The 144,179-nt window shown below is 43.4% G+C and overlaps 1 protein-coding gene across 1 annotated transcript; it reads left to right on the top strand.

The window, feature by feature from the left end:
- Positions 1-25,571: 25,571 nt before the first annotated feature.
- FAM124A (family with sequence similarity 124 member A) lies at positions 25,572-88,602 on the top strand. Its single transcript, XM_056126238.1, has 4 exons — positions 25,572-25,670; positions 37,618-37,649; positions 70,444-71,177; positions 87,808-88,602. The coding sequence occupies exons 1-4, from the start codon at positions 25,606-25,608 to the stop codon at positions 88,600-88,602; spliced, it is 1,626 nt and encodes a 541-aa protein (XP_055982213.1). The 5' UTR covers positions 25,572-25,605.
- Positions 88,603-144,179: the final 55,577 nt, after the last annotated feature.

The raw sequence follows: 144,179 nt of genomic DNA on the forward strand, positions 1-144,179 counted from the left end.
CTTCTATTAGGCTCTTAACTCTTTTCTAACTTGGGAACTTGCCACTTACCATCACCTGCTTCTAAGACATCACCTGCTTCAGCTCCTTGAGTCACTTTTTCTATCCCCTTTGACACCATACTGTCACTTTTTTTAGTAAAGCTATCCCTAATCTCTCTAACATAGCATATTGTTCATCATTCTCCATCACATAGCATATTTATTGTCTTTAAATACTTGTTACAAACTATTAGTATTTATTTTATTTGTTCTTTTGTTAAGCAATCAAATCTCTCCCATTAGACTTAGTCTAGACATGATCCTATGCACCCAGATCACATTTGTGCACTCTCCCAAGTACCCAACACAGTGCCAGGTACATCAAATGTCTGATACATTCTTGTTAGAGAGATAGATATGGTTCTGGATTCTTAAAACAGTGATCCCTCATGCTCCCAGGAGGGGAGATGCAGGTTGAAAGTAGACTGGACTGAACATGTTTGCCACTCAATGCCTCTTTTGCAGACCACAACACCCAAAAGGAGAGAGAGAACAAAAGGGAATGCCCTGCCACAGTGGCAGGGGGGATGGGGGGATGGGGGGGATATTATCCTGGTGGTGGAAAATGGGCACTGGTGGAGGGATGGGTATTTGATCATGGTATGACCGAAATCCAAGCACAAAAATTTGTAAATCTACAACTGTACCCCATGGTGTTTCACTAATAAAAAAAAAAAAACAGTGATCCCTCATGCTGCTTTTAGTGATAGCATCTAGAATAGAGTCTAGAAAACCTAAAAAAATGCTTGGCAGAGGCTTTGAAATTTTTCTGAGAAGGATCAAAAAAGATAGTTTTGGAGAAGAAATAGGTAAAGAGTTCTCAAAATGACATTCACTTAACTTCTTCCAAAATTGGCAAAAATGCTCATCCCATATACTCTCTTAGAATAAGATATAGACTCTCCTGTTGAAAGGAAAGACCTATATTCTCCACATCTGATGAATTTATAACACTAGCAGATGGTGGTATCTTAAGAGCTCCCTTGAAGAAACAAGCAAGAAAGAGGTTGACATCATACAGCAATGAAGATTTTACCTGATTCTTTAGCAGTGTCAATTCTTGGAACTGAGTTACAAGTTCATGAAAAAGTCCAAGCAGCCACGTTGGGAGGTCAAGTGTTGATATGTAGGCTTCCATGACTGTAACAAGTGAAACTGTGAGGAAATCCAGATTATTTCAGTCCTCAAGTTATCAAATATCCTGTCTTTGCATCTTTCTATTGGCAGCTGTAATAGTAATCAGCTGTCCCCAGGACATTCTTATCCAAGTTCCTGACCCGCAAAGTCCATCTGCAAAATAGTTTTAAAAGGACAATATATATTTATGTATTGTAAGCAGAAATAATAACTAGAACACCAATATTTTTGTTAGCTGCAAAGAAGAGTTTTATTTGTTTGTTTCGGCCATACCTGATTTACTCAGAGCTTACTCCGAGTAATCCTAGCCCAAGGATCACTCCTTGTTGGGCTCAGAGAACTAAATGGGGTGCTGGAGATGATCAAACTCAGTCTGGCCACGTGCAAGGCAAGCATCCTACTCATTGTACTATGTCTCCAGCCCAGTATCTATTTTAACCTATCAGTTGGATAGGTGGCAGCACTGACACAGTTGGGAGGATGTTCATGCATGCAGGAATTCTGCTTAGAGAAATGAATAGTCCCTTCATGTCTGTACAAAGGCAATGTGCTGTGATGAGCTGGGGTCCTCACACTAGCTTACATAGCCAACATGTACATTGCCTCCAACTAGCAAATGGTGCAACTATTTACCGTGGCAACTGGTAAACACTACAAATCAGAGCCTGTTATCTCCCTCCAGAGAATTGGCTTACCAGCATACTGCTACAAATGTGTTGCTTCACTTCTTGAAATATAATAGTATTTTTCTCTTATTTGAAGAAAAAGAAAAAGGCTTATTTTTACTGGCAGCTTTTCCTTTAGGGCTGCTTTAAGACCTGATGGTGATGTTCCAAGAGCAATTCTTGCTCCTGTTGATGTAGGACCAATCAGTGCATAATATAATCAAGAAAGCATTTATTCAAGAATAGAGATGTTAATCCAGGTCCACAAGCAAGAGACAGTCCCCAAAGATCTTCCTGTTGGGGCAGCGCATAGAGTGAGTTAAAGGATCAAGCAAGGACACCCATCTAAGAAGCCTGGGTGGTTGTTTTGAAATTAGGGGTTGACTGACAGGAGTCTTAAGACAGAACGCTATAATGTGGGGGTTCATGTACCAATCAGCAGATGGCCTTCCATTTCTCTTCCTAATTGTTGATAGAAAGAGAACTGTTTGTTGATGTCCTTTTGTAGAAGCCAACAGCTCCCAAAAGGCAGTTGAATCCAGATGTTAATTTTCCCCTTACAAAATCTCACCCTGGCAGTCAGAAACAGGATGACTCTGTTTCACTCAGAATAGGTTCCACACATCCCCTGCTCTGATCTACTCTAAAAGGACTTCCACACAGGCTATCCTCTCCCTGTGGAGCAGAGATGGGACAAGCCAGAATATTTGGGCAGGCTCTGAATGCCCCTGTGAATCCCTGGGGTTTTCCTCCCTCTGCTTAAGAGGGGTTTTCCTCTCTCTGCTTAATGTGTGTTCACAGAAAGCCTTCCCGCCAGCTGCAGATGGGCCTCTGACAGCAAGGCTGGCAGGCTCAGCATGGCTGTGATTCAGATGGTAAGGCCCACCAGGCACCCTCCTGATGCCTCTCATGGTGGCTGAGGACCACATATGTGACTGAGACATGCACAAAGGATGAATCAGGCAGAGAGCTGTTAATAAGAGCTTGTGGAATTGTGTTATTAAGTCTATTCTTCCAGTGTGTAAGTGGTACTTTGGAGTGCCACTTTAATAAATTACATCTCTGGTGCATTATTTGCATGGCTTTTAAGTATCTTTGTTATTAAGATAGGAAATTGAATGTCCAGGGTAAAGTGTCAAGCTCCGTGATAGACTAACACAGTGGGAATGCTGAAAGTAAAACTAAGTTTTTAATCAATTTAGGAGATTTTGAGGAAGAAAAAATTTCAATTTGTTTTGTTTTGTTTTAGGGGGTCACTCACAGCTATGCTTAGAACTTATTTCTGGCTGCATACTCAGGGATCACTCCTGGTTGTGCTCAGGAGAGCATATGTGGTTCCAAGGATTGGACCACAGTTAGTCACATGCAACACAAGCACGTTACCCATTGTACTATCTCTCTGGGCCCTCAACTCTTAAGTCAGACACATATCTAAGTCCACTTCCAGCAATTTATCCCACAGATACACTGACACAGACAAATTCACAAAGGGTAACATAAGAATGTTTGTTAAGATGTTGTTTGGATTTATCAGTAGCTTACTATTTTAAAATGGAGCTACTCGCACAATGAAATATTTAAAAGAAAATTATTTACAAATGGAGATGAATCTGCATTGTTCGCTCATAGGAGCTTCTCTAAAATACATGGCAGGGGGCGGGGAAATCAAGCTAATACAAACCGATTATAATATTGTAAGTTGATTTGAAAGAGTATATTTAGATAAGTGAGTCAAATGTCAAAACCAAGGGCATCTGGGATGGTAAGGGCTTAGCCTTGGAAATGTCTGAAAGGAAAAAGAAAAGACTGCATGAGGAAGTTAGTTTAAAAGAACAAAAACCTTGGAGTTTGCAGTTTGGAGTTAGTTTAAAAGAACAAAAACCTTCAGTGGTAAAGAATCTCTCTTTTTATCATACATATTTTTTTCTATGTGAAATTTTTTTTACCGTACGCATACATTTTTAAACTGAAGAAGTCACAATGCTGACTCATAAATAGCCTGATAAAATTTAAAAAATTATTTTGTGCTAAGGTATTTGAAACCCTTTTGGACAATTTTTTCCTCTTGGTTTTTATTGTGCCAGAGATCTATTTTATCATCTATGCTTCTCCTGTAAGGGATCATAAAATGAGGCACCCATAACCATGCCACTAGACTCTGCGCTAGGCTGTTTTCACTTGGGGCACCCCGGAGGGGGTGGGTGAGAGCCCTCCCTGCCCCAAGGGACCCAGCCTCAGCAGCTGACCTCCACTACCCAACCACCGCCATGCTCCAGGCCACTTTCCACATGCTAGGCCAAGCCTCATGCATGAGTGAAGTCCCATGGCACCCGGATAATGCAGAACTTTGTGACCTTGGACTCTGGGCTCAACGGGACCCAGAAGCAGAGATCCTTTGCCTGCTTCCTCCAGTCTCCAGTGACTCAGGAGTCATACCCATAATCCACCTCCTGCCGGTGCCAGATTGCCAGATAATTTCCTCATTGGCCACCCTCAGAACTCACGGCTGCTTCTCTCAGAAGGGAGCATAAAATGAGGCACCCATAACCATGCCACTGGACTCCAGGCCAGGCTGTTTTCACTCGGGGAGCCCCAGAGGGGGGCGGTTGAGAGCCCTCCCTGCCCCAAAGGACCTGGCCCTGTCAGCCAATCTCCACTACCCAACCACCACCATGCTCCAGGCCACTTTCCACATGCTCTAGCTGAGCCTTAGGCATGAGTGAACATATTCCTGGATGCATCATAAGACACTCCCTACCCATTTTCCATAATTACCACACCATATTTGATGGGGTTCAGACAGTAGGCAGCAAATTATAGAGGGATATATATATATATATATATATATATATTTCAGAGAGCCAGCAAGCTACCAAGAGTACCCCGCCCACACAGCAGAGCCTGACAAGCTACCCTTGGCATATTTGATATGCCAAAAACAGAAACAATAATGGGTCTTATTCCCCTGATCCTGAAAGAGCCTCCAATATGGCAGTAAGGAGAGGCTGCTAAAATCTCAGGGCTAGGACAAATGGAGAAATTACTGGCGCCTGCTCTAGCAAATCCATAAACAATGGGATGACAGTGATACAGTGATACATCTATTCTTAACATACTATACCTGTCTAGATTCATGCTTATTGAGCTAGTTTACCAAGCTTGAAGAAAGAAAGAAAGAAAGAAAGAAAGAAAGAAAGAAAGAAAGAAAGAAAGAAAGAAAGAAAGAAAGGGGGAGGAGGGAGGGAGGGAGGGAAGGAAGGAAGGAAGGAAGGAAGGAAGGAAGGAAGGAAGGAAGGAAGGAAGGAAGGGAGGGAGGGAAAAGAAAAAGAGAACTATATTATAGTACCTAGAGCAGTAGCTGACATAATAGGGACATAAATAATTAAAAAGAGTCTTTATCTAGTCAACTAGATTGTTGCTAGTGCTGTGAGGAAACTAAAATTAGAATAGGAGATTGTGGGGATCTGATTTTAAGGTGATTCGTGGATTTTCACTGATATATTGGTATTTGAGTTATCATGCTCCCAGAGTTGGCAGTGGCGTGAGCAGGAATCATGTTCACAGCAGAGGACACAGACAGCAGAGCCGCAGGATCATCTGGTGGGTGCTCGCGCAGGCACCAGGTCTTGAACCGGCCATACCCAGCTTCAGACTTTGGAGGACAGACCTTGAGCCATGGAGCCGCCTCTTAGCCCTGTGGCATGGAAGTTTTCATTAAGAAAGCTGAAGTACCATTATCTACTTTCAGCACACATCTCCCACCCTGACCGATTCCTCCAGCCATCTTTTTCTTAGTGATCCCTTCTCTATTCCAGCTGCCTTCCCCCGTCGGCTCATGTGGCAGGCTTCCAGCTATGGGGAAATCCTCCTGGTCCTTGTATCTACTGTCCTTGGGTGTCAGCCTCATGTTATGTTGTTCTATACTCCACAGATGAGTGCAGTCCTACTATGACTGTCCCTCTCTTTCTGACTCATTTCACTTAGCATGATACTCTCCATGTCTATCCACTTATAAGCAAATTTCATGACTTCATCTCTCCTCACAGCTGCATAGTGACCTCTCAGTGTTTGTATTGCAAACCATGATGCCCAAAAGCAGAGAGAGAGTATGGGGAATATCGTCTGCCATGGAGGCACAGGGAGGGAGGGGAAGGGGAGGGGGTATACTGGGGCGATTGGTGGTGGGGAGTGTGCATTGGTGGAGGGATGGGTGTTTGATCATTGTGTGATTATAACCCAAACATGAAAACATAACTATCTCACAGTGATTCAATAAAATGTTTTAAAAAAAGAAAAAGAAAGCTGAAGTACACTCGTGTTTTGCTTTCCTGAGGAAAGACTCCAATAGCAGAATGTGGCCACCAAGGAGTGTAGGAAAGAGGAAATGGAACCTCTTGCAGCTCAGTCCAGAGGTCTGGACGGCAGTGAGCAAACCTCTGTAGTCTGGCCTCAGCGCTTCTCCGGAGGCACACACTCTTCTCCCCACCCACTCGGTCCTCACTTTGCTTGAGGTGAGCTGTGTGGAGCTGGCATGAATAGGAAAAGATCCCATTTTAAGTCAGTGTGTGTGGGGGCGGGGGGAGACAAAAAAAATAAAAAGAAACATGCCAAGTTCCAAAGCTCTCTCAGCTGCTTCTTCTGCCCTGGTACTCTGATGTTGTTTTAGATTCCTTTTGGAACAGGGAACAGGGATCAGGTCCTGGGATCTCTCTCTCTCTCTCTCTCTCTCTCTCTCTCTCTCTCTCTCTCTCTCTCTCTCTCTCTCCATCCCTCCCCCGCTCTCTCTTTCTCTGAGCAAAAGAAAGAAATGGGGTGCTGAGAATACGAACCCAGGAACCAAATCATTTGAGTTCTAATTCTACTTCGTGTTGACTGTAGCACTGTAGCACTGTCCTCCCATTGCTCATCGATTTGCTCAAGCGGGCCCAGTAACATCTCCATTGTGAGACTTCTTGTTACTGTGTTTGGCATATTGAATACATCACGGGGAGATTGCCAGGCTTTGCCATGCAGGCAAGATACTCTCGGTAGCTTGCATGGCTCTCCAAGAGGGGCAGAGGAATTGAACTCGATCGGCCAGGTCGGCTGTGTGCAAGGCAAACGCCCTACCCACTGTGCTATCGCCTCTTGTTGACAACTGCCTTCAATTCCCTACCTGACCATACTCTCAGTTTTCCTGTTTGCAAAGTTGGGGTAAAGAGTATCTAACCAACTCAAAAGCTTTTAAGTATTCAACGTGTTTGAAGGATGTAGAGTTGTTCCTGACTCAGGGTGAAATCCTCCATATTATCCTACTGAGCAAAGAGAAGCAGGAGAAATACCACCCATTTCAGCAATTCTGAGCTTGGAACATTCATTGTGCTTTTCCCAATATCTGCTTGCTAGAGCAAAACTTGCTTCTCACTAATTCTTTTCCCCCAAGGCATTTATATCAGAAGCATAGTGCTTATCTCTCTCTGCTTCCCCCCCCCCTACCCCCCAAGGCCTAAGCAGAGGAAAGGAATCAAATGACTATTCACTAAATGGCTTTATCTTCCTTAAGGCAAAAACTTTAATAAATTAGAACATTTTTCCAGCTGGTTCCTGAGGAGAGTACAAAGTTACCTTTGAAATGATGATATTGTTTTGAGCTAAATATTTCTATCTAAATGCTGAACATTTTCATTGCCTTTTGTTTTCGTCTGATTATTTGATGTTTTATTTTTATATTGGAGCAAAAAAAATATTTGTAGGGAAAAAATTCTCTATGAATAAAAACTGCCTCATTATTTTTATCCCAATATTAAGATTAGCTAACACAGAACATTAAGACGCAGCCTCAGGCTGAAGAGATAAACAGGGGATAAAGTGATTTTCCTTACATGTGGCTGACCCACATTTGAATATGCTCCCCCACAGCCCTGCTGAGCACAGAGCCAGGAGTAAGTCCTGAGCATCACCAGGTGTGACACAAAAACAAAAACAAGACAAAAATTAAGACAGCTTGGCAGTAATTGGAATCATACAAGAATTTTCTGGACCTTTAATACAGTAGGAATTATTCATCTCCCTTTTAGCTTAAAGTCATTTTCTTTAGAGGGGTGCTACAAGCAGGATGGCATTAAGTTCTGGGGATCAAACATAAGCAAAATACGAATCTACCTCTTGGGGAACACCCCCTTGAGCCCCAGCCCCTAAACCTAAATCTTAAGAAGAATTTAACAGTCCTATTTTTCACTCTTAATGTATAGATTGGTGAATAAATGTATGACAATCTCTTGTGAATTAGGTGTTAATACAAAACAAGATCCTACAATCCTGCTTATTTCTGGGGACCACAGCAAATTAAGAACTTCCATATTGTAAAACTTCTAGAATACTGCATCCATGCTCAGGTATAATTTTTATGGTGTGATCCCTGCCTAGGGACATCCTCCTCACACTGATAACATGTCCAGTGGTTCTTAAATCCAGAGGCCACTATCAGAATCATTGTTCCTACTCTTTCCTCTATCTGCCTCTGCCCACTAGATTCAAAATGGATGGCTTCACAGATATTTCAACTCGGCACTCCGGGAGGGTATTCATACCCTTTCTTCCCATTCCTGCAGGTATGGGAGGCCGTAGGAGGGCTTCAAAGAGAGTGTTAGGACACGGATCATGATCTCCCTTTAATGACAAAGAGACTCCAGAGATTGCAAACAGCAAGCAAGGTTTATTGTAAGACTGGCTAGCCAGGGTCAAGCCACCTACACAGACACGCAGGTCAGATAGGCGAGGCAAGACCCCAAACTTCTTCAAAGGCGATCTTACATAGGCCTTCACTGGCCGTTACAGCAAAGCCCGTGCATTTCATAGCCAATAGATTTGTAACAACATATACTTTCTTAACCAATCCATTTGGAGGTACATCACTCCTTAGCCTATAGATTCAAAGAACAGCATTTACATACATAGGCATTATGGCTAGTGGGCATCTGGTAACTCGGACATTTGGTTATCACCTGGCTCCCTTTGGAAGCGGTAAAGGTAAAGGTAAAGGCCCTCCCATTGATCTTCGATTTGCTCGAGCGGGCCCAGTAACGTCTCCATTGGAGACTTTGTTGTTACTGTGTCTGGCATATCGAATACTCTCGGTAGCTTGCCGGGCTCTCCGAGAGGGGCGGAGGAATCAAACTCGGGTCGGCCATGTTGGCCCCGTGTAAGGCGAACGCCCTACCCGCTGTGCTATCGCTGGTGGAAGCGGATAAGGGGAAAAGTTCCTAACAGAGGTAACAGATCAGGAAGGGCCAACAAATGGTTTCAGAATTTACATCCCAATAAGGATGAGCTTCACAGTTAAGGCTCTACTAGGGAGGGGGCAGGAAAGGGAGAGTTACTAATTAGTAGAGTTTTAACTCTGAAATCTCCCTGGGGTCCCAAGGGACCTTACAAGAGTAGCAGTATGATCTAGTTTGCTATCCCATAAAATTTCTTGTCTTGGTGATGGAGAACGGATAGAGGGTGACAATGTTGTGGACATAAGGGTGCAGTTAGGAGGTTAAACATCATATAGATCCTGGTCTAAGGAACATGTTGAACTTGACCCATCTCTGAGATAGCCAAGTGAAAATGCCATGTCGGAAATTGGATTTAGCAGTGGAGCTCAGCAGGGAAAAATAGGTCAAAGATACAAATTGATAAGTCTTTTGTATATTGAATACGCTTTATCATGAGAAGGTATAACATTTTCAAAGAAAAAAGTAGAGAGTGAGGAGAGGGAAGAGAGAGAGTAGGAGAGGGAAAGGGACAATAAGGGAAGGAGAACTAGAACAGAGAGACTCTGATACAAGAAATCAGGTTGATCTATAGGGTCAGTGTCCAGAGATGCAGGAGGAAATCCAGCAGAGTGCTGTCAAGGGAAGACAGGCTGCAGCCACCTGGGCAGGATGAGAGGTCAAGCTGAAGGTCAAGCTGAGGTTCCTAGAATATTTATTATAGAAGGGGAAAAAATTAGATGACATAATAAAAGATTTTTTTTTTAAAGATGTTTATTTTTTAAACCAACTCTCTGGGTAGCTATAGGTTATGTTTTGAAACACAACGTAAATCACAAATATAACAAAGCCCTAGTTAAATATAATAAAGCAATTTTCCAAAAATGTCCTTTGCAGCACCCAAAAAGGAAGTAAAAAATAAAAACTCACATAACTGTTAATCCAGAAAGTTTGTCATTACAATGCCAGATATTTCAATGTTTTCAAATGTCTCAGCGTTTGACCTCATGTAAACCAAGTGGGTAGATGGTTGATAGTCTTTTATTTCCCCTATGAATCATCCTAATATTTAGTATCATGTGACAACCAAGCTAAAATTTTCCACTATTTATTGACCCAACTTCTCAACTTTTTAATACAATGCCAGTGGTTGCACCTTGATCTATTTGGTTTATGCACAATTGGCTTCTTAAATCACTTAGAATACCATTTGCCCATGTTCCCAGATTCACACATAAAATATCACATGCATTCCCTCCCACCAAGAACCATATCCAGATTAATTGTGAGTCAGTAAACTCTCCAAGATCCCCATATCAGACTTTGCTTGTTTCCTAGGTGACGAAACTGTGCAGCTAGTTACTATTCCGAAGTACACAGCCAGATTCCCATCACTATGATATATTCTATTTTCTATTCAATTTCAGTCTCAAGAGAAAAGTAAGGGTTGTATGTAATTGCACAATTATACTTGCCCTTCTGTCTAACATTAATAGGATCATGGAATCACAATGCAGAGAGACCCGAGGAACTTGTGAAATCAATCCTCTCCCCTTCAGCAGGAGAATGTTTAACCTAACCCCAAGGAGCTGAAGAAAGGAAATCCCTTTTCCTTTCTGAGGTGAGGATTCTACAACCTCCAACAAACAATTCTCAGAGCACAGCAACCTTCCCCCTGTGAGCACTGTGCACTGTGGCGGCACCAGCAGCCATCACAGTAGGAGATTGTTGGTCAAAGGGAGACTGGAAAGAAAATTATTGTATCTTCTTCAGTTTACCTTGAGATGATCTGCGTATAATACTGTGAATTCTGGAAAATATTGTGAAAAATTGAAAGCATCAAAGCACAAGAAGTTCACATCTAATGTTTTCCACATTAGATTACTCACACTTGGAAGAGTCCAGAGGTCATTTGTGTCAATTCTTGAGGGGCTGTGGGAATTAACCACTGTCATTCAGTGTCCCCCTTTTTTCATGTTTCTTCCAGTAAGCAAATCTCCCACTGGGATAAAACTTAATTATTTGAGCTGTGTCTGCTCTGTTACATATTCTGCCTTGCCCATGATGGATGCTTTAATAAAACTGTAAGTCTTCTTTTTAAAAAAAAAATATCTTGAAGAATTTTTCTAGTTTCCTCCAAGGAATAGGGAAAAACAAACACCAGAATGTTCACAAACCATGTGCTCAGACACCCTTTCAGTGATATTTACAGAATGCCTACTGTGTGCTGGGCTTCAGATTAATGAGTTAATTTATGAGTTACTCTGGACATAAATTCATCAGTTATAATGACATTCAAGCACTAAGGTGAGAGTCCTCTAGCAAGGTCGCTCCCCTCCAGGCTGTTAGAGCGTGTGATTCTGCTCATGCTCCCATCTACACCCACTAGCCTCCTCACTCAGGAGCCCACAAGCCTGTAACCCCACCACCCTGAAATGTGAACAAGGAGAATGCACCAATAGGTGTTAGCTATAATGCCAAGAGGGTTATATGGTCAAGGAGGTCCCCTCAGCATGACTCGGGGTTCAAGAAAAGATTGTATCTTCTTCAAACTGTCAAGTTCCTTCTTCATTCACAAATGCAGATGGAAGCACCTTTAAGACAAGATAATAACCTTACAGTGATGTATCCTAAGTGCCCTGATCAGTCACTGATGCAGGGCAATTGGAAAACAGCAGTATCTTTCATAGGAGACGGAAAGATGGTGGAGCAAGAAACACAGCTGGAGAGAGAGCCAGGGTAGAAAGCACACTGAGCCGTGTTGGCCTGAAGTCCTAGGCAGAAGTTTTCAAGAGTACTGAGGGCAACAGCTTTGGAAGCAGAATATCTGTACAGAGATCTTCTGGGGGTTGCTCATGCCTGAGATGCCCTTGTACAAGTTTATAACAACTTCAGGAGCAAGTGTGTAGGCAAGAACCAGAGCAGGAAGGATGGAACGTGGTCATCATGAATTTGGATCTTGGAGTTTATACTTGTTTTTGAAAGGAATGCAACATAAAGACAAGTATTTGGAGTGGAAATAGAATTGTGAGCTTCATGCCCAAGTCCTCAATAGACCATGGACTAGCATCTGGACTGGCTGGGGGTGTGGACATCACTGTAGGGACGTGGCCTCATCAAAGGCATGCGTGGCCTCATCAAAGGTGGCCGTGGCCTCCTTGGAGGTGGGTGTGGCCTTCCCCAGTTCGGTGGCCGCTTATGCAGCCGCAGTTACAGTTCCCACTCCCAGCATGCTGGACTGTCACCCCAGTCTTTATCTAAATCTGTGGAAAAAATTATGGTCACCTACACTACAATACAACAACAATCCACTGGCCTACTCCAATTCTAACAAAAGGCCAGTATGCAATAGAAGCTGTATAAACCCAATACTAAAAGAGCACCTTCTACAAAGCTTCACTAAATGCCCGTCATAAGCCAAAGAAAAATGCTTGAGAGGATGCTCAGACCATCGAGCGGACTTATCCAGAATCCTTTCCCACGATAAGAGAGAACAGTGCTAGTGAATTCCAGGGTTTTACCACTAGACAACCAAAACAACATGAAGAAACAGCACAAATCTCCACTACAAGAAGACGAAGAAAAGATTCCCGAATCCTCAACCACGGTGACCTACAAATATGCTCTCTCTGATAAAGAATTCTGAGACGAAATGCAACGGATGTCCAAGGATCTACTAAAAGAATCAATGGAGGATATATCCAGAACTAAAAGAAGAAATTAAAGAAACAATAGAACGGATAGTCGATAAAATACAGGAAGAAATGAGAGCAGAAACAAAAAAGCTACAAAAAGAAGTGTCACAAATAAAGGATTTAGTAGACGAAATTAAAAACTCAGTAATTGCCCTTAGCAGTAGGATGAGTACAGCTGAAGACAGGATCAGTGAACTTGAAGATGAGCAACAAAAATCCCATAGGGAAAAACAAGCAATGGCAAAAGATCTCAAAATGGCTCTAAGGAAAATCAGAGACCTAGGGGATGACGCCAAGAGGAACAACATTAGAATCATTGGAGTACCAGAAGGGCAGGGAGGCAACCCCAATGAAAAAGAGGCCACAGTCAAAGAAATCGTTGCTGAAAAGTTCCCAGAGTTAAAGAATGCATACATCCAGATCCAAGGAGCCAGAAGGGTGCCAGCAAAAAGAGACCCTAATAAAAACACTCCAAGGCATATCATAGTCAGAACAATGGATGCTGTGGACAGAGACACAATACTACAAGTAGCAAGGTCAAAGAAAGAAATCACATACAAAGGAGCACCCCTTAGATTATTATCAGAGGAAACCCTCCAAGCCCGAAGGCAATGGTGGGATACAGTGAAAAAACTCAAGGAAATGAACGCCTCACCAAGAATACTTTATCCAGCTAAACTCTCACTCAATCTCGATGGAACTATACACCATTTTGTAGATAAACAACAGCTCAGGAACTTCATAGACTCAAAGCCAAATCTAAAAGAAGGGTTAAAGGGGCTCCTATAAGATAAGAAGGAAAACACTTAGAAACACAACCAACCCCTACAGAAAGATGGCACAAAATCCTATGACAATAATCTCTCTTAATGTCAATGGTCTAAATGCACCAATCAAGAGAGACAGAGTGGCAAAATAGATCCAGAAACTGAAACCAACATTCTGCTGTCTACAAGAAACTCATCTGAACAATCAGAGCAAACACAAACTCAAAGTGAAAGGATGGAAAACAATACTGCAAGCAAACAGATTCCTCAAAAAAGCTGGGATGGCCATACTAGTATCCGACAACATAAATTTCAGGTTGAAGAAAATTAGAAAGGACAGCCAAGGCCATTTTCTATTTATCAAGGCATACATACAACAGGAAGAAATCACACTCTTAAACGTATACGCACCTAATGAGGGAACAGCTAAATACTTAAAACAACTGCTAACAGATTTTAAAGAGAACATTGCTAGCAACACAATAGTAGTTGGAGACTTCAACATCACCTTATCATCTCTGGATAGATCAACAAGAACAAAACTCAGCAAGGAAACATTGGCTTTGAAGGAAAAAATAGAAGAGAGAGGGCTAATAGACCTATACAGGTCCATATACCCCAAAAAGAAAGAATACACATTCTTCTTCAGTGCACATGGAACATTCTCCAAAATAGACCACATGTTAGGCCACAAAACATACCTCAATAAAATAAGGAAGATAGAAGTAGTATCAACAATCTTTTCAGATCATGATGTGTTGAAGATTGAAGTGAATCACACAAAGACACCAAGAAACAAATCAAAAACCTGAAAATTAAACAACTCAATGTTGAACAATGAGTGGGTTAGGAAGGAAGTCAAAGATGAAATCAAAAGATACCTGGAAACAAACGAGAATGAAGACACGAGCTACCAGAACCTATGGGACGCAGTTAAAGCCATGCTAAGAGCAAAATTTATAGTGTTGCAAGCATTCCTAAGGGAAGAATAAAGGTCCTACATAGATAACCTAACCACACAGCTCGAGATTTTAGAAAAAGACCAACAAATGTAACCCAAAATTGGCCAAAGGAAATAAATAATAAAACTTAGAGCAGATATTAATGACATAGAAACCAAAAAAACAATTCAAAAGGTCAATGAAACCAAGAGCTGGTTCTTTGAGAAAATAAATAAGATTGATAAACCACTAGCAAGACTCACAAAGAAAGAAAGAGAGAGAACCCTAGTAAACCGAATCAGAAATGAAAAGGGGGACGTTACAACAGAAACCAATGAAATACAAAAGATAATCAGAGACTACTTTGAGAGTCTGTATGCCACGAAACAAGAGAACCGAGAAGAAACAGACACATTCCTGGATTCCTATAATCTCCCAAGATTGAACCAGGAAGACTTGGGATACCTGAATAGACCCATTCATATCAAGGAAATTGAAGCAGTAATCAAAAGTCTTCCCAAAAACAAAAGCCCAGGCCCAGACGGGTTCACTAGTCAATACTTCCAAAAATTCAAAGAAGACTTTTTGCCACTTCTCCTCAAGCTCTTCCAGGAAATTGAAAAAACAGGAACTCTCCCAAACAGCTTCTATGAGGCACATATCTCCGTAATACCTAAAGCAAACAAAGAAAACTATAGGCCAATATCCCTGATGAACACAAATGCGAAGATCCTCACCAAAATATTAGCAAATAGAATCCAACAACTCATCAAAAAGATCATACACTACAATCAAGTGGGTTTCATCCCAGGGATGCAAGGATGGTTTAACATTTGGAAATCAATCAACATAATCCATCATATCAACAAAAGTAAAGATAAGAACCATATGATCATATCAATAGACACAGAGAAAGCTTTGACTCGTTTATGATGAAAACTCTCACCAAAATGGGCTTTGAAGGAACTTTCCTCAAGATAGTCAAAACCATCTACGACAAACCCATGGCAAGCATTATCCTCAATGAGGAAAGACTAAGGTCCTTTCCTCTAAGATCAGGGACAAGAGAAGGATGCCCACTATCACCACTGCTGTTTAACATAGTATTGGAAGTACTTGCAATAGGGATTAGGCAAGAAAAAGACATTAAAGGTATCCAGATAGGAAAGAAAGAAATCAAGCTCTCACTATTCGCAGATGATATGATACTATATCTCGGGAATCCTAAATCCTCTACCAAGAAACTCCTAGAAACAATTGCCTTGTACAGTAAAGTCGCAGACTATAAAATCAATGCCTAAAAATCCATGGCCTTCCTATATGCAAATAATGAGACGGAGGAAAGTGACATAAAAAAAAAAAGATCCCATTCACAATTGTGCCCCAGCAAATCAAATACCTCAGAATCAGCCCAACTAAAGAGGTAAAGAATCTATACAATGAAAACTACAAAATGCTACTCCATGAAATAAAAGAGGACACGAGGAAATGGAAACATATCCCTTGCTCATGGATAGGAAGAATCAACATCGTCAAAATGGCAATACTCTTGAAAGCATTAAGCAGATTCAATGCTATCCCTATAAGGATACCCATGAAATTCTTCAAAGAAATAGATCAAGTACTCCTAAAATTCATATGGAACAACAAACGCCCACGAATAGCCAAAGCAATTCTTGGGATAAAGACATGGGGAGGTATCACCTTCCCCAACCTCAAACTCTACTACAAAGTGGTAATAATTAAAACAGCATGGTACTGGAACAAAGCCAGGGTCTCAGATCAATGGAACACGGTGGAATATCTGTACACACAACCCCAAATGTATGAACATCTAATCTTTGATAAGGGAGCAAGAATTGCGAAGTGGAACAAGGAAAGCCTCTTCAACAAATGGTGCTGGCATAACTGGACAACCACATGCAAAAAAAATGGGCTTAACCTCGACCTAACACCATGCACAAAAGTTAGATCAAAATGGATTAAAGATCTCAACATCAGGCCAAAATCCATAAGATACATTGAAGACAAGGTCGGCAAAACCCTCCAGGATATTGAGACTAATGGTATCTTCAAAGACGACACTCCACTGACCAACTAAGTGGAAACAGAGATTTTAAAAAATGGAATTATCTTAAAAAGCTTCTGCACCTCAAAAGATACAATAACTAGAATACAAAGACAATCGACAGAATGAGAAAGGATATTTACTCAATACCCATCTGACAAAGGGCTGATATCAAGGATATACAAAGCACTGGTTGAACTCTACAAGAAGAAAACATCTAACCCCATCAAAAAACGGGGTGATGAAATGAACAGAAACTTTCCCAAAGAAGAAATCCGAATGGTTAAAAGGCACATGAGAAAATGCTCTACATCACTAATCATCAGGGAGATGCAGATCAAAACAACAATGAGATATCATCTCACACCACAGAGACTGGCCCACATCCAAAAGAACAAAAGCAACTGGTGTTGGCGTGGATGTGATGAAAAAGGAACTCTCCTTACTGATGGTGGGAATGCCGACTGGTTCAGCCCTTTTGGAAAACAGTATGGACGATTCTCAAAAAATTAGAAATTGAGCTCCCATTTGACCCAGCAATACCATTCCTGGGAATATATCCCAGAGAGGCAAAAAAAGTACAGTCAAAATGACATCTGCACTTCTATGTTCATTACTGCACTATTCACAATAGCCAAAATCTGGGAAAAACCCGAGTGCCTGAAAACAGATGACTGGTTAAAAACATTTTGGTTCATCTACACAATGGAGTACTATGCAGCTGTTAGAAAAGATGACGTCATGAATTTTACAAGTGGTGCTACATGGAAAGTATCATGTTAAGTGAAATGAGTCAGAAAGAAGGGGACAGACATAGAAAGATTGCATTCATCTTGGGAATATAAAGTAACAAATTGGGAGACTAACATCCAAGAACAGCCGAGATAAGTACCAGGAGGTTCACTCTATGGCTTGGAGCCCAGTACACATGCTAGGGGAGAAGGCAGCTCAGATATAGAGGGGAGCACCAAGTAAAGAGTATTGGGAGGATCCTCCCAGGATGAGAGATACATGCTGAAAATAGACTATAGACCAAACACGATTGCCACTCAATGCCTCTTTTGCAAACCACAACACCCAAAAGGAGAGAGAGAACAAAAGGGAATGCCCTGCCACAGGGGTGGGGTGGGATGGTGGGGTGGGATGGTGGGATGGATGGTGGGTGGGAGGGATAGTGGGAGCATTGGAGATGGTGAATGGGCACTGGTGGAGGGGTGGGTACTCGATCATTGTATAACTGAAACCCAAGCACAAAATTTGTAAGTCTACAACCATACCTCATGGTGTTTCACTAGTAAAAAAATTTTTTAAAAGTCCTCTATAGACCAATAGGAGAAGCTATTGTAATAGTGACCCCCAGAAGCTGGAAGTGTGTGGAGGGTGGGGGGTAGGACAGTAGGTGGCACTGAAGCTTAAGATCCCAGAAAAGAAAGTTTTCTCCCATAAGTGCCTTTCTGCTTCATCATGTTCCTCCTATCCTGCTCACAGCACAATATTTCTGACCTAAGACTCACAGTAGCATGTAGATGCTTCTTTTCTTATTTAATAAATTAATGTTTGTGGTTTCAGGGATTGAACCAGACTTCAAACATGCAAGCCATTGAACCACATCTTCAGGCCTTTGCCTCTAGACTGAATCTCACACACATCCTTGCAACATAATGACATGGAGGGTTCTGCTGCCCTTCACTGCTTTTATTCTGTTCCTGTGACTTACAGTACTGTTAATGAGAGTTGCATGCAAGTATCATCTCAACACTACACCCACCATCAGTGTGTCTGCTTCCCTCCTCCAGTGTCCCAGGGATGCGTCCCATCCCAACACCTCCCGCCCCCATTCCAGTAAGCGCAGTTCTACAGACCGTCTCTCATCCTGTCACCTTTGGGCATTTGTTACTCCTCATTATATTTCTTTCTATTGATAAGAAATCATTCTGTATCAATTCCTCTCCTGACTGACTTTACTCAGTATACCCTCTAGCTCTATTTACATAACAGCAAATTGCATGATTTCATCTTTTCTTATAACTGCATAGTATTCCACGGTATAGATATGGAACAATTTCTTTATTCAATCATCTAGTCTTGGGCATTCAGGTTGTTTCTGGACCTTAGCTATTATGAAGAATGCTGCAATGAATACAGAGGCATAAAAGTGTTGGTATATTAATATATAAAATACTTGTGTAATTATGCACCCAGATTCCTAGTTTGCCCTTTGTACATCCTATCCAGCCTCATCGGTTTCTATGATGTTAAGCGCTAAATAATGTGCCTTAAATTCCTTTGTTGAAGCACAATATAGTCAACGTGTCTATATTTGGACCTAAGTTCTCTAACTTATCAGGAGGCATCTAAGATGGACCCTCACCCAAACTGTCTGGTATCCTTATAAAAAGAGGAAGTTTGCACATTGAGAGTTTAGGGGTCTACATGAACAAAGGGGAGATTGTGAGAACAGCAAGAATGCGGCTTTCTGCAAGCTCAGAAAAGAGAACTTAGAAGAATCCATACCTGCCAACTTCTGAATTTAGGACTTCCAACTTCTAGAAAACAAACTGGGAGAAAGTGAATTTCTGCTGTACAAGTGATCACATCTGAGAACTTTGTTACAGGAATGCAAGAAACTTAATGGAGACCTTGAAAGCTATGAAGGATTGGTCACTGAAGGAAAATATGATAGTCAGAAGAGGAAGAAGACCAACCTTGCATGTGTCTATGCACGTCTGTGTCATTACTATAATGATGAATAGGAGACCTGGGCATAATTCTGGGGTCAAATTCATCTTCATAGGCACTTGAGTCTACAGAAATACAACATTCTTGAATTTTCATAACACTTTTCCCAATCTTTTTTGTAGTCCTGCTTCATTTTGTGCTTATTCCCTGGCAGTTGGAAAAGTAAACATTTCACATGTGGGGTGACTTATATTGGACCCCAGATTTTATCCCATAAACTGAAGGCTGAGGGTTCTTGTGAAGACACCAAGGTAGGACCCCATCTCTGCTCTTCCTTTTTAGGTGGAGTCATTTATAATTTAATGAGATTTCCAACTCATCCGCTTATCTTTAGTTTCATTTATCTCTTTGCCATCTGGTCCCCTTATGCTTGCATGTAAGGCTAGTGGCTTTCTTTGTCTAAGTAGATTTGTCAATAGTTTATAATTTTTCTTGTCAAGATCATAATATTTATTTTCACATTAGACAAACTCTTCTGGAGACTTGGAAGAAAGTTTTTTCTGTCTCTTTTTAACCTAAAATTTTTGCTTTTGGAAAAAATTTAATAAAGACATAAAAGATAAATAAACAAAACTTTGAAACACTTGCTCCTTCATTGCTCATTTTATTTTCTTATCATCTACTTGCTATCAGATATACTGAAAAAAAAAGTTGTATGTGTGTGTGTGTGTGTGTGTGTGTGTGTGTGTGTACGCATGTGCGCCAGGAAAACAAACCCAGGCCTGTCCATGCAAGACATGTACCTTAACACTGAGTCCCATGCCCAGCCCACTAGTATTTCAATTCAAGAACAATATTAGAACAACTTGGTCTCTGATTTATTTGCCAGTACATCCCTGGAAACCAATCCCTGCCTGGTTCAGCCGATAAATGGATGAATGGCCTGTGGTCTGCTATACCTAAGCAATAGCATAAACAAAACCAGAAGTGAATGATAGAGGTAAAATACAGCAGGACAGAGGAGTGCAGGCCTATCTGAGAAAAAGTGATTGAGAATCAGTGATATCTTACGTACAAATGGTCCATCAGTTTCCCAAGGACTTGACGTTTCTGGTGAGATTGAGAACAGCCCATTATCAACAGCCCCAACTAGGAGGAAGTTGAAGATCCCTAGAGGTTCTGTGAGAATTAACCAGATTATATATGAGATTTTGTATGCTAAGCAGCTACCATAATGCCTGACACCATTTAACTACTTTTGAAACACTTCAGGGTTTTATCTAGAGGGGTGACAGATGCAGGTCTCTAAGTCAGGCGTCCTAGCCAGTTTATTACAGTGTTCTCCCACCAGGCTGTTCTCATAATGTGGTCAGAGAATTTTAGGGTAGCAGGTCCAGCACACTGAGCAATCCAGAGAGGGGTCTCTGCCCCCTCTGGGAACAAGGAAGGAGGGTTCTGCAGGCCATGATAAATGGGCTGGCTGCTAACTAGCAGGAAGTGGCACCTGGGAATCACAAAAGGTCATGTCCAAGGTTCGCTATGGCCACCACTCCATGGTGCTTGTTGTGATCACTAAGCATCCCTGGGTTGCCATCAAACAGCAATATCAATGATAAATGAACATCAATGTCAATAATAAATAATAGCATTTATGTCCCTGTAGTTACAGGGATGTGGAGCAGTGCCTCTTTCTGAGATGCATCCAGATAATTTTTCTGATATGATCTTTCTTGGAAGAACTGAAAAAGATCGGAATCATTGGGGCATCTGTTTCCTCTCTGAAGGAAATTCTGATGTTCTAATTTCTTCCCTGGCCTTTTCCTCTTAGTATGTCCTTCTGAGAGTTTGCCTGACTCACCCCCACTCCATGGATGGATGACTTGAACTCTGTGCGGATGAATGAATGAACTTGGATCTCCACTTGCTCTGGACCACCTGGACATGGCACTGACTGTCCCAACAGTTTCATTTCCTCATCTATGGAAATGAAAAAACAAACTCACTTCATAGACCTTTGCTCTGGATGAAATGAGGGAACACACACAAGTTGTCCCTACACAGAATAGACGAATGAGGACTAGAGTGCACTTAGCCCATGAGTGTCATGATGCCATGACAAGCTGCAGCTGACATTAAGTCTCAGGTAGGCCTCAATTTCTGTTTTCCCAAAGCAAGACTTGCAGTTGCTGGTAAACTCTCAGTTGAGTAATTTGCTGAGATAAAGAATTGGGCAGTTGGATCTGGCCAGTCATGAAGGGTCACTGCACTCTCCTTAGAAACTCTTACTAACCATTGCCTAATTGCTGACTACCATTCTAATAGGGCCAATTCTAAAAATAGACCAGTATATAAATTGCTTCTTAACTCTGAACCCTATATAAACTACTTGTGAAGGATCCTTGTCAAGATTCCACTGTGTTGGATGAGACTTGGGCCCCCCTAGCTCGAGCTAGTGCTGGCTCGGGCTAGTTATAAAGTTCCTTTGCTTTTGCATTATCATGTGTGAAACTGGGTCTCTCTGAGATTGGAAATCTGAAACTGGGGCACAACAAGTGTACTTTATCTGCTTTACATGTGGGAGACCTGGGCATTGCTTAGTACCCTAAGCCCTGCCAAGAGTGACCCCTGAGTACTGCCAGATGTGGCCTCCAAATTAATAAGAAAAATTTTAATAGATGAATGAAAAGAAGAAAAGATGATCAGTTCCCATAGATGTAAGGAGGACAGGATGATAGAATATTCATTATATGAACATTTATGACCATGTGTGGTTAAAGTGACTATATGACCACTTTTGTAGTTTTTAAAACATGTTGATGCCAGTGTGTGCCACTGATGGCTTATACTTGGGTACCATGTGATAGACTGTACCAACAGAAATGGTTATTGTTGCCAAAATTTCATATTACATTTTAGTCCGGCACCATCCATGAAGCAGCAGACTGTTGATGAAGTCACCAGATGGTGAGAAATAAATCACAGCCCCCCCACCCCACCCCGCATCAGTGTGACGATCTAGTTTCATTAACTCTGTACTTGTCCCTCTACTTTCCAAATAGTCGCTAATGTTCTATTGATTTCCTGGTGATGCTGTATTTATGTAGAACTGGCTCCCTGTTGTGCTCACCATCTTGTGTTCTTCTCAGCCCACTTTGCTCAGTCCCCCCTCTAGTTAACTGCTCAGTGTCCTCCTCTGCCTTTCCCCACCAAAACAGTCTCCTCACTCCAGGCTCTACAGGGGACTGCCTCCCTCTCGTTCACTCAACATATTTGTTATTCAGGGACTATTCTTGGTGTTAGAGAGACAGAGCAAACAAACAGAGCAAACAAAAGGAGGACCCCCCTGTCCCCACCCCCTATCTCTAGGAGAGCTGGCATTGCCAGGAAGAGGCTGGAGAAGGCAGAGTAGGTCACCAGGAAATAAACCTGTCCAATACCATTCATTCATTCATTCATCATCCTGTTATTCATCGATTGCCTCGAGCAGGCCCCAGTAACGTCTCTTTCATCCTAGCCCTGAGATTATATTCAAGGCTCTTTAGGAGAATGAGACCCATCATTGTTACTGGTATTTGGCATATTTGGTACGCCACGGGGAGTTTGCCAGACTCTGCCCTGTGGGCAGGCTACATTCGATAGCCTGCAAGTTTGTCCAATACCAGTGCTGTTAAAAAAGTGTAGAGCAGAGGTAGGAGGTACTGTGATTGAGGACTAGTCAGAATGCTGCTCTGTGAAGGACCCTCTGATAGAGTTCTGAAGGAAACATGGCATGCCTCTTGCAAAACATGCCTCTTGTAGAACCTCAAGATTCTCGGAAGAAGTGCAAAGGCTCTGAGGCAGAAAATGACTAAAATATTCCTTCCTCAAAGACCTCTCTCTGACACTCAAATTGAAACTATATTCCCAGGAAACATTACTCTTTTTCTTTATCATAGCATTAATCCCACTAATGTTTTATATATTTACTAATAAATTATTTGTTTAATTATCCACCCCCAGGCGGAGCGATAGCACAGCAGTAGGGCGTTTGCCTTGCACGCAGCCAACATGGCCGACCCGAGTTCGATTCCTCCGCCCCTCTCGGAGAGCCCGGCAAGCTACCGAGAGTATCTCGCCCGCACGGCAGAGACTGGCAAGCTCCCCGTGATGTATTCGATATGCCAAACACAGTAACAACAAAGTCTCCAATGGAGACGTTACTGGGCCTGCTCGAGCAAATCTATGATCAACAGGAGGGCCTTTTATCCACCCCCAGATTAAATTCCAGGAGGGTAGACATAGAAGATGCTGCTTCCCCTTATTTCTATATTCAGAATTCAACTTCCAGTTTGTATAAATAGTTATTGAATGAATCAATAACTTTTAAATGGGAATAAATGGCAGGGGGCCATAAATCATTCCCATTATTCGTTTTGCCTCGTATGTGAACTTTTAGAGTTCAGTACATGGGGAGGAAAGTCCTCCTTGAAGAACCTGCATGCATCTTTCTTTCTATTAACGAGCACATGTTTTATTCACAAGGAAATTTATGCTCATGGAGGCCAGCACAGTTAAGATTTGGGGCTGGCATATTTACTGGTGTTTTTGGTTGGTGAGGAGAGAGCATGTCTATTCTTATTAACTGGATCTATCACTCGTGCCATTAAATTAATCGTCAAAAAAGGAATAAGCATCACTTGTCACCAGGGTGACACCACTCTGCAAACTGAGGTTGAAAAAGTGGCTAGCTCAGCCCTGAAATGCAATGAGAGCTACCTGTGCTGGGACCAACACCAAGTATTTTACAAGTCACCCCAGTTCACAACAGCTTTAAGGCAGTATCAGTCCCATTTTACAAATGAGTAAATTAAGGCTCAAAGAGACAAAAATGATTTGCCTTATGAGAAGAAAGTTGAAGTGCATTCTAACGGTTTAGAAAAGGCTGTTAAAATTAGATCCAAATTGTTCTGATGGTGCCTTGTGTACTAAAAGGCAGGATCAGTACTTCTCACAGTAATTAACCCATTGTAAGGTAATGGAGGATATTTATAAACATTCATCATCCTTTAACTGAACAACCGTGCCTTAATATATATCATAGCTACATTCTTCAGTTCTTTTTTTGTCCCTGTTTGGTTCGGGGCTGGAGCGATAGCAGAGCGGGTAGGGCATTTGCCTTGCACACAGCCAACATGGCCCACCCGAGTTCGATTCCTCCACCCCTCTCGGAGAGCCTGGCAAGCTACAGAGAGTATCTTGCCCACAGGGCAGAACCTGGCAATCTACCCATGACGTATTCAATATGCCAAACACAGTAACAATAAGTCTTCAAAAAATGGAGACGTTACTGGGCCCGCTCAAGCAAATCGATGAACAACGGGAGGACAGTGTTTGTTTTGTTTGTTTGTTGTTTGTTTCGGGGCAACATCCTGAGTAGCTGAGGTACTGAGCACCTTTGCTCTGTTGCTCCCTGAGGTAAGGACCATGATGCCAGAAATAAAACATGCAAAGCATGTGCTCAGCCCTTTGTGCTATCTCCCTGGCTCCTTTAAATTCTTTTTAAAGGTGTTTAAAAAAAAAAAAGCAAAAGAATGTATGACATCCATTGTAAACTGACAAGTTGGGTTCCAAGAAGCCACTCAGACCTGCGCTGAGAAAGCTGATAATAAATTCAGTGTTGGCAATGCTGAGGAAACTACAAGAAAACACCTAAGTGAGCCAGCTGGACCCAGAAGTGGATGTCCCAGTCCTCTGGCTGTTTCTTGATGTTGCCTGCACAGGGAACTTGCCCTGGGACTCCAGAGTCGAGGACAGAGGGCCCAGGAGAGGGGCGGCCTCCGCCCACCCGCATGCACTGACTTCACTCACCACCCCCTGCCGCCACAAAGCACAGAAGGCCAAAGGGGCACCAACACTTGGGCGAGTACCAAGGGGCCACCGACAAAGAAGTAACTCGTCTGGCCACAGCGCGCCCCAGATACAGGCACCCAAACCTCACAACCCTCACCCATTCAAGAACAGGCGAACCACGTGCTCGCTCTCCCCCGCCCGCGCACACGTGCGCGCGCTCACACAGGGTGCACACAAACGCGCGCGCACAGGTCTTGGTGCAGCGGCCCGGGTACGCACGCGCACGCGGACCACCCCTCCACCCCCCGCCCCCGCCCGGCGCGGGCACGTAGGCTCGCGCGGGCCGGGGGGCGGGGCGGGGCGGGTCCGGGTCCGGCCCGGCCCCGGGTGCTGTACCCGGCGCGGCCAGGAGAGGGCGCGGCACCGTCTGCCGCGGGCGCCCGAGCTCTTGGCACGAACCCGGCTCGCGAGACGCTCGGACGGACGGAGCCCAGCCCGAGTTCGGCTGGGCCGGGTTCGGCTGGGCCGGGCGGCCCGGGGCGAGCGCGCCATGGATCCCAAGAGCGGCGGCGGCGAGGACGACGACTGCGTGGACTCGGGCGCCGAGACCGGAGGGTGAGCGGGGTCGTTGGGGGGCGGGGGGGGGGACGCTCGCCGAGTTGCGCGGCCCTTTGCCACCCCCGACGTTCCCGGACCCCCGCGCTCCGCCTGCAAGGACCAGCTCTGTCCAGCGCGGTCAGAGGGCGGGGGAGAGATTCGGAGGGGTCCAGGGTCCCCCCCCCCGCAACACACACCTAGTACCTCGCCCCACCCAGGCCCCCTCGACCCTCAAGATCACAGAGATGATGGGAGGTGAACGCGCGCTTTGGGTCATCATCCAACATCCTTAGGGACAGGAGATGCTTTTGAGCTTGTTTCGACCTTCCCGGGGCGCGTCATTCCGTCTTACAGCTCCGGAGCCCCCTTGGATTCGGGGATAAAGGGTTTGTGGGTGAGAAGAGGAGAAGAGGGTGGGACATCTGTACCTAGAAGCCTTCCAGAAGTTGTCGAAGAGAATCGTATTGCCCCCTTTTTTCATGTTAGGGTTTTACTGTGCTTGCTGACAACCCCCCCCCCACCCCTCCCATCTTCACTCCTGCACCCCCGCCCCAACTTCCTAACCTCACTCAGTGCACCTGTCCCAGCTGCAACCGCTTGCCTTGGGTGCAGGTGGGCTGTAGATGGGGCTGTCTGTGTTCTAGCGCTGCTTTGAGCTAACCTTCAAGTCCGCTTCGCTTCAACGACCCAAACAATTAGTGCAAAGCTTTGGAGACTAATTAGCCCGCTGAACGCTTTCCTGAGTGGGACAAAAGACCCGCTGTCTTTGGGAGATGAATGTAATTGTAAGAGCGTCCAAGCAGCCCCTATCTTGAGAGGATTTCCCTGCGCTGAGTCAGCGCCTCATGCAGGATGCTTACCCACCCAGGAGGAAAGGGTGTCTTTTCCTATTTAAAGTGACCCCCTGGAGGGCTGGAGTTGCCCTGGCTCCAGGAAGCCTCGGTTCTCCAGGTTCGGGAGGTGAAGGCTGATCCCCTGGGTTCCTAACTCTGAGAGGGCAGGAAGAGAATCCAGACACAGACTGGACCCAGCGGTCCAATCTGACCCCTGCAAAAAGGTCCTCCTGCCTGTCTATCCCCCACCCTCCATACCTAGCCCAAATCTGGAACTTGACTCCCATAAAATTACACCTTGCAGTGGGCTTTCCTTGTGTCTCCAAACTTGGGGTCATTTACACTTCACTCTAGAGCCCAATTCCATTCCAGAGCAGTAACCTGATTCCAAGTACTGAACTCCCTTCCTCTTCCCAAACACTTTATATGAGACACTTAACAGCTTTGACTAAGGATCCTTGACTTTTTTTTTTAATCCTGTCTCTCTCTAGTTAGTTGGATCATGAATAGAAGAAACAAAAGCAAAATGAGCCAGCTCATTTTCAGTTGGGTTAAATAAAGCAGCAGCGAGTGCATTTCATTTTCACACTGCGGAGTTTTCCTAAAACACTTTCCCCAAGGCCTCTTGTAGATGCAGGGAGGAAGCCCTTGCCCAGGGAGTGACATCACCCCGAGATCCCGAAGAAAGGCCAGACAGCTGCCAGGAATCCTGGGAAAGGTTACTGGAGCTTCTGTTCTCTGTTTCTGTCACAAAAGTATGTAGCTATTACAGGACAGTGTAAAGAATTCTTATAGCCTCCCCGGGGTTCTTTCAAGCTCAAGATGAAGGTAGAGCCGTGTGCACGGTTGTCAATGTCTGCTTATTAGTCTTGTGTTTGTCATATTTCCACTGAAGTTTAGTTATCAAAAAAGTTGATCATGGCTTTCCTGCTTGTTCGTGGCTCACCCTCTCTTATCCGGCCCAGCATTTGGTTGCCTACCAGTCAAGGCTGGATGCGGAGCACATAAAAGGCTCAGTACACGTTTGCTCTTAATCCTTTACAAATGCAAATCTGATCTTGTGTCTGTTCCTGCAGAACATTTAGCGTTTCTGTAAAGCTTAGCGTGACCAACAAGCCTCAGTGTTCAGAGCTCCCCCTCTCGCCCTCTGTGGCTTGCTTCAAGGCAGGTTTGTTGTCACTCTCTACCCCAAGCCCTGAACAGGGTTTTCCTGACTCCTCTGTCAGACTGCCCTGGTGGCCGGCTAGGCCTTTTTCTGCTGTGTATGGTTGCCCACCAGGTGAAACCCTACTCTCCCCCCAAGACTCAGCTCAAGTGACACATCCGACAAGGCGAGGATCATTAACTTGAATGGCTTCAAGTTATATGCAAAATGATGTGAATTCTCATGGGAAAGAGGCTGACTTTCCATTGGCTTCTGAAAGCAGCATAAGAATCTCTTCAAACCAAGTTGAGCTGAATGAGAAGTGTCAGTTTCAATATGCTAGAGTATTCTGGGGTTACTGGGAGACATCCAAGTAGGAATAATAAGCTGACAATTGACTATCTCTCTGGAGCTCAGAGGGGTCATCTGCTGATGTTATATGTGGGAGCTGTGAGCTAAAAATGGCACTTGCAACCCTGGGAAGAGATTAAACCAACTAAGTAGCAGTCTTTGGTGCGACCACATCCAGCTCAGGGTCAACCCCCAGTTCAGTGCTCAGGGGTCATTCCAGATGGTGCTCCAGACCCATATGGGATGGAAGCCAAGACTCCTATATGCAAAGCCTGTACTCCAACCCTCTGAATTGTCTCTTCAGCACAATATTAAACATTTACTTGGCATTTCCTATATGCCAGGTCCTCTTCTAAGACTTTACCATATTTCATTAACTCATCAAATCCTTCCACAACTCTGTGAAGCAGGTACTATTTAAGAACAGTTCTTGAAAAGTTGAACATTCATTGGCAAGCAAAAGAGGAATGAGGAGTGCTAGAGGGAATGTGGGCATAGAGTTTTCTCTGAAGGAAGAGCTAGGTGGTACTTAGAGGTCAAGGGAAGAAAGGAATGAGATCAGATGGGCAACTTGGAAACATGAGGGTCTTTTGTTTGTTTTGTTTTTAATGGCAATGATGAGGTAGATGATATTTGGCAGTACCCTGGAGGAATGGAAGCCAGATCAGGATGACTTCCAGAGGGAGGGGAAGGTGAGGAAGAGAGCTAGAGCCCTTTGCCTGGAAAAGGGGACACGGAAGAGAGGTGAAGTTGAAGAGGAGGGTGGAGTGAGGGAAGGGTTTCCTAAACAAGGTAAGAATTGTGTTGAGAAAACACTCTCAGAAAAGATTCTGTAAAGACAAAGAGGAAAGGAGAGGATAGGGATACAGGAGCAAAATTATAATGCCAACTGTGAGCTGGAGAGATAAGACAGCAGGCAAGGCTCTTGCCTTGCATGCAGTCAACCCTGATTGAATCCCGGGCATGGCATATGGTCCTCCAAGCTGGCCAGAAGTGTTCCCTAATCACAGACCCAGGAAGCATCAGCTTTCTAGCATGGATGAGCTTTATAAAGACCGAATGTGGCTGGGGTAGCTTTAATAAGAGAATAGCTGGAGGGAGAGGTGGGAAGATGGGGTTCCTTTCCATGCAAATGCAGGCCCCCTCCTCTAGGAGGATAGAGCTCTGAGATGCTGATTTGGCAATGTTGCTAGAGATGCGGGTGAGATTGGCAATGGGTGTTTATGCAGATACCATGCCTCCTTGCCACTTGTTTTCCTGCTATGGTGCTCAGATAACCAGGGGAAGGCAGAGGGTCCCAGACAGAACTGTGGGATTATCCAGGACTGTGGGATTATCCAGTTTGGGGAGAAAGGGAAGGGTTATTGCTAGGTTTTTGGTGGGGGGAACCACCATAGGAACTGAAACTAGAAATGTCTTGCTTCACAGATCACAGATCACAGATCATCCTGTTATTCGTCGATTGCCTCGAGCAGGCCCCAGTAACGTCTCCTTCATCCTAGCCCTGAGATTATATTCAAGGCTCTTTAGGAGAATGAGACCCATCATTGTTACTGGTATTTGGCATATTGGGTACACCACGGGGAGTTTGCCAGACTCTGCCGTATGGGCAGGCTACATTTGGTAGCCTGCCAGTTTGTCAATGTAGGAATGAGATGTCATAATAAGATGTCGGGAGTTGGTTTTTATAGTCTCTGAGTCTTGGCCGCTGATGGGATTACACGGCGCCAGGGGGCCAGTTGGTGGGTGTGACCCCCGCCTACTGGAATTTGGGGGATCTGGGTGGAGGATGCTCGACTCCAATCCGGGTAGGCTTGGAGATCTCGGCCCCGGAACCCACGTGGCTTTGTCCCTCTGCCGGTACCTTCAGGTGTGCGGAGAGTGGTCTCAGCATGGTGGTGGCTGGTCCTGAAGGTCTTCGGCTGCCGGGGCCCTGGCCAGGGCGGGGAGGAAAGCTCAACCCGCTCCCCTCCAAGGGGCCCGGCGAGGAATAGCCAGGCGCGGGGACAGGAGACTGCGCTCTTCTCCTCCGGGAGCTGGTTTTTTTATAGTCTCTGGTTTTTTATAGTCTGCTTTTTTATAGTCTTGCTTAAAGGTAATAATCAATTCTTTTAGCAGCTTGATCAAAGAGACAGTTTTAAGAACTTTTGTGGGTCCCATTGCCAGTGGGCTGTTTATGCTAATCACTTTGAAAGTTGAAAGGGCCACAGAACTCAGGTTCAAATTCTGACTCCTCCACTCAGAAACAGTGGTACCTTGAGCCAGTTATTTACTGTTTTCCCTTTTGTACACAGGAGATGATGATAATAGTGCCCACTTCATGGGCTGTGTGTGCTGTTTAAACAAGGGCCACAGAGATATTTCAAAGGACTGAGTATATGTTTTGCATTTAGGAGGCCTGGGGTTGGTCTCCAGCACCACAGAGTATCTTGAGCTCTGTAAGTAGGAGCCCCTAGTATGGATCCAGAAATGGTACTTAGTACTACCAGGTTTGTTCACCAAACCAAACAGAACTTGGGGGGATGTGACTGAGTGGTTGAGCACTTATCATATGTGTGCAGCTCTGGGCTGGATCTCTGGCATCAAAGGGAAAAAAGAAACAAAAGCTTTTAGTAGAGGACAGCTGGCATTATAAACCCAACTAAAATCTGTAGAATGAAGACTGTGCAAGACGCTTGCCTGGCATATGACTGACCCCGATTTGATCCGGGCACCATAAATAGTTCCTCAAGTGCCACCTGGAATGATCCCTGAACATTGAGTCAAGAAGAGGCCCCTGAGCAAAGTTGACACAAAAACAAAACAAAAATCTATAGAATAAGTAAAGCCAATCTTCGATCTGATGTTTTATAAGTGACGTCTCCAGATTTGACCGCTAAGCCACTCTCTCCAATATAACCACACCTGTTGGTTTGGTTTCCATTGAAACTTCTGCTCTGGCATTAATGGGCCACCATCCATGGATAGCTGATACTGAGCTTCTATACATGAGCTTATGGCATGTCGTTTAACTAGGGGTGGCCACCAACTGCTAATGCATTGTGGTTAAATAAGTATCAGCAAACCTCTGCAGTTTCGAAAGAAGAGGTAAACTTTAAAATGGGACCAGTTTAAAGAACAGCAAAGGGGGAAATCTTGCATAGAAGATAAACTGATCTACTTGGTGTACTGTGACCTAGTGCTTAAGGTGCAGCTACTGTACTGCAAATTACCACAGGCTTAGATTCATTGAAATAAGAGAAATATGAGGCCCATGATTCATCTTGCTCATACTTTACAAGGAGCATCAAGAGAACTTTTCTGAAACGCCACAGTCAATTAAGATGATTAAATCAGAAGATTTTCTTGGAAAATAAAATTTAGTAAGATATTTCTATTGCTAATATGTCTGTGTGTATAAATTGGCAAGGAAGCTGAGATTTGTATGTGTAGCATGGTAGCATGGTCCTCCCGTTGTTCATCGGTTTGCTCGAGCGGGCCCAGTAACGTCTCCATTGTGAGACTTGCTGTTACTGTGTTTGGCATATTGAATATGTCTCTTGCCGGGTGAGATACTCTCGGTAGCTTCCCAGGCTCTCTGAGAGGGGCTGAGGAATCAAACCCAGCTCAGTCAGGCCAGCTGCGCGGAAGGCAAATGCCCTACCGCTGTGCTATTGCTCCAGCCTGTATGTGTAGGTATACAAAAATATATAATCCTTGTATTAGTTTGCTCATAAAGTAAAGTAAAAGTAAAGTAAAGGCCCTCCCATTGATCATCAATTTGCTCGAGCGTGCCCAGTAACGTCTCCATTGGAGACTTTGTTGTTACTGTGTTTGGCATATCGAATACATCACGAGGAACTTGCCAGGCCCTACCGTGTGGGCGAGATACTCTCGGGAGCTTGCTGGGCTCTCCGAGAGGGGCGGAGGAATCGAACTCGGGTCGGCCATGTTGGCTGCGTGCAAGGCAAACACCCTACCGCTGTGCTATCGCTCCAGCCCCTACTGCTGTGCTATCGCTCCAGTCCTACGGCTGTGCTATTGCTCATATGTATTGTATATCCATAAATGTTTTATTTTAAAATTCATAGTGTTCATGCTTTATTCTGGCAAAGCTGAATGTTTTATGCAGAACCTCCTGGGTAAATTATTATTATGTGAGACCAAGAAATAGGATTGTCAAGATATGTACTGATGTTCCCGCCCAACCTTAAAAAAAAAAAACTGGGATTCATACCTTTCAGAAACATCTGTTTTTCTCTGAAATAATTGAAACATATTATGAAAAAAATTGTCTTGAGCTTTATAATTTTTCTTTTACTGGCAGTATTTCCAGCAAATCTTGCGATAGTTATTTGGAAATATGTATTATAAGATCTATAGAAGTGTTCATACCTTGACCCAGTCCCAATTCCCACTCATGATCACATTTTTTAAGGAAAAGAAAGCAAATATAATGCTATACTTATAAATATGCCATGATTGCATGCTTTATAAAGGAATAGTCATATGACAAAGGGAAATGGCTGAATAGATTATAATACATCCCTTTACTTAAAACTACAATCACAGGACTGTGTAATTGTATGCAAGCTATAATGGCATAACACAATTTAAAAAACAGTCTTAAATTACACCTCTGGGAAAAATAAATAAAGTTGTATCTCTGTTAGTCAAAGGCAACTCTACGAATTCAGTAGACAGACTCAGAGACCAGGGAGCAATGTGCAGTGTGAGGAAACTTTCCTGTTTGGTTTCTGCTTTGATGGTGGACAGGGATGCGGGTTGGGGTGATGGATGGACTGAAGAGCTGAGCAGAGGCAAGGGGTGGGGGCTTTATGTTGGTGCTGTTGCCTGAACTTCAGAGCATGGCACGATCAGATTTGTGCTGTAGAGGAAGGAAGTGTGATGAGATGGCTGAGGGCAGACTGGACCCAGCAGTGTTTTTTAGCATAAGAAATACAGAGGAATTCCTGGCAGGGGCATTAACTATGCTAGTACCACGTGTCCTAAGAGACAACCATTGCATTTTAAAATTCTTGAAATAAGCTTCAAATGTAAATTGCAATCTACATACATACCCATCTGTATGTAGTGCTTTCAAATGTATGCATTGTGGATCCCATCTGCCTCAGGAATAGTCAGAAAGTTCTAGCTGAAAACACAAAATTTTATTTTTATCTTATTTTATTTTTGGTTCAGGGGCCACACCCAGCAGAATTCAATGCTTACTCCTGGATCTGCACTCAGGGGGGTCACTCCTGGCAAGACTAAGGGGGCCATTTGGGGTGGTAAGGATCTAAGTTAGGTTGGCTGGGTACAAGACAAGCACTCTACCCATTGTGCTGTGTCTCTAGCCCCTGTGAAAATACAAAATTTTAATAACAGTTCTCGTACACATCTTATGGAATGCTGTATTCCAATGATTTGTCATGGAACTTAAACTCCTGCCATCTTAAGCAGATCATATTTTAATGGAATGGTTTTGAAATTGCATCTACAACCACAGATGATGGTTGTGTTAATACATAGATTTCTCAGTGTTGTCTTATTAATGTTTATGTTTTGCTGGGTTCCAGAAAGAACTTAATGTATAAGTCCTGGGTTACAGACACACAGTTCCTGAATGTTCTTTGCCTTTGTCTCCTCCCTTTGGTTCCCCTTAGTCAGCAGGCCCCAGCAGGTTTTCTCAACCTTTTTCTCACTGTAGTCCCATCCCAACCTTTCTTCCTTCTACTAATGTACCCTTTATCTCATGTCGTGTTCCCCACCTTTGCTCAGTTTTCACCTGCAGTCCCCTTGGACTATCCCGGGGGCCCATGGGGAGTAATGGAACCTTACCAAGCAATGCTGCCCTAGTCAGTCTTTTCCACCTTCTGCTCTTCCCTTACCGCCTCCCTGAACGCCTAGTTCAAACCCTTCTCAGTCCTCAATGGTCTGTCTCCTCACGCATAATAATAGCATTTCCACTTCTTAATAAGTGATATTAAAATGGGTATTTGCACATGATGTTTTAATACATAAAGAGATATGCAAATGTTAACAAGTTATATTTTCTGGTTTTAAAATGTAGTAATACTATGACTACTAAAGTGTTTTATTTGAAAAGAGAAAACCATATGTTGTTTTTCTTCCATTTTGTTCCTCTATCAATAAATGAGTACATTATTTTCTGTAAAGAGTATAGGGTATTTGAACTATTCTAAGCCAGACTTCCAGACCAGGGAGATAGCTCCAAGGGCTGAGGTGGCTGCTTTGCATACAGGGGTACCAAGTTTGGTCCCATATGTGTGACCCAGAGGCAACATGCCACCTATGTCCAAAAGCAACAACCAAAAAAGCATGTTTCTTATGCTTTTTTTGTTTTGCTTTGTTTTGCTCTTTGGGTCACACCCAGCAATGCTCAGGGGTTACTCCTGGCTTTTTCACTCAGGAATTACTCCTGGCAGTGCTTGGGGGACCATATGGGATGTCGGGGATTGAACCCGGATTGGCCAGATGCAAGGCAAATGCCCTACCCGCTGTGCTATTGCTCCGGGACCCTGCTTTTTTTTTTTAACTTTTCTAATACACTTTTTTTTAATGTGGACGACTCAATGGAGTAAAACTTGGACTTTTAAAATAGCAACAAATGACTAAATGAAAGAAATGTACAACTTTAAAATTAATCATAATTAACCATTATTTGCATATTTATAACACCTAAGTACCATCTTGGTAGAACAACCCCTACATGCCTAAGAGATTTTTTATTTTCTGGGCTGGAGCGATAGCACAGCGGGTAGGGCGTTCGCCTTACAAGCGGCCAACATGGCCGACCCGAGTTCGATTCCTCCGCCCCTCTCGGAGAGCCCGGCAAGCTACCGAGAGTATTGGATATGCCAGACACAGTAACAACAAAGTCTCCAATGGAGACGTTACTGGGCCCGCTCGAGCAAATCGACGATCAACGGGAGGGCCTTTACCTTTTACCTTTAAGAATGACATTGAATGACTGGGGAGGAGCAAACCGAGAGCTTCCATACTGGGTACTTTTCCAGAGAGGAGAAGTCTTGGACCCACAATAGGGCAGAGTCTTGGCCCAATGCCCAGCATGGGAGGCAGCAGTGAATTCCTCCCAGAGAAACTGATGGGTGGTTTCACCCCTGCCCTGGCACTGCTTTTTCTCTTTTCCTCAACAGCCCCACATCCTGTTCCTTTAATAGCCACCCAGCTTTCTTTCCTAATTTTACAAGGTCAAATTCAGCATGTCTTTCTGTTTCCTGATGACCAGCTGACTTTGAGGGAAGCAGTGGCAGCAAGGGTCCCTCTCTGGCTCTCCCCCTCCCGGTCCCCCCTCTGCAGCTTAGCCAGCAGTGGAAGATCACTCTGCAATAGGGAGCCAGCATTGGAAGGGAGCTCATCTGCAGTGGTGTGGCTTTTGGCAGGTTCATTAACCCCTTCAAGAACCTATTGATAATTTGGGAACTGGAGAGATAGTACAGCAGGTAAGATGCTTACCTTGTACCTGCCTGACTTGGGTTTCATCCCTGGCACCCTATGTGGTTCCCTGAGCACTGCCAGGAATAATCCCTAAGAGCAGACCCAGGAATAATACCTGAATATTGCTAGGTGTGACCCAAAACCAAAAAAAAAAAAAAGAATTATGATGGAAAATTCTGAGCTTTCTCCCCAGAAAAATTAACTTTCATTCCAAAACTTTGCATGCAAAATGGATGATTCAGGACCCATTTTGCCTCCCATCTAAGAGTCTCACTCCTGGCAGTGCTCAGGTAATCATGTCATGCTGGTGATTGAACCCAGGATCCAGCCTGCAGAACATGTGTTCAGTCCACTAAGCTCTTTGTCCTAACTTATGAAGCTTTTTATAAGGGGGACTAAAAACAACATAAGGACATTGGTGAAGTTTGGGCAGTTTGGTGGTGGTCAGATGCGGTAATTATACAGAAAAACCATAAGCATTAATACTATTGTAATATGTCATTCACGATCACGATCACGACCACCCTGTTGTTCGTCGATTGCCTCGAGCAGGTGCCAGTAACGTCTTCTTCGTCCTAGCCTTGAGATTTTTTTTTTTAAAGTGCCATATTCAAGGCTTTTTCAGGGTTAGGAGAATGAGACCCATCATTGGAATATGTCATTAAACTATAATAATTAAAAATAATTGTGCCAGTATTTAAAATAATGGGGTACAATGATTATGTGGTGAATATAATCTTTATAAAGTGCTTTTAAAGTTTTTCTCTCAAATTCAAATAAAATTATAAAAATAATTTTATTTTTCACTACACAGTCTCCAGGTTTTCACTTGTGCCACTTCTTTCCTTTTTTGGCTTTAGGCCATACCTGGTACTGCTCGTGGGCAGCACTTCCCTGTGTCTGTGCTTAGGAATCATTCACAGGGGTTCTCAGGAGAGCATGCAGTTTTGGAAGTCAAACCCCAGCCTCCTGCGTGTAGGGCATGTGATCCAGCATCTAAACCGTCTCCTTGGCCTCTGTGCCATTTTTTTAATAAGTTAAATATGGCTTAATAGTGGTTATTGAAAATGCTTGCTTGAATAAAACATTGGGATAACTAGAAATTGAGTTTTTATAAGACCCTGCAATACCACTTCTGGGAATATATCCCGAGGATGCAAAAAAGCACAGTAGAAATGACATCTGCACCTGTATGTTCATTGTAGTAAAGAACAATAGCCAGAATCTAGAAACAACTGAGTGTCTGAGAACAGACAACTTGTTAAAGAAATTTTGATGCATCCACAATGGAATACTATGCAGCTGTTAGGAAAGATAAAGTCATGAAATTTGCTTATAAATGTGGATGTTCATAATGGAGATGTTACTGGACCCTCTTGAGCAAATCGATGAACAATGGGGGGACAGTGACAGTGACATGTAGAGTATCGTGCTAAGTGAAATGAGTCAGAAAGAGAGGGATAGACATAGAATAACTGCACTCATTTGTGGAATATAAAATAACATAATATGAGAGTGACACCCAAGGACAGTAGACACAAGGGCCAGGAAGATTGCTCCATAGTTGGAAGCCTGCCTCATGAGCTGGGGGAGAAGGCAGCTGGAATAGAGAATGGACCACTAAGTCAATGATGATTGGAAGGATCGTTTGGGATAGGATATGTGTGCTGAAAGTAGATAAAGGACCAAATGTGATAGCCTCCCAGTTTCTGTATTACAAACCATGATGCCCAAAAGAGGAGAAAGAGAATGGGGAAATTGTCTGCCACAGAGGCAGGGGAATGGGTGGTTTGGTGGGGAGGGGAGGATACTGGGGACAGTAGTGATGGAAAATGTGCACTGGTGGAGGGATGGGTGTTCGATCATTATAGACTGAAACTCAAACATGAAAGCTTTATAACTGTATCTCACTGTGATTCAATTAAAAAAAACATTTGAATAAAGAAAATGTTGGAATTAAAAGGATAATACCGCAGGTAGGGCACTTGTCTTGCACATAGTCAACCCAGGTTCGATTCCCAGCATCCCATATGGTCTCTTGAGCACCACAAAGAGTGATTTCTGAGGGCAGAACCAGGGGAGTAACCCCTGAGCATCGCCAGGTGTAGCCCCCAAACAAAATCAAATAAAAGAAAAAACATATTAATCCTACTAACACTACGGTTTTGTATTTCAGGTCTGACTACAGCCACAAGTCCTCCACCAGCAGTAAGTATCTTTGAAATATACTTCCACGTTGTCTTAGGGGCAGTCTAACCTGTGCAGGGGTGGGGAGAAGATGTCCTATGTCAAAATTTCTTAACCATTTTCTACTCATGATCCCTTTTGGCCACAAAATGCAACACAAGCAAGTACTGCCAGAAACACCATGGCTTCATGACTCAGTTGACTTTCTAATTCATTTTTGATCACTGCGCATCCAAAACCTTGTATTGTTTCCTGGTGCTTTGCAGCCCATTCAGTTACACAAGCCCACATAGGGTCCCAAACCACAGTTTAAGTAACTGGGATCAACCTAGCACTTGCTTTAGTGGTAAACAAGAATCAGGGAAGGTATCCTTGTCAAAGCCCATGGGTACTCTGATTCTTTGGAGGCATTCCCTGGAAAATTTGGTTGGCCCTTGATTTCTGGACTAGAAATACAATTGTTTTTTCTCTGTCAATTGCTTCTGAAAAAACTAACTTCAGTTCAAACTTTATTAAAATGGTTGCTTCTAGAAGCATCTTTTCTAAAAGAAGGGAGATAACTCAGTCAGTAGTTATCAAAATTCTGTTGCTCACAGCCAGATCAGCCAGATAGCCCAATAACTCATGGGGTTGTCCCAGCTCATCTGTGAAGAGATTTCTTCCATTATATTTTTGTATCTGTAGGCAAATATCATAGGTAATTTTTTATAAGGGTAAATGAATGTGGAATTATGTTTATAAACACACTCTGAGCATAAAAAGGTACATGTATTAAATATTAAATTACAAGTAAATCTGTTTGTGGGAAATTAGGCCTCATATAGGACTACATATAGAAAAAATTTACATGATAAAGATCACTCTCCAAATGACCAAAACCATTCATATTGAAAATTTTAAAATAACAATAAATTATATTACAATGAAAGCCTTGGTGTTTTTGAATCAGTAAATACTGAATTGTTTTGTCCCATCTCACTATCCTTGTAAACTCTTAATTCTAATAGGCCCCAAATGGGAAAAGTACTTAATTGGATTCTTCTGTTTATTGATGTTCTGGCTTAGTTTTCTCTGCAGTGAGAGTGCAGAAAGCTATATATCTGGAATTGTAATTTAGTGTCAAATTATATTTTGTTATTAGTATAACTGCTATGAGCACTTTGTGATCATTTCTGTCAACTGGAGACCCGACATTGCCCCTTCGTTATTAAGAACCATTAGAAATAATGAGAATAATGCTCCAATGATTTGCATTCACTCCCTGAAGCTTCTGCATTCCTAAACTCACAGCTCATTCTCTTGAACTCCCTCTCTCTGTGTCTGTTTCATTCCAGTCAGTTTTGCCCAGAGGCTACATTTCTTCAAGAATAATTTTTTATAAATGTGTGCCTGAAGCCTTTGCTCCATTTGTAGCTCCCAGATCAGTCCTCTGGGTCACAACAAAGCTCCTCTCTTGTCAGAGAAACGGTGATTTGGTTTGGGATGTTTTTCTCTCCATTATTTTAATTGCAATCTACTCAAGTTGGAATTTCTCTTAGCACAACTGGGATCGATACCTGTTTATTGCTCTCTCTTTTCTCTTTAAGTGTTTGGTGATGCCTGCCTCACTTGTTTAGGGACGGGGCCTCTGGGTGAGTGAGAATGTGCACTTGATATTTTAGTTAGGAAATACTTTTGACTATAAATCATGGAGAAATATAATAGCAAGTAGCATTTTTTCCCTGTAACTATTAAAAACTGAAGTCCAAAGGCAGTATGTTTCTGTTACTTAGGTCTGCTTGGAAACATCTCCGGTCCTGGTCATTCAGCTAGACCATCCTCAGCTTCTGAGTGCCTGCCTCAGTGTTGCCTCTGAGCAAAAAAAATGGTTTCTTCCTCTACAGCCATCACATCCTCATTCTGGACAGGAAGTCTCAGTTCTGGCCACATCAGAACTCAAGACAGGCCCCTCAAGTTATTAGTGCAACATAACAGAATTGGAAAAAAAAGTCTAGTAGAGTCTTACTTTATTTTTATGTCAAATTTTTAATTTTTTCATTAGCTTCTATGCTCACAATGCTCAGGAGACTCCCTGAGGTTCACAGAGATCAGGTAGCATCAGAGATTAAATCCGGGCATGCAATGCTTGCACTTGACCCTTTGAGCAAGGTTGCTGACCCTTTTTCCTTTAAAATATAGATACAATGGTGCAGCAGTAATAAAAGGCATTTTCCAAGTAGATTTGAAAAATGTGTTTACTCCCAAACTAGACAGTCACTCTCAGAGGTCTGAGGAGAAAGAAAGCTTAGTGTGGCATTAAGGATTCCACTCCAGGGTCACTCTCTGTCATTGCCCACTTGATGCTGGCACCTGCCAGAGGCTGCAGGGCCAGTGCCTGGCTCCAAGTTCCACGTGCTGACCTGGGTACGGATCCTGCATCTCATTGCCATGCCCCTGCCACTGGCAGCGTCTCTCTCCTCAACAGCTTAATTCTGAAAGAGTCCTGACTGGGATTGGCACCTTGGTTCTTCCCATTCATGGCTAGAAAATAGATTTTCCTGTCTGTGAGTGTTTCTTACTCAACATTCAGGTGACATTCCTTTACCAGCTTGTTCTTAATTCACAGGGACATGAGGGTTTCATTTGTCCAACACTGGTTTCATCACAGAATTGTCAGGTGTCCCGACTTCCTCCAGGAACACCAGTTTCTCTCCTTAGTCACGCTCTTTCCCCTCAGTCTCTGAGGTTTGGTTTGACTGGTCATGGAGCTACAGATGATGGTACCCTGGTGCTGCTCCCAGCTCGAAGTGGGAGTGGGCATTGAGCACCTCACTCATTCTGAGGGGTGCTTGGAAAACCATGTGATGCTGAAGATTGAACCCGGCTCCCTCATGCCATTGGGAGCCCACTGAGCTATCTCTTGGGGACACCTTTTTCCTCAGAATGCAGAACAAGCTCTTCTTCCTGCTGTCAGCCTCTGAAGGGAGAGGAAAGGTCATCACTAAGAGAAATGTAGAGCAGTGGTGAGGAAATTAGGGTTCCTGAATTTCAGTCTAGGCCCACCATGAGCTAGCTGCAGAAGCTCCAGTAAGTTATTTGCACCATGGGCCTCAGCCTCCTCCTCTGCAGAAGGAGACCGGGCTATGTGGCCTCTGAGGACCTTTTTAGAAGATTTAGAATGCTAAGATGCAGATGTCTTAGAAACTGCTTTAAAAAGGAATGAAAGTGGGAGAAGAAAAAGTGTAGAAGAGAAAAGGGGCGACAAAGCAAAGAATCTGCATCTTCTCTCTTTGCTTAGGGTCGACCTGAAGGAAGGGTCTGGGCATCTCCCTGTGGCCTGATGGTTCCCAATGAGACTGTTGGTACTAGTCCAAACTCCCTGTAAGTGGGTGATAGTGGGATGCTGTCACACAGGGAGGAGGAGCACTGTATTTGATCTTCCACCCTACAAAGAAGCAGACAAGGTACATGGCATAGAGCAGGTGGATCCTTGGATATTCTCTTTTCCCTTAGCCTTTTGGATCACAGAATTGTATTTCCACTGTGTCCTTGCCATTCCCAGTGCTTGGGGCAGTGATGGGGAGTCTTTCTTAATGAGCCCATTGGCTTCTGTGGGTGTTTTTATTTTTTTCTAGTTGCAACAAGTTTATTTGCCATTCTTTTTTTTAAAATTTTTATTAGTGAGACATCATGAGGTACAGTTGTAGACTTACAAATTTTTGTGCTTGGGTTTCAATTATACAATGATCAAATACCCATCCCTCCACCAGTGCCCATTTCCCACCACCACGGATCCCAGTATCCCTCCCACCCCCCATCCCCTCATCCCACCCTGCCTCTGTGGCAGGGCATTCCCTTTTGTTCTCTCTCTCTTATTGGGTGTTGTGGTTTTATTTGCCATTCTTGATTGATAGAACCTGTGAAGCTAAATACACTGAACATTCATGAGATTTTAATAAAGTGCATACACTCCAGGGTGGATTATTTAATATATACTCTCAGAATTTTAGGTGATTTTTCCTAAAACTCTGGTTAGAATATCATCAAGTGACTTGAGCAAAAAGGAGGACTGGGATTGGGTGTGGCCAGGACAGTCGAGGCCACGCTTTCCTTTGTGCAGGACCCTGAGTTTGATTCCCATCACTGCTAGGAATTTTTTTAAGTAAAAATAAATTTATAAAAAAAAATAAGGAAGAATAAACTTTTTAAGCATATTAAACAAAACACCAGTTTGCTTGGGGATAGGGGAATTGTTTATACTCTGTAACTAATAAATTTCTGCTCTGAATGAAAATGTCTATTCATATACAGACTGTAATCATGGTTGGGAAATACTCTCTGAAGATAGTAGAAGCTTTAAATGAAATTTAGGAAACAGTATAACATTTCTTAAGGATCTTTAGCCCCAGGATAATGCAAGGAGGTGTCAGAAAATTGATTCTTCCTCTGTGACTGGGGCTGCTCTGCAGCGTCTTCTCACTTCACCCTCTTAAGTTCTGCCCTCAAATTCCAACTAAGTTCTGACTCCAGCTCAAGTATAGTGATGGTTTCTTTCTGTGTTGGAGGACTGTGGGTGTGGCTCAGCTCTTTGTCATTCTTGAGTGAGGTGCTGGGTTTCATTCCCAACACTACTGCACCATACACACCTCACACGCATGCACGCACGCACGCATGCATGCACACACACACACACATACACACACACACACTAAAATGAATAAATTGTTCACAACAGCAGCAAAGCCTTGAGTTTTATACAATTTAATGCTTTCAAAACACAAATGGCAAGTTGATGTGCTCAAGAATAGCATTCTGGGGCTGGAGCAATAGTACAGTGGGTAGGGTGTTTGCCTTGCACGCGGCCGACCTGGGTTCGATTCCCAGCATCCCATATGGTCCCCTGAGCACTTCCAGAGTTAATTCCTGAGTGCAAAGCCAGGAGTAACCCCTATGCATCGCCGGGTGTGACCCAGAAAAAAAGTAAGAAAAGAATAGCATTCATAGCCTCTCTATACCCGCAGTCCTGCACAGCCCTGCTCCATGGGTTGCTGGTTGCAGACCACTGGTGTAGGAGGTTCTTAGAAAGGCTCTAAGAATTCTTGGGTAAAAATTATAGATAAATGGTCTTGAACCATGTGTTCTGCTTTTTTGGAATCCAGAAGCAGACCTTAAATTGCAAAGGACCCATAAGGAAAAGTTGGACTCACTGAACCTACCCTACACTCTGCCCAGGCCTCTGGAACTGCCCCACAGCACCACCCAGATTTCCTCACCTTTCCTTTGCCCCCTGTGCAGTTCTTTCAGGCACCTGGGTCACCTCTTGGGGTCCTTGCCCACCTCTGAACTTCCACACATTATCACATGACAGAACCATCAGGGTCCCCTCGCCAGAGTGTATCTGGGCTGCCATATCTGTGATCTTCCCAGCCAGGCTCAGATGTGCTGTCAGCATGTGCTCGCATTATCATGTTAAGAAAAAGGGCCCAACCTTTCTGGAAAACAATATGGACAATCCTTCAAAAACTAGAAACTGAGCCTCCATATGATCCCGCAATACTACTTCTGGGAATATATCTCGAGAATGCAAAAAAGCACAGTAGAAATGACATCTGTACCTATATGTTCATTTTAACACTGTTCACAATAGCCAAAATCTGGAAACAACCCAAGTGCCCTAGAACAGATGACTGGTTAAAGAAACTTTGATACATCTACACAATGGAATACTATGCAGCTGTTAGGAGAGATGAAATCATGAAATTTGCTTATAAATGGATAGACATGGAGAGTATCATGCTGTAATGCCCAAAAGTAGAGAGAGAGTATGGGGAATATTGTCTGCCATGGATGCGGGGGGGTGGGAAAGGGGGGTATACTGGGATTATTAGTGGTAAGGAATGTGCACTGGTGGAGGGATGGGTGTTTGATCATTGTGTGATTGTAACCCAAACATAAAAGCTTGTAACTATCTCATGGTGATTCGATAAAATTTAAAAAGAGAGAGAGAGTATCATGCTAAGTGAAATGAGTCAGAAAGAGAGGAACAGACATACGAAGACTGTACTCATTTGTGGAGTCCAATATTTGTGGAGTATAGAATAACATAACATGAGGCTGATACCCAAGAATAGTAGATACAAGGACCAGGAGCATTGCTCCATAGCTGGAAGCCTCCCTCATGAGTGGAGCAGAGAAGGCAGATGGAATAGAGAAGTGATCGCTACGAAGATGATGACTGGAGGAATCGGTCGGGATGGGAGATGTGTGCTGAAAGTAGATATTAGAACAAACATGATGACTTCTCAGTGTCTGTATTACAAACCATGATGCCCAAAAGTAGAGAGAGAGTATGGGGAATATAGTCTGCCATGGAGGCAGGGGGAGGGTGAGGTGGGGGGGGTATACTTGGGAGATTGGTGTTGGTGAGTGTGCACTGGTGGAGGGATGGGCGTTTGATCATTGTGTGATTGCAACCCAAACATGAAAACTTGTAACTATCTCTTGGTTATTCAATAAATTTTTTTAAAAAAAGAAAAGTAAAAAGGTTCAGCAGTTTGCAGGTGTCTTCTCAAATAGGAAAGTCAAATAACTTCATTAATTTCAAGGTCCTGGTGCAGATCAAAAGTCAAGCTTCTTTAACTGCACCGTGACCCCCTTTGGGGTATTCTCCAAGTTATACATTAACATTTAGTATAGTTAACATTTTAAAGAAAAATGTTATTGAAAAAGTTCCATATAAGTTTCCCTCAGTAAATGTTTTATTTGTGTGCCTCTATTTATATGCCTATATACCCAGGACTATGTAAACATTTCTCAGTAGAAAAGGTTACAAGTAGAAAAAGTTTAAAGAAAGCCTGATCCAAAGCTACAGGAGGGTGTGGGTGGGAGGGCAGGCTGGTTAATGCTGCCTGTGTTCCTGTCTGGGGGGACAGCTCATCCCATTCACCTTCAGGAGCATCTTGGGAGTCTTCTCCTTTTCATTTCTCTGTAGCTTCATCCCTTACTTGCTGTTTCAGGATCTGAAATATAACACATTTGTGTGGATGTTGGAAACATTCCAGTCTAGCTGGGGCTTCCTGCTTGGTGCTTGTGACTTGAACCCTGACTTCCCTTTATATGCACCCCCAGAACATTTGAGCCATCTCCCCATCTCCTGAAGCATGATACATTTTTACTTGTCTTTGACTACATACATATAAGGATGAAAATATAAGTTCAGGTAATTTAATTAGTAACAGATGTAAAGAACTTCAAAATCTGTCCTTTCTCACTGTAGAATTCATGACTGCTAGGAGATATTTGGATATATGTGTATATATATGTCATATACATATATGCATATATAAGCATGTGTCTTCAAATACAAGATCCAATGCAGACAAGAAGTAATACAATATTTTCTATCTTTTTTATTAGAGGAGGTAATTTGGTGACAAATATTGTTGAATTTAGAGCCAAACTTTATCATCTCTTCAAATAAGGACTAGTCCAATATTTTGGAAAAGATGGTAGTAGTAGCCTTCAATCCATTCATAAATTTCAAAATTTGCATTTGTTTCTTCTGAATACTTTATCAATTATAATTCTTCAAGCAAACATTCTTTCAGAATCATATTCCATAGGACCTAACAATTCAGTTCTTCCCCACCCTCCTGAGACCACGAGTTGCCTCCCACAAGTGGCTCTTTGGCTCTGGAATGGCCATGATCCCGGAGGCACACAAACCAGTCTCAGAACTCAGCAGCTTTTGGCAGAAATGTGTCTGGACTATGCATTAAGCTACAGCACTGTGCCCCCCTGAGTGGGAAGGGTGTTTGTCCCTCTGCCTCCCGCCCACCCCCAGAGGCACAGTGGCCACCACCTCAGAGCATATTGGACAGTCAGATATGAGCTGGCGGTGACAGGGCACCCGTGGCCTCATGGGATGAGGGTAGAACCGACCCATCTTCCCCGCCCCACCAAGGCCACAAGTTGCCTCCAGAATGGCCATGATCCCAGAGGCACATAAATCAATCTCAGAACCCAGTGACTTTTGGCAGAATTTCCTCCAGACTTAATTAGTAAAATATCAGAAATCCAAAATTGCACTGCCACCATTGTGGCCACACAACATCATATGCTCTTTATAATCAGCAATAAAATATCTAACGAGGTCTTTTTAGCATGTCTGATTGTTGGGGAAAATTCCAAATAATAATGGTGCATCTTTTGTCAAAATAATGAATGTATGTAATCAAAGTAGAGAAAGAGAGTTAAGTGGAAATCATCTGCCTCACAGGCAGGGGGAGGGGTGGGATGGGGGTGTACTGGGGTTCTTGGTGGTGGAAAATGTGCACTAGTGAAGGGATAGGTGTTTGATCATTGTATGACCGAGACTCAAACCTGAAAGCTTTGTAACTGTTCTCATGGTGATTCAATAAATATTAATAATAATAATAATAATAAAAGACCTAATAAAACAATATAGTCACTAATTATGAAGAACAACTTTAGCCATTCAGTTTGTTCATCAGCAACATGGAGTTATAGTAAAAGACTATAATAAGATCCACCAATTCTATTCCTAGTTTCACATGCCTGTCACAGTAAATGCATCAAAAGAAAAGTTATCCACCAGTTTCCTTTAAATTAGAATATAATTTTTTCAGACAGAGTTTATTATGGATGACAGCACTGTAGCACTGTCCATAGCACTGTTCTCCCGTTGTTCATCTATTTTCTCGAGCGGGCACCAGTAATGTCTCTATTGTGAGACTTGTTGTTAGTCTTTGGCATATGCCACAGGGAGCTTGCCAAGTTCTGCCGTGTGAGCAGGGATACTCTTGGTAGCTTGCTGGTCTCTCCGAGAGGGGCGAAGGAATTGAACTTGGGTCGGCTGCATGCAAGACAAATACCCTACCCACTGTGCTATCGCTCCAGCCCATTATGGATCGTAAAATGGCTAATGATATCGTGACAAGTATCAGGTATCTCCACTAAGGTCCCTTGTATGATTCATTACCACTAACTCAGTTCTATAAGAGACTGCTGTTGTTGTTTTTGTTATATTTTTATTATTGAGGTAACATAGTTTATAATGGTGCTAATATCTATGTTTTTGGTGTACAATCACTGCACCTCTACTACCATTGAAGTACCTCAAATCTCCATTTGGAAATACATTATGTTTAATCTGTCCTGACCCTTCCTAAATCCTTGCTCAGTAACTTCAAATCTATTTCAGAGTTCAAGGATTTGTTTCCTTTCTTGGCTATTACCTTTATTTGTTTTTTTAGGTTAGTCTAAGAACCACAGAACTTCAGTTGGTATAGTCTGAGGTTTCCACTCCCTCCACATTTTGAACGCATTCTGAATCTTGTAGAGCACATAAAATCACCAAACTGGAATGCTTGCTACTCTTAGTATGATTCAGGAACAACTATATCAACATCACCCTGGTAATTTGTTAGAAATGCAGAACCTCAGCCTCCAAACCTGCCACTCCCCACGCAGACCTCCTGAATCAAGTGAGTTTTTTGCACTGAAATTTTGAGGAGCACTGATTTAACATCTCACCAATAGGGACGATTTCTCTTTTGTGTGTGGCTAATCAAATTCTTTAAATTAAATTTTATTGATGCAGTTCATATAATCCCTAGACTCTAGAGTTAGCATATTGTCTAAATCCTAGCTTAAGTTGTAGGTTATGGCTCCTTATAGCGTCACAAAACTGACTCTGGGGTTAATAAAAAATTTGACAATGCTGGTTCAATCCCCATGGAAAACAGTATGGAGGATTCTCAGTAAACTTTAAACTGGGCTACCATAAAACACAGCAATTTCACTTTTGATTATATATCCCCAGGACAGAAAATCATTCATTAAAAATAACATATGCACACCATTATTCATTGCAGCACTCAGTACATTAGCTAAGATTTTGAATCGCCCTAGATGTCCAACAACAAATTAGTGGACAATGAAGATGCATTATACACGCACGCATGCATGTGCGTGCACATGTGCACACACAACGGAATGCTATGCAGGTATAAGGAATGGTGAGATCAGGGAATTTTCTGCACCATGGATGAAACTGGAAGATATCATGTTAAATTGAGTAAGCCAGAAGAAGGACAAATGCAGGATGATATCACTTATATGTGGTATTTAGAATAACTGGATGAAGAAATGCAATAGTTTAAAGGGGGGATGCCTGGATCAACCACTGACCCCAGAGTATCAGGAGGAGAAGAAAAGAAATAGTGAAGGAGAGAAGGAAAATAGGAGAAGGGATAGATGAGAAGCAACGGGAGCAGGAATCAAGGGGATTCAGGTATATTGGTGGGGTTGAGGAATGGTAAATATCCAAACCACAGAGTCAATAACACTGAAATCACAGGACCCAAACTTCTATAACCAACATTAAAGATACCTGTCAAGATGGCAGGCTGGTGCTGGGTGGGGAGGGCGTATAGGAGAGGGAACCTGGGAACACTAGTGGAGAGAAATCAACACTGGTGGCTGAATCTCTGATGGAACATTGTATGTGAAAAAAACAACTATGAGTAACTTTGTAACTCTCAGTGCTTTAATAAAATAAAATTTGGGGTAAAAAGAAAAATTTGACAATAGTAAAAGATTTTTAATGTGAAATGATCAGAAATTAGTTCAAAATCCAACACATAATGAATCCAAGGTGTTTCTGGAAACACCCACCTGTGTTGTATTTCTCAAGAGAAAAGTTTTTGAGTGAGGAAGTTTTAAGAATCCCTGGTCTAGATGAGAAATAAAATTTTGCTTAATAAATATTGGAATCACTTCATTGATGCTGTAAAAGTAGGAAATTAGGTTCCCTCACTGTGTGGTTTATTTTAAAACATGGAATTAAACCTTTATCATAAAAGCTAGAGGCATTTGGGGTTTTGTTGAGAAGTAGATTAGAGACTTATCTCTAGGATCATGGAAGTAGCAAATGAAACTTCTGAATGAAGACTACCAAAGCCTGTGAGTACACATAGACTGTTATTTGACAGTATAAGGTATATATATATTCAGAACCTCTAAATGGAAACTTGAAAAGCTAGGTGATATTACTATTTGACAGTTGATAAGGAAAAGCAATAACCAGAGATAGGCATCAGGAAATCAAATCAGAAGAACAATATACCATACAGAGAAACCCTTTGATATTTTGCTACACTGGTATCTATTTCATAAGGGGGGAAATGATGTGTTCCTGGCTTCATAGATAAGTTTTAATTACATGATTTCTACCTTGGTTTCTATCCAGGATATGAAATAAAAATGGAGGCTTACTTCTCATCACCATCTTTTCTCTGAGAGGCCAAAGTGACTGATTTCAGGGACATCTGGTCTACCTAGTTGTCAGGAGTCCCCACTTCCCTACCACCAAAGAAGAAAATAAAAACGAATAGCTTCCCTCTCACATTTCCCTGTCATGTCTAGAAATTTTCTCAATTTTAAAATAAAATTATTAGCACTCGAATTTTACAGAGTAATTATAGTAAAATCATATTAGCAAAAAGAACACTCAGATTCTACCAACCAATGCCTTTAACTTTTTCTATTGTGACCCCTCCTTATCTAAAAAGTTTTATGCAACTTAGGTAAAAGTAATATATATTTACTGACAATAAATCACAAAGAAATGTATTTAAACAAGATTTTTAAATTACCCACATGGGGTTGTGAGCCAGTTTAGGAAAGTAAGATCAAGAGGCCAGATAGATAGTGCAAGGGTTGACTTGCATGTAGCCGTGCACTCGTAGAGTGATTCCTGGGCACAGATCCCACCTGTTTCAAAAAACAGTAGGGTCCCAGAGACTATAAACTAAACTCCCGGAAGAGAATGACACAGAATTTCCTGGACATTATATTCTATCCATAACAAGCAACACAAGACAAATAGTCTAGCATTGCCTTTTTGGCAGATTTGAGTGGTTATGAGACTGGTGTCAAAATAGCGAATATAGCCAAAGTAGAGAGAGAGTATGGGGGAGATCGTCTGCCACACAAGCAGGGAACTGGTTAGAAAGTGGGTAGGGTAGGGAAATACTGGGGATTTTGGTGGTGGAAAATGTGCACTGGTGAGGGGATGGGTGTTTAATGATTGTATGACCAAAACTCAAACATGAAAGCTTTGTAACTATCTCATGGTGAATCAAAAACAAAAACAAAAAATGGGGCAGGAAATAAAATAATATAATAAAATTAACATTCAGAATAGAATTAAAAAAGGTAATGTGGAGTTCATGCCCAGTTCAATCAACTTAATCAGTGACTGAATAAATAGCAGCACTCCTACATTATTTTTTTTAAAAATCAAAACAGTAGGGTCTAGACCCAAACAGTAGTCATAATTCAGTATCTTCCTTTATATATTTTTCCTCAAAATATATATGTTTAAAGGGGTATGGTGCCGCCAGCAGGTCAATCTGTACCTGTGAGGCAAGTGCATCAGCAGCCTGATGGTGCCTTCAGACTTCCAGATACCCCAAAATTGCTGCTGTGCCTTTGACCAGACCCCAAAAACTTGGGGCAAAGTTTACCAAGAAAGTAAGTGGCCAAAACTTAGGTATGTGGGAGATACACCTACAAACAACCTCCAGTTCAGCTATATAATTGGAGGCATGGCCTCTCTGGTTCCTCATCGGACTGCCTAATGGCCATAATCCCAGAGACTCAGAAACAAATCTCAAAACGCAATGGCTTTTAGCAGAAATGCGTCGGGTCCCCGCATTGTGAGCCAGTTTAGGAAAGTAAGTTACTGGCACTGGGCCACCCCTGGTGGGAATAGGTTTTGTGCATTGGCCTGTTCCCCCTGGCGGCCCGGTGGCCATCATCCCCCACAGGCCACTGGACAGTCAGGTTTGGGTCCTCAGTGATGAGACACGTGGGACCTCATGGGAAGGGGGTGGAGCCGGCCATTTTCTTCTCATCCCAACGAGATCTTGAATCACCGCCCACAAACAGCCTCTCTGGCTCCAGATCAAGCTGCTTAACAGCCATGATCCTAGAGACTCAGAAACAAATTTTGAAACCCAGCGGCTTTTGGCAGAAATGCATCCGGACCCCGCAGTAGGTTACTGTCACCAGGCCACCCCAGGGGGGAAAGGGTGCTGTCCCTCCTTCTGCTCCCCCTAGGCATAGGCGGCTCGGTAGCCGCCATATTCCAGAGGCCATTGGAAAGTCAGGTTTGAGCCCACAGTGACAAGACATGCGGGGCCTCACGGGATGGGGGTGGAGCGACCCTTTCCTCTCTGTCCCAAGGAGACCCTCAGTTGCAACCCATGAACGTCATCTCTGGCTCCTGATCAAGCTGCTTAAGGGCCATGATCCTGAGACTCAGAAACAAATCTCGAAACCCAAGGGCTTTTGGTAGAAATGCATCCGGACCCCGCAGTAGGTTACCGTCACTGGGACACCCCAAGGGGGGAAAGGGTGCTGTCCCTCTGCCTGCTCCCCCTTGGTGGCTCAGTGGCCACTATCCACCAGATGCCATTGGACAGTCAGGTTTGGGCCCACAGTGATGAGACATATGGGGCCTCACAAGGATGGAGGTGGAGCCGGCCTTTTCTTCCCCATCCCAACAAGACCCCAAGTCACCACCCATGAACAGCCTCTCTGGCTCCTGATCAAGCCGCTTAATGGCCATGATCCCATAGACTCAGAAACAAATCTCACAACCAAGCGGCTTTTGGCAGAAATGTGTTCAATTCCTGCAATAGGTTACCAGCGCTGGGCCACCCCAGGTGGGAATAGATCTCGTGCCTTGACCTGTTTCCCCTGGTGGTCCAGTGGCCACCATCCTCCAGAGGCCACTGGACAGGTTTGGGCCTGCAGTGACGAGACAAGTGGGGCCTCATGGGATGAGGATGGAACCGGCCCTTTCCTCCCCGTCCCAATGAGACCCTGAGTCGCTGCCCACAAACAGCCTCTCTAGCTCCTGATCAAGCTGCTTAACGGCCATGATCCCAGAGACTCAGGAACAAATTTCGAAACCCAGCGGGTTTTGGCAAAAGTCCCTCCAGATTTAATTGTTAAAATTTTGGAATTTCAAAATCACGCAGCCACTACTGCGGCTGCGCAACATCATACGTTATTCATGACCAGCAATAGAAAACCAATTATCTACTGTTGCCTTTTTGGCAGATCTGAGTGTTGGGGTAAAATCCCAAATAATAATGGTGGGTCTGGTGTCAAAATATTGAGTGTAATCAAAGTAGAGAGAGAGTAATGTGGAAATCATCTACCCCACAGGTAGGGGGAGGGTGTGGGATGGGGGTATACTGGGGTTTTTGGTGTGGAGAATGGGCACTGGTGAAGGTACGGGTATTTTCTTGTATGACCAAGACTTAAACCCGAAAGCTTTGTAACTGCTATCACAGTGATTCAATAAATAAAATTCAGTGGCTGAATAAATAGCAGTATTCTAATACATACATATATATATATATATATATATATATATATATATATGTTTTGGAGAGCCCAGCAAGCTACCGAGAGTATTCGATATGCCAGACACAGTAACAACAAAGTCTCCAATGGAGACGTTACTGGGCCCGCTCGAGCAAATCGACGATCAACGGGAGGGCCTTTACCTTTACCTTTATATATGTTATGGAATCAGAGCAATAGTATAGAAAATAGAGCATTTGCCTTGCATGCAGGCATCTTAGGTTCAATCCCTGGCATGCCATATGGTTCTCTGAGCACCACCAGGGGTAATTCTTGAGCACAGAGCCAGGAGTAACCCCCAAGCATTGCTGAGTGTGGCCCCAAAAAACAATATATATGCATAAATATTTCTGTAAATATATGTGATTGCTAAAAATGGTATTCTAAAGTTTATTTTTCATGAAGTATATTTTGAGCATCTTTACAAATCAGTCAACTTTTATAGTAGTGAACTTATGTAGCCTAATATTGATATCGAATATTGCTATATCAGTACACTTATGTAGTCTGAATATTGATGTAGTATCTATTGTATTCTAAGCCACACTTTCTTCACTGGCACCATGTTGTTGATCTCATAAGTTATATTCACTTTTTCATGATTATAAATAGCAATGCCAAGGATGTTTTTATACTAAGCTTTTGCGCATATCCTTCATATAACTTTTATGTTAAAACTTTGTGCATAATGCTCATAATAATATCCTAAACATAGAATCGCTAAGGTAAAAGTGCATATTTTTATAGTTTCAGATCCTTATTGCCATAGTATGCCCAAACAGTGTCATTTCCTTCTCCTTTGTGCATGAATGAGAGCATCAAGTTCTTATAAAAGTTGTGATTGTGAGTATGTGTGTGGTGGGGGACAGGAACATTGAGCAATACTCAGGGTTTACTCCTGGCTGTGTACTCAGGAGTCACTCCTGGCAGACCCTGGAGAACCATATGAAGCACAAGGTTCAAACTCAGGTTGGCTGCAAGGAAGGCAAGGACCCTGTGCATTGTACTACTGCTTCGTCCCCTAGGTTGTGATTTTTCCCCCTAAACAAAACCTATGTGTAAATACAGTAGCAGCACTGTAGCACTGTCCCATTGTTCATCAATTTACTCAAGCAGGCACCAGTAATGTCTCCATTGTGAGACTTGTTACTGTTTTTGGGATATTGAATATGCCACAGGGAGCTTGCCAGGCTCTACTGTGCGGGCGGGATACTCTCAGTAGCTTACCGGGCTGTCCAAGAGGGATGGAGGAATCGAACCCGGGTCGACCACACCCAGTAAGATAAAAAATAAAATTAAAAGGTCAGAAGGACTTTTAAAAATAGTTTATAAATGGGAAATTCTGGGTTTAGGGAGGACTATAAGTTCAGGTCTATTTTGCTGTTCTTTTTTTAAAATTCTTATTTATTTATTTATTTATTTTGAATACCCATCCCTCCACCAGTGCCCATTTCCCACCACCACGGATCCCAGTATCCCTCCCACCCCTCATTCCCCCATCCCACCCTGCCTCTGTGGCAGGGCATTCCCTTTTGTTCTCTCTCTCCTATTGGGTGTTGCAGTTTGTAAAAGAGTTAAGCCTGATTTTCAGGGAGAAACGTTGGATGATTTACTTTCCATTGATCACCTTGTATATAAGGAGATATCACAGGAACGCATAAGCGGTCACACGGTTTAGAATAAAAGTGCTGGTTCCCACGTGCCCGAGCTATGCTTGTAGAGGCTCGTGGTCACTGGGGTTCCGTCTGGAGAAGACGGGATGCGGCACCTACCCCATCTGGGACTTCCCGGTGATCTCGGCTCTGTTTGGGACCTGGAGCATTCTCCAGGAGTTGTGAAGCCTCCCAGCGGCCTTTCTTCTCTGTTGCTGTGTGCTGTAAAGATGGCGCTGGGGGCCGGGGGCGGGGGGGGGGGGGGGGTTGTGGGCGTGACTTCTGGAATCAGAGGTTACCTGGGAGCCGGGGCAGTCCCAGCAGTTTGGAGTAAAAGTCCTGGTTCCCACATGCCCGAGCTATGCTTGTAGAGGCTCATGGTCACCAGGGTTCCATCTGGAGAAGGCGGGATGTGGCACCTACCCCATCTGGGACTTCCCGGTGATCTCGGCTCTGTTTGGGACCTGGAGCATTGTCCGGGAGCTGTGGAGTATTTTGCTGTTCTTATTAAAAGCATTACACTATTCTACTTCTGCTCTGACCTCAAACACCAGCCAAAGCAAAGCTATTAATGTTCTGCATAGGCCTTATGGGAAATATTTTACACTTGTAGCAGACAGTGTCTATCTTTTTTTTCATAATTTTATTTATTTATTTTTTTCTTCTTATATTTATTTATTGAGTCACTGTGGGAAAAGTTACTAAGCTTTCAGGTTTAAGTCTCGGTCATACAAAGACCAAACACCTCTCCCTTCACCAGTACTCATTTTTCACCTCAAAGAACCCCCAATGCAGTTTCTATCTTTATTCACATCAATAGTGTTGCCATTAACTTCCCCTGTGAAAAGAGGTAAAGGTAAAGGTAAAGGCCTTCCCGTTGATCATCGATTTGCTCGAGCGGGCCCAGTAACGTCTCCATTGGAGACTTTGTTGTTACTGTGTTTGGCATATCGAATACATCATGGGGAGCTTGCCAGGCTCTGCCCTGCAGGCGAGATACTCTCGGTAGCTTGCCGGGCTCTCCGAAACGGGCGGAGGAATCGAACTCGGGTCGGCCATGTTGGCTGCGTGCAAGACAAACGCCCTACCGCTGTGCTATCGCTCCAGCCCTGTGAAAAGAACTTGGAAGTATTTGGGAAATGTTTGAGCAAAAATCCAGGTCCTCCTATGCCGTGTAAGTCGAACAGGGTTCCTGAGGCGGAGGGAGAAGGGCAACGGGATAAGGAGGGCTGACAAGCGATGCTCATGCAGCATCTTTATTGAACAAGCAACAAACTTTTATAGGTCTCTACAAGGAAACAGACATGGGAAACATTCCCGTACAGGAATGTTCAGGATAGGTAAGTTTAGAATGTACTGGGCTTCTAGACTTCAATGATGATGATGTTTTTCCACAATTACGTAGTTTCATGATATTTTCCTTGGTTATATATTGATACACTTTAGCAACATGTTCTGCCATAAGAATGGGGAAAGAGCCCGCTAGAAACACAGAAAGTCAGCCCTTAGATTGTGTAACCCCAAGACAATGGTTTCTATAAACCAGCCTTTAGACAGCACATCCCCAGGACAAGGACTTTCTTAATATTAACTAGCACAGGCTCCCAACACTCCTATCCACTAAATGAAACAATAATCAGAATTGACAAGGAAAGTGAAGAGGAGCCCCTCAGCCTTCTGTCCTTTTTTCCCTTCACATCTATTCAGCTTCTATTTTGTACAGCACATTGCTATGAGAGGAAAGGAATATTCCATGTGCTATTATTGCCTTTCTGTGGTGATGGTGTTAGCTCAGCTGATAGCCTCTGAGAATATAATGGGTACAACAAGGCATACACAGAGTGTTGCTAATAAATTCTACAAGGTGTGCTTAGAAGACTGATTTTTCCACCTTTTTGGGAAGTTTTGAGAAGTGTTCCTTTGTCTCTTATGGGGCAAGTTGGTGTGCCCGTATCTAATATTACATGGCAGTGGGCTGAAACAAAGCTGAATTGGCAGAAGAGGGTGTGGCTACAGATAACCCAGACAAGGAAATCAAGGTCTTTCATCAAGTTAGCATGCTTAAAGGGTCACTATTAGTTGGATTATGACACTCTCATTTTCTGTTTTGTTTGCATTTTTTTTCAGTTTTGGGGTCTCTCCTGGCTATACACTCAGGAATCACTACTGACAATTCTTAGGGGACCATATGGGATGCTGGGGGTCGGGCACGTATAAGGCAAGCTCCCTACACATTTTACTATCTCTCTAGCCCCAATGCTCTCATTTTCCACAAAGATGAACAACCTCCAATAATAGTGAGTGTGAACTGTGTGAACATGGTTATATACTGTTAAAACTATTCTCCATAATGGAACTGAGCTTCTGTCCCCCCACTGGCAAAGGAAGGCTCAGAACCTCTGGGCCTCTGTCCCCACAGGGCTCAGCCTAGGAGAAGCTGGAAAAGATCCTTCCTCAGAAACTTTCTATAATCCTGGTCAGATCCCTCATGGTCTCTTTTCTCCCACTACACACACAAATCAACATTTTTCCAAACGGGAAAACCCACCCTTTCTCAGCACATTTTCTCCAGCACTCAGATCCATGCATGTAGCTGCTATTCTAGGTTTCAACATAATGTTTGTTTTCCTTTTGACTCAGAAAAGCCTCTCTATCTCTCTCAAACTCCAGCACATAACAATAGAGACCCTGCCCCTTAAAGACTATTTCCAGTGATGTGACTGGGAAAAATTATACAGAGGATTTCATAAACATGTGTATGTTTCTGGGTTCATCTGCTCTGACCCTCCCTAAATGATGTTCAGGGCTGGATCCTTCAGGTGGAGGACCACAGGCAATAAGAAAGTTCTGGGGAAGGAAAACTTTGCTAACCGTCTTTGGTTTGGTTTGGTTTGACTTGGTTTGGGTTTTTTATTTTTGAACCACACCTGGCAGTGCCCAGGGCTGACTCCTGGCTCTGAGCTCAGGAGTCACTTTTGGCAGGGCTAGAAGGACCATATGTGGTGCCAGGAATTGAACCCAGGCCTGCCAGAGTCCAGGCAAAAAGTCTACACAATGTACTTGCTGTCCAGCTCCTTTAGTTCTTTTTCTAATTGTCTGCTGTACCATTCAGAACTCATCTATTCAGAACATTTTGTATTTCTCTTCTGTTGCTCATGTGTAAATATCTTGCTACCTTCGGTAGGCTGTGAACTCCTGAATGGACATTTCCATCTCTTTTGCCAACCCAGAGGTGGTTAGCAGGAGTAGACACTGCAAAGCTCTAAAGGTAGCCAGGGGGCAAAGGAGAGAGCTCAGAATTAGGAATTTAGATGTGTCCATTCTCTGCCACTGGATTGCATGATCAGCCTGGGCAAGTTGCCTCACCATGGCTGTAAGGTGAGGAGCGGATTAACTGCCTCACCCATTATACATTTTCTAGTCATGTTCTTCAGATGACTACAAAAAAATATGTTTGCAAAGGAAACCTAGAAATAAGAATCAGGGGCTGTATTAGTATCATATTCAAATTGGCAAGACATTTGAATATTTCGCCGAATTTGAGGCCCACAAAATGAGTCCACAGCTTCCTTTCCTCATTGTGGGTCTAATGGTGAGCAAAGGCAGTGCCAGATTCCTTTGCTGTTTTTCTAATGCAACATCCAGGACACACTTATTTGCTCATATGTAGTGCTGTGTTTCTTCTCTTAGAGAAGTTGCAGCAGCCAACCATTGTTTGCTTTCTGAACAGCCTATTGGAACTAATCTGCTTTAAAGATAAATCTTAATGACTGTGATAGTGAAGACTCTTCCAACTCCAGTCTGAGCAATTTTTGGTTCCATTTTTTTTTATTCTGAGTTTCCTTCCTTTGCTATCACTCCAGCAGGAGCGATAGCACAGCGGGTAGGGTGTTCACCTTACAAGCGGCCAACATGGCCAACCCGAGTTCAATTCCTCCGCCCCTCTCGGAGAGCCCGGCAAGCTACCGAGAGTATTCGATATGCCAGACACAGTAACAACAAAGTCTCCAATGGAGACGTTACTGGGCCCACTCGAGCAAATCGACGATCAACAGGAGGGCCTTTACCTTTACCTTCCTTCCTTTATTTATTTGTTTGTTTTTAAATTTTATTGAATCACTGTGAGATAGTTATAAGCTTTCATGTTAGGGTTACAATCAAACAATGATCAAACACCCATCCCTCCGCCAGTGCACATTCCCCACCACCAATATCCCCAGTATACCCCCCACTTTCCCACCCTCCCCCTGCCTCCATGGCATAATCCCCATACTCTCTCTCTACTTTTGGGCATTATGGTTTGCAACACAGACAGTGAGAGATTATCATGCCTGGTCCTTTATCTACTTTCAGCACACATCTCCCATCCCGACCAATTCCTCAATTCCTCCAGCCAACTTTTTCCTAGTGATCCCTTCTCTATTCCAGCTTCCTTCTCCCCTATGCTCATGAGGCAGGCTTCCAGCTATGGAGCAATTTTCCTGTCCCATGTGTCTACTGTCCTTAGGTGTCAGCCCCATGTTATATTGTTTTTATTTTTTTTTTATGTAGGAGTACTGCTGTTTATTCAGCCACTGATTAGCTGAATGAATTGGGCATGAACTCCATGTCCATCCATTTATAAGTGTCCATCCATTTCATAACTTTATTTTTCCTGACAGCTGGAGAGATTTTTGGTTCCTTGTTGAACAAATCTTCACTCGGTTAGCTTTAGCATCGTTCTCTTTCTTCTGTTTTGCTTTCACTTTTGCTGGGTTTTGTTTGGGGGTCAAGCTGGCATTGCTGGGGCATTGCTCCAGGCAATATGTTTGGGTCATCCCTTGTGGTAGCCTGGGACCAGATGGACAGAACCGTGGGCTCCCATGTGTACAGCATGTACCCCAGGTCTTTGTGCTATCTCCCCAACCTGCTTTTACTTCTTGAAAGGTAATGAATATTCAGTCCCCTTGTTTGCCAGCACTGCCTTCTCATCTCTTCACCAGCAGACTTTTACTGAAACTCTCTCAGGATGATTTTGCTGTTGATCAAAATGGCAGGGCAAAGTGTGATTTGAAAGAATTGAAATTCCTGAGAAGAATGAACTTTATGTAAAATGCTAGATTTTTTTTGTGCAAAATGCTAGTCTTTTTAGTCACTTTAGTCATTTTGAGTCCCTTAGCTTTTATATGAGAGGGGTCTTTGTATGCTAATAAGCACTGAATATCTTATGCACTAGCCCTGTCTTACCATCTCATAAAGTTTCAAATCAGTATAGTACTAAGAACTTAGATCACTGTGCTAGGTAACTTGGGTGTTCCTACCTACATTTATTCTTTCTCAGACTAATTATATATGAATTCCGGGTCCTCATCCAGAATTTATGTTAAGCTTTGTCAAAATTAAAATGTCTTTCTTGAGGGACAGACATAGAAAGATTGCATTCATCTGGGGAACATAAAGTAACAAAATAGGAAACTAACCCCCAAGAATAGCTGTCATAAATACCAGGAGGTTCACTCTGTGGCTTGGAGCCCAGTCGCACACTTTAGGGGTAGAATGAGAAGGGAGCACCAAGTAAAGGGAGGATCCTCCCAGGATGAGAGATGCATGCTGAAAGTAGACTATAGACCAAACATGATTGCCACCCAATGCCTCTTTTGCAAACCACAGCACCCAAAAGGAGAGAGAGAACAAAAGGGAATGCCCTGTCACAGAGGCAGGGTGGGATGGGGTGATGGGGGGGGTGGGAGGGATACTGGTATTGGTGTGGGTGGAGAATGGGCACTGGTGGAGGGATGGGTACTTGATCATTGTATAACTGAAACCCAAGCACAAAAATTTGTAAGTCTACATAAAAATTTAAAAAAATAAAAATAAAATGTCTTTCTTATACTCTCCTTTTCATCTGTTTCTGGATAAAGCTTAGAAATATTTTTTAAGTCAAGTAGATATTCCATTCCCCAGTGGGGGGCAGGGGGGAATGCAGGTTATATGAAGTGCCTCACTCTCTTTTTTTTTTCTTTGTTAATACTGTCCTGGTCTCAGAAGGAGATCAGGAATACAACTTACACATCCAATGTGTAAATTGCACCCAACATTGTTTCTGTAAAATATTGAGAGGACACTCAAGTAACTACAGTTAAAGCAATGCTGCACTTATTACGGAAGCTCCATGCACCTAAGGATCAGAAAAATTCTGTGTCCTTTTCTTTTGTCAAATTAAAATGTAGGTTTTGCCTAGGTTTGATCCCTCTGATACTAGCCACAAAAAATAACTTTTGGACTGCGAAGATGACTCAGAGGGCTAGAGTTCCAGCTTTGCATGAAAGAACTCTAGATTTGAGCTCCAGCACCACATGGTCCCCTGAGCACCACCAGATACGACTCCCACCCAAAATATATATATAAAGGGTTTAGCTTCATCTTTAATTCTTTATTTCACTTGTATAACTTGGGTTGAAAAGGACCATATTATCTTATTTTTATTATTATTAACATAATTTTATTCCTTGTGTTAGAAGCTCACTGAGTCACTAGATTCCCTGCTATGCTGAGCCTTGCAACTCACTTCTGATGTCACTTTGGGGTTGGCAGAGGGAGGGTGGTCAGCCTTGCCACTTTCACAGCCTACAGTTTCTACCTACCCGAAGGCTTTGTTGAGATCATAAAATCACACATTGAGAAGTCTAAAGTTTTGTTTCAATTTTTTAAATTAATTTTTAATGAAGGGCTAGATTCAAATTTTAATTAGTTCAGTGGTTGAGGTTCTGTACCAAAAAAAAACTGAAAAGAAAAGAAATTAAGGCAGGTCATTCATTACAGTCTGGATGAATAGTGTCTCCCAGGAAGGAATTTAAAGGCCCTTTTGGAGAGCATTTATTTCAGTGCATTCTGAGAAGACCATGACTGGCCCCCTGTGGCAACTCCACAATACAGTGAGATTGGTGTTCCTCATCCCTGGCCTTCTCACATCATTTTTCTTCACAGCATCAGCTTATGTCCTAGTATGTTTTTGGTCTGTACCTCTCCCAACCAACCGTCTCCACTGGGTTTTCTGCTACAAAATCATGTGGCTCTGGGTGACAGACCAAGTATTCAAGTCCCAAATGCAAATAAGGAGTTTATTCAACCTCCAACACATTCATTCAGCCTTTACGTTTATGAGACTAGAGGGTCTCGATCTAAGCTCCTGGGCCAAAGTCCCTAAAGTAAGCAGCAGCTAGAAATGTCCACGTTCAGATTCTTTTCACTTCCTAAAGGCATATGGGGCACTGGGGCACTGGTGGTACTTTTGTTGCTGGGATGGAGCCAGACAGTTGATTTCAGTTGATGGTGTATGGTTTGGGCTTCTGCCTTGGGAACCCTTCAATATGCCTACATTGAACATGCGTTTGTTCAGTAAGGTGTCTCTGGTACTTAGCGTGACTTCATCTTACATATTTATATACTATCTACTTCCACCTGCCACCACAAATATAAATTCTATGAATGCAGAGGTTCTCTTTACCACCGTCTCTTGCAAAGCCCAGCATGTAGCATGTGCTTAATAAACATTTCTTGATTAAATAAATTATTGCAGCTGAGTTTCAAGTCATTGTAGATAAATTTGGGTAAATGTATAGTGATGGAATCCTTATCGAAAATTTCCAGAAGTCTCTGAGCTTGTCATAATTTGGAGACTCGGCCAGATATTCCCTTTGATATGCAAGATCTGAACCATTTGATAAGATGCACCTACCCATGGGCAGGAAGTGCTTTGGGAGACACACCAGTTTTCCAAAGTGGAGAGAAGGTCAATGTGGGAGGGACACCTGACACATAGGAGACAGCATACATGAAGCTGGAGGGCAGACCTGGGTGCAGAGAATGGCAGAAAGGGGCCCCACACTTGCAGCACTGAGAAAACCAAGTGGGAGAGTCCCTCATTACAATGTCCATCCCAGGTAGAGGAATCCTCACCCTCACCCTCCCTTTCTTCACATTCACAGTCTAGACACTCACATAGGTCAGGGATGGCCAGAAACTGCCCAACATCATGCTTAGTCTAGTGTCATTAGACTGGGTTGTCTGAAAAAACTAAGCCACAGTTTAGAACCCATCCAGGAAGGCTGACTTCTGGGACAGGAAACCAACATCAGGATGATGGGCTTGAATGGCAAGAATGAACATTAGTGAGGAGCACAGATTTGGTATTCAGAAGTATCCTGCTCTTCTATTTTGTTTTGGGGGCCACATCCAATGGTGCTCAGTATCCACTCCTGGTGTTGCTGGGGGAACCGGGCAGTGCTGGGTCAAGTCCAGGGCTCCCCGCAGCAAAACGTGCACTCCAGTCCTTTGATCTGTTTCCCTGGCCTGTGAATCCTGTTATTGTTTAGATGAATGATCTATTGCACGTCAGCACTTCCCCTGCAAAGTGGAGACAATGAACCTCCATCGTGGTCTCCTTTTAAATATTAAATTAAACTTCTCCCTCCGAAGAGGTGGATGAGGTGGTATATGTAAATCTTTTAGGTTAGTATCTGACAAATTTTTAAGGGGGGAAGGCTGAATGGGTACAGTGGGTAAGGAGGATGTTTGTCTTACATGCCTGGGTTCCATCCCTGGCATCTCATATGGGCCCCTGAGCATCACTAGGAGAAACTCCTAAGTGCAAACCCAGGAGTAACCCCTGAGCATTGCCAGGTGTGACTCAAAAAGAAAAAAAAACAGAAATTTTTAAAATTATAATTAGATATGATTATAATTATATATAAAAATATAGCACAGCAGGTAGATTGTTTGCCTTGCACATGGCCAACCCGGGATCGATTCCTCTATCCCTCTCAGAGAGCCTTGCAAGCTACCAAGAGTACCTCGCCCGCATGGCAGAGCCTGGCAAGCTACCTGTGGCGTATTTGATATGCCAAAAACAGTAACAAGTCTCACACTGGAGACGTTACTGGTGCCCGCTCGAGAAAATTGATGAACAACAGGACAGTACTCCAGTGCTATATATCCTGTTAAGTTTATTATGTTCTGTTAAACTTTAAGGACCAAAAATAGTGGACAGGCAGGAAAAGTGATAAATAAGGGGGTGTGGGGGAGGAGGATGAATAATCCAGTTGGTGCCACGCAGATGCCCTGAACTAGTGCTATGCTTACTATCATTTTTGTTGTTTTCATGTTATCAGAGGAAGACCTAATGGTGCATAATTACATGGAAAAGAGCCTGTCTTCCTTGTCCCTCTGGGAAGTCCAAGTTCACAGGAATGCTTTGTGACAGCCCCCATCCTGTCGCCCGTGGGGCCGGTGTCCCCACTGCTGGAGCAGGTGCTCTCTGCAGAGCTGAGCGGGTAATAGATATGATAAAGGCAGAGCAGGCCCCTGGCGGGCCCGCTGCCTCTCCAGAGAGCTTTCCATGACAATGAATTATTCACCTTTCCTCTCCTCCCCTCAGACACCTGCTTTCCTCTCAGGCCCCACAAAGGCAGATTTTCTCCGGGATGTATGTAACCCAGCACCTGATGATAGTCTGTTCTCTCTCTCTCTCTCTCTCTCTCTCTCTCTCTCTCTCTCTCTCTCTCTCTCTCTCTCCCTCCCTCCCTCCCTCCCTCCCTCCTCCTCCCTTCTCTCTCCCTCTCTTTCTCTTTTTCTCTTCCCTCTTTCTCTCTCGATCTCTCTCTTGCTTTGGGGGTGATACGCAGGAGTCAAAGCATGCAAGAGCCTCTGCTCACTCCCCTGACTCTTCTCTGAGCAAGTTTTCAGCCCTTTCCACCGCACTGTTCACCTCCTACTCACCACACACATGGGATGGTATATCTGCGTCCTCCTCCACTGGGGTCTCCCAAGCAACCCATGCGCTGGTGCTTGGTTTACTGCCTTGCAGCCCAGCCCCCTACTCCCAGGAGCCCTTTTGCAAAGCTGTAAGCAGTCACTCATCCATGCAGGCTTCAGCATGGCCTTTGTGGCTGCTCTCCAGGAGCCGTATGTGCTGCCCATAGAGACACTCCGGCTGGACTGGGCCTCCTTAGAGGCCCAGAAGCTTCCTTCCTATTTTGGACTTCGTTGTTTCACTTCCACTTTGATTTCACAATTCCATCCACTTCTTGGGTGGTGTCCATTAGCCCAGTTGTGTTGCCCACAGAATCAGTGCTCAGATATAAAGACCTGGCCATGTGTCAGCAAGGAGGCACCTTTATTTTTTTAATTTCTTTCCTTTCAAAAAAAAGTTTATTCATATATATATGTTGATCCACAGCTGGCTGTCTGGCTGTGCTCTTGACTTACTCCGCACTCTGCTTAGAGATCACTCTTAGCACTGCTCAGGGGATCATCGAGGGGTCATAGGCAGTATTGGATAGAACCAAGGTCAGCAGCTTCTTAAAAAGATTTACTTTAGGTGCCATGATTTATAATGTTATGGTTTCAAACAAACAATGCTCCAGCTGCACACCTACCACTGGAGTCCTGCCACTGGGGATCTCAAGAAACCTCCCCTCCTCCCCCCCCAACCCTCCTTGGAAAACTCAGTTCTGTAGAGCAGTGCTCAGAGCCTATTGCCAGCATCTGCTATCCCTTTACTGTGTTTCTTTCTATTCCACCACACATGAGTAAGATCATCCTGTATTTTTTCCTCTCCTAACTTCACTAAGCATGATACTTTCTCATTCTATCCACATCGTAAATTGTTCGTTTTTATCTTATAGCTAAGTAGTATTCTATGGTGTCTATAAACCACACTTTTGTTTTGTTTTTTTATCCACTATTCTGTTTTTGGACACTTCAGTTGTTTTCCAGATCTTGGCTACTGTGATTAGTGCTACAATGGAGACCGATATGCAAATGACTATTTCAAATAGTGATTTTGGGCTCTTGGCAAAAATGACAGAAATGTGATTGAAGTTGGAAGCTCAATTTTTAGTATTTTTGAGAAGTCTCTATACTTATAAAGGCTGACCTAATCAACATTCCCCCCATAAGGGATGACAGTTTGGTTTCCGCCCACGTCCCTACCAGCACTAGTTATTTCTACCCGCTTTGATGTGTACCAGCCTCACTGGTGGTAAGCCCATTCCTCATTGCTGTTTTGATCTGGGAGGCCATATCCAGGTTCTTCTCCCTCGGAGAGGGGAAGGGTGGAAGGAGATGTTCAAGTGTAAGACATGCAGCAATTGGCTGGTGATGGGGAAACCAGCCAATCAGGAGCATGTGAGCAGTAGAGGGTGGGAAGTAGCCTACCAGGAAGTGCAAGTAACGGCTGCAGCAGCTCTGCCGCAAGTGAATGGGTGAAGGAGCGTGTCTCTGCAGGACGGAGACGCACGCGCACACATCTCTGACACTGCAGTCAGAGGCTCCGTCACCTGCTTTTTAATCTTGGTAGACACTCTACTTGCTGCCTCACTTTTCCTGCTCTCTGAATGGGCCGTGCTAAGAGTATCTCCCCTTTTTGTTGAGTTGCTGTTAGGATTTATTGAGTTCAAACAGATAGAACATGTGTTTTCTTATGTATATGACCATGTGCATGTCCTGGAGTCGGGATCTGAATTTGGGGGGGTGAAGGCGGGGGTGGGTGAGAGGGGCGGGAGACAGAGGAGCTCCCAAAATGTGCTCAGAAAATAAAAGTGCTCAGAGGACTGAGGTTCCCACTGTGATGATTTGACTCCACAAGCAGTTCAATGCAAAGGCCCGAAGTCTGAGACCTGAGTACCCAGAATAACCGGGCCATGCTGGAGGTACTTGGGGGGGGGCTCCAGGACCACATTCAGTGGTTGAAGTGAGGTATTCATTTTAGGAATATAGAACGGAGCAAAGACACTCTTTCCAGTACAGGGAGAGCCTAAGGGTCAACACCCCCCAATTTTAGAAGAAAGAAATTTCCCTATGATTTATTTTCAATAATGTTTGATCCCTGTACCTGGTTTACATCCCCACACACTGGGTCATGGAAGAATTTCCTGGGTGAAGAGTATAGGGAAGAGAAGGAAAGAGTGGAGGGGAAGGGAAGAAGAGACAGATGAGAAGCAATGATCAGCCAGGTCAGAGGATTAAGTAACAAAGGTGGCATTAAGGAATGCTAAAGACAAATCTCCAAACCACAGAGTCAACAACACTGAAGTCAAGAGACAGCAAACTTTAACAACCAAACTTAGAAAAGTGCCTGTCAAGATGGCAAGCTTGGGGGGAGCCTGGGAGCACTGGGGGAGAGAAATTAACACTGGTTGTGGTATCAGTGCTACAACATTGTATGTCAAAAACTCAGCTTTGACGCACTTTGTAAATCGATGGTGCTTTGATAATTTTTTTTTAATTCTTGGGTAAAAAAGGGGTCCTGAGTGGCAAAAGCTTAAGCCTCCCTGGTATTGACATATCTTCCCTGTGACATTCACGAATGCCACAGAGTTAAGAGGCCTGTGCTCGGCCTCTGTCAAAACTGAGCTGCAGTGCTTCATCCTGAAGGAGGATGAGTTCTAGAACTCTACTCTGTTGCTGTTGATGTTTAAAAAGAGATGAAAACTGGAAACAGGAAAGTTTGGGAACTTCTCCAGGTTCATTCAGTGGAGAAACCGGAAGTCACTCTCAGGCCCGTCTTGCCATAAACACCCTGAGCTTATATTATTGCCATGTTACAAATCCCTGTGCTTTTGACTCCCAGGTGGAAGCATGTGCATTCTAGGGCCCCTTTGCACTGAGGCACAGTGACTGTTTTCTTGCTCTAGAAGTGCCTGATGGGAAGCTCTATATCTGTCTTCGTTTCTTGAGGTGGGGAAGAGGTTTGTTTTTGGGTCGGTTGACCACACCCAGCAGTTCTCAGGGCTTACTCCTAGCTCTGCACTCAGGGATCACTCCTGGAGGGATTTGGTGGACCATATGGGATGCCAGGGATCCAACCAAGATCAGTTACATGCAAGGCAAGCACCCTACCCACTGTACTATCTCTCTGCCCCCCCTTAGAATTTTTTCTTTATCATTTTAATTTAAGTACTGGGATTTATAATGTTAATTATACATTTCATGCATACATCATTCCAACATCATCCCCATCATCAGAATGCCCACCTCCTTCCACCAATGACTTCTTTTACAGAAACCCAGTTTTAGACAAAATCTCTAGTTCCAATTACTTTGCCTCAAGATCTTAATGATACTGCTTGACTGCACTGAGATTTATTTTCTTACATGTGCTCTTTATGGAATCATCTGTAACTTTCCCAAGTGAATTTCTTACTTCCCAATTATTCAACATCTTCTGACCATTTTTAGCAAGCATTCTTGTTTGAGGGGGAGGCACAGGGCCACATTTCTGGTGCTCAGACATCACTGCTGGTGGTGCTTGGGAGACTATATGTGATGCCAGGGATTGAACTGGGATCAGCCATGTGTAGATCAAGTGCCATACCTGCTGTCCTATCTCTCCAGCCACAGAGCGTTCATCAATGATTAGCGACGTTACACGTTTCACTGTAGGTGATCAAGACACCATGGAAATTGCTATGTGCCTTATAAGTGATTGTGGTACCTTCTCTTTCCTTTACTGTAGCATTGTAGCACTGTCCTCCCTTTGTTCATCAATTTGCTCGAGTGGGCACCAGCAACATCTCTGTTGTGAGACTTGTTACTGTTTTTGGCATATCTAATACGCTGCGGGGAGCTTTCCAGGCTCTGCCATGCAGGTGGGATACTCTCAGTAGCTTGCTAGGCTCTCCAAGAGGGGCAGAGGAATCGAACCCGGGTCAGCCTCATGCAAGGCAAACGCCTTACCTGCTATGCTATCGTTCCAGCCCTTCCTTTACTAAAGTTACCAACTGGTGGAAATTTTCATTGGTTTGCATTTTCACGACTGGTGTCACAGCTCACTTCTGTTGATAGTGGCACTAATGGTTAATGAAATAGAAAAGTCTCCCAGTAAAGAGAAAAAGCAAGAAACTAAAGGACCAGAATAATCTATGAATTCTTGATGGTTTTTTAAACCATCATGATAAATTTTCATCATTCCAATAATATGGATACATACATGTATCCAATAACTACATAAAAATAAGAATCTAACCTAACACAGTATTTTGCAGTGGTGGGCCACACAGGCCCTTGCTAGCTCCCAGCATACCCTAGGGGGTCATGGATGGAAATTGCATAATTGGGGGGCCATAGCACACAACTGGAAAGGCATTCATTGGAAGGAAACAAGTTTGGAAGGGTTCCATGATCAGGCAAAGTTTGAGAAACACTAGTCTAAAGAAAAGTGCTCAACCTAGAATTCAACTCAGCAGTAGGCTAGCACAGTATCCAACTTCCTTCCTGGTAATCTTTTGACCCTCTCAGGCTAACACAGTCAAAGTAGAACTTATCTTTCTCCACAAACCTCCTCTTCTTCCCCTACTTCCTGCCTCAGTTAAAGATCAACATCAGACAGTTTTCCAAACTGAAAACATCCAGTTACACTCCCATCCTGATTTTCCTATTCCCAGTTCCCAGCCTATGGGCTCCACGGCCTGTCCATGTGCCTCCCAGTCTCTTCTGTAGACCTATTTACTTTCCCTGCATCTATAAGTAATGCTGTGTAACAACCACTCCCCTGAATGGCTTAAAACAACAGTTTACCATTTCTGGTGTGTCTTGGGTGAGCTGATCTAGACCAGGTCAGCTAGGTGGCTTTTATTGTATATCAGTGGTTGTCTGATGTTGGCTGTGTTCAGCTAGGTCAGTCTGTTCCATATATCTCTTGTCCTCTTCTCTGACATCAGTGATTGTTCCAAACATATTCTTCCAGTGGGAATGTCAGAAGCATGAGAAGGCAAGCTAAAACATGTCACTGTTGACTGACAAATCCAGGCATATGATCTAATTCAATGTCAAAGAGGGAGAAGTGCAGCTCACCATTCACTGGAACTGCAAAGTCACATGTCAGAGAACATGGAGATGAGTAGGATAAAGAACAAGGATCAAGAATGCAATCTCTCTCACTGCCTGATCTGACTCTTCACTCATCTTCTAACTTATTAGTTTGCCTTTAGTACACCTGACTTGATCCCAGCAGCCCTTTGTTAAAACTTTCCATTGTCCCTTATCACTACTACCAAACAGAGTAAAAGTTCTGTACACCTTGGCTCTGGTTCATTTTTCCTGCTGCATCTGTTGCTATGGTTCAGAATTATTCACCACCCCCCAACCACATGTGCTTGTTTTTTGCTCAGTTCTTCACCTCTCCTGTGGTAATATCTGCTACACTGAAGTTCCTGAGATGTCACCTCCAAGCCCCCTGGAATACACTGTGCTCCTCTAGAAAGCTACTCAGGAGCCTCCTAAGAAAAATTTGCCCGTACTTTGGTCAAACGGTACTAAATGGTACTAAATTGGAATTGACTCACGCTCCCATTTAATCCATACAAACTTAGGGGCTGTGCTCAGACAGAGAGGGGCTGGGGAGTTTAAATCCCCCCCCCACCATATTACTCCACTATCGTGGGAGTATTTTAAACAGATTATCTGATTTATTTTAAAGTTCGAATATTTGAGTTAAAATATTCCAGACAACTGTTTCCCCCAGTTGCCAAGTTAACATTTGGAATTTAATACTCCATAAATTTTGCAGAAGATATTGCAGGGCAGGGGTTGACAGGTATGTGGGGTAATATCCCTATTCCAGGAGTCTGGGATTCTGGGAGAATGTGGGCTCAGCAGATCCCTAGGAAGCAGCATTATGTGGAAAATAATGACCCTTCTTTCTTTCCATGTCCTACTCCTAGTCACATCCCCAGTTGAGTCTATGTTCTACACTCTATGCCAGAGAGATAGTACAGTACAGTGGGTAAGACCTTATATGCAGCCTATCCAAGTTCGATCCCCAGGACCCCGTGCGGGATCTCTCCCAAGTTCACCAGAAGTTATCCCTGAGTGCAAAATCAGGAGCAAGCCCTGAGTACCAGTGATTCCCCCCCCCCCCTCACCAAACAACAACAACAAAGAACTCTGTTCTTCTCCCCGCCCCACACACCTCACCCTCATGTAGCTCTTTTCTGTGTCTAGCAGTGGCATGACCATAGCCAGACCACTGACTGGAGAACACTGTTGGCAAAACATCCCAATAGATAGGGCTTGGTCTGTCCATTAGGGTATGTGCCTTGTGCAGTACCAAGCACCAGATATGTGTAAAGGCGCCTACATGTGTTTCCTAAAAGGAAGAAACAAAACATGCAAATGAAAAGGAGCAAACGTGGACTGCAGTGGTGTGGAACTCCAGCACATGTGGAATAAGGAGAAATTCAGTGATACACACTTAATGCCATGGCATCATCTCTAATGGGTCTGTGATCCCTGCTCAGTTGTGGAGACTCAGCTTCCACTCTCTCAAAAGTACTGCACTGGCACTTCCTAACACATCCCCCCTAGGGGGGTTTAGTTTGAGACCCTTGCAGTTGGGCAATATAATTCTCACACACAACTCAGAATAGGAAAACGGTAGCAATTGTGTAATCTGTTGAGTGAGAGTTCAGCTCCTCTGGTTGGAGTGTCAGTACAGGGAGTTAAGTCACTTTCCCAGAATCCCACTGACCCTTGTTCCAATCCCTGTACCACAGGCGGTCCCCAGGCATTGCCCCGGGTGACTTCCTGGGAGCACAGGGCTGCATACAGCCCCAACCAAAAATACAAAACAGGAAAGGAACAAATGTGAGAAGCTTCGCTTCTTTTCTCGCCAAGGCCCTTCAGGGGACACTTGCAGGACACAGTCACGAGTGTTTGGTGTTCCTTTCCTTCCGTGCTTGCAGGCGAAGTGTCCGTGGAGGAGGCGCAGGACCCCTTTCTGGTCAGCATCCACATCATCGCGGACCCCGGGGCATCACAGCCGCTGCAGCAGGCCATCGACAAGGTCCTGGCTTGGATCCACCCTGACCTGCAACTGTTCCGGGTGTCCGAGAGAAGGGCGTCCCGGCGTCGGCGGAAGCCCCCCAAGGCGGCACAGCCCGCGCTGGCGGTGGTCCTCTTCCTGCAGGAGGAGTACGGCGAGGAGCAGATCCTGCAGCTGCATCGCACCCTGCAGCGGCCACCCTGGCGCCACCACCACACAGAGCGCGTGCCCGGCAAGTTCCTGCCCTACCTGCCCTGCAGCCAGGACTTCTTCATGCTGGCCCCCGGGACCCCGCTGTGGGCCATCCGGCCTGTGCACTACGGCAAGGAAATCGTGCGCTTCACCATCTACTGTCGCCACGACAACTATCCCGACATCCTGCAGTTCTACCAGCTCATCCTTCGGCGCAGCCCCAGCCAGAGGAAGGCCGACTTCTGCATCTTTTCCGTTTTCTCCAACCTGGATGTGGATATCCAGTTCTCCCTGAAAAGGCTACCCCGGGATCAGAACCCGGTCCCCATGGACTCCTCGGTGCTGGAGTTCCGGGTCAAGGACATCGGGGAGCTTGTGCCTCTCCTACCCAACCCTTGCAGTCCGATCAGTGAGGGGCGCTGGCAAACCGAGGACCATGATGGGAACAAGATCCTGCTGCAGGTATGATGGGGGCAGTCTGTCTGTCTGTCTGTCTGTCTGTCTGTCTGTCTGTCTGCCTGCCTGCCTGCCTGCCTGCCTGCCTGCCTGCCTGCCTGCCTGCCTGCCTGCCTGAGCCAAAAAACAGAGAAGCAAGACACTCCTTTGAGTACCTGTGCGAGGGTACTGAGTTCTAAAGAATGGAGATCAGGGACCCGGTTCTGTCTTAGGCTGGGTCAGGGTGTCCCCAGGCACGAAGAGGCTTTTCATCAGTTCTGGTCATTTTCTCATCCTGGTAGTAACTTCAATCATGTTTCCACCAAGTCCTCTCCATCTCTTCATCCAGCTGTGTCTGAGCACTGAGCAAGCAGTTCACTTCCAGGCAGTTCAGATGTGCTCCTAGCCCTAGAACTTGTTTTTGTTATCCATGGTTCCTGGATTTACACTGGGAGTTTTTGACAGTATGTTCTTCACTTCCACAAAGAAACTTGGGGGTAGGGACTCCATCTATTAGCACTGTAAAACTATATTGACATTCAGTAGGAAAGAAATCTGGACTCTGCTGTCTCCCTTCTTCTACAGAGCAGCGGGTTTTTAAAACTCAGAACTTACTTGAAATTTCTCTCATAAAGGTTTAAAGTGTGATTTCAAAGAGTGAGCCTCTGGCTTCGTTCAGCTTGTGAAAGGGTGAGTGAACAAATTTTAAGGGAAGTCACACAGAAATTATCCTTTAGTTTCTGTGGTTAAAGCTTTGGCTCAATTACTGGATCCCCTTATTCCTTCCTTACCTGCCAATGTCCTGAACTTTGTAGAGATCATTAGTTGTATTCTTTTTTTCACTTTAATAATAAATATTTTTATTTTTTTACACTGAATCATTGATAGGGATTTATTTCTGTTATTTTTCGATTTCTTTCATGTATTCTTTTTTAAAAATTTTTATTAGTGAAACACCATGAGGTACTGGGATCATTGTATTCTTAAGCTCAAAATTCAACATGTGCATTGAAGACCATCCTGCACTTGACCCTACCCTAATGCCTTCCAAACCCAGTCTTTTTAAATTATCACATTAATCAGTTCCAGGCCCATTGAACTTTGCTCTGTTTTTTGTTTTGTTTTGTTTTGTTTTGTTTTTGAAAATCTCCTGCCTCCAGTGGCTTAGTCTACACTTTTGGCCATTGAAGAGAGAAAGTTGATAGCAAGTTAAAGGCCAGTGTTTTGATTGTAGGTGCTGACTAAATCACAGGTGTTGTATCCGAGTTTTCATTGGTTTTACCACTAAATATCAGAAAGGTAATTAGTCCACTGCATTGTAGCACTGTCTTCTCGTTGTTCATCTAGTTGCTCGAGTGGGCATCAGTAACGTCTCCATTGTGAGACTTGTTGTTACTATTTTTGGCATATTGAATATGCCATGGAGAGCTTGCCAGGCACTGCCATGCGGGTGGGATACTCTCGGTAGCTTGCAGGGCTCTTCGAGAGGAGCAGAGGAATCAAACCCAGGTCAGCCATATGCAAGGCAAATGCCCTACCTGCTGTGCTATTGCTCCAACCCATTAATCCACATATCACAAAATAAAATGAGATCTTGGCATGTGTCAAATAACTGTTAAAACTATAGTCCAACATGTAGTTTGAGTCAGAGAGATCATCTTCATATTTTACTATTTATAAGGCTTCATAGGAAATTTGGGATGTTTTAGGACTATAGGAAAAGTTCTGATTTCCCTTTGAAGTATACAAGTAAGAAATGAACTAATCTTGCTTTATTATTTGTTGAGCTGGATGGTAGCATTTGCTCTGTAATTCCTTTTGAAATGTGAGGTGATTTTTTTCATTTCTTAAAACTACCAACTCCTTTTGTAAAACATAGAGCCATTGCATAAGTAAAAGTTAATGAAAGGATTTTGTTGTAGTTGTTTCTGAGGGGACTTCTTCCTTTTGCAGTAATTAGAATATGTTTTTCTTATGATCCCTGTACTAATTAATGTAAATGAAAAAAGAAAGTCTGAAAGCTTGACCTGAATTTGACTCAAAGGAATTCTCTCATGTTTGAGAGAATATTTTCTCTCAAGCATGAGAATATTTCAAAGAAGATTCACACATTTCAGTGACTATAAAATCTGAAGGGTGCAGGCTTTTAAAGTTAGAGGGCATCAATGTATGAAAGGAGTCAACAAAAAAGATCAGTATCCTGGACTCAGGAATGCTGATCTTTATCCAAAATAGGAATGTATGGAGGAGTAAAATTCAAGTGACTAATAACCCCTTATTTTCTGGATTATGGCTGTTTGGGCAGGTTCCTATACCGTATCCCTTATAGAAAGCAACTGCCTGCTTTAGCTTGAGACATATAATTGCCCATCTCTTCAAATTACTTTTATGGAGTATTTTTTTCTATGCAGTTTTTTTAAGATTCTACTGAAAGTGAGATCATAAAATTATGTTTATTTCACTTAGCATGGTCCATTCATGTTTTCACAAAGAACAAGACTTTTTTCTTTGGTGTTTGTTTGGTTTGGGGGCCACACGCATTAGTGTTAGGGAACCATATGGTGTGCCAGAGAGAAAAACCTAAGTGAGCTACATGTAAGGTAAATGCTTTACCTGCTGTACTAATGCTCCAGCCACTCCTTTTGAGGCTGAGTAATACTCCTTGTATCACTACCACTATATATCCATTCCATCCTATTGCAATAACGCTGCCATGAACATGGGAACACACTTGCCTTTTGGATATGGTGATTTTGTTTCCTTCACATACAGATCCAGAAGCAGAATTGCTGGACCAAATTGTAGTTCTACCCTCAATTGTTTTCTGTAGAGTCCATACCATTTATAGTCTCACCAAAAGTACCAAGGGTTCCTTTCTTATCTTCATTTTTGCCAGCATTAATTACTCATTCAGCTTTACTTCTTGCCTTTCCGTGTATATAGGGACCACCCTGTCTCTGGTATGTGGGAGTCTTGGGTGACTCCCAGGGATTCCCAGGCTAGGATGTGCGCAGTGCTGGTAGAGACTGTGTGATGATAGGCTTAGGAGATCCCAGGAGATCTAGGGTTAGGAGATCTCATCCATGCTAGGTAAGTACCATGCCACTTGAACTGTCTCCCGTGTGTGTGTGTGTGTGTGTGTGTGTGTGTGTGTGTGTGTGAGAGAGAGAGAGAGAGAGAGAGAGAGAAAGTCATTCCAACAGGGCTGAGGAGATGTTCAATGTGCTTTTGATTTGCATTTCCATTATGACTAGTGATGCTAAGTTCTTTCTATGTATCTGTTACCATTTGTGAATCTAATTTAGAAATAGGTCTGTTTGGGTCTTTCATCCATTTATTAGATCACGAGGTATTTTTCTTTTAAGTTGTATGGGCTTTTTTGGTTATTTTGGATAATTATCCCTTGTAAAATATACAACTTAATTTTTTTTCACATTCTGTACGTTCTCTTTTCATCCATTGATTTTTGTTTTCTCTGTAGAAACTTCTGGTTTGATGTACTCTGACTTTTTTGTTTCTTTTTGGGTCACACCCAGTGATGCTCCTGGCTCTGCACTCAGAAATTACTCCTGGTGGTGCTTAGGGATCCATATGGGATGCTGGGAATCAAACCTGAGTTGGCCGCATGCGAGGCAAATGCCCTATTCTCTGTACTATCACTTTGGCCCTAGTCTCACTTATTTTTGTAGTTGCTTGTGGTTTAGGTGTCCTATCTAAAAACAATATTTCCAAGGGATATTTTCTGTTTTCTTCTAGAAGTTTTATAGTTACAGGTTTTACTTTTATATCTCTAATCCAATTTGATTTAATTTCTGTGAATAATGTCAGATAGTTTCTGTATCATACTATCATGGACCATATCAGCATGGTGTAGGAGAATTCAACTCAATTCTGACACTTCCTTCCCAGAGGGAGCATTAAATTCTACAGATTAACAACTCGACCTCCCACGGTTACCCTTGACTTCAGACACCAGTCACAAATCCAGGCTATTACCTGTAGTTCTTACCAACTGGCTACAGGAGGTTCCCAGAAACCCTCCACATGTTCACTGAATTTTCTAGAGCAGTTCTCAGAACTCAGAAAACCCATTTAGTTACTAATTCATTGATTTATTATTACAATGGACATAAATCAGAAACAGCCTAATATGTAAGAGCTTAATAGCAGAAAGGGGAAAGGCATGGAGTGTCCATGTCTCTCTAGGCAGTCACAAAACTATCTAAGCCTATCCAAATCTCCTGGCAGCCACAAAGCCAGCAGTTCTTCCAAGCCCCACCTCTTGGACTATTCTGAGGCTTCATTACCTTGTATGACTGATTAAATAATAGGTTCCACTGGCAATGGAATTTGATCTCTAGTCTTTCACCGTTCCTGAAATTGAAAAGCAAAGAAAAAAACTAAAACTTCAAGGCTGAATCACACCTATGTCATTAGGCTATTGGCAACCTGTTCAGTTTCTACAAATTTCCACGAAATTAGGTTTCACAGTCGTTCTTGTCACCTAGCTTTCATATAGATGAGATTTCTAGAAATGTTCTTCTCCGGTTCACAAGACATTTAAACAGAATAAATGAAAATATAACTTGGGTGTTTAAGAGTCTAATATTGAATCATCTGAGCTATGAGGGTGAGTGTAAAGGGTAAATGCGCTTTATCAATATTGATCACAGGTGATCTCCAGATTGTGGCCAACTAAGGTTCCTATCCCAGAATTTCTTTGGTAAGAGCCTCATCCCATATTCACACCAGCAGAGCTAATTGCCATGTTAGAATAATTAACCCTACCCTTTCACTGTATTTGATATGTTCTGTCTACTCTGTACACTGACATCATTTGTGTATTGGAAAACTGTTATTGTCTGGGAAATAAAATTTAATTTGGGGGATCAGATAGATAGAAAAGTAGTTAAGGCATGTACCTGGAACGCAGCTGACTCAGGTGCAGTCCTCAGCATCCCATACAGTCCTCTAAGCCCCATCAATAGTGATCCTTGAGCACAGCCAGGTGTGGCCAAAAATAAACCTGAGTTTGCAGTGGCTGAAACTTGCATACAGCCAACTCCAGTTCAATCCCTCGAACCACTGTGGAAGCCTCGAGCACTGCCAGTGGTGATCCCTGAGCAGACCCAGGGGTAAATCCTGAGCACAGCTACAGGTTGCCACCAAATAATAATAATAAAATATAGTTGACTGTAGTTTCAGTTTTAAGAGGAATACAAAGGTAACTTCTCAGTAAATTTGTAACATTGAAACATTTAAGGGGATTTTTTTTCATTGTTTATGTTGATTGATTAAATTTCCAAGAGTTATTTACATACTTAAGTTTTTCATTATAATTAGATCTCTAAGCTACTTAAAAAGAAAATCAATGCATTGAATGTATAATTCAGTTTAAAGATGTTAAAGGAAATTAATTAAGCTGTAAGAACCTTGTTAAAAATAAATGCTAATTGTCAACATTTGCTAGGTTTAATAATAGAGTAATAAGATTTGTGAGTTGATTTCATACAAGTTTAAGGGAAAAAGTGGTCTTGAAGTTGATAACGTTAATTGGATATTCATTTTTTAAAGTAGCTTTTGTATATTTTTCTATGTACAGAGCAGCTCATGAAAACTTCACTGGGGCCAGAGAAGTTGAGGCACTTGCCTTGCATGCAGTCAAGCCCTATTCCATCCCAGGCACCACATATGATCTCTTAGACCTCCCCAAGAGTGAACCCTGAGAACAGCTGGGTGTGGTCCACTGCTCTCACACAAACTCCCCAAAAAACCTGCATTGATGGGACAGAATCTTAGCTGTGTAAATAATATAATTTAATCCCAGAACTAGACCAAGTGTGACCAGGAGATAAACCAAGTTCCCAAAATGGAGGTTAAGAACTAGTTACTGAACAAGTCTTAATGAGATCATTTGAGACTCAATTTCACCTGCTGTGTATGGGAGAATTCCTTTTTTTTAATTTAAAATTTTTGCTGTGGTCTGGGGTCAGACCCAGCTGTACTCTGGACTGGGCTGATAGTCTCAGGGGATCCTATGGGTGCTGGGTAGTGCCCTACCCACTGCACTATTGTGCTGGCCCAGCCAGGTCTGTCCCAGACCCTGTGGGAAAGAAATCTGCCCTGTTCCTTCCACCACCCTTCGTAACTCCAAGGAAGACCCAACCCTACCCAGTCCCACACTCACATCTGGCCCCTATGTCCCACAGACAGCTCTTACCAACCGTCTTATCTTTGGGGAAATTGCTTAATTAACATATTCATTGAACATCTACCAAATTGTCCCATCTTTACATCTTTCTATTTCTCCATTTATCTCTGAGTAGTATGCTTTTCAAAGGCAGGATTTTTTTTTTCCTTTTTGGGTCACACCTGGCAATGCACAGAGATTACTCCTGGCTCACTCATGCACTCAGGAATTACTCCTACTGGTGTTTGAGGGACTATATGGGATGCTGGGAATCGAACCCAGATTTGCCGTGTGCAAGGCAGATGCCCTACCCGCTGTGCTATCACTCCAGCCCCAAAGGCAAGATTTTTTAATGTAATATTTTTACTTGTTTTCACCACCCAAGAAAGCCCACAGTGGTGACCAGGGGAGCACCTAAGGACATAGTGCAGCCTGCTTTTTTGCAAACACAAGTGAGAGTGAGTTCTTGACATATTGCTGGCCTGCTTCTAATTAGCTCATGAAATGTCAAGGTGCTGTCCTAAATTCATTTGCTGAGTAGAGGCATTGTTATTGCTAGACTAATTTCAACAATCAACATTTTTCATGGTGAGGCAGATTTATGATGAAGATTAGACTCATCTTTGCTCTTTGGACTCTCCAGTGACGTGTGAAGATTGGATGGAGCCTTTGTTGAGTCTGGCCTGTGTTCAGTGGGGGAGTTAGTTGATCTCTCCTGAGGTAGACAGCTTTGTGTTTCTAGCATCAGCTTTACAGTTATAGTCAATAGTTCTCTGTTTTAAGTGAGTTGACAGATAACGCCACCAGAGCAAACTTCTATAAGGCATAGCACTGGTTGGAACTGATGAGGATTCAGGACTAGAAAGCAAGTACTGTTATGAAAACAAATTTGCAGCTAAAACCAAAGTTGAAAACAAAATCCCAAAAAGGAACTGTAACAGTAAAGGCTCTCACTTCGGAATTTCCACTATCTGGATCTTTTACCAAAGTTAAGTAAGATAATAAATTCTGTATACATTAGTCAAAATAATTATAAAAAAGAGGAAAAGAGTGAGTTGGAGTCTAATTTACATGGCAGGTGCCAGAGGGGAGGGGGAGTGCATTAAGGCAAGATAAGAATAGCCCTGTGTGTTAGCTCCATCCCTCCCACTAGCTTTCTCTGTGCATATTACACATGGCCTAATTTTCCAGGTCTTGGTTTTCACAGTTTTTCAGAATCAAGTTTTCAGAGCTGAAAGGTTCCAAGAGTTTGCTTCACCAAGAAAGAGGGATTTATAGTTTTGAAGATGCATGGTTGTGAAAAAAATACAGAATCTAGTGATTTGGAATCGCACCTCCAGTAGCCATAAGCACAAGTACGGAGTCCCCAACACAGAAATAGAGCCAGCCTGCCAGGAATCCGCCTATACCTGGTCCACATGTGCACTGATCCCTGGAGGAATTTTGTTTTTTAAGATTTTGAAAGAATTTTTAAAAGCAGTTTCCCAGATGACTCTTTGGGACCCTTTATTTTGTTGGAGTTGGTAAGATTTATATTCCACACCTCTTTTCCTCCTGAATTGCAGAGCACTGGTCTAAGTGATACAGTCTGTGCTCTTATTTCTACTCCTCTCTGCATGTTTTCATGAAAAACTCTGTCTCTTTTTTAAAAAAGTTTGTGTGTTTGGGCCACACTTGGCATTGCTTCGAAGTTACTCCTGGGCATTCAGAAATGACTCCTGATAGTGTTCTGTGGACCACATGGGACGTTGGGGATTGAATCTAGGTGGACCACATGCAAAACTAGCGCTCTCCCCACTGTATTACTGCTCTGGCCTCATACTCTGTCTTGAGGACTGCAGCTGTTTATAGGTATCTTTTCCAGCAGATATCTATTCACTGATCCCAGTGAGGGGTTGGGGGTGAGAAGGCAGTCAACAGGCGCACTGTGATGATCTGAGTGGTCATGCCAATTTGGCCAAGTCCCCTAGAAAGTTTAGCAGACCTGACTCACTGCTGTTGCCTCCTGTTAAGTACATATGCTTTTCTGTGATAGGCAATTAGCTCAGTCCCACAATAGCAGCAACACTAATAATCCACTTTCTGCATATCTTATCTTGACTACTGTAATGAATATAGGTATAAAGATTTATTTCCCTTTGGGCTTCACATGCTTATTTTTAGTTCTCATAGAGGTTGTGAACTTTCATTGCTGTGTTTACATACATTCTTGCCAAGGGTCACACTCTGGGCCATGGTGCCAAGGGTCCTAGACAATAGATTTGCGGGGTGTGTCGCATGAGGGCAGAACTAGGATTAACTACCACCATGGGCTTTTAGTCACTGAGCCATCCTGAGGTCCCCCAAGGTATCACTTTGAGAAACTGATTCTGATGGGGCGGGGGGGGGGGGGGGCAGCACAATGCCCAGCAGTGCTATCTGCAGTGACAGAGATTGAGCCAAAGTTGGCTATATGCAAGACAGTCTCCTTACCCCCTGTATGAGCTCTTGGGCCCCTCATTCTGAGAAATGCATCCTAAAGCAAATTTGTCATGTGCAGACATCATAGAATGGATTTAAATCTAGATGGTAAAGGTTTAGCTAATATGGCCTAGGGCTACATTGTCCCTGTAGTCAGTGTTTGACCAAGTGTTATTATGTGGCACATGACTATCTGTGAGATTTTATGTGGAAGCACTCTATTCTGTTCTACTGTTCTATGTGCCTGTTTAAATGCTAGATCCAAAGATGCTGTCCAGGGCTACATCACGAAACATGACGGATTAGATTTTCAGAAGTCACTAAAGCCACAGTCACTATCCAAGGAACACATTTAGTATAAAGATGTAAAATAAACCTCATACATTAGCCATGGAATAGGGAGCAAAGAATATAAATCTTTGGAATGTGTTTAGCTAATGTCATTAGCTCAAAACATTGTAAATATAAGATGTCCTAAATAAAATAATTTGGTACAGAGAAAGACAAATATTATATGCTCTCACTTACATGTGAAACAAACATAGGAACAGCTACAGATGGGGCTAAGGAAAATGGATGAAGGTGATCAAAAGTACAGGCTTCAAATTCTAAAATAAGTAAATCCTGGCAATAATTAAATCATATGGCAACTAAAGTTAATAATGCTGTATTGCATATTTGAATGTTGCCAAGAGTTGATCTTAAAATTTTTTTTCTTTTTGTGTCATACCCAGTGATGCTCAGAAGTTACTCCTGGCTCTGCACCCAGGAATCACTCCTGGCGGTGCTTGGGGAACCATATAGGGTGCCGGGGATCGAACCCAGGTCAGCCGCGTGCAAGGCAAACGCCCTACCCACTGTGCTATCGCTCCGGCCCTGATCTTACAATTTTTAATCACAAGAAAAGAATTACAACTATGTGAGGAATTGGTATTAACTACAAACTTATTGTGGCATTCATTTGCAATATATCCACATATCAATTTATTAAATTGTACACCTTATGCATGACAATGTTATAAGGCCTTGTTATAACAAGGATCATTCTTTGTTCCAAGGAATTGTCAAATTAATACAGTGTATGTAACTGGATTTTTTTAATGATACAATTGGTGAAAGGCTTTTTAAAAAAATTTTATACATTTATTTTCATAAAGTAGTTCACAATAGTTCATTACAGATAATATTCAAACACCCACCCCACCAGCAAGCATCTTCCCACCACAATAAGAGGGAAGTGTGTGAAGGTTGTATTTCATTCTGGAGGAAATTAAACCTGTATATAAGAGAATAGAAGCAAGCATGTTAAAACCAAACAAATGTGTGCTACTTTAGTTACATCAGTGGGCTAGAGTATAAGATGTCGCATTCGAGGCCACACGCTCCAGGAAATATTGCATCACTCTCTTCTCGGGCATTTTATTTTATAGTCTCTGGATCTTGGCCGCTGATGAGATTACATGGTGCCCGAGGCAGTTTGTGAGTGTGACTGCCAAGCTACTGGAAAACTGGAGAGCTGGGTGGAAGAGGCCCAGTCCTGATCCGAGCAGGCTTGGAGATCTCAGCTATAGGTCCCGCATACCTGAGTTCCTCTGTTGGCTCCCTCATGGCTGAGGCTCATTCAAGAGTGTAGAGTGGCCTTGAGCATGGCTGCGGCTGGGTTCTGGAGGTTTTTGGTTGCTGGGGTTCTGCTTGGGGCAGAGAGGGAAACCTAACCTGCCTCCCTCCATGGTGCCTCAGTGTATGGAGTCACGAGATTCTGCCTGTAACTGGATTTTTAATATAAGAATGGCCACCAAAAATGTTTAATGAGACAGTTTAAAAGGGGCCAGAGAATCTGAGTCAACATTTTTCCCAAAGTATACATATGAGTGGTCAATTGAAAAGGGCAATTGAGTCAAGAAAGCAGATGCCCAGGAGTAAATATTATTCAGAGTCAATCAACTCCCAAGTTACAAAGCATAATATTAACTGTCTTCCTGTGTCCATACAGAAAGGACATTGCTTACAATACAAGTTCAGTGTCCTTAGAAGGATCTGATCTTACAAGCTAACAGAATCTGATTAGGGAGAAAAGGTGATTAACTGGCTGGGGAGGAGAGCACAGAGAAGAGTTTACAGATAAACAAAGGAATGGGAGTGACTCGGGAGCACTGGGATGGGTGTGACCTAAGCTACCTGAGGAAGGACAAAACAGTGTTATCCTACAGGTACCACTGGTTCCAGTGAGTCAGCTAGCCTGCACTCATTACAGAAAAGAAAGGAAGCCAGCTCCGAGATATATACTGTGTCCAGAGGAGAAACTCGGGGCAGTCCCCAAGAGGGGCAGGGGGGGGGGGATCACAGAGGGTTAGGCATTCTGAAACTTTGGAACTGATTACTCTAACATTTTTGGTCCAGTCAAACGAGTCAAGAAAGGCTGAAAATAGCACCTCTGCAAGATGGTGGTGCTTAGAAAGAAACCCCATCTTTCCACTATGAGCTACAAGCTGGGGGCTTACCCTCAATCCTGCTGCACTCACAGGACCTGGCAGGATAGAGCCACTGTGCCTCGCCAAGCTCCCCACCCCTAGAATCCTGCCATCCACACTAGCCTGCATTTGCCAGCTGAAATTCTGCCAGCCCTGCTGGCATCTCCATGAGCAAGGATCCCCTCCAGCATATGAAAGGGAGAGAGAGAGGGAGAGAGAGAAAGAGGGAGAGAGGAGAGAAATAGAGAGAGGGGAGGGGGAGTGGGAGAGAGGGAAGAGAGAGGAGAGAGAGGAAAGATAGAGGAGAGAGAAACAGAGAGAGTGTGGAGGGAGAGAAGGAGGGAGAGAGAGAGAGGAGAGGGAGAGGGAGAAAAAAGAGGGAGAGAGAGAGAGAGAAAGAGAGGAGAGATATTAGATGCCACCTGTCTTCAAAGCAGCAGAACATAGGGTGTATCTGGACCCCTGCTTTCCAGATGCAGGAAGCACGTGCAGAGCACAGGCACCTCTGTGTTAAACTTGGGCCATGATGAACACCACATATAGCAGACCATCCATACCGTCTCCTTGTTGTTTTTTTTTTTTGCTTGTTTTTGTCTTTTCTTTTCCTCACGCTTGTCATGGCATAGTGTGATGCCCACAGAGACTTCCTTCCACGCCTCAGCAGACAGGCTGAAACGTGCTCAAAAGCAAGACTCCAGAGATGGGACTACAACTCACTGCACACTGAAGTTGGAAAATTACACCAGAGCACCCAAGGAAACCAACTGGGCAAAAAGACATTTATTCATAAACATTATACCCGAGGGACCACTGCACCAAAGATTCCTTCTCTAAAGAACTTGACTCCTTTTTTGCCTTGTTTAGCCAAATGCAAATGACGAAGAAAAGCAATTAGTTTGTCTCTCTGATGTGCCCCTCCCCCACCCCCAGATATGAATGGCTCAGGCATACCTGATTCCCACCCTAAGACCAAGGTTCCTATGCTTGGGACTGCTGGGAGACCTCTGAATCTTGCCACTATTAGACACGTTTGAATTAAACCATGTAAAGCATTCATTTAAATCAGGTTTGATTTCAAAGTAGGCACAACTTGAGAGGAGAAATCCTGGATGATTTTCCAGAAATTTCATCAGTGTCCTTTGTACATAGGCAGAGGTCATGCCTCACCTGATGCTGAAGCATGGCTCTTATTCATGCCTAAACTCCTAGTATGGGGCAGGTACAGGGCTGGGGTTACTGGTCGGCACCTCCATAGCAGAGCCCACAGCCCATGTGAAAGCTAAATCTTTAACCAAAGAAATGGCGTTGAGTTATTTTTAGGGGCTCCACGTGTAGGGAGGGGCTGATTTTCAGGATTGAGGCGCCACACTGGAAGGCTTCAGGAAAACTAGCCTTGGGAAGTCAAGCTTGGACAAAAATCTTTGAAGCAAAGGAAGGGTCTGCCAATTGGAGTACAGTGGGCACCGCAAGGCAGGGTACATGCTGGAGCCCAGAACTGTCCTCCTGGTGGATGGATTCTTCTGCAGGAAGAATCTGCTCATCTCTGAACCTTTCTCCCCCATATTTTGCTGGCTCCCTCCCCTGCATGTACAAAATCTGGAACCACTCCAAACTGAAAGACTGTGGTGCAAATGACCCCCGTGGAGTGTGATCTTTGAAAGAACCACATCTTACCCTGTTGCAATCTGAAAAAAAAAAATGTATTCTGTTCTTCAAGGATCTATGTAAAAAATATATAATCGTGCAAGGAGAAGGGAATGAGATGATGATGATGATGATGTGTGTTGTGGCAGGCTCTCCAGATGACTCTCTCTCGCCACCCCGTGTTCAGTGCTCTCGGGCCACTGTGTATGGACCAGGTCGGGATGGCTTTTCCTTTGTGCTCTGCTTCTGTGTGTGCCACGGTGCTCTCTTCTGTCTGTCTCTGTAGTCTCTCCTCTGGTCTCTTCCGATCTCTCTCTCTCTCTCTCTCTCTCTCTCTCTCTCTCTCTCTCTCTCTCTCTCTCTGGAGCCATTCTGCTTTTCTCTCTGGAGCCTTCACTCTGGATTCTGACTCTGCCCTCTGGAGCCTGACCCCCTGGATTCTGATACTCCCTTTTGCTCTTACAGTCTTAGTTTCTATAGCAGTCACATAGGGTGGTGATACAAAGGTGGGTTGAACATGAACAAATCAACAAAGAGGTAAGGCCACTCCTCCAGGAGATTAACTCAAGGATAAAATCTCATCTAAAGAGATTACTTACTAGGAGATCTGCTTAAAGGCGGGATCCCATCCAGGGTATGTAGCTTTCTTTTTTCCTCAGCTAGTGATCCACCTTATTATCTAGTTCTTACTCTGGAGAACCTGGCAGGCTACCAAAAGTATCCTGCCCACATGGCAGAGTCTGGCAAACTCCCCGTGGTGTATTCAATATGCCAAAAACCAGTAACAATGATGGGTCTCATTCTCCTGACCCTGATAGAGCCTCTAATGTGGCACTTTTTAAAATATCAGGGCTAGGACGAAGGAGATGTTACTGGAGCCTGCTTAAGGCAATTGATGAATAACAGGATGATAGTGATACAGTGGTACAGTGATCCACTTAATTAGTTGTAGTAAATCTACCTCTAATGTTTCTAACAATGTCATTCTGTATGAGCACAGTAAGACATATATCAAACTTAAAGTTTGGTTCTTCCTGAGGACATCTCACTATATATTCCAGACTACTGTCCTCAGGCCAGGTTAGTCTTCCTAACCCCAGCAAGGTCCTAAACTGGTCATTACTTCTGGATCATGACAGCATTTGTCCATGATCATGCTCTCAACTTATAGTTGAGTATCATGGCACTTTGGCCTGGCCCATTTCAATGCCAGGGTAGCTCACAGCTTGCCCTGGGTCCATTCAGTCCCTCATCGGGACCCTGCCTTTGGGGTGCTAGGAACTAAGGGCAACTGAGTTGAGAAAGCAGATGCCCAGGAGTAAATATTATTTGGAGCCAATCAATTTCCTTTGCTTCAAAGCATGATATTAACTGTCTTCCTGTGTCCATACAGAAAGGACATTGCTTTAAGGTAAACTAAGTTCTCTGTGGCAAGACTGAAAGGATAAACCCAATGTTATCCTACAGATCTATGCTTCAGGCTATCAGAAATCCCCTTAATTTTATTCTCTACCTTAAACTCCTTACTTAAGCCAAGTACTTAGACCTGAGAATGGCTGGAGAGAGAGTGCAGAGGGTTAAGGCAACCAACTGCATTTCAAATTCCCAGCATTGCATGTGGTCCCCAAGCTCCAACAGGAGCGACCCCTAAGCACTGCTGAAGTGTTACCCCACCAAAAATTAATAAACAAGATTTCAGGATTCCAATAATCTAAGACAGAAGAGAGGAGTAGAAACAGCAACTTCCCATCCATGCCCACACTCCTGAGTATAGAGACAGAGTAGAGGATCTGAAATTCTCTGTTGAACAAAGAATTCATAGAAAATTCTGACTCAGTGAACTAATGATTAAGAATTATGCCAGAACTGAAAATCTGACGTGCTTGTCTCAACACTTTAAGTTGAAGACTTACTATCTTCTAAGTGGTTTTCCTACTCCATCTAATTCTTTGCCTTCCCTCTGCGACTGCAAAGCTAACCTGGCCTGTAGGCTTTGCAGTGTGAGTTCTTTGGTGCACATGACTCACACAGGATGGTTCTCAGGTCTCGCCTCCTGCTTTGTTTCATGCCTCCAAAGTCTGAATAGGTTTTGCTGGGCCTAAATGCCCTGCCTAGCGGTGCCCACTGTACTCCAGTTGGCAGACACTTCCTTTGCTTCAAAGATTTTTGTCCAAGCTTGACTCCCCAAGGCTAGTTTTTCTGAACCTTTCCAGCTATGGTGCCTCAATCCTGAAAATCAGCCCCTCCCTCCACTTGGAGCCCTCAAATATACCACACGTATTGCTGCCCACTTTATCATCATGGCACCCTTTATTACCAGTGAATTAATTGTTGACTGTAATGCAAAGGAATCTTTTTATCCAAAATTAGTCATGCCTTTCTATCTAGACCTTTTTCACCTTAGAGAACACATAGAAAGAGACTGTGATGTACTTATATGGTTCAAGAAGCTGCTGGTGAAAGATCAATGTTTATCATGCCTTGATAGTCCTTTCATAGTTGAATCATGCCAGTTGATAAACCTCATATAAGACTCTAAGTTCAAGTTGCTTAAAATAATGAGTCCATCAGTCTGCTTGTACGATTAAGAACTACCTGGAATTGGGCAAATAAAGATCTTAGAAATCAATGAAAGGCTATTTTTTTCTTATTTTTAAAAAAATTTTATTAGCCAATCACCATGAGGTACAGTTATAGACTTACAAACTTTCATGCTTGTGTTTCTGTCATACAATGATCAAGTACCCATCCCTCCACCAGTGCCCATTCTCCACCACCTGCTTTGTCTCCTAGTCTGTCAATGAAACGTAACAAAGATAGAGCCTTTCCCCATTAGGGTTTCTCCTACTTTGTAATAGGTCCACAGAAATGATATGTCATCAAACTCCATGACCACAGTAGCTGTGGGAAAACATGCTTAATAATAGGACAGGGTATTTGTTGTCTAGGAAAGGACAGTATCTCATGGCCTAGGGGTGCTAGGAAATATCCTTGAGAGTAAACCACAGTAAGAACCTTTTACTGAACTTGAAGATTCGTGAATTAGATACTCAACAGAGCCAGACTCACTGTCCCCCAAAAGCTCTATTGAATCAAAAGGTTGCATTGTGTCATGGTGTAGACACCAGGACCAGAGCAGAGGGGCAGAGAAGCAAATGGATGTGGAAATGTGCTTTGCAATAAAGGATCCCAGTTTGGTACAACAGAAGTGGGTTCCTGGTGGGCTTCAGTGAGGATGGAGAGAACAGAACAGCACTACAGGGCTTCCATGGTGGCAGGTCATATCTGCTGCTCCCTTCCAGGGTTCTGGAGACAAACTCTGTAGATGAACAGTAGTTTTAGTTATAGAGGAAATGAGTGCTCATATCCTGGTAGTCATTCACTTGTTGAAGGTGTCCTACCCTCACCTGCTCCTTGGATATTTCCTGACCATCACCTGCATGCTAGAGTCTGTCCACCTTTGTCTGATGTGGCATTTTCCTTTGTACCCATCAGCCTGACCACTTCTGCCCTCTCATCAGCAGCACATTTAAACTATGATGCTCTGGCCGGAGGGAAAACCAACCAGTCAAGCATCCCCTTTGCTTTCCATGCCCATTCTTATCTCCTCTATCCTGCTCAGCCAGCCACTGAAAATGGTATTCCCTGTTGCAACAGGGGCCATGACCCCTAGCATACCCTGCCAAGAAGTCAGATCCCGCTTGTCCCAAACTCAGCTCCCACTGCCTTTGCTGTAGAGTGTGACAGTGAAACTCTCCAGCCTGAGATGCTGCTTTACTGCCAGAATTCCCTGGCATTTCCCCATCCTCCATGTCCCAGGATGCATTTCTTATGACTCATCTCCACACATCCCAGTCCTGCACTAACCCGTCATGCCTCCTTCCCCCAACAGGCACAGAGGGTGCACAGGAAGTTCCCTCAGCCCAGACGAGCTCCCCGCGCCTCAGAGAAGAATCCTCAGGCCCTGCCTCTCCCAAGTCCCATCGCACCCCACCATCTACCTGACCACAGCCGACATCTCCCGCTGAACAGTTCCTACCTGGGGCTCAGTCCGACAAGCTTGCCTCTGGGTCAGCCGCCAGAACTTTCTGGAGCAGCCGACAGTGCTCCCAGCCTTCCCTGTTCCTTCCAGAGAAGCAAGTCATTGTTCTCATTGCCCACTGGAGGCCCCTCGCCCACCTCCCTCTCTGCATCCCTGTGGTTTGCAAACACGGACGCCCCGGGGCGCGGGGCATCGGATGGAGTCATCCTGTCCATCGATGACCTGGAGGGGGCGCAGGAGACAGACGTGGACACAGGCCTGCGGTTGTCTGCCTCGGACCTTTCTGTTGTCTCTGCGTACTCTGCACCCAGCAGGTTCTGCCGCACTGGAGACTCATCCCAGCCTGCGGGCAGCTATGGCAGTCCCTTAGGCCAGCACAGGGGCTCCCGGGAAGGGCTGCTGCCCCTGGGGGGCGGGGTGGCCCTGGACACCTCCAGGGAGGCCTTTCCTTGGCTCACCAAAGGGTCTGCCAGTTCCATGGTGACAGCCGTGGCCACATGCCCACCCTCCAGCGTCTCCTTGTCCCCAGTGTCCCCCCGAGAGCGGTCTTGTCCTAGTCCCCAAATGGAGAGGACTGGAGAGGACACGCCGCCTACAGCACTGGCTCAACCCGGGGACAATGACACGGAGGAATTCTATATCTGAACACCCTGGACTCTAGTTTTTCAGACACAAGAGCCCCGCGCTCGCCAGGTCAGTGTGGAGCCTGACCACTCCCAAGATTGCTACCATGTCAATTGTACCTACAGCCTTACCCGAGAGGTTGTTGCATTTCTAAGGGCTGGGTGCTTTTCATAAAAGCATCTGCTTTTATATATAAAAACTGATTATAAAAATTATAGAAAATGGGAAGAGAGCCTTCTCAGCTGGAGCAAATATGGCCATTTTTTTCCATGCTGTGAAAAACAAACAAGCCCAAGGTGGGGTATGGAAATGAGACCTAGTAGTGTATCAATGAGATGGAGGCCCTAGTAGTAAGATCAGACCCGACCAGTGTCCCCAGCTAGAAACGTGGGCCTCAGAGTTCTCAACTGCTGCGTGGAAAGGGGAGAACCGGTTGACTCCAGTCATGCCTCCTTTGAAGCAGCACAACTTCTGTAAACCTGATTTTACCAACACGTAACTAACTTGTTTGGTACGGGTTTAGCACTAAGTAACAGGTTCTTGGTCAGATTTTGGGACCTGTGTTCCAGAACTACCAATGCACCCACTCTTCAATAGCATTCACTGTAATGAGCCCACTCCACTAACTGCACTTCCTTGGAGCATGAAAAGGCTCATTGGAATTGCAGGATAATAGAGCCTTAGACCTACACAAAGGTGAGGTGGAATTAAGATTCCTCTATTTTAAGGGCTGAAGTGATAATACAGCAGGTAAGGCACTTGCTTTGCACATGATGACCCAGGTTTGGTCCCCGACACCATAGATGGTCCCTTGAACACCAGCAAGAGTGATCGCCGAGCACAGAACCTGAGCATCACCAAACCAAAAGAAAAAGTTTCTTCTATTTAAAAAAAAAAAACTGCAAACTAAGGGCTGTCTACTGATCTCCATCAAAGACTAGAGCCTTTTTCATACTCCTTTCTCCAGTAAACAGCCATCATCACACAACCTATCTTCCCCACTTCCTAACTCATATTTCACATTGTGTTGACCACACAGATCAGCAGGTACCCCCTTTTCACTAGACTGGATACTCACCAGGAAATGCCCTCCTGCACTGTCGCACATGGGGTCAGTTCATGTGGGCCTGAGGTTCTTGATGAAAGCTGGAGCTCCAGCCTGGGCTCACGGATCCTATTTGCACCTCTCTCTGCAACCAAAGTATGTTCACAGTTTCAACCTCAGCGATGCCAAGTGCCGAGGCAGTGCCAAGCTGTCCCCAAGCGCCATTTGCCTTTGGGGAAGAAAGGCATGGACTTGCTTTGCTTGAGTCACACTCTGGTGCTTCTTGTGGAAACCACTCACAGCCCCACTTTCACCAGTCTGAGAGTGCCCAGATACAACCTCACCCAGACGTGCACACAGCCTCACAGCCACACGTCTTGGACATCCCGGTCATGCTGGCTCCTGCCTCAGACATCCTGGCCATCTGGGACTCTGAATTGGGATTCTGTGCTCTGATTGAACTTAATTTTTTTAATAGCCTCGTGATTTTAAACTAGGTGTGAGCAACATTTTTCTGCAGAGGGCGAGAGAACATTTTGGGTTTCAGCAGCCTCACAGTCTCTCATGCAGCTACTCTATCCTGACATCAAAGCAGCAGAGCAGCCAGGAATGAGGGAGGAATGAGTGGCAGAGACTGAGTTCCAATCTGTCATTATTTACTGGGACCAGGAGAGGACCCAAGATCTGGGTCAAGGGTCATGACTTACCAATTCTTTTGTGCTAGAACTGAGGTTGATTCAAGATTCCAGCCATAGTTGACCATTGTGGGGGCTGAAAAAAAAAATGGGCTCTTAAGTCAGGACTATCACACTAGATCCAGCTGTGAGAAGCTGCTTTCTGCAGAGATTTCAGGAATGCTACCAGCTGTCCACCCAACTCCTGCCCAGACAAGTAAGTCAATCCATCTGCATGATGGAAAGTAACAGGTTAAGTTTAGAGGGAAGGAGAAAAGGTACTTAAAGGAGGTGATGTAGCCTCCAGAGAACAGGGGAGGAGAAGGTGATCTCAGTAAAAGCCCAAAGGTACCTGGTCTGTGTGGGGCAACCCCAAGCAATGGCCGCTCCTGTCTTCACCCTTAGTCATTGTCCTTCCTGGGCACACTCACATGCACCCCAACATTACTTCAGAGCCCAACTCTTCCCTTGCCCTTTCTCAGTGACCTACCCACAGTGCAATCTGATTCACCAAACCACGTGGTACCAGAGACGATCACTACTCTCCATAACACACACGGGCAGAAGGGAAGCCCAGCTCAGACACACCACAGTCAGGCCTGGGCCCTGCCCGGTTCCACCCCAGAATGTGTGAAAACTGTGAGTCACTGAAAATGAATCAGAAAGCCCTTGCTCCCTTTTCTGGCCTTACACTGGCACTTTCTTCGTCCTGGAAGGATTCCCCCTGGACCATCCTGATTTCATAAATCTTGTGACAGATGCTGGTATTCTGTAAGTTCTCAATAAATGTGTTTGATTAAAAACTTGAGGTGGTCTCCAATTATTTCTCCCCTGGATTAAACTCTGTAGTACAGAAACTCTAGATTTGATCCTAATTTGTTCTCATTTAATAAAACCAGTGTCCTAAAGGATGTTTGTTATCAAGTGTCCTGGTCTTTCTCACATGCCACGCCCTACCAACCTCTTTTCCATATAAGACTCCCCAAGTTGCCCACAGTCTGACCAGGGCCTACCTTAATCACCACCTTTTTTCTTTTATTGGTTTATTTTGGGGGAAGGTGTGGTTTGGGCCTCACCTGAGAAGTGCTCAGGGACTACTCTTGGCAGGCTTAGGGAACCATATAGGATGCTGGGGATTAAACCCAGGTTATCCATATGCAAGGCAGACACCCAACACTCAGTACTATCTCTCTGGCCCTTAAACACCACCTTCTATTTGCATCAAAAAGCAAGTGTTTCCTCTCCCACCAGTACCAGCAAACCACACTGTAGGACCTGAGCATGGAACTGTCTGGCCCTACCCACCAAATATCACCCGAAGTGCCACCACTCGGAGGCAGGAAACAAACCACAGTTTTTCAGCCTTTCCTTAACTGGCTTGCTGAGTCCTACAGAAATCATCAGAGGTCACCCAAATTATTCTGTCCCCCACGGTGAGATGAGTCACCCTAAGAGTCAGTGACTTTGTGTTGACAGGAGAGCAGGTTTGCGTATGAAATGGGCTTTAGGCCGGCATTTCAAGGCAGAGGCTACACAGTGCTTGTAAGTACCAAATGGTCATCATGGGCAAGACATCTGAATCCAAGGCTGCTCTCTTCAGCCCCTGGTAAGTGCTGTTTCCCTATCCGTCCACTGGCTTTCTGAAGATGAAGAAATTCTCCAGCCCATCAGTAAGTAGGCTCCAAGAGTTCCTGAAGATGGAAGGGCTGAGGGAGCTTCAGTCAAGCAAGTGAGCTGTTGAAGCCAAGGGCCTGATGATTGGTGCTACCCGGGCCCTAAGAGCAAGGGATGCCAGACTGCTGGGGCAGAACTCAGGGTCCTCCAAGGCTGGCCCCTGGGATCCAGGAATGCTTGAAGTTCTATGTGATGCCTGGGGGTGACCAGGGTCTGCCACCATCTAAGATGCACACAGTAACCCCTGTGCTATCTCTCTGACCTTCTAAAAGATTTTTTTAAATAAAGTTTGAATTTTTTTTAGGTTTTTACCAAAGAGCCATGATTTATAAAATTCTTGATACTAGCTTTAAGCATACACTAATTCAATACCAATCTCTGCACCAGTGTCAACTTCCCTCCACCCTGTCCCAGATTCCCTCCCCATCCCAGCCCCCGCCCCACACCCTCACCCTCAAGGCACATTACAAAGTTTCACCACACCCTCACCCTCGAGGCACATTACAAAGTTTCAGTGGTTATCGCATAGGTCTCATGTTTTCAGTTCTGTTGATCTGTGTTCGGGGTACATGGCTATACCCCTCAATCATATTTCTGGTATAACTGAAATCCTGATGACCCGTTACTTTTTGTTCTCTTCTTCCCCTGCTTGGTTTCTTTCATTCTCTGTCCTCTACTCTCTAAATGCTGGTGACCCCCTGAAAGGGATTTTTGACTTAAGAGAACGTCCTCCTCCCAATGTCTCCAAAAATATCAGAGACCAGTCTGGTTAGCAATATGTGTCCAGATTTGAAGAGAACACCGGAAATAATGACACCAACACCTTTCCTCTCTGTGCGGGCCACTTGGCCTCTGGCCTAAGTGCCTGGTCTGGACATTAATGACCCTTTTTGGTTTAAGAGCTCTGCTTCTTAATTTTTGGGAAATAGAATTGACCGAGCAACTGCCAAGGCTTAAGAAAACATGAAAAACCAATAAGAATACAAATAGGTTCTCAAAGAATTGCCAGAGATACAGAGGCTAAAGTGTTTGCCTTGCACAAGACTGTCCCTGGCCCCCTGAACTCTGCCAGGAGTAAGGCCTAAGCACAGCAGGGTGTGGTCCCAAAAAAGCATCTTTTGTCACAATTATTATATAGATTTGTGAGGGGGTTAAGAATCTGAATTTAAACATTTTTTTTAAAAAGTTTAATTATGGGGCTGGAGTAATAGTACAGTGGATAGGGCGTTTGTCTTGCACACGGCCAACCCAGGTTCGATTCCCAGCATCTTGTATGGTTCCTGAGCACCACCAGAAGTAAATCCTGAGTGCAGAGCCAGGGGTAACCACTGAGCATCGCTGGGTGTGACCCAAAAAGCTATCTGTGCTTATATATATATATATACATATATATATGTGTGTGTGTGTGTGTGTGTGTATACACACAGAGCAATAGCACAGCGGGCGGGAGGGCGCTTGCCTTGCACACAGCCAACATGGCTGACCCGAGTTCGATTCCTGCACCCCTCTCGGAGAGCCTGGCAAGCTACTGAGAGTATCTCGCCTGCACAGCAAAGAGTCTGGCAAGCTACCTGTGACGTATTTGATGTGCCAAAAAAACAGTAACAACAAGTCTCACAATTTGTTGTGAGACGTTACTGGTGCCTGCTCGAGCAAATCGATGAGCAATGGGAGGACAGTGCTACAGTGCTCTCTCTCTCTCTCTCTCTCTATATATATATATATATATATATTTATATAGATAGATAGATAAGATAGATAGATATTTGCATCCCTTTAACTTTTGCTAAGGCTTTTCTCTAACTGTGGGCCTAGAAGTCTGAATATGAAATAATTTTTAATGACTTAATGCCGGTGTGAATAATGGGTACAAGCATGAGTGGTAATGTCACCACACTGGGGTCTTTTTAATACTTGATTTTTGACTTCAGAGTGGGTGAAAATGACTGTCTAGTCCGGCCCATTATCAGGTCCAATATATTCATTTACACGGAAGTTACCAGAATATTTGGTGTTGACCAAAGAACCCTTCCCCATGTCACCCGGACCCCTTCCTTAAACTGTACTGTATAAGGGTTCCACCCCTAGTTGTCGGGACAGTGCAGAGAAACACAGCTGTGGGCTGGGTGAGGAAACCCCGCATTGGCCTGGACTGGAAAGGAGCTGCTCCTCCCGAAGCTTGGTCTGGTCAGTTGTGCTCCCTCAGGCCAACTTTACCGGGCCTCCAGGCCTAAACTCAGCAATATGTACCCAAGCCTCTCTGTGTCCACTCTTCCGGGGGAAATGACTGCAGCACAGAAATGCTTTGAAGCCCCAAGGGCATCGTTAAACTGGGCCAGAGGAAAACTTTGGTGCCACCTAGTGGCAGTGATGCTCAGAAGGGTCAGCAACTGGCCTTCCATTAGTGGAGACTCCATCTGATGCGCATCATTTGGTTGATTATATGCATTTACAAATAAAATGCATAGATTTTATTTCCTCCAATCAAAACTACAGTGACCTGGGATAAGGCAAATAGAAAAGCAGCGCTTACTGTCTATAAATGCCAATCCTAAAGAAATGCCAACCCGCTATGGTTACATTTCCCAGAAGCCAAAGCCAAAGGTGAAACCTGAGTAGCTCATGATTGAGTCAAGTCGCATCTTGTTATAACTCAAGGTGCCTCCACACAGTTCCTCAGTGGCAAGCCGGTGTTTCTTAGCAAAGATTCTAAAATCCCTTTCTCATAAGGACATTTTCACCAGGGATCTTCTTTGTGTGTTTATGAATTTGTCTCTCTGGTACCTGCCTGACCCTCTCCTCCCCCACATCTTCTCTTCCAGCTGCGAGAGCAACCCACCCTCTTCACAGCTCCCAAGTATTTCACTGCTGCCTCTGTTGCATCTGAAGCCCTTCCCCTGGAGCCTGTGGGCATGCGCCGCCATTCCCCAGCAGCCCTGAGCAGTCACTCTGCTTCCCAGTCTCCACCCACAGTATTGGACTCACCTCCTATATCCTCCCCCATCCATAGCCATGAACCACATATTTCAAATTTTCCAAAATTCGGTTGTCCATATCAGTCCCACTTTCCCAAACATCCCCTAAATTTACTCACTGGTTCTACTCTCAAAAGCCCCCCCCCAACACTCTCTGGGCCCCCTATCCCCATTCAGCCCAGGCCAGCACTTTCCACTACCTTCCCCAATTCTCTCATCTTTTGAGTTACGACTGATTTGAGCTAGACGATCACGATCATGACCATCCTGTTATTCGTCGATTGCCTCGAGCAGGCCCCAGTAACGTCTCCTTTGTCCTAGCCCTGAGATTTTTTTTAAAAAAGTGTCGTATTCAAGGCTCTTTCAGGGTTAGGAGAATGAGACCCATTATTGTTACTGGTATTTGGCATAGGAGGTACACCACGGGGAGTTTGCCAGACTCTGCCGTGTGGGCAGGTTACATTCGGTAGCCTGCCAGGTTATCCAAAGTAGGAAGGAGATAATAAGATGTCACGCTTCCGGGAGCTGGGTTTTATAGTCTCTGAGTCTTGGCCGTTGATGGGATTACACAGCGCCAGGGGGCCATTGGTGGGTGTGACCCCTGCCTACTGGAATTTGGAGGATCTGGGTGGAGGATGCTCAGCCCCGATCCAAGCAGGCTTGGAGATCTCAGCCCCAGGACCTGCATGCCTTTGTTCCTCTGCCAGTACATTCACGCGTGTGGAGAGTGTATTTAAAATACAAAAAAACAAAACCAACCACCGAAATTTAAGATGTCAGAAAACTTCAGACCTAGATTCTGCAGGATTTGTTTTAAAATACATTATGACAGCAATAAAACACATTCCTAAGGTCTGTTCTAAAGGTGTCACATCTACCGGTCATGTTTTCCTTATGATGACAAAATAAATAACAGGCTGATAAAACCAATAGGATAATATCAAATAGCGAGTACTATTCAGTAAGATGAGACTAATGAGTCCAGTGAATCTATCGCCAGATCCTATGCCCAGGGACGGGGTCTGAGGCTGGAACTGCCACCTGGCATCCCCAAGGAGCCAGATATGTGCAGTAGGGACACTCCTGTCCTACTTCCACCACAAGAATTATGCTCCACTGTCTGCCTAAGGAGACTCCTGGGCCCAGTGCAAGTAAATCAGCCCATGTCCAGGCTCTGGAATTCTCCTTGGCCATAAAGCTCGGTGACTGCCTGGGTTCATGCTTTGCCCAAGCTGCCTATTCAACTCCTGGGCATTCAGACGGGGTCAGCGCTCCACACCTGTTCTGGCTTCTCTGAGGCCAGCTTTGGCCTTGCAGGTACTGGTTATACTGAGGGTGGGCATTCCTAGGTATCTTATAGCACCTCAGGATGCTGTGCCAGCTGCTTCATTCTCAGAGTCCCTCATCAGTTGTTCCCTGCCTCCCTCTCCTGTCCCATATGTCATGACTTGTTTTTCCATATGCCTCCCTGCAGCCAAGCCAGATTGAAAATGTTCAGCTACATGCAGTTCGAACCTGTATCCCTATGCCCCCCCCCAATTAACAAGATCGCCCCAAACATTTGCATACTGGAAGGACCAGCTATTTCTTCTCTGGGGTATCTGACTTATTAATGGTTCGTGTTCTTGCTCATTCACTTCCAAATCAGAGCAAAGCAAAGAGGTAGCCTAGTTTGGGAGTCCCGCATACCCAGATGTGAATGTCATCCTGGATGCTTATAGCTGTGGGACCTGAATCAGACATTTTGTTTCTGGAGGAAGGAAGAGGGGTGATCCTTATTTGCAAAGTGGAACAAATCAGAACCAAGGTTAGGGTAAGGTGAGAGTGTTAAAATATCAGGTGTGCCTCAAAACTCAGCAGCAGGATTAATACGTTAGGGCGGTGGCCTTTCTTATAGGGTCACTCTGAGGAATGAATGAGGGAGGCCTGGCCCCATCCAAAGTCATTTCCACCTCTCAAACTAGGAGAGGCTCTAAAATCAATACTCAGTGTCTGTTATCCATGAGTTTGTGTATCTGGTAGACCTTCACGGAAAGAATTGTGGAAGTATATAACAAGCTAAAGAAAATACTAAGGCCAGAGAGACAGTTCAGGGGTTAAGACTCTTGTCTTGCCTGTGGCTGATGCCTGTTCCATCACCAGAACCACTAGGAATGATCCCTGAGTGTAGGACCAGGAGTAAGTTCTGCATATAGCCAGATGTGGTCCAAAAACTAAAAAAGGAAAAAAATAAGAAAGTGTTCTGTCCTGTAACTAAATTTCCAGAACATCATTCCAAAGAAATTATCCAAAAACAGAGGTAAAGCTCACACATCCATTGCCATAGTAGAATTTAAGAGGGCAAAGCAAGGGGCAACAACCTGAATGTATAGTGAATTAATAAATTCATAAAAAAAGTAACTAGGAAACCATATCATGGGATATACAAAACCATCACAAATATTCCAAAAAATTTAAATGACAATGCTGATAATAGATACCATATGAATATATTCACTTGGTATAAATGCTTGGTAATAATTGCCCTTGGCAATAAATATATGTATATAAATATTATATAGGATATACAGATAAATGTCCTTCACCATCTAAGCATCACAGAGAAAAGAGATTTGTGAAAAAGTATGATAGGGAATTTGCCTTACATGAAGCTGACCTGGGTTCAATCCTAGACATCACATATGGTCCCCCAAGCACTGTCAGGAATGACTTATAAGTATTACCAGCCCAGAACCAAAAAAAAAAAAAAGAGGACGAAGTATGTTAAAATAAAATAGATTTTACTTCTGGGTGGTAGAATGATGGATGATACTTTTTTCATTTTTCTTTTGGCACTTGCCTTATTTTCTACAATAAGCATTTTTAATTGTATAACTTAAAAATACAGATAGTAAAATTACAAACACACAGCCACCTTTGAGTTTTCTGGATCTTCACATCAAATCCACCTTCGTTCCTGCTTAGTTGCCTCTCCAGGGCTTCTGGGCTTCTGTGGTTTCCTTCCCCTCCAAAGTTTCCTTCACCTCTGAGGGAGGCAGGCAATAGATCCCTGATTGAAGCAAGGATCAACTCACTTGGCTCCTTTCTCATTAGCTGTGAAAACTTAGACACCTGCTGTGATTGGATCTTTTTCTCTGTAAAGAGGGGACATTCAAATGCTTCTTTCCCCTCTCAAGGTATCTGTCCTCATGGTACAGAAACTGACCTCAATTATTCAGAATAGTCAAAGACTGGAAGCAATCCAAGTGCCCAACACCAGAGGAGTTGATGAGGACATGGTGGCACGTACATACAACAGAATGCTACTCCACTGTAAGAAAAGAGGAAGTCATGAGTTTGCTGCAATGTGGATGGAACTGGAGGGTGTCATGCTCAAGGAAGTAACACAAAGGAAAGATGACACATTCTGGATGATCTCACTAGTATTTAAAGTATAAAGAAGCAAAGCAAGAGATAAGACTGTTCCCAGTGAAAACAACCCTGATAAGTAGACAACAAAGCCATGAATGGAGGTACCAATGCCTGAGGGCAGTGGAGAGAAGGAACAAAAGGACAGTGGTCAAGGACCACTGGCACTCATGGCCCAGTGAAGAAGGAGCACTGCAAGTATAAAACAAGAATATGGAAACTGTTGTAACCCCAGGTTACTACAATAAAGATAGCGGAAAAAGAAACCAGCCTCAAGCCTCAGTTCCAAACTTAGCAAGCCTGTCAGAAGCAGACCAAGGAGACTCCTCGTTTTCACCACATAATCCTCTTAGACATATATTCAACAAAGAAAATCTCTGCCTATAATCACAATGGAATTTCCAAACGGTACGCAGAACTCATGGCTTTCAGTTCAAATTTATTTGTTCTGAAGACAATGGAGAAGCAGTTTTTGTAACCCTGATTTTTTTGCCCGAGACTCAGCTCACAGTCCAGTGACCTACTGAGCTTTGTAGTTACTCCCCTCAGCTGTGCCATAGACTTCCAGGGGGCCTGCATTGCCCCAGCACTTGCCTACTCCTAGCCGTCTACTCACACTTGCCAATTGTACGCTGTTTTACTTTGCACACCCTCCTCTTCAAAACTCTCCTGCTTCTCTCTCCCCAACTAAGAAGACCTTCAGCATCATTCTTCTTTTCATCTTGTACTTCCTATTGATTCTACTCTCCAGCCAATTGGAGCCTAACTCTCTGCACTGGGTTCCTTTTGTTTCCTTGCCGATACACCAGGGCTTAGAATATTCCTCCAGTTCTCTGCCTGTCAGAATTCTCCATCCACTGAAGCCCCGTGCACACAATTCTTCCTTTGGAAGATTTTATGGGTTTCACCCTCAGCAGCAGAGAGTTCCATCACTGTAAAGCCTCAAGACAAACGCAGGAGGCTTCATCTCAGAGTTGTTTAGGCACAAGATTTAACCACCCAGGCAAATCATAAACCACTCCTTAGTCCAAAGCAGCACCGAACAGATGAGATTCAAAGTGTGCGAGTGACATATCTGCCTGTGGCATACTCACTCAGCAGGCCTCGCAGGTGGCCCTTTAACAATAAATCCCCATTTTTATGTTTCTGAGTCAAGGTTCTGGTGGCCTGGCAGCCACTTAGCTCAGGTTCACTTCATTCATGCCCTGAAGGGCTAACTGGGGAAACTGCAAGGAGAAAAACTCACAAGGCCACTACTGAACAAAGCTGCATCTCCGAAACTAGAGTCATTCACTTTGTTTTCCAGTTTCTATCTGCTTCGTGCTTCATTAGCAATTCTGAATTTTCTATCCTGTCCATTATTTCCTTTCCCTTTCTTCACCTCTATTTTTTAAAAAAAAAAATTTTAACATCTTGGCATCTACCCCAAGGGTCCAAAAACTGTTCTTTAAAGTTCCTATGTTCGGGGGCTAGAGTGATAGCACAGCGGGTAGGGTGTTTGCTTGCACACTGCCAACCCTGGTTCGATTCCCAGCATCCCACATGGTCCCCTGAGCACCGCCACGGGTAATTCCTGAGTGCAGCGCCAGGAGTAACCCCTGTGCATCGCTAGCTGTGATCCAAAAAAAAAAAGTTCCTGTGTTCACAAAGCAGTATTCACAATAGACAAAATCTGAAAGTAACCTGAATGTCCAAAAACAGATGACAAGATGAAGAGAAACTGGTTCATATACACAATGGACTGTCACTCAGCTATAAGAAAATATTGAATTGTATAATTTCACGATATGTAGATGGATCTGAAGAGTATTATGATGAGTGAAATTAGGAAAGGGACTGACAGAATGACTGCAATCATATGTGGGATATGAAAAAGCATAATGAGAGATCGATAAATGGTCAAAGGTAACAGAACCTAAGAAAAATTTAAAGAACTGAGATTACCATAGGGTTGGGGAGACAGAGTTGTGTGGAGTCTGAAACAATGGTAGAGGGAAGCAGACACTCTAGTGTAGGGTGTGATGTTGGAATTTTGTATGCATAAAGCCCTATCATCATTACAGTATTATTAATCACAGTACCTCAAAAAAAATTTTTAGTTCTGCATCTTTAATTCTCTCCATTGCAGTCTTTGGGAGTGACTCCATCCAAACCCACATTTGAATCAAATGTGCCCTGGTTTAGAACCAGAGGAAGGTGGACTTGCTCCTCTGATCAACAATATCCCTTGTCTTGGCAAACATTTGGGGCTAAATATGAGGGCACTTGCTCACAGAACCTTTCTAACCTAGAATTTACCCACATTTCCCTGCAGACATCGTGTGTGTATCTGGCTATTTTTAAGCTTTACGCCCACAAAACTCTTGGCAGAACCACACACTGAACAGATTCCAAACCCAAGTGGCTTAAATTTATGTCTTTGAAAAGGAACAGTGAAATGATGTGAGTGCACTTTCTCTGGCAGTGTTAAACATAGACAATGGAGGAGGGGGTACAGGTTCAGGGGGCTGTGGTACCCCTGCACTCAAAGCCCTGGCCTCTCAGCACACATACAGCTTTGAGACCACTCAGAAGCACAAGTAAAGAGCCTCTGAGCCTCCCTAGCACAACAGCTTCAGATATTTAAGAGCAAATGATATATTGTATTTAGCACAAGGCCTCAATAAATGTCACTTGTCTATTTTAGCATTATTATCATGGAAAGCATTTATGAGCAGATACCTTCAAGTAGAGGGATTTATTCACTGACCAAGGATATTGTGGTGGAATGAATGATAGACATGTTTAAAAAAAAAAGAAAAGCACAGTAATAGCATTAAAGCTAGAGTAATTTCAACTGGTAAATGATGTTTCAAGTTCTATACACAATAATGGGTGTTTTCGAGAAGGGCCTGATGCATTTTCAAATACATAAATGTACAGCTCAAATTGTTCATAAATTTGACCTACAATTTAGGCTCTCCGGCCATGTTAGCACACACAGACTGCGTGGCTCTCCCTGTAGTCAGCAGGTGGGGCGGGGAAAGCAATAAATAAGTAGTGATGAAATCTATTAGTTGGATCCATATTACTATCCCAATAAAGACAAAGAGTAATGGAATTTATGAATTGCGTCCGTGTTACCACCCCACTCAAGTCCTTCAAAAGCTTCCCTTTGTCCTTGCAGTAAAACCCAAGACCTAGTCCCCAGACAAAGCCCTCTGTCTCCCCAGCCCCTCCCCATGCTCTGATCCCACCAGACCTCCTGCAGTTTCGCCAACCTGAGCCTTGCACACGCGGCTCGCATGACCAGGGATGCTCTTCTCCCTCCCTCTTTGCTCCTCAATTAGAGAAGCGGGGGAGGTTGAGAAGGTTGAGTGGTTTTCAGGGGCTATTTCTAACTCTGCTCAGGAGTAACCCCTGGGAGTTCTCCAGGAACCACATGTGATCCCACTGTAGTATCACTCCAGCTTAACTCCTCTCTCCTTTTATTCTCATGTTCTCAGATTAATTACCTCCTCTTCAAAGAGGCTTCAAAAATATCTATCTACCTATCCATCTCTCTACCCATACTTTCTCTTCCTCCACCCCTTTTGTTCTCCATCTCAGTCTTTCTTCCTCTATGAATTAATTGAAAGTACCACTGTCTGTCGCAGTGCATTGCAATCTTATTTATCTGGTTCCCTCACTAGAACACAGAGGCATGATCCTGTCACTTCAAGACCAGAGTTTCACTCCCATGGCTACAAAAGTCACCACAATGGACCACCCGCAGTCTTTCCCCTGAGTTCCCAGGGAATACTGCAAGCCCAAAGTACTATGTGATCCCTCTTGAGCTTTTGAAAGCCCTATTGAAGGCTGCAATGGAATTGCCTCTGCAAACTGCAGCTAGGGGATTTAGAAGATGCCATTTGATCTACAGAAGCAAAGCAGTCTGAAATGTTATGTTTTCAAGCATTCTAGGCTAAAATAGTCATACAATTAGCTGATAACTACTTAGCATGCAAACATGCATTCATTAATTCATTATTTCAATTGTTTATTGATCACTTTCTAGGTGCCAGACTTGGGAACTATGGTATCCTCTCCTGTCCAAAGAAGAGCCAAAAGTCCTACATTCCCCCCAAAACATTTCTGTTACGATATAGAGACATGGAAATGATCAAAGCTAGATCTTTTTGTCTTTTCCTTTTAAGTGCCAGAGACCAAGCTGAGACTTCACACATTGTAAGCAGGGACTGAACCTCACTAAGCCTAGATCCATAACTTTTTCAATTGTTCAGAACCTGCCAGTAGAAATAACTCGTAAGTGATACTAGTTCTACAAAGGTAATGGCAATGGTAAAAGTAAGAACCACTGTGTGGGGCCAGAGATATGGTTCAGTGGGTAAAGCACTTGCCTTGCATACGGCTGACTCAGGTTCGATGGGGTGGCTCTCCCCTGCCCCCCCCAAAAAAAAACCCACTGTGTGCCACCCAGGGAACCATAGAACTTCCTAGAGGAGCACAAGTTCATGCTTGGTTCTAGAAAATAAGAAAAGTTCTCAGGAAGAAGAGATAGAACAGGAGTAAGGCATTTGTCTTGCACATGAACAACCCCTGTTTAATCCCTGGCACTTCATATGGTCCCCCAAACATTGTCAGAGGTCACTGCTGAGCACAGAGTCAGAAGTAGCTCCTAAGTACCACTGGGGGTGACCCAAACACCCTGCCATAAGAAGTAAGTGACCAGATAGTTCAGAGGTTATGGTGCTTACCTTACATGCAGCCAAGGCTGGTTTCATCCCTGGCTCCACTGATAGTCCCTGAGTGCTGCCAGGAGCGATCCTTGAAATGAAGCCAGGTACAATCAGAGCACTGCCAAAAAACAAAAAGAATTTTTTAAAAAGAATATTTTAGAAAAAATATTCTCAAAGCCCAAGAAGTAGCCTAAATGAACCAAAAAAATTGAAGAATATGAAGAGAAGATAAGTTGCATCCAGCTCTTACTTTGAAAAAAAAGAGGTCATTTCTTTTTCTAGTAAATAATCTCTATATAATTATCAAGAGATATTTAATAAATCTATTTTTGTTGTTAGCTTAGGAATTACAGGAGGACTGCAAAGATCTTAGCTCTCTCTATAAAAATTTAGTCAGAAAGAAATAAGACATTTGCTTTTGGTATTAGAGAGATATGTGCCTCATAGAAACTGTTTGGGAGAGATTTTGTTTCTTAAATTTCCTGGAAAAGCTTGAGAAGAACTGGCAACAGGTCCTCTTTAAATGTTTGGAAGAATTCACTAGTGAATCTATCTGGACCTGGGCTTTGGTATTTGGGAAGACTTTTGATTACAGTTTCAATTTCCTTAATAGTAATAGGTCTATTCAGGTATTCCAAATCTTCTTGGTTCAGTCTTGGAAGTTTATTGGTCCAGGAATTTATTCATTTCTTCTAGCACAGCGGTAGGGCGTTTGCCTTACAAGCGGCCAACATGGCCGACCCGAGTTCGATTCCTCCGCCCCTCTCAGAAAGCCCAGCAAGCTACCGAGAGTATTTGATATGCCAAACACAGTAACAACAAAGTCTCCAATGGAGATGTTACTGGGCCCGCTCAAGCAAATCGACGATCAACGGGAGGGGCCTTTACCTTAGGTTCTCTTGTTTCATGGCATACAGACTTTCAAAGTAGTCTCTGATGATCTTTTGAATTTCTTTAGTTTCTGTTGTGATGTCCCCCTTTTCCTTTCGGATTTGGCTTATTAGGATTCTCTCTCTTTCTTTGTGAGTCTTGCTAGTGGTTTATCAATCCTGTTCATTTTCTCAAAGAACCAGATCTTGGTTTCATTGATCTTTCATATTGTATGAAGCTAAAGGTATCTTCAAAGATGAAATACCACTGACCAGCAAGAGTAAATAGACAAACAAATGGGACTATCTTAAACTAAGAAGCTTCTGCACCTCAAAAGAAACAGTGACCAGAATGCAAAGACAGTCTACAGAATGGGCAAGAATATTCACCCAATACCCATCTGATAAGGAATTGATACCAAGGATATACAAGGCACTGGCTGAACTCTACAAGAAGAAACACCCAACCCCATGAGAAAATGGGGCGATTAAATGAACAGAAACTTTCTCAAAGAAGAAATCCGAATGGCCAAAAGGCACATAAAAAAATGCTCCTCGGGGGTATAGCACCACCAGCAGGTCAATCTATACCTGTGAGACAAGTGCATCAACAGCCTAATGGCGCCTTCAGACTTCCAGATACCCCAAAATTGCTGCTGTGCCTTTGGCCAGACCCGAAAAACTTGGGGCAAAGTTTACCAAGAAAGTAAACGGCCAAAAGTTAGGTATGTGGACGACACACCCACAAACCACCTCGGGCTCAGCTATATAATTGGAGGCATGGCCTCTCTGGTTCCTTATCGAACTGCTTAACAGCCATGATCCCAGAGACTCAGAAAAAATCTCAAAACCCAACAGCTTTTGGCAGAACTGCGTCCAGTCCCTGCAGTAGGTTACTGGCGCCCGGCCACCCCTGGTGGGCATAGGTTTTGTGCCTTGGCCTGTTCCTCTTGGCGGTCTGATGACCGCCATCCTCCAGAGGCCACTGGACAGTGAGGTTTGGGCCTGCAGTGATGAGACACGCGGGGCCTCACCAGATGGGGGTGGAACTGGCCCTTTTCTCCCCATCCCAGCGAGACCCCGAGTCGCTACCTACAAATGGCCTCTCTGGCTCCTGATCAAGCTGATTAATGGCCATGATCCCAGAGACTCAGAAACAAATCTCGAAACCCAGCAGCTTTTGGCAGAAATGCGTCTGGACCCTGCAGTCAATTACTGTTGCCAGGCCACCCCAGGGGGGAAGGGTTGCTGTCCCTTCACCTGCTCCCCCTTGGAGGCTTGGTGGCCGCCATTTGCCAGAGGCCATTGGACAGTCAGGTTTGGTCCTGCAGTGAAGAGACATGCGGGGTCTCACAGGATGGGGGTGAAGCCAGCCCTTTCCTCCCCGTCCCAATGAGACCCCAAGTTGCAGCCCATGAACGGCCTTTCTGGCTCCTGATCAAGCTGATCCCAGAGACTCAGGAACAAATCTCAGAATCCAGCAGGTTTTTTCAGAAATCCCTCCAGATTTAAGTGTTAAAATTTCGGAATGTCAAAATCGCTGTGCCACTACTGCAGCCACACAACATCATATGTTATTCTTAACCAGCAATAGAGAACAAATTGTCTACTGTTGCCTTTTCAGCAGATCTTAATGTTGGGGTAAAATCCCAAATTAATAATGGTGGGTCTATTGTCGAAATATTGAATGTAATCAAAGTAGAGAGAGAGTAATGTGGAAATCATCTGCCCCACAGGTAGGGGGAGGGTGTGGGATGGGCGTATACTGGGGTATTTGGTGGTGGAGAACAGGCACTGGTGAAGGGATGGGTGTTTCATGGTATGACCGAGACTTAAACCCGAAAGCTTTGTAACTCCTCTCATGGTGATTCAATAAATAAAATTATAAAAAATGGGGAAAAATGCTCTTCATCACTAATCATCAGGGAGATGCAGATCAAAACAGCAATGAGATATCATCTCACACAACAGAGACTGGCCCATATCCAAAAGAACAAAAGCAACCAGTGTTGGCATGGATGTGGGGAGAAAGGAACTCTCCTTCACTGCTGGTGGGAATGCCAACTGCTTCAGCCCTTTTGGAAAACAGTATGGACGGTTCTCAAAAAATTAGAAATTGAGCTTCCATTTGACTCAACAATACCACTTCTGGGAGTATATCCTGGAGCTGCAAAAAACTATAGTAGAAATGATATCTGCACTTGTATGTTCATTGCAGCACTGTTTACAATAGCCAGAATCTGGGGGAAAAAATCGAGTGCCTGAGAACTGATGACTGGTTAAAGAAACGTTGGTACATCTACACAATGGAATACTATGTAGTTGTTAGAAAAGATAAAGCAATGAAATTTGCATATAAGTGGATCAACATGGAGAGTCTCATGCTAACTGAAATGAGTCAGAAAGAGAGAGACAGACATAGAAGGACTGCACTCATTTCTGGAATATAAAGTAACAGAATGGGAGACTAACACCCATTGAGAGTAGAGATAAAAACTAGGAGGATTTCTCCATGGCTTGGAAGCTTGGGGGACGGGGAAGCAGCTCAGAAAGAGAAGGGACCACCAAGTAAAGGATGCTTGGAGGGCCGCTCGGTATGGAAGATGTGTGCTGAAAGTAGTTCTATAGACCGAGCATGATGGTCACTTGATACCTGTATTGCAAACCACAACTCCCAAAAGGAGAGAGAGAGTAAGAGGGAATGCACCTGCCACAGAGGCAGGAGCTGGGAGGGGTGGGGAATGGGGTGGTGGTAGTGGGAGGGATACTAGGAACAATGGTGGTGGAGAATGGGCACTAGTGGAGGGATGGGTACTCCATCATTGTAAGACTGAAACATAAGTACGGAACTGTACCTCATGGTGATTCACTAAAAAAATTTAAAAAATAAAAAATAAATAAGACACTAATTTAAACTTCCTTTGAAGAGATCTTCCCAATAATTCAGCTTCCCAAAGTGCCTATCACAGGCACGCTGTCTACAAGGAGAGCCATAGTCCGCGGTGCTTAGCCATGGGCCAGAGGGCATAAGTCGTAGGTCAAATTTATGAACAGTTTGAGTTGTACATTATATACTTGTAAATGCTTCAGTCCCTTCTGGAAAAACATCCATTATTGTATATATAACTTGAAACATCATTTAACAGTTGAAATTACTCTAGCTTTAATGCTACTACTCTGCTTTAAAAAAAAAAAAAGTTTATCCTTCATTTTACCACTCTATCCTTGGTCAGCAAATAAACCCCTCTACTGGAAGGTATCTACTCATAAATACTTTCCATGCTAAAAATGCTAAAATAGACAAGTGACATTTATTGCTCACTTAATGTGCCAGGCCCTGTGCTAAGTACTTTATGCCCAGGATCTCATTTACTCTTAAATATATGAAGCTGTTTTTTTATCACCATTTATATGATGAAATGGGCAGAGATAATAAGAAATTACCCTGTAAATCACACAAATGGCATCCTCTCATAATTCATTTTTTAAAAATACTATTGTATGGCTCTGACTATTGCTAAGTGGCATCAAAACTTCTATGGAAAATCATATAGAGTATGAATGGTCTTTTAAGAAATTTACAATATAGCACATTAAGTAAAATAACACAGAGACAGCTAAAAAGAAAAATGGGGTGATGAGGAGTAATATGAACTTTCCTTCCTTGTAAAGAAGTGCAAAAGCAAGAAACAATGGAGCTAAGTTTGGAAGAAAGATACAGCTTTAAGAATAAAATGCACCCAAAAGAAGAGAGAGAGAACAAGGGGGAATGCCCTGCCACAGAGGCAGGGTGGGACGGGGGGTATGGGGGTTGAGAGGGATGCTGGGACCCGTGGTGGTGGAGGATGGGCACTGGTGGAGGGATGGGTACTTGATAATTGTATAACTGAAACCCAAGCACAAAAATTTATAAGTCTATAACTGTACCTCATGGTGTTTCACTAATAAAAAAATAAAATAAAATAAAATTTAAAAAAACTAATAAAAGTATAAAAACATGAAAAAAAGAATAATATGCAAGAAACTCCTTCCCTTAGGAAATATTTCCTGTGTCAGGCTTCCCTAAAACAAAATTAATTAAACCAGCAGTACCCAGTAAGCTTTATTTCATCATTTATTATTTCATCAATAAAATATTCATGTATCTTATTCACAAACTTCCTTGTAATCATGATTCACAGGTCTGTGCTTCTCAGATACAACACGCAAAAGAATCTGATAATAAAAATCTAGTACACATAGCACAGAGTTGTTCGGGGCTAAATTCCAGTTTCAAATGCTATAAGCAGAGTCTATTAAAATTCTCTTCCTGTGACTCAATTATGATCATTAACAAAACTAACCACAGAGAAAACTGTCTCATTTTCAATAGGAAGATCCTGCTGAATCAGGTGGCAGCCTTGGATGCTTGTTAAGAAGTCAGCTGGGAATCTGCCCATGTAACCTGAAGAGCTGATTCTAGAATCACATGTATAAAATGTCCAGCCAGTCGTGGTCAGTTAGTGCACAAAGCCAGCCACAAAGTCCTGTTCGAAATGTCTTTGTCATACCTGCTACTATACCGAGAGTAGCTTTTCCTTCTGCAAAGTAGGGTTGAGGGGAGACAAAAGTGTGGGGAATGAATCGGTGTCTTCCCCCACCCCCAGTCAAAAACGAAATTGCTATTTTTGTTCGGTTGGTTTTGATTGATTTTTACTTGTTTGGGAGCCACACCCAGCAATGCTCAGGGGTTATTCCTGGCTCTGCACTCAGGAATCACTCCTAGTGGTGCTCAGAGGAACCCATGGGATGCTGGAGATAGAACCCAGATCAGCAATATGCAAGACAAGTGCCTACCCACTCTACCATCTCTACCCCAAATTAGTATTTTCTTGTTGTTTTAGGGCCATAGCCAGCAGTGTTCAGGGCTTACTCATGGGTTGGCACTCAGCGATCACCTCTAGTGGGGCTCAGGGGACCATAAGGGTGCTGGGGACTGAACCTGGTCAGCCATGTTCAAGGCAAATACCAACTGTATAATCGCAATGTTTCCAAGAAGTGTATTATTTATGTCACACTGACATCTGGAGCAGAGAGAGAAGAAACATAAGAGCAAGCAAGAAGGAAGGAATCAAATCTTCCCCGGGTGCTCCTTGTTGAGGAGACCTCCGAGAGTGGGGATTGAAGCCTTGGTGGGGGTGCCCTGTTGTTTGGTCTCATTGCCTTTTGCATTGTTCAAGCATTCTGCACCCTTTTTAGTCCTAGACTACCCTCTTGGAGACCACAAAGCACAGACATTTTAAAACTCTCATCACAAAGACAATTAGCTGCAGAAAGACATAATGACAACAACATATGCAAGATCAGATGTTTAGGAAAAGCAGATCTATGACATTTGCAACTAGTGCAAAAGAGAAGGACAGAAAAAATTCAAGACACAATAACTTTCTCTGGGAAGTTACAATGTTAGTTGTGGACTACATAGAGGACTGGGAGAGACAGGTGAACCCAGGGCAGAAGAAAGGAAGCAAGGAGGTTGAGGTTCCTGGAGCTGCCTGTGAGGGAGACCGTTGGCCCTACGTGTGGGTTGCACCATGGAATGAAAATTGTTTGTACAAAGCCTATCACAAATTTCTTCTAGTCATTGGCTGTTTTCAGTATTTACTCAGCTAAGTACAGTCAATTGGAGAAAGTTGAGGATTTGATTTTTTTTTTTTTTGCTTTTTTTGAGGGTCACACCCAGCGATGCACAAGGGTTACTCCTGGCTTTGCACTCAGGAATTACTACTGCCAATGCTCAGGGGACCAAATGGGATGCTGGAAATCGAACCCCAGTCAGCCGCGTGCAAAGCAAACGCCCTACCCGCTGTGCTATTGCTCCAGCCCCGAGGATTTGATTTTCTTATAATAAAAATAGTGTCTTCAGAGCAGCCTGTCTGGGTTTGTGTCTGATATTTTAATTACACTGTCTGAGATCCCTGCCTCTGTCATATCACCTCCAGACAGCACAGAGATGGCACCATAGTTAAGACCATTCTGCTGAGCCACAAATGTCTTCCTTTACAGTTGGCAACTCCTTCTTCTATATACCTCTCTCTCTATCTCTCTGTCTCTCTCTGCCCTTCTCATAAATCAGCCAGTTCTGACCGGTTCAACCAGAAATAACCATAGAAGATATTTGGACCAAATGGAGTGGGAGGCCAGGATGAAAGATTTACATACTAAGGAAAGATATAAGTTGGAAGAACAAAATGAATGAAGCAGATAATGTTTTTCTATTATAAAAAATATAGTGATAGTTTTGCAAGAAGTCTTGCTGAATCCATGTAAAATACTAATGGTTTTTATTTTTCATCACTGTCTCACCTACGTTACTATCTTTAGGGTCACTCGAGCATTATCCTAGTTGAATCCAGTGTCCAGTGCAGAAAAACCACACTACATGGGGGAGAGGCAGTGCTTGACACACCTGCTGAATCCCAAAGGATTCCATATGTCCTAGAAGACAAGTGGGAAAAACACCTCCACACAGACAGAATGAAGAGCTTTTTCTTCCCACTGTTCAAAATGTTTTATTTTTTAATCTATGAAAGTGAAAATGATACCACATTATACCACATAAAGAGGAATATATGCATGCCTCACTTTTGCATGACCCCCTTTTCACTTACCAAACATTCCCCTGATGCTAGTTTTGGGTCTAAATGCTTTCAAATATTCTCTTTGGTCCTCTCAATAACCCAATGTAATTAGTTTTCTTTATTTCACTGATGAAAATGCAGAGTTAGTGAGAATAGAGTCCAATAGTATCCAGCTAGTTACCAGCTGGTATATTCACATGGAGGTCTTATTCCAAAGGCAATGCTGTTTGGGGGGGATAAGGCCTGCTAAACAGAGCTCAGAGAGACCATGAGACCACCCGGCAGTGTTCCACAACCCCCAGAGTCACATCCGACAATGCCATGGATCTGGTTTTGCTTTTTATAACTAGGAGACAGAATCTACTTCATCCATAGAGAAACTTTCAAGGATCTTGTAATTCCAGGAAGGGGAGTTTTTGGACAACTGGACCCTGGGAAAAACTGAAAATTTGTCAAAAATATCTCTAGTTAAAAATGATCCACAGGATTTATGTGCACCTTCCCAGGGACATTTTATTTCAATGAAATCAATACTTTAAGTGAAAGGAATAGCTTACTAAATGACCAATCTGGGGGATTAGTCAGGCAAATATTTTCCTATTGGTGAGGGAAGGAACTGTGACAAATGTCTCAGATTATACAATATCTATTCTTCCTTCTTTCCTTATTTATAGAATTTGAAGTTTGGTTGGAAAGACAGCAATAAGATTTTTTAAAAAATAATTACTCCAAACAACAAATCATCTGATAAATAAAACAATTTGGGGGGCTAGAGCAATAATATGGTGGGTAGGGCATTTGCCTTACACTCAGCTGACCTGGGTTTGATTCTCAGAACCCCATGTTGTCCCCAAGTCTTCCAGGAGTGATCCCTAAATGCAGAGCCAGGGGTAAGCCCTGAACACTGTCAGGTAAGTTCCCCAAAAAAACAAATAAACAAACAAAAAAAACTATTTCATTTATTAATAGCATCAATAACAATAAAATATTGAGGAATAAATTCAACAGGGAGGGTAAAATATATGTATACTGAAAACTGTAAGACAGGGATAAAAGAAATTAAAGAAGAATAATTAGAAAGGTAGCCTATTTGTGTGAACATGTCAAAGTGCCCACATTATCCAAAGCCATCTATAGACTCAATAAAATCTCTCTCAAGAATTCAATGGAATTTTTGGAGCGATAGCACAGTGGGTAGGACTTTCACGCAGCTGACCCGGGTTCGATTCCCAGCATCCCATATGGTCCCCTGAGCACCGCCAGGAGTAATTCCTGAGTGCAGAGCCAGGAGTAACCCCTGTGCATTGCTGGGTGTGACCCAAAAAGAAAAAAAAAGAATTCAATGGAATTTTTTACAGAAGTGGAAAAAATTCCTAAAACCTATGTAATAATATAAAAGACCCTGAATCCAAACTAGATAAAACTAGAGGAATTTAAATTTTATTTAATTTAAATTTTGTTCCAAAATATATTACAAAGCTCTATTAGCTTGGTGCTTGCCTGAGAACAGACTGATACACCAACTGAACAGAAAATGGAGCCCAGTTATAAACCCATTCATACACACTCAACATTTGACAAGAGAATAAAGAAAACTCAATAGAGAAAAGGTAGCCTCTCCAACAAATTAAGCTGGGAAAATTAAAGAATCACTTATAATAGAATGAAATTAGACTGGTAATAGAATAAAACTAGACTGCTATCTTATCTCACTCACAAAACTAACTCAGAATAGAATAGAGACTTAAACAAGACGTGAAAACATTACGCTAATAGAAAAGAACATAGGCGGTAAGCTTTGATTTGGGGAGCCATGACCTGTGCTCAGGGACTACTACTGGGGCTGCTCGTGGGGCCATTTGTGGTGCTGGAGATTCAAATCACAGCAAGGCAAGTACTTTAACCCCTGTACTCTCCATCCCAGGGGTAAACCCCCGGACATGAACCTTGCCAATTATTCTTTGGCTGTCACTGTCACTGTCCTCCCATTGTTCATCAATTTTCTCGAGTGGGCCCAGTAACATTGTGAAATTTGTGACTGTGTTTGGCATATCGAATACATCACAGTAGCTTGCCAGGCTTTGCTGTGCGGGCAAGATACTCTCAGTAGCTTGCCGGGCTCTCCGATAGGGGTGCAGATATCGAAGGTGGAGAAATCAAACTCAGGTCGGCCTGGTTGGCTGCGTGCAAGGCAAACACCCAACCCACTGTGCTATCGCTCCAGCCCATTCTTTGCCTATAACACCTAAAACACAAGCAACAAGTTTAAAAATAAACAAGTGAGAACACATCAAACTTCTGCACAATGAAAGAAATGATCAGCAGAGTAAACAAGGCAGCATATGGAATGGAGGAAAATATTTGCACATTATATATCTGATAAGGAGTTATTATCTGAAGTAAAGAACTCCTAACTCAAAACATAATAATAATATAATGCAATTTTAAAATGAGGATAGGACCACAATAGATATTTTTCCAAAGAAAACATTCAAATGGCCAACAGGCTGATTAAAAGGTAACTAAACATTACTAATCAATGGGAAAATAGTATCAAACTACAGTGAGATATCATTTCATATCTTTGATTATCTAAAAATTATAATAAATGGGAATTTGAACCCCAGCTTCACATAGCCCTTAAAACTCCTCCAGGCTATGTCTCAAGTGCTCCTAATCACTGCCAGGTAGTCCTGGTGGTGGTCTAGGGTACTGCAGGGCCCAAGCATTGGACTGTCTGGTCCAGTTAGTTGACTGAATATCACAGGGAATGCCCCCTCTCCCCGCCACCGTCCTTGATACTACTTGATAAATTCACCTCCTGCCAAAAAAAAAATTAGAAATAATAATATGTAGTTTACATGCTGTGCATTATGACAGAATGTAAACTGTTAGGCACCTCCATAGAGAACTGTATGGAAATTCAGACAGTCATAAATAGAATTTACCAAATGGTCCCTTAATTCCACTTCTGGCTGTATCTCTGAAGGAGATGAAACCATCATGGCAAATAGATAACCACACACTATTGTTCTTTGCAGCAATATTCACAACAGCCAAAATACAGATGAAAGAATAATGAAAGTGGATACACACACACACACACACACACACACACACACACACACACACACAAACAGTTTCACCATAAAAGAAGTAAATCAAGGGCCTGTGGGTGTAGCTTAGTGGCAGAGTGCCTGTCTTGCATGTCTGAGGCCAACAGTTTGATCCTTGGCACTATCCCACATCCCATGTCACTTTGATGCCAGCCAGAGTGATCCTCAGCACTGCGACCAATTGTGTGGACCCTCACAGCAGCAGCAACAGCACCACCAAAGCAAATGGAAAGAAAATAACGTTTGCAAATAGCTTACTGTGTAAGTGATTTTTTTTTAAAGAAGGAAATTCTGCCATTTTCAACAATGCAAATTGAACTTGACCCTTGAGTGTATTACATTAAGCCAAGTAAGATCTTACCTCATCCAGCCTACAATAAAAGGACAAATACTTAAATGTGGACTCTGAAAAAGCAGCCCATGCCATTGAAAGAAAAAGACATCATGTTTCTGGTCACCAAAAGTGACATGGATGACAGTGTTTAAATGAAGGTGGTCAACCAGGATAAACAAGTGGTAAAAGTACAGGAAATGAAAAGTTCAACTTGATGGCTATCATTTACACTGTTAAATTTGAAAGTTGCCAAGAAAGTTCACTATGAAAGTTCTCATATGGAAAAAAAATATTTTTAACTATGAGATGTATATTAACTAAATTTACCATGGTAATCATTTCACATTCTATGAATGTCAAGTCATCATAAGATACACCCTTACCTTATAGAAGCTCTAGATTAGCTATGCCATATTACACTGAGCAGAGGAAACATATAGCCCCAAATAATAATAAACAAAAAGTAGCTCCCTTGCAGCCTGAGGTGGTTGTGTGCCTCAGTTTTGTGCCAGTAAGGTCTAAACAGAAATCCACCTAGCAGGTTTTCTAGGTAGGTTTTGTATTTTGTTGATGAAAAGGAACAGGCTTAACTGTCTCAACATCCTCTGATAAATATTCTAAGAGCAGATTTCAGTTCCTAGCAAAACTGAGCAGACTTTTGTGTGGACACAGTTTCAAATGCAGTGAGAATCCTGAATTGGGGTTCAAGTAGCACTTTCCCATGTAGCCTGTTGCCCTTCTTCGGTTGGTACGGGGTGGGGGTGGGTGGCGCCCCCCGGGACAGAAGTGGGGGCAGGGGGTAGGGCCATGTCTCTTTAAGATCCACTGGCAATAGATCTTTCCCATTCCTAGTAATCTCAGAAAACAGGGGAAGCACAGTGGCAGTATCAGTGGCAGGAAGAGGGCAGTGAGACCCTCTTCCTCCTTCATAAAATACCCAGTTGGGAATGTAAAAACACCATCTGCATGCTGGTACCTGCTGGGCAGAAGATGTGCATTCTGAACAGAGAATCCATTTACTTTTATGAGAGAGGGCTTTTACACTCCCTCTTCCTGTGAAAGTCCTATTATAAAAAAACAATTAGTCTCATGGAAGGATTCTGTTCTGCAAAAGAACCAATTCTCTGCACAGCTGCTCATCCTTAGAAACGGCCTGGGTAGGAGAGGAGGGCAATCCCGACACTTGTGCAGAATTTTCTGGAGCCTGAACCAGCTTGGCAAGGCAGCAGACGTTCCCCCTCCACCTCCTCTTCAGAGGTGCAGGAGTTGCCCGCTGCCAGCATGTGCTCAGCCCAACTGGCTGGCTTGGCAGGCCGGCCAGAGCCTGCTGCAGACAAGACAGGCTTCGAACCCCTTGTACAAGCCTTTCTCTGTGATCAAGAAGGTGCAAGCACTCAAAACCAAGGGAAGAAAAGGCTTTGAGCCTACTGGAACACGTCAGTAATAGTCGAATATGTCTGTAGTACTGGCATATGTCAGTAATACTGCAACATGTCTTAATACTGGAACATGTCTGTAATACTGGAACATGTCTATAATACTGGAACATGTCTGTAATACTTGACAGTTTGCAGTGTTCAGTAACTCTGCACTGAATGTAGTGCAGTGCAGAGTTCAATACTTGTAACTGTGCTAGAGGGTTGTGAAGGATCAATTTATGAAATCTAGACATTACATAGATTATTTTCTAAGATGCTTTCGTGCTTCAACAAGTTCTCCTCTGCTCAGTTGCAGGAACTCTTAAAGGACTTTCCAATCCCCCTCCAGCTTTTTTTAAAAATTTTTATTAGTGAAACACCATGAGGTACAGTTGTAGACTTACAAATTTTTGTGCTTAGGTTTCAGTTATACAATGATCCAGTACCCATCCCTCCACCAGTGCCCATTCTCCATCATTTACATTTTTTTTTTAAATTTTTGTTAGTGAAACACCATGAGGTACAGTTGAAGATTTACAAATTTTTGTGCTTGTGTTTCAATTGTACAATGATCAAACACCCATCCCTCCACCCCCTCCAGCTTTTCGGTCACTTTTCGTTACAGCGCTATCTCACTTTTCCTTACTCAGCCTTCATCTTTTTCCCGCCTTCCCTCTGTGACTATTTTCGTTGTGATGGTCCAGGGTCATACCATTTGGTTGTACTGCTCACTGGAGGTGGCACCTTAGCCACAGTGCTCTCACACTTGGCTGCAGTGCTCAGCGGCAATCTCACACTTCAGCCCATCCCGTCCGCATTTCGAATCTCAATCTTTCATATCGTTCACATTCTCCTCCATGACTGCCACTGTCTCCCAGCCTTCCAGTCAGGGAACACATACCAGAGGCCATCACTAACCACCAACAGTGCATCTGACACTGGATGTTCCTTCCCTGAAGCTTCACATCATCTCAACTGCCTGCAATCTCTAGTTAAGGCCTGCCGGGACAACCGACATTCCTGAGACACCCTAGGATGCGGACTGGAAGGCTCGCAGTCCCGGCTCTTTCCTCCTTCTCCAAGGCCAGAACTGCTCCACAGTGCCACAGAAGAACAGACATCCATCATGGCCCAAGAGACCAGCATCTGCCGCTCCCGACCCCTCCCATACCCGCCTTGCTCCAACCGCCTCTTATATTGGGGGGATGTTAGTGAGTCTCAAAGAGTAGGCAGCTTTCAAGAACATGAAGAACTCAGAGCTCTATTTTTTCCTCTTTGTGCAGGCGATATTCACAATTTGGTGGGGGGCGGTTGCTTTTTGGGTCACGCCCGGCCATGCTCAGATGTTATTCCTGCCTCTGCACTCAGGAATCACTCCTGGGGGTGCTCAGAGAACCATATGGGATGTGGGGGACTGAACCCAGGTTGGGTGCATGTAAGACAAATGCCCTCCCCGCTGTGCTATCACTCTGGCCCCAATATTCACAATTTTGGACAAAAGAATGCCTGCCTCCAGGAATCTGCTAGGATTGTCACTTGTAACTTTCTGTCTAGCACACGAAGGGCTTTCCTTCTCTCTTTTGCATTTGATACTTTCAACTGAAGAACACGAATTACCAGGCATTCAGAGAGGCGTGCTGGTGAACAGGCTCATGGCTAGAGCACTGAGTTGGCCTGCTTGAGGTCTGGGTTCCACTCGCAGCACAAACGAAGAGTAGCAGGAAGCCTGGTGTTTTGGAGGGAATCTTTACAGCTCTCAACTTTCCTCTGTCCTTTTCCCATTGTTGAGGTCCCTCTGTGGGAATCCTCTATCTATAGGAGGGAAAGTTTGCCTCTCACCCTTTACTATCGAGGACCCTGCAGACTGTGGGGGCAAGGATGCCCAGCAGTTCTCAGATGCCCAGGGCAACTCCCAGTGAGACTCAGTGATGGCAGGGTCTGAAGCTCAGCACTAGGCCCAGTGATGTGGTGCTGCTCAGATCATGGTGCCTGAGGGTCTCCAGGGGCATCCTGGCAGTATTTGGGGTGTCAGCAGTATCAAGGATGAAAACTGGGGCCTCACACATGCAAGACTCCAGCACTATTTATCTACCCAGCACCACCACTATGTGAATTTTAGCACAGATGTCAGAAGACCCTCAAAATAGCAAACATGTAGTTATAAAATGCCTTTTGTTTTCAAACTAGGCTTTATGGGCAAGATCACTCAACATCTAAATTACAAAAGTGAAAGTTAGAACTGGCCCTACCCAGGGACCAGTGTGATAGTACAACAGGTCGGGCTTTTGCCTCACATGTGGCCGACCTGGGTTCGATCCCCAGCATCCCATATGGTCCCCCAAACACTGCCAAGAGTGATTCCTGAGTGCAGAACCAGAAGTAACCCCTGAGAATCACCAGGTGTGACCCAAAAAGAAAAATAAAAAAGAAACTATACCTTACCCCCAAGCCATCAATAAATACCATTCTTTCACTGCATGTGTTTTAACAGCACTCAGAAACGTATTACCAATAAAATCACCTTCATTTTATTATTTATCAAAATGTGTATTATGTATTGTTTTGGTCACTTTCATTCTGACCAAGAAATCATAACAATTTAAAAGAAATGTCACAATGGGCCCTATGTTCATGGGAAATAAATGGTTTCTGTTTAGTTCTGGGTCATATATTTTGCTTCTGGAATGTAGGTGAGGCTTTTGGAGCACAGACTAAAGCAAGTCTTCAAGTCTTGCTTTGCCCTTTTGTATATTCATGAGCACTTTTTCTTCCACAACTCATCTCACTTCCCCTGCCCATTTGCAGCACAATGGATGGTGTATGATTCAGATTGGCTACAAGGGTCCAGATCAAAGTCAGGCAGGGGTTTCTGGGAAAGGTCTTTCTCTTGGATAAAAATTAAAGGATAGGAGGGGCGATGAGATAATACAACAGATAAGCATCTTGCCTTACATGAAGCTGACACAGTTGATTCAATGGCCAGAATAACCACATGAGTAAGCCCTGAGCATGGGTATCCCCCAATCCAAAAAATAAGAACTAGAAAGACAGGATAAGGAATAAGGCTATACTTGCACACCGCCAACTCAGGTTCAATCCCTGGCACCCGTATGGTTCTCTGAATCCACCAGGAGTCCAGAATGCTGTGCATAGTAATGTTTACCCTCCTCCCTCAAAAAGAAAGATGTGCTACCTTTCCCTTCCTTTCTTTGGATATGTAGGAGAAAGTGAAGCCCAGAGCCTCTGTAGCCACTTCATTGCTACAATGGGAAAGCAAGAAAATGCAAGCCCAGCGTAACCACAGTCCTGATGGCATTGAGTTACAAAACCAGCCCTGTAAACACCTTCTTCTAGATTTTCTATTATGAGGAAAGACAAAAGCCTCAATGTTTAAATTATTTTTTAGGCAAGAATTCTATTGTTTTGGTCTTGGAGGGTGCTGGGGAATAAGTCTTTTATGACAATAATCTTGTTGGTGTTTTTATTTTTTAAGCATTTTATTGTTTTCTTTCAACACAATCCTGCTATAGCTTCCATGTTACAGTTTAGGATTGCAGAGGCCTGGGGAGCCATTGCAAGACATTGCAAGGGGTTTAGAAGCAATGTGACCTCTCTTTAAATGCCATTTGGAGGGCTGGAGTGATAGCACAGCGGGTAAGGCATTTGCCTTGCACGCAGCCAACCCAGGTTCGATTCCCAGCATCCCATATGGTTCCCTGAGCACTGCCAGGAGTTATTCCTGAGTGCAAAGCCAGGAGTAACCCTGAGCATCGTCAGGTGTGACCCAAAAAAGCCAAAAAAAATGCCATTTGGAGAACAGATGGGAAACAGCAGAGGATGAAGGCTGGAGTCCAGGAGCACTGACTAGGCTTGAGGAGCCCAGCCTTCACATAGAGAGCTTTACCTGAAAGCTTCAGTATACTCTAGTAGGAGTGCTTTCTATGAACACCAGCTACAGAACACTCTGAGCTACTGGTCAAACACTACAATCCCCATGAGTGTTCTATGGGAAGGGGTGTCGCATCGGGCTGCCCTGGGACTTATAGCACGTGACTCACAGGTTCTCTCCATCTTTATCTCTTCCCCCAGGTGTGGGAGAAAAGCCAGAGAAGCATCTTTAAATATAAACACAAAGGCTGCACACTCACTCACATTCACAGTCCTTGGTTGAGAGGAAATCACATGTGCATCCAATCTTCAAAGGAAGCTGGGAGCTATAGTTTAGAACTGGAAGATACATGCCTAGCTAAATCAAAAATAGCTATTTCTAAAAAGGAAGTAACAATATTAGGGAACATTCTCCACTGAATCACCACCCCAGAACCACTAGGTGTGGCCCAAGTGACACCACAGGATGTTGCAAAGAGCCAAGCATAGCTAGGAGAGCCTGATCACTTCTCTGCACCATTGGGTGTGACCCCTATTAAGAACATCATTTGTTGGCAGCCGAAAACCTCCAGAACTCAACCACTGCCATACTTATGTCCAATCTCCACAGGCTGGGGACAAGCCTCATCCAGGAATGAATCTGTTGAAAAACTCAGGTGTGCAGGTTTTGTGACTGAAATCTCCAGGCTTTCATAAATCAAAAATGTGCGACTTCCCCCCATCTACCTGTTCTTTTTTTTTTTTAACTGAATCGTCATGAGATGCAGTTACAAAGCTTTCGTGTTGAGTTTCAGTCACATAATGATCAAACACCCATCCATTCACCAGTGCACATTTTCTACCACCAAAATCCCCAGCCCCCCCTCCCCAGACCTCACCCATCCCAACTCTTCCCCTGCCAGTGTGGCAGACAATTTTCACAATTCTCTCTCTCTCTCTCTCTCTCTCTCTCTCTCTCTCTCTCTCTCTCTCTCTCTCTCTCTCCTTTGATTACATTCAATTATTTCAACACCAGTCCCACCATTATTATTTGGAACTTTCCCACCACCACTCAACCCTGCTGAAAAGGCAATGCTAGACAATTTATTTTGTAGTGCTTGTTATGAATAGCATAAAATTCTGGAATTTCTCGGAGATCCTCTGCCCCTCTCGGAGAGCCCGGCAAGCTACCGAGAGTATCTCTCCTGCACGGTAGAGCCTGGCAAGCTCCTCGTGACGTATTCGATATGCCAAACACAGTAACAACAAAGTCTCCAATGGAGACGTTACTGGGCCCGCTCGAGCAAATCGATGATCAACGGGAGGGCCTTTACTTTTTACTTACTTTGCTACTAAAATTTTAGAAAATTACGGTCTGGAGAGATCTCTAAAGTGAGCTGCTCAGTTCCGAGATTCTTCTGTGTGTCTTTGAATCATGGCCATTAAGGAGCTTAAATCATAGCCAGAGGCAGTTCTTAGGCATTGTCTCAGGGTCCCATTGGGGTGGAGGGATGAGAGGGACTGGCTCATCCCCTATCCTGTGAGGCCTGGCATTTACTGTTATTGCTCCCGCATACCTGGGCTTCTCATTGGGTTCTGGAAGATGGCGGCCACCGGGATTCCTAGGGGGCAGGTGGAGGGACAGCACCTGCTCTCGACTGGAGTAGCCCAGTGAAATCGGCCTGGTGCAAAGTCCAGAGGCACCTCTGCAGCGAACTGCTCAGTTCTGAGATTCTTTTTGTGTCTGCCATCTACCTGTTCTTCCAGGAGCCTGGCAGTCACTCCCACTCAAACAAGGAAGGAAGGGCCAGGATCTGCCTCTGGTGCCATATAAGCTCATCAATGCCATGATCCAGAGACTCACAAATAAGTATCAGAAGAGAGCAACAAGCTGCAGAGATGCCTCTGGACCCCAAAGTCACCATCCAGTTAAAAATTTAACTCCAGCTGTGTCACTCTATTTTAAATTTTTGAAATCCTGGAACACACATCTGCATTTGTGGCCACACAACATCTCATACTCTACACCATTGATGTATCAGAAGTAGTGCACAACACTGGATAGGATGTAAAGTAGAAAGCAACCAATCCATACATTTACACAATGGAATACTATGCAGCTGTTAGGAGAAATGAAGTCATGAAATTTGCTTATAAGTGGATGGACATGGAGAGTATCATGCTAAGTGAAATAAGTCAGAAAGAGAGGGACAGACATAGAAGGACTGCACTCATTTGTGGAATATAAGATAATATAATATGAGACTGACAACCAAGGACAGTAGACACAAGGGCCAGGAATAGTTGGAAGCCTGTCTCATGAACTAATGGAGAAGGCAGCTGGAATAGAGAAGGAATCACTAAGACAATGATGGTTGGGAGGATCATTCGGGATGGGAGATGTGTGCTCAAAGTAGATAAAAGTCCAAACATGATAACTTCTCAGTATCTGTATTGCAAACCACAATGCCCAAAAGGAGAGAGAGAGTATGGGGGAAATTGTCTGCCATGAAGGCGGGGGAAGGGTTGGAAAGGGGGTTTATACTGGGGACATTGGTGGTGGAGAATGTGCACTGGTGGAGGGAGGGTGTTTGATCATTATATGATTGAAACTCAAACATGAAATCTTGTAACTGTATCTCACAGTGATTCCATTTTTTTTAAAGCAAACTATCTCAACCTCCTGGAGTTTGACAACCTCTTGTGTGTGTGTGTATATATATATATATGAAATATGTAATAGGACTGGAGCGATAGCACAGCGGGTAGGGCATTCGCCTTACAAGCGGCCAACATGGCCGACCCGAGTTCCATTCCTCCACCCCTCTCGGAGAGCCCGGCAAGCTACCGAGAGTATTCGATATGCCAGACACAGTAACAACAAAGTCTCCAATGGAGACGTTACTGGGCCCGCTCGAGCAAATCGACGATCAACGGGAGGGTCTTTACCTTACCTTTTAAAATATAATATATAAATATAGAGAGAGAGAGATAGATATTAGTTCACAAGGCTAAACCTGTAACATGTTAATAATCTCTTATACAAAGGCTTAATGGCTCCAGGGTGAGATACAATAATCTTCACACACTTTCTTCTAAAGAAACTTTTTTGATAATTGTTGGAAGATTATTCACAACAAGCGATACAAAATAAATTATTTAGGCCTTCTATTGGGGCAGGCTTGGGTGGTGGTTGGGAAAATTCAAAATAATAGTGGTGGGACGGTATAATGGTTGTGGGAACTGGTGTTGGAATATTGAATATAACAAATTATTGTGAAAAAATTTATAAAAATAAATTTAAATTATAAAAAGAACATCACTTGGGGCTACAGATATAGTACAGTGGTTAGGGCATTAGTCTTGCATACAGCTGACCCAGGTTCAACCCCAAGTACTACAAATGGTCCCTCAAGTCCACCAGGTGTGATCCCTGAGTACAGAGCCAGTAGTAAGTCCTGATTATTGCCTGGTGTGGTCCAAAAACCAAAACATAAATAAATAACATAAAAACAACTTTCCACAGGATGGTTTATTGGGCATCAGATTTTCTTTTATGAGCCAATTATTTTCAGAAGACGGCAGATGTGAGACTATGCAAGGTATGTATTTGAAGTAATTCTCACTTCGTTGACAGCAACTTATTATCAGCAACTTAATGATCCACAGATTGAATTGCCATCTGAATGTCGAGCTGGGGTCAGAAAGTAAGAAACAGAAATAGTTCCAGGGTCAGTACCCCCAATAAGCAGCAGCAGGGAGGAAGGAATGTGGGTAAGAATGTGAGCAGCTGAGGGCGCTGAAGCAAGAGTACAGCGAGTAGGGTGTTTGCCCCCTCATGCACGCCAGGATTAATTTCTGACTGCAGAGCCAGGGAGTAAACCCTGAGCATCGTCAGGTGTGGCCCAAAAAGAAAAAAATATGTGAGCAGCTGATGATGCTTTCAATCTCTCAAATTATAATGATATACTAAAGAAGACCCAGGAAAAGATGTAAACCCAGAGAAAATGAGTCCCCCAAATACAGCAGAATTCCAAATGGTGCCTTGGGGTAAGAGATCCTAGGACCAATACATTTATCCAGGCATTTTCACTTCCAAACACTTACAAAAGCTCATTTAAAAATGGGAAGCTAGCTTAAAAATGGAAAGAGAAGGAAATACAGGTTGAGCAATAGCAAATTGCAAAAGGCTATTGCCTTAAAAATTCAGTCTTTGCTTTATAAGAAATCATGAGTCTATCAAGGAAAAATTTCAAAAAAAACAAGGAATTGTCTTATAATAGCAGAATAATGTCATGCTTCATGGCACAAGTCAGTGGGCCTCCGTGAAGCTACAAGTTTTCTGGTATCCAAGTTTTAAGTAAGGGATCCAATTTAACAGAGGAAGCAAGACTGGCGCTATTAAGCCCAATTTAATATTTATTTCTGCCCAAAGGAGCAGGATCACTGAGTAGTTTCCTCTGCTTGAGAGGTTAGATTTATCAAAGTGTTATGTAAATTATAAATCATCATGCAAATGCTATAGAAATCCATACACCACATACATATTAATGTGTATTAATACTCCCCAGCAGGACCGAGTAATTTCCTCTACTTGAAAGGACTCTGTGAAATATTACAGATAATGGTGCTTTGTAAATACCGTAGCTCAGCAAACATGCAATAAGCTGGAAGCGTTTTACTCAATTTTTTAAAATCAAGCAAGGTGATACATCCTGCACTGGCCCCCAGCCTTGCCCATCAGGCACCAGGGACAGACAGACCAATCCACAGCTCAGAGCAGGACCCTCAGATCCTGATGAAAATCAGTTTTTGTCACTTCAACAAATTACTAGATAAGATGCTAAAAACTTGCTGAAGAAGCTATCTGCTCTGACAGGCCAAGGAAAGAATAGCAAAGCTTTCCTTGTTTCGTGACCTATTATATTTACCACCAAATTTAAATAAAGCATTGAGCATTGGGTAGGATCCTAGAAATGAGCGACAAAATGAACCATCCAAGATAATCAAGTCTGGCCATGTACTATAATTATTTCTTTCCACATGTAGCCCAGAGATCCCTCTCTTCTGTCACCAAAGCTGCAAATAAAAGACGAGAGAAAGTCTAAAAAACCTGGAATAAGTCATTTAAAGCACAGTCACCAAACAGTCTTGAAAGTGACAAGGGACACCAAGATGACAAAAGGCATATAGGTTCAAAGCATCATGTAAAAGTCTTTCCCACAAAAACAATTCACAAAGACAATTACAATAAAAATCTTCAAGTGGCAAAAAAATCAACTTCAGCCAGCAGTTCATTCACGTCAAGTGATAGTACATGCAATCAAATTCAGATACAACCAAGACTACAAACCATCCTGAGGAGTTTGCTCTGACAGCACTTGACCTCAAACTCTGTTATGCTTCACTGCTGTACAATCTCTTTTCAATGGCTCTGCACAGGCAGCTGCCTTGAGAGGCACAAGAAGCCAGATTGCTCCTTCCCATTTCCTAACAACGAAGGGCCAAGTCACTGCACAGAGGGTTGGTCTCCTTGGCCTTTCAGCTGGGAGTGCTGACCCCCTGCCAGATTCTGAACTCTGACTTCCAGCCAACTCTAGCTCTCTCGTACTGGAGACTCCCAACCCTTGTCTCAGGCCTGCCTTAGCCGTCAAGTAGTACTCAGAGTTTGTACCAGCAGTCTTAAGCCACAACCAATCAATTCATCCACAATATCATCTTGGTTTCTTAGTGATTCTGCAAGTTTATGACATGTCATTGCATTCTGCCTCATCCTACCCAGATCACTGGCAAGTCAGAACTAAAATATTGGCAGAAGTGCTGGAGGCATGATCTTCATCAATGTCAATGTTGGAGGGTTCTTCAGCATCATGGCCTCCACTTACCCAAGCTAAGCATCTATTTAAGTTCCCTGAGAAGTTTCCTGGGTCATTAGGAAAGAGCTGGCCACCTATAGAAGTCCAAATAGGAAGTCCGAATTGGGTTTAGATCTCAGGACAGAGCATGCATCATATGAAACCCACAGGAATAGAAGACCTACCAGGATCGCTCACCCCAGCCCAGGAGATACACAGGGCTCCCCATATGTAGGATGGGGTCAGGGCACTGGGTGGATGGGGACCAAATGTTATCTCTCTGTATTTTATGTTCAATTTTTCTATGAACCTAAAATGGTGTAAAGAAATGAAGTTTCATAATTTTTTTTTAAATTTTTATTAGTGAGACACCATGAGGTACAGTTGTAGACTTACAAATTTTTGTGTTTGGGTTTCAATTATACAATGATCAAATACCTATCCCTCCACCAGTGCCCATTTCCCACCACCCCGGATTCCAGTATCCCTCCCACCCCCCATGCCCCCCAACCCCCTGCCTCTGTGGCAGGGCATTCCTTTTGTTCTCTCTCTCTCATTGGATGTTGTGGTTTGCAAAGTATAGTCAAAGTGACATCTGCAATTGTTTGTTCATTGAAGCACTCTACAATAGCCAGAATCTGGAAAAAACCTGAGTGTCCCAGAACAGATGACTGGTTAAAGAAACTTTGGTACATTTGCACAATGGAGTACTATGTAACTGTTAGAAAAGAGGAAGTCATGAAATTTAGGTACAAGTGGTACCACATGGAAAGTATCAAGTTTCATAAATTTTAAGAAGACACAGAAGACCTAGCTGCATCCATTTATCTCTCCAGATGCCTTCCTGGCACTTAGGGAACACCAGGGCTGGATCATATCGGATCCTCCTTCTTTCCTCCTCACATAAGTCCTTCAGGTTTAATCTCCTCCACCAAGACCCCCACAGACCCACCCTCCATACAGGCACCTGTGATGGGAGGCTGAAAGAAATGCCCCCAAAATGCCCCCCAAAGATGTTTCATCCCTACACGTGCTTATGTTACATTATATACATAGGGTAATTTTTAAGGTTGCTAACAAGATGATATTAAAAACAGGTTGGGTAAGCCCAACATAGTCACGTTGTATTTAAAATTGTTTTTAAAAGGAGAAGGCAGAATCAGGGTCAGAGATACACTGTATTATTGCTTTGAGAATGGAGGAAGTTCAGTAAATGTGACTAGCATCTAGAACTGCAAAGGCAATATGAATTCTCTCCTGTGCTTCCAGAAAAGAGCAGAGCCCTGCCAAAACCTTGATTTTGACCTTGTGAAACTTATTTAAGTGATCTAAACTGAAGAACCACTAGGCAGTGATCAGGAAATCGTGCAGTACCAAGGATCATTTGTGTTGCATAAGCCACTAAATCTGTGACATTGTTAATAAAAAAGAATCAATACCCTATCATTGAGACACCTCTCCCTTTGCTCTCCTGTGATAGCAATCCTGGTTACTATAAATGCTTCTCACCAATGGGAAGGGGGAGGCAGGGAGGCAGGGAACAAAGAGTGATACTTCAGGGGATTTGGGGGATTCTCAGTGATACATGTATCATGAGGGTTTTAAGAAAAAGTAGATTTGTAGAGATAGGAAACTAATTTTTGTGCAGGTGGGGAGCGGGCAGAGGGGAGGGCCCCAGATGGCAATGCTTAGGGCTTGCTCCTGGCTCTGGGCTCAGAGGTCACTCCTGGTAAGGTTCAGTGGACAATATGGAGTGCTGGGAATTAAACCTGGGTTGTCACTTGCAAAGCAAGTGCTTTACCCACTGTATACTCTCGGTGCCTGAGGTTGCTAATTTTAAAGAGAACATTGAATCCCCTAGAGAAAGAGTAAAAGCTAAGATTAAAGGAAATTTATTCTACTTAGAAGAAATGAATACATACCTAGAAGCATACAACCTGGAAATTTTGAATCACGAAGAAAATCTTTTCAAACTGATTACTAGAAACTAAACTAAATAATTAAAACCTACCTTCCCCAAAGTCCACAATACATTTGTTTTACTGGTAAAGTCTACCAGACATTCAAAGAACTAGCATCAATTTGACTCAAATTCTTTCCACAAAATAGAAGAGAACACTACTTAATTCATGTTAAGACATTATTATCCTAATAATTGTTGCTTTATAATGATACTGTTGAATCCCAATATTATTTCAATAGAAATATTTTAAATAGCACGTCTAAAAAGGGGGTAGGCACTCCTGGGAATATATCCCAGAGAGGCAAAATAAAGTATAGTCGTAGTGACATCTGTATTTTTTTTGTTCATTGCAGCACTGTTTACAATAGCCAGAATCTGGAAAAAACCTGAGTGCCTGAGAACAGATGACTGGTTAAAGAAACTTTGGTATATCTACACAATGGAGTACTATGTAGCTTTTAGAAAAGATGAAGTCATGAAATTTACATACAAGTGGTACAACATGGAAAGTTTCATGCTAAGTGAAATGAGTCAGAAAGAGAGGGACAGACACAGATAGATTGCATTCACCTGGGGAACATAAAGTAAAAAAATAGGAGACTAACACCCAAGAATAGCTGAGATAAGTACCAGGAGGTTCACTCCATGGCTTGGAGGCCAGCCACACATGCTAAGGGAAAGGGCAGCTCAGATAGAGAAGGGAGCACCAAATAAAGGGTCTTGGGAGGATCCTCCCAGGATGGGAGATGGGTGCTGAAAGTAGACTATAGATCGAACATGATTACCACTCAATGCCTCTTTTGCAAACCACAGCACCCAAAAGAAGAGAAAGAACAGGAGGAAATGCCCTGCCACAGAGGCAGGGTGGGGTGGGGGGAATGAGGGGTGGGAGGGATACTGGGATCAGTGGTGGTGGAAAATGGGGACTGGTGGATTATACAATGGTTTCAATCATTGTATAATTGAAACCCAAGCACAAAAATTTGTAAGTCTACAACTGTACCTCATGGTGTTTCACTAATAAAAATTTAAAAATAAATAAATAAATAAATAAGGGTAGGCTATTTTTCTGGACTTTGTGATTTTTTGCTACTTGGCATATGCCAATTTGTAATTTTTATCATTTTTTTCCTACTCTAAATGTTATTTTACCTAGTTTTAATTTTGGTTTAGTTTGGTTTTGGTTTTAAGGCCACATCTGGCATAAATATCTATTATGGATGCTATTCTGTATTCAGTGGTCACTCCCAGTGGTGCTCTGGAAATCAGGTAGTATCAAGAATCAAACGTGGATCTCCTGCATACTAATATTAGTTTTTAAAAAACATTTTCTTGCCAGGCACTCTCTCCTCATTCAGTACCCGCCCGGCAGCAGGGCCCCTTCCCGGGGCCTATGTGGCTAACCAGATCCCCTGAGAACAGCTGGTTTTCACCCTTGCTCTGCGGGGGACAGGAATTGAGACACACTGCACGAAATCAGAGCTGAACTGGCTCTGGGCACTCTCTCCTCATTCATCCGGTACCCGCCCGGCAGCAGGGCCCCTTCCCAGAGCCGCAGCTGCTAATGCGGCCTCAAGTTATTCTCCCACTACCTATCCCATAGGAACCATAAGTTACCCTATTACATGGAACTTTCACTAGGTTAGCTTAACCACCAGAAACACATTAGCCAATAATTCATTAAGCCCATCTCAATTCATTCTGCATCTCAAGCAGAATAGTAACAGTGAGTGTGAAGGTCTAAACCACACTGGTCACAATGGTAAAACAACGCAAAAGCCCACCAACCTTTCTTATTGAAGAGGCTAGCCCAGAAGACACCAACAGTAATGAAGTGCTAGACAACGTCTCTGACAAAGAATTTAGAAGGGAGCTACTGAGGGTGCTTAAGGAGCTAAAAGAAACAATGGAAAGCAATGCCAATAAAAGACAAGAGGATTTGAAGGTAGATATGAGGAAAATGCAAACGGAAATGTCAGACCTGAAAAACCTGGTAGGTGTATTGAAAAACTCAGTGGAAGGCCTCAGCAGCAGAGTAACAGCTGCTGAGGAGAGAATCAGTGCGCTTGAAGATGAAGTCCAGAGATTCTCCAGAAAAGAGCAGAAAATTGAAAAGAGACTCACAATTTGGGAACAGATGGCAAGAGAAGATCGTGATGAAGCCAAGAGGGGTAACATAAGAATTATTGGAGTCCCAGAGGAGCATTAAGAAAACCTTGATGAAGAAGAAACTATCAAAGACATCATTGCTACAACGTTTCCAGAGCTGAAGAAAACTTGTGACCACATTCAGGAGGCCCGAAGGGTACCAGCTAGAAGAAATCCGAATAAAAATACCCCAAGACACATCCTGATCAAAATGATTAAAACCTTAGACAGAGACAAAATTCTGAAAGCACCAAGATCGAAGAAAGAAATCTCTTACAAAGGAGCATCCTTAAAATTCACAGCTGATTTTTCTGATGAAACCCTCATGGCCCGAAAACAGTGGTGGGACAGAGTGAAAAAAAACTCAATGAAATAAATGCCTCACCAAAACTACTTTACCCAGCGAGACTCTCATTCATAACAGAAGGAACAACATACAGTTTCACAGACAAACAACAGCTCAGGAACTTCATAGACTCAAAACCATGGTTACAAGAACAACTAAATGGACTACTTTAAGACAAGACAGGTCCCTCAAGTGCACCAAATTTCAACAGAAATATGGGACAAAACCCTATAACAATAATCTCTCTCAACGTCAATGTGCTAAACGCACCAATTAAAAGACACAGAGTGGCAGGATGGATTAGAAAATTGAACCCAACATTCTGCTGCCTGCAAGAAACACATCTCAATAGTCAAAGCAAACACAAGCTCAGAGTCAAAGGCTGGAAAACAATCCTACAGGCAAACAACCCTCATAAAAAAGCTGGGATAGTCATCCTCATCTCAGACCACACTGATTTCAGACTGAAGAAGGTCACAAGAGACAGTGAAGGCCATTTCTTATTGACCAAAGGATCTGTAAAACAGGAAGAACTTACAATACTCAATGTATATGCACCTAATGAGGGACCAGCAAAGTACTTAAAACAACTACTGATAGACTTGGAGAAAGATATTGATATCAACATAATACTAGTGGGAGACTTTCACACCGCTTTATCACCTCTTGATAGATCGACCCAGACTCAAGCTTAGCAAGGATTTACTTCATCTGAGGGAAAAAATGGAAGAAAGTGACTTAGTAGATATATACAGGACACTTTGTCCTCAAAAAGCTGAATACACGTTCTTCTCAAGCGTGCATGGAACATTCTCCAAGATAGACCACATGCTGAGCCACAAAACATACCTCCATAAAATTAAGACGATAGAGACTGTATCAACAATCTTCTCAGACCATAATGCGCCGAAATTAGAAGTAAATCACACACAAAAACAGAAAACTAAATCAAACACCTGGAAATTAAATAGTTCACTACTGGACAAGTGGCTTAGAAAGGAAATCAAAGAGGAAATCAAAAGATTCCTGGAAACAAATAAAAATGAGGACATGAATTACCAAAACTTATGGGACACAGCAAAAGCTGTGTTAAGAGGAAAGTGTATAGCTCGAAAAACAATCCTCAGGAAGGAGGAGCGAGCCCACATAAGTAAATAACATCACAGCTTAAGAGCTTGGAGAAGGAGCCCAATCCGAACAGGCGGATGGAAATAATAAAACTCAAAGCAGAGATTAGCGAGATGGAAACCCCCAAAAAATCCAAAAGATCACTGAATACAAGAGCTGGTTCTTTGAGAAAATAAACAAGATCTATAAGCCTCTAGCAAAACTCACAAAGAAAGGAAGAGAGAAAACCCTAATAAACCGAATCAGAAATGAAAAGGGGGTCATTACAACAGAAACTACAGAAATTCAAAGGATCCTCAGGGAGTACTTTGAGAAACTTTATACCACAGAACATGAAAACCTCAAGGAAATGAACAAATTCCTAGATTCCTCTAGACTCCAAAGGCTGAACCAAGAAGACCTGGAATACCTGAACAGACCTATCACCATCAAGGAAATTGAAATGGTAATAAAAAATCTCCCCAAACACAAAAGTCCTGGCCCAGATGGATTCACTAGTTAATTCTTCCAAATCTTTAAAGAGGACTTACTTCCAATCCTCTTGAAACTTTTCCATGAAATTGAAATATCAAAAATACTTCCAAACAGTTTCTACGAAGCAAATACCACCCTGATACCAAAAGCAGACAGAGATACCACAAAGAAAGAGAATTACAGGCCGATATCCCTGATGAACACAGACGCAAAGATCCTCAACAAACTATTAGCAAATAGAATCCAACAACTCATCAAAAAGATCATACACCATGACCAAGTGGATTCATCCCAGGGATATAAGAATGGTTTAACACTCGGAAATCAATCAACATAATACATCATATCAACAAAAGAAAAGATAAAAAGCACATGATCATATCAATAGATGCAGAGAAAGCATTTGACAAGATCCAGCACCCATTTACGATGAAAACCCTTGCCAAAATGGGTATAGAGGGGACTTTCCTCAATATAGTTAAAGCCATCTACCACAAGCCTACAGCAAGCATCATCCTCAATGGTGAAAAACTGAGAGCCCTCCCTCTAAGATCAGGGACGAGACAAGGATGCCCACTCTTTCCACAGCTGTTCAATACAGTACTGGAAGTACTTGCAGTAGCGATTAGGCAAGAAAAAGATATTAAGGGCATTCAGGTAGGAAAGGAAGAAATAAAGCTCTCACTATTCACAGATGATATGATACTATACTTAAAAAACCCTATAACCTCTACTAAGAAACTCCTAGAAACAATAGACTTGTATAGTAAAGTTTCAGGCTATACCCAAAAGTACATGGCTTTCCTATATGCAAACAGTGAGAGAGAAGAAGGTGACACGAAAAAAACAATCCCGTTCACAATTGTGCCCCAGAAAATCAAGTACCTAGGAATCAGCTTAACTAAGGAAGTAAAGGACCCGTACAAAGAAAACTACAAAACACTACTTCAGGAAATAAAAGAGGACATGAGAAAATGGAAAGATATCCCCTGCTCATGGATCGGGAAAATTAACATCGTCAAAATGACAATACTTTCCAAAGCATTGTACAAATTCAATGCGATCCCTATAATGATACCCATGACATTCTTCAAAGAAATGGAGCAAACACTCCTGATATTCATATGGAACAATAAGCCCCCACGAATACCTAAAGCAATTCTTTTTCTTAAAAAAAAACAATGTTTATTAAGATACTGGTATTTACAATACTGTTAATCATCTTTCTCATGTAAATATCACGTGAATACCACACTTAGTATGTCCATCACTACCTTCCCTCCACCAGTCCCTAAAATCCCTGCCCCACATACGTAATCCTAGTTTTCTAGACAAAATGATTAGTTCTGATAACTTTGTCCCTTACTATGTTTCATTATTTTTTAATTTGTATTAGTGAAACACCATGAGGTACAGTTGTAGACTTACAAATTTTTGTGCTTGGGTTTCAATTATACAATGATCGAGTACCCATTTCTTCACCAGTGCCCATTTTCCACCACCACGGATCCCAGTATCCCTCACACCCCCATCACCCATCCCACTCTGCCACTGTAGCAGGGAATTCCCTTTTGTTCTCTCTCTCCTTTTTGGTACTGTGGTTTGCAAAAGAGGTGTTGAGTGGCAATCATGTTCAGTCATAGTCTACTTTCAGCATGTAAAGCAATTCTTGGGAAAAAGAAAATGGGAGGAATCAACCTCCCTAACTTCAAGCTCTACTAAAAAGCAGTAATAATTAAAACAGCATGGTACTGGAACAAAGGCAGAGCTCCAGACTAATGGAAAAGGGTTGAATATACTGACATCTCCCCTCAAACATATGATCATATAATCTTTGATAAAGGAGCAAGAAATGTGAAGTGGAGTAAGGAAAGTCTCTTTACCAAATTGTGCTAGCAAAACTGGATGGCTACATGCAAAAAAATGGGCTCAGATCTCTGCCTAACACCATGTACAAAAGTAAGATCAAAATGGATTAAAGACCTCAACATCAGACCGGAATTCATAAGGTACACTGAAGACAATGTTGGTAAGACCCTCCATGACCTTGAAGCTAATGGTATCTTCAAAGATGTCACGCCACTGGCCAAGCAAGTGAAAACAGAGATAGACAAATGGGACTATCTTAAACTAAGAAGATTCTGCACCTCAAAAGAAACAGTGACCAAAATACAAAGACAGTCTACAGAATGGGAAAGGATATTTGCCGAATACACATCCGACAAGGGGTTGATATCAAGGATATACAAAGTACTGGTTGAACTCCACAAAAAGAAAACATCCAACCTCATCAAAAAATGGGGAGACAAAATGAACAGAAACTTTCTCAAAGAAGGAACCCAAAAGTCAAAAAGGCACATGAGAAAATGCTCTACATCAATAATCATCAGGGAGATACAGATCAAAACAACAATAAGATATCATCTCACACCACAGAGACTGGTCCACCTCCAAAAGAACAAAAGCAACCTGTGTTGGCGCGGATGTGGCGAGAAAGGGACCCTCCTTCACTGCTGGTGGGAATGCTGACTGGTTCAGCCCTTTTGGAAAACAGAATGGACGATTCTCAAAAAATTAGAAATTGAGCTCCCATTTGACCCAGCAATACCACTCCTGAGAATGTGTCCCAGAAAGGCAAAAAAGTATAGTCGAAGTGACATCTGCACTTGTTTCTTCATTGCAGCACTCTTTACAATAGCCAGAATCTGGAAAAAACCTGAGTGCCCGAGAACAGATGACTGGTTAAAGAAACTTTGGTACATCTACACAATAGAGTACTATGTAGCTGTTAGAAAATATGAAGTCATGAAATTTACATACAAGTGGTACTATATGGAAAGTATCATGCTAAGTGAAATGAGTCAGAAAGAGGGGGACAGACATAGAAAGATTGCATTCATCTGGGAAACATAAAGTAACAAAATAGGAGACTAACACCCAAGAATAGCCAAGATAAGTACCAGGAGGTTTACTCCATGGCTTGGAGGCCAGCCACACATGCTGGAGGGAAAGGCAGCTCAGATAGAGAAGGGAGCACCAAATAAAGGGTGTTGGGAGGATCCTCTCAGGATGGGAGAAGCATGCTGAAAGTGGACTATAGACCGAACATGATTGCTACTCGATGCCTCTTTTGCAGACCACAGCACCCAAAAGGAGAGAGAGAATAGGAAGGAATGCCCTGCCACAGAGGCAGGGTGGGATGGGGGAAATGGGGGGTGGGAGGGATACTGGGACCCATGGTGGTAGGAAATGGGCACTCATGGAGGGATGGGCATTTGATCATTGTATAATTGAAATCCAAGCACAAAAATTTGTAAGTCTACAACTGTACCTCATGGTGTTTCACTAATAAAATCACAAATCACGATCATGACCATCCTGTTATTCGTCGATTGCCTCGAGCAGGCCCCAGTAACGTCTCCTTCATCCTAGCCCTGAGATTTTTAAGAAAGTGCTATATTCAAGGCTCTTTAGGAGAATGAGACCCATCATTGTTACTGGTATTTGGCATATTGGGTACGCCCGGGGATTTTTCCAGACTCTGCCGTGTGGGAAGGTTACATTCGGTAGCCTGCCAGTTTGTCCAAAGTAGGAATGAGATAATAAGATGTCATAATAAGATGTCGTGCAGGAGCTGGGTTTTATAGTCTCTGAGTCTTGGCTGTTGATGGGATTACACGGCGCCAGGGGGTCAGTTGGTTGGTGTGACGCCCACCTACTGGAATTCAGAGGATCTGGGTGGAGGATGCTCAGCCCTGATCCGAGTAGGTTTGGAGATCTCAGCCCCAGGACCCACTTGCCTTTGTTCCTCTGCCGGTACCTTCATGTGTGCGGAGAGTGGTCTCAGCATGGTGGTGGCTGGTTCTGGAGGTCTTCTGCTGCCGGAGCCCTGGTCAGGGCGGGGAGGAAAGCTCAACCTGCTCCCCTCCAAGGGGCCCCGGCGAGGACAGCCAGGCGTGGGGGCAGGAGACTGCAGACGACCCGGGCGGTAACAGTGCGGCGACCCTGCTCCCCTGCGTCTCCCCGCCGGCGCCCCTGCTTCGACGCCCCTCGGTAGCTACAGATTTAGACAGTATTGACACAGGAGTCAGTTCTAAAGCGAAGAACTGCTCACGCGAGCAGTTTTGGAAGAAATTGGAAATAGAGTTATAACCAAAGGCACACAAGTAGCTAAGAAAGCTCAGAACACTAAATTCCCTGTTCAAACCTCCAAAGCAGCACATGGCAGCAAGCAAGTGAAGCCCACGGCCTCTGTGAAACCAATCCAGATGGAGAAACTGGCTCCAAAGCAGGCTCCCCCAGCGCCCCAAGACGTCTGCATGAAGGAGGACATGCTGTGCCAGGCGTTCACTAATAAAAATTTTAAAAAAAGAAAAAAAAACATTTTGGGGGGACAGATAGTACAGGAGTTGAAGCATTTGCCTTGAGTCCTACCGACCACAGTTCAATCCACAGATCCAGAATTAAACCCCACATACCACAAGGTATGGCCTCCAAATCAGATAGATAGATAGATAGATAGATAGATAGATAGATAGATAGACAGATAGATATTTTATTCTTTTTCTAGAGGAGATCTTTACAAATTATGTAAACTCAATGCCCCAGAAAACTCAAAAGTTAAACCTAATTATTCACTGTCATTTTAAAACTTAATTTTTCGGATCTTCCTTGGAAAGACTAGGAGTGATAGTGAGAGGAATTTCATTTTTATATTTAAGATTGACTCCAGATCAGCCAAATAACTAGAACCAGTGAAAATGTTGGGGCTGGAATGGTAGCACAGCGGGTAGGGCGTTTGCCTTGCACGCGGCCAACCCGGGTTCGATTCCCAGCATCCCATATGGTCCTCCGAGCACCGACAGGAGTAGCCCCTGAGCATCGCAGGGTGTGACCCAGAAAGCAAAAAAAAAAAAGAAAAGAAGAAAGAAAAAGAAAATACTGGACACCCATTATCTCTCTCCTTTTCAGAAATTTTCCACCTCCATCTGCTAATCCTCAAGTGCTAATGTTCTCCCAATATGCCTGAGGCCTCAGTACACTTCTCATTTCATATCTCAGAAACAGAGAATTAATTACAAGACTTAATTCTCGCTGTGACAGAACCTCTGGGGAGAGAAACACTCTGCATCTCATCCTCAGACGTGACATTAACCCAGCTCATTCCAGGAAGCCCCAATTCCCAGGCTGTGTGCTGGTCTGAAATTCATTCGATGGGAGGGGTTTTCCACCTACTGACTATAAGTAAAAAAATCCAATCTTTTTTTTAGCAAAATTCCATCTTTCTTAGGTATTTTCATCAATTTGCTGTTTCACTACTGGTTTTTAGCTTTAACCTCGAATCGTTGAGATACCCTCCATAGAGGTGTGTGTGTGTGTGTGTGTGTGTGTGTGTGTGTGTGTGTGTGTGTGTGCGCGCGCGCGCGCGCATGCGTTTCCAGTTGGAGAAATAAAACATTCCCCTGATATGCCTGGCTAAATCTCCCAGGAACGCTCTATTTAACCCTCCCTTCCAGAAATAATCTGTCACAAGCTCTGGTGTAGTTAGCTGTCACCTTCAGGTTGCAAAGCAGCTCTCAGAAGGTTCCATTTTCCTGGGTCTATTCCTGACAAAGACAGGCATAGGGCTAGTTCAAGGCCTTCCTTGCAGCACCCTCTCATTGGCTGCCTTTACTCTAGAACTCTGCAGCTCCTCATTCCTCAGAAAGTCTGCACCAAACTCAACCAGTTTCTTCACAACCCTCCCTCCTTCCTTCTTACCCAGGAGTCAGGCCACAGTCAAAGGCTCTCCCACCTCTGTCCTTGCTCCCCTTTTTTTCCATATTCTTCCCCCATGAAATCTCCTGCACTTTATGTCTGTTGCTTAAGGACTTGGGTTGTGACACCCTACCATAGAATCAGGATGTTCATATCAGTGGATTGGGGTGGGAGATAGTATGGAAATGATGATGAAGACACTCATCAACTCATCAGCAACTTTGTACACAAAATGCACAAGTGTAACCATGTTACCTTAACTATAACAACTGTTTTTGCAAAGAAATAAGAAAGATAAAATTTAAGAGACGTTGACATAAAAGGTACTGTTAGGTATTTTTTTAATCACATTGCCTTGTGTATCATACAGGATATTTAGTCACCATTTGAAAATGTAGAGATTAAGTTTGGGTTGATAAAGTGCTGATGATCTCATAAGTATTTACAAAGTTCCCAGCTCTACTTAGCATTCCAGAGAATGTTGAGACTTGAAGTCAAGAAGCACTTCTTGTAGCTATCACAAGCCTGGAGAAGAGTAATAAATGCATTGTAGGTTGGAACTTTGTAAGGTGATTACCTGCACTGTTCTCGTGTCTTTTCTTTATCCTGGCAAGAAAGCTATAATCAGCCTTTACCTCATTGCTATGTCCACCTCTCTTTTTCTGAAAATTCTCTCCAGACATGGAGGAGTTTAGTGTTCAAATCTGACAGCACAAGTCATGTCAAATGGTGGCTTCAGACTGTCATGAAATGGCTAAAATTGTTAAAACTTCTTAGCTATTTCATTTTATAAAGAATCTAAAATTTCAATGATTTCACATATATAGACAAATATATACGTGTGTGTGTGTGTGTGTGTGTGTGTGTGTGTGTGTGTGTGTGTGTGTAGAGACACAGGATCTGATAAAACATCAGCCAAGTGGATTAATTCTGATAATACCAACTGCTTGACAAGGTGTCAACATAATCCAATGGAGCCTGCACTTGCTTAAGGCCCCAAGACAGCTGTGGTAAAGCGTCCTCTGTTACATGCACTCAGTCAGTAACTCGGGTCAACAAAGGTGCTGCCATCTTCTTCTATATTTTTTTTTAAAATATCAAATTTTACCACAAAGCAGAGTCATGGACTGTATCAACAGTTAACAAACCTAAACCAGTTTAGAGACCTAGACAAAATCCATTATTTTATTTTATTTTATTTTATTTTTTGCTTTTTGGGTCACACCCAGCGATGCACAGGGGTTACTCCTGGCTCATGCACTCAGGAATTACTCCTGGCGGTGCTCAGGGGACTATATGGGATGCTGGGAATCGAACCCAGGTGAGCTGCATGCAAGGCAAACACCCTACCCTCTGTGCTATCACTCCAACCCTGGTGCTGCCATCTTCAATGGCATTTCCTTAGAAGGCAGCATCCAGGCATGGAAGGCATAACAAGGCATGGAAGTTCCTACTTCTACAGCAATTCTCACAGTATGGCCACTGCTGAGAACCAGCCACAGGGCCAGCGTGGCTGCAAGGAGGGCTAGGAAATGTGTCGCTGCTTGGGAAAATGTAAAGGTTTAGGGGAGAGCTGCCACTTGGCCTCTTAGACAGGCTACTTGTGGTGACTAACATCTTAGTTGAGCTGGGACTCTCCCAGGTTTAGCACTGAACATTTCAGATCCCGAGAACCCCTCAGAACCAGGCAGACCGGAACAGCTGTCACCTATTAATTACAAATTAACATTTGACCTTTTCTCTGACATTTCTGACTCCTCCTGCAGCTCATCCTGCTGTTCAGATGTACTGCCCTCACTCAGTGAGTCATTGACCCCTTCATCAGGGTCACCCTCCTTTTTACCCCCACTTCCCTGAGGAGAGCCAACAAGTGTATTATCAACAGATGAAGAAGAGCATTTCTTCTTATGAGCAAAAACATTTTTCCGCCTCTTTCTCTTCTTACTGGCTATTCTCAGGGCACATGCTAAGTTACTATCCCTACCTCATGGCCTCCCAATTCTTCTTTCATCTTTCCATCATAGTGTGTATATTTGGTCTTTGTAAGTACAGAGCAGTTCTCAGAACACTTACCCAGAACCATCTGTGAACCAAAGAGATTAGGACAGCACTTTAGTTTGCAGGCAGGTTTCAGCCACCTGATCTGCTGTTTTCACTATTTCAACAGTAGCAAGATAATTCTTTCCTTTGTGTTTGGCTTTGAGGAGTCATGCTCCTCTTCTCCCACTAAAGCGAGATATCCACATCGCTGCGTCTTGACAGACAAAGGAGAAAGAGAGTAGTGCACCTTTTCGATTTCTGATGATGAGAATAAACCTCCTTCACAAAAGGAATAAGGATTGAAGTTTCTGAAAGGCTGCACTTGGATGGTAACCCTCTGAAGTGGAGCATGGCGGATACTGTACAGTTCATCAGATCCACTAACTGTGCTCCATTAGCACCAATATTCTTAGACCAGGACATCGATGGGCAGACCTGCTGTTCCTCACCCTTTTCACTGTTCAAGAGTGCATGGACTGGGGGCTGGAGCGATAGCACAGCGAGTAAGGCGTTTGCCTTGCACGCGGCCAACCCGGGTTTGATTCCCAGCATCCCATATGGTCCCTTGAGCACTGCCAGGAGTAATTCCTGAGTGAAGAGCCAGGAGTAATCCCTGTGCATCGCCAGGTGTGACCCAAAAAGAAAAAAAAAAGAGTGCATGGACTTAAAATTGGGCCCTGCTATCAAACTTTCCCATCACATAGGGACGATCAAGTTTGCTTTCTATGAGCAGTTTGCCAACTGAGAAGGACAAGCAAAGTGAGCTGTGTCTTTGAAGCACAAAGACAGCAAATCCTTGACCCATTCTATTAAGGGAGCTGAAGGAGTCCTGGGACTCTGGACCCTGTGGGTGTCAGCTTGCTGCTCTGTACTCTCAGAGGAGGAGGATCCACAGAGAGGGAGCAGGAACTGCACGGAACTGGCTCTCCTGCCAGGGACCAGGGGGCATCTCTCCAGATGGCAGTTTTTTAAAAATTAAGATTGTGAAGGAAAGACTCTTAAGAATAATAAACATTTCCAGTGATATGACCTGAAAATGAAGAGCAATCTAGACTTTTGGAAAGTATCCTTTTGGGATTTGTGTGTGTGTGTGTGTGTGTTTGTGTGTGTGTGTGTTTGTGTATTCCTTCACATTATAGATTAAACTTTATTTTCTGCTTTCTCTTTCTTGGAAAGAGAGGACATAGCTTTAAGTCAGCACTGATTTGGAACTGTGCCCAAGGCATACCAGTGCTTGTTATTGTGCTTTTAAGCTTTAAAAAAATTCATTTGGGAGATAAAACAAAAGCGATAGCACAGCGGTAGGGTGTTCACCTTATAAAACAAACAAACAAAAAAATTAACATTTAAGACTAGGACCAACTTAGAAAATGGACAAAATTTATTTTTACAACATTCAAGAGTTTTACAGATGGTACTAAAACCTAATAGGTGATTAGAAATGGGTGTAGGGAGTGTTTGTGTGTTATTGTTTTGGTTTGGTTTTGAGATTACATCTGGTTTACCCCTGAGCTCAGGGATTACTTCTTGTGCTTGGGAACCATATGAGGTGCCAGGGACTGAACTAGGTCAGCTGTGTACAAGGCAGACATGCTACCCACTGAATTTTCTCTCCAGGCCCTAGAAATGTTTTTAATGATTTTTATTTGCTGATTTTTTTAACAGCAAGACATAGAAGTTTAAAAATTAATAAAAATCATTAACAAAAGAATACAGGTGCCCAAAAGTCAATGGGAAATTATAAAAAGTTAAATCTAAAATTACTGAATATCTTCAATTATCTAGACATGGACAGAAATGCTTCATAGTGAAATATTGCTGAACTGTCCCTCTGGCTAAATAAAATAATCAATGAGGGACAGCAGAAGGTGATACTCATTTTTTACCAATTTAATCCTTTGTTTTCAACCACGCCAGGATATTTCAACTCACTTTAGCCAGATAACCAGATAATTCTGCCTTTTCTCATTTCCAACTCACTTTTGCTTTAACATCTGTGTTGTCTCTTTCACCCTCACCCTGTGGTTCCAGGGATTAAATTTAGGGCCTCACACACATGCAGATCCAGTGCTCTAGCATTAAGCCACATCCCTGGCCCTGCTTGAACTTTTTTTTTTCCCTGGTCATTTCTAGAGTTTCCCAGGTACTCTACTCTGTTGTACGGGAGACTGAACCAGGCTTTTTGCTCTCACAGCCAGAACTCAGCCACACCGAGCGTCTCCCCTGCCCTGCTCTGACGCCCCACACTCCCTTGTCTGAGGGTTTCCTTCTCCCCAGTATTCCTGTATCTCTCAGGACAGAATCCAAGAGTTCCCCTAGTGGCTCCTTTCTCGAAACAATGAAAGAAGTAAAGTCTGGCAAGCAAATTCTTTCTTCTGTACAAAAGGGAATGAAATTTCATTTGTTTCACACACCCCCAGAACTCATCTCTACCTCCCACTTGGTCCATCTTCATCCTCCACTTCGCAGCTTCTGGGAAGGGAAGCATGTGGCAAGTCTTCCTTCATGTGGAAACTTCCTCCAGGACTTTCCCAGGAATTTCCCATTGTTCCTAACTTCTCCCAAGAGCTCAAAAGCTGCACCAGTGATGGTCGGAAAACATTAAATGAGGAAGAAAGCCACAAACTCAGTCTCAGGATACATAGTATTTTCTAGAGACACTAGAATATTTTAGCATTTTCACTTAGATGATGTAAATGAAAATTTCTGTGAAATTTGTCATCTCATTCTATCTCCTTTAACTATGTGTGTTGGGACCCCATGCAGGGAAACATAATTTCATGTTGGGGCCATGATAAATTTGTCTTAAAGTAAATTTATGCTTATTGCCAGTAAATGTTTGGTTTGTATTTTACATGTCTGAGGTTGCATAAAATATTTCTTGGGCAAAAAGTAGTCATGAGTGAAAAAAGTTGAAGCAGGCTTGCTCTAGAGGATTAGGTGAGAAAATCGATCAATTATGTTTTCAGCATTAGCATTTGGAAACCAGGAATTTGTTGTCTGTTGCTTTTCATTTCTCAGAGCACTGACTCCAGTTAAATTGGCTGGCAGTTGGCATTAGTTTGTTTAGGTCATTGCTGATTCAAGGAAAGGGAGCAGGTCTGAAGCAACTTTTCACAGCTGTGAATCCCAGTTATGCATCCCCAGGGCGCTAAATAACAGAATTCAAGCAATACAAAATAAATTATTTCAGGTCTGCTTTGGAGGTAGGGTTTGGGGTTAGGGATGGAAACATCCAAAATATGGTTGTGGGAAGGTGTAATGGTGATTGGATTGGTTTTCAAATATTAAATGTAATCACAGCGGGTAGGGCGTTCACCTTACAAGCGGCCAACATGGCCGACCCAAGTTCGATTCCTCCGCCCCTCTCGGAGAGCCCGGCAAGCTACCGAGAGTATCTGATATGCCAGACACAGTAACAACAAAGTCTCCAATGGAGACGTTACTGGGCCCGCTTGAGCAAATCGACGATCAAGGGGAGGGCCTTTACCTTTACCTTTAAATGTAATCAAATATAGTGAACAACTTTATAAAAATAAAATAGATCATTTTATTTATTTATTTTCTACTTTTTGGATCACACCCAGAGATGCTCAGGGGTTACTCCTGGCTCTGTCTCAGGAATTACTCCTGGTGGTACTGGGGTACCAAATAGGATACTGTGGTTCAAACCTGGGTTGGCTGGGTGCAAGGCCAACTCTCTACCTGCTGTTACTATCGCTCCAGCCCAATAAAATTATTTTAGAAAGTGGTTTGAATTACAGAGCTGAGCGCTAACCCCATCTGTGCTATTTCTGAGGCCATCATTATTGTTAGAGACAGTGAACTTGGAGAGATGAGAAGCTGCACAGTGGCTATAAGGCCACTGAGTTTGCAGTGATGTAAAATCATGTCTGGGGCATAATAAGAGCATGTGATCAGAGAAGGAAGGAGCCACAAAAACCTAGCAACCATACCACTGTATACTACCATATGCAGAACATGTATAGAGTAGTTGATATAACCTAAAGACATAGAAATGTATGATGTACAGGTGCCATACTCACTGTAGAATATATATATTTGTATGTATATGTATGTATGTGTGTATATATGTACATATATGTATGTATGCTCACACTATAGCCACTACATCTAATACTGTATATAATTATATACACATATACATATAGTGCACTATGGCCACTATCACTTGATCACTTGATCACTTAACATCCCGTTACTCATCGATTTGCTCAAGGGGGTGCCAGTAATATTTCCATTTGTCCCTTTCACGTGCTAGTGTAGCCCAATGGCGTCTTCTCACTCCAGGTACACAAAAAGCCTCAAACCGTTTGTTCAGGGTCTTGACGAAGAAGTCTGACTATCTCGTAGGTGGGCGGCCACGTGATCTTTTGATGTCCCATGGAGTCCAGTCGGTAATGGCCCTAGTCCAGCGGTTAACTTCAAATCACATTAAGTGTCCAGTCCATCTGATTTTTGACGCCTTGGCAAACGAGACAGCATCTCTGATTCTCGATCATCGACAGAGGTCAGAACTCTGGATTCCTTCTCTCACTTGAGTGAAATGTGATACTACAAGCATAGCTCTTTCGATTCCTCTTTGGAAAAGCTGAATAACGTTCTCATTCTGTTTTCATAGGGCCTAGGTCTCTGAGGTATATGTTAATGAAGGAAGAACGGTGGAGTCGAAGAGATGTGCCCGGAGTCAGAGGTTCATCTTCCTCTTAGCTATTTCTTTGATGCTCGTGAAGGCATTCCATGCCACTCTTTTCCTCCTGCACAACTCAGGTGCCAGGCCATTTGTCGTGTTGAGTTTCTCAACCTAGGTACACATAATTGCTGCATTCGGAGATGTTCGTTACATTGAAAGCAAATGGAATGTCAGGAACGAGTCTGTTTCTCATGCACAAAAAGATGACTGTCTTTAAAAACTCTTGAGCTGATTCGCCAACGTGGCTGAACGTGAGCCTCAGGCAATCTAAAGCCAAAGTCTGAGCTCACAAAGCAGTGCAGAGAAGCGATAAAGGAAGACCTTAAAGAGAGAAGAGTAGCAGTGCTGGCCAATGCAGCAGAAGTCAGGAAAAGCATTAGTAATGCCCACCTGTCCTTTGCCAACTATAAGACCAAGATGACTGCCCTCGACATCCTGATGGATTTATCCCATCT

The sequence above is a fragment of the Sorex fumeus genome, unplaced genomic scaffold, assembly GCF_029834395.1.
Source record: "Sorex fumeus unplaced genomic scaffold, SorFum_2.1 ptg000061l, whole genome shotgun sequence".
In the NCBI taxonomy this organism is placed as follows: Eukaryota; Metazoa; Chordata; class Mammalia; order Eulipotyphla; family Soricidae; genus Sorex; species Sorex fumeus.

Bases quoted from the DNA above. Each gene is read 5' to 3' on its own strand.
- FAM124A (XM_056126238.1), top strand. From the start codon at position 25,606: ATGGATCCCAAGAGCGGCGGCGGCGAGGACGACGACTGCGTGGACTCG. The intron at 25,671-37,617 runs GTGAGCGGGGTC...TTTGTATTTCAG, and splicing joins TCGGGCGCCGAGACCGGAGG to GTCTGACTACAGCCACAAGT. The intron at 37,650-70,443 runs GTAAGTATCTTT...CCGTGCTTGCAG, and splicing joins CCACAAGTCCTCCACCAGCA to GCGAAGTGTCCGTGGAGGAG.